We start from the raw sequence: 134680 nt of genomic DNA, 5'->3' as shown, positions 1-134680 counted from the left end.
GTGGGGTGGGGAGAAAGTAGCATAAGAGTACAATAGGTGAGTGGGGGAGAGGATGAAGGTGATAGGTCGGGGACGGGGAAGGGTGGAGTGGATAGGTGGAAAAGAAGATAGGTAGGACAAGTCATGGGGACAGTGCTGAGCTGGAAGTTTGAAACTAGGGTGAGGTGGGGGAAGGGGAAATGAGGAAACTGTTGAAGTCCAGATTGATGCCCTGGGGTTGAAGTGTTCCGAGGTGGAAGATGAGGCATTCTTCCTCCAGCCGTCTGGTGGTGAGGGAGTGGCGGTGAAGGAGGCCCAGGACCTCCATGTCCTCGGCAGAGTGGGAGGGAGAGTTGAAATGTTGGGCCACGCGGCGGTGGGGTTGATTGGTGCGGGTGTCCCGGAGATGTTCCCTAAAGTGCTCTGCTAAGGGGTGGCACAGTGGTTAGCACTGCTGCCTCACAGCACCAGAGACCCGGGTTCAATTCCAGCCTTGGGCGACTGACTGTGTGGAGTTTGCACGTTCTCCCCGTGTCTGCGTGGGTTTCCTCCGGGTGCTCTGGTTTCCTCCCACAGTCCAAAGATGTGCATGTCAGATGAATTGGCCATGCTAAATTGCCCGTAGTGTTAGATATGGGGTAAATGTAGGGGTATGGGTGGGTTGTGCTTCGGCGGGTCATTGTGGACTTGTTGGGCCGAAGGGCCTGTTTCCACACTCCTATCTAATCTAAGATAGGAGGCGTCCAGTCTCCCCAATGTAGAGGAGACCGCATCGGGAGCAACGGATACAATAAATGATATTAGTGAATGTGCAGTTAAAACTTTGATGGATGTGGAAGGCTCCTTTAGGGCCTTGGATGGAGGTGTGGGTGCAGGTTTTGCAGTTCCTGCGGTGGCAGGGGGAAGTGCCTGGATTGGAGGGTGGGCTGTAGGGGGGGCGTGGACCTGACCAGGTAGTCACAGAGGGAACAGTCTTTGCGGAAGGCGGAAAGGGGTGTGGAGGGAAATATATCCCTGGTGGTAGGGTCTTTTTGGAGGTGGAGGAAATGTTGGCAGATGATTTGTTTTATGCGAAGGTTGGTAGAGTGGAAGGTGAGCACCAGGGGCATTCTGTTCTTGTTACGGTTGGAGGGGTGGGGTCTGAGGGCGGAGGTGCGGGATGTGGACGAGATGCGTTGGAGGGCATCTTTAACCACATGGGAAGGGAAATTGCGGTCTCTAAAGAAGGAGGCCATCTGGTGTGTTCTGTGGTGGAAACTGGTCCTCCTGGGAGCAGATACGGCAGAGGCGGAGAAATTGGGAATACGGGATGGCATTTTTGCAAGAGGTACGGTGGGAAGAGGTGTAATCCAGGTAGCTGTGGGAGTCAGTGGGTTTGTAAAAAAGTCAGTGTCAAGTCGGTCATCAATAATGGAGATGGAGAGGTCCAGGAAGGGGTTTTTTTTTAACCAAGCCTAGGTCTGCCAATGCAACATGATATATAGCAATAATATTAAATATTGTATGATTATTGTAAGATTTAATATGATGGATTCATGATACAGTAAGCTAACATACTGTGGCAATTATGAATTGTGACCAGATTGGGAAACTCCTAGCAGTAGCTTGCCTGCCTGTTATATGCTGTGTGATTCTTGAGACTTGATTGTCTGTCTGTCTGTCTCTCTCTCTCTCTCTCTCTCTCTCTCGCTCTCTCTCGCTCTCTCTCTCTCTCTCTCTCTCTTTCAGGAATTGGGATACTGATGTAGAAACTGTTTTTGAGGTTGCCATCTCCCCCCTGTGGAAGAGGAGAATTTCCATGGTGGACTGTTAATTGGCGAGAGGGCAGGTTGGGTTGCCAGTTAGGCAGTGAGCATGGAGACAGGACCGAGCTAGATCAGAACAGCCTTCCGGTGGTTGTTTTTGTTTACTGGTTCATTTGCAGTGATAGGCATGGAGTTGCAGGATTGGAATTCAGGGTTCGGATGCTTCATAGATGCTGACCAGGAAGACCTCCTTGAGGCAGTGAAGAAGAGAGAGATCTCCTTTCTGAATGTTACTCTCTCAAGTCAAACAGGCCTGCATGTGCCTGACTAAGACTTGGAGCAGATGGACTGTTATGAGGAAGAGCTGGGTGAAATGCAGACAGAGTTTCAATGACCTTATTTACTTTAACAAGGTGGCTGCAATAGCCAGGCCTCTGGGTATTCAGCCTCCAGTACGTACTCCAACTGAGCAGCTTGAGTGGTACATGCTGTGCTTGAACATGGGTGAAGTTAGCATACAGGACATTGAATGAGCCTTCAGAATGGCTGAGAGTCTAATTGCTGCTGAGGACTGCCAGGCATTGGCAGTTATAGTGAATGGGAGCAGACGGCATTGGACATTTAGACCAGCAGTCACACCTTGTTTTTTTTTTGGCATCGCAGGAGTAAAAAGACTGACTGTCAACAAAAGAGAAGACTGGAGGAGGTGTTCCCAACTGACACATTATCATCGCCAGGGAAGATAGTTAAAAGATCACCTTGGTAGCTTTAGATTAGATTACTTACAGTGTAGAAACAGGCCCTTCAGCCCAACAAGTCCACACCACCCCACCCATACGCCTACATTTACCCCTTACCTAACACTACGGGCAATTTAGCATAGCCAATTTACCTAACCTGCACATCTTTGGACTGTGGGAGGAAACCGGAGCACCCGGAGGAAACCCACACAGACACTGGGAGAACGTGCAAACTCCACACAGTTGCCTGAGGCGGGAATTGAACCCGGGTCTCTGGCGCTGTGAGGCAGCAGTGCTAACCACTGTGCCACCGTGCCACCCTGCTGGTCAGGAGTAAGACGCAGATGGTACTAAGGATATTCCTGATGGCGAAGGTGAATGGGATGTGCAATACACAGTTGAAGGGGATGCATCATTGCCATAGCAGACCTCTGAGGAATCCCCATATCTTTTGAGCATACTCTTCACTAGCCCAGATAGTCTCTCGTGCACATAGAGTGGGTGTTGAGAATATCATGGGTGGGCAGGAGAGACGACAGACATTACCCTGCTCAGGCACATATACAATTTCAGGAGTCACAATCAAGGCAGCCCTAATGTAGATTGGCAGCAATGGATGTGTTCGCCCGTGGCTGGATCCCTTGAGCTGTCATGAACTGAGCACAGAACAGCCCATGTGAACTGGCATGACTCAGGGTGTTGAACCCATCAGCTCTTCCATGAAAACTCATCTGTGGCAGCACTCTGAGTACTGTACATTGACAGCAATAGGATAAGTACCAGCATGAATCAGTCAGTGCCACAGATGGAGAGGTGGCTGGACAGGTGCTAGTTGTAACACAACTGAAGAGGTAAAAACAATGACTGCAGATTCTGGAAACCAGATTCTAGATTAGTGGTGCTGGAAGAGCACAGCAGTTCAGGCAGCATCCAAGGAGCTTCGAAATCGACGTTTCAGGCAAAAGCCCTTCATCAGGAATAAAGGCAGTGAGCCTGAAGCGTGGAGAGATAAGCTAGAGGAGGGTGGGGTGGGGAGAAAGTAGCATAGAGTACAATGGGTGAGTGGGGGAGGAGATGAAGGTGATAGGTCAGGGAGGAGAGGGTGGAGTGGATAGGTGGAAAAGGAGATAGGCAGGTAGGACAAGTCCAGACAAGTCATGGGGACAGTGCTGAGCTGGAAGTTTGGAGGTGGGGAATCTCCTTCACCGCCGCTCCCTCACCACCAGACGCCTGGAGGAAGAACGCCTCATCTTCCGCCTCGGAACACTTCAACCCCAGGGCATCAATCTGGACTTCAACAGTTTCCGCATTTCCCCTTCCCCCACCTCATCCTAGTCCAAACTTCCAGCTCAGCACTGTCCCCATGACTTGTCCGGACTTGTCCGACCTGCCTATCTCCTTTTCCGCCTATCCACTCCACCCTCTCCTCCCTGGCCTATCACCTTCATCCCCTCCCCCACTCACCCATTGTACTCTATGCTACTCTCTCCCCACCCCCACCCTCCTCTAGCTTATCTCTCCACACTTCAGGCTCACTGCCTTTATTCCTGATGAAGGGCTTTTGCCCGAAACGTCGATTTTGAAGCTCCTTGGATGCTGCCTGAACTGCTGTGCTCTTCCAGCACCACTAATCCAGTAACACAACTGATGCCCGTCTCAGCCAGTCAGGCTATCAGCCAAGAACTAAAGTAATCATTGAGGAAGATAAGGCTGCCAGTCCTCAGCAGAAGCACAATAATGATGACGACAGTCTTACCAACCCTTCTCATCTACCTCCATCTTCTTTCTTCTATATCTTCTGTCTCCTTCTTCACTTTCTTTTGATTGACAGACTATCTAAACAGGCCAGGCTAGTGATAGGGACAGCCTCTACAATCAACCCAGGGCAGCGGCCTCTAGCAGCTCCACACTGTTGCTGAGTGCACTGTACATTGCAAATGCAAAAGGAGACAAGTGAGTAGGTAGTCTCCAGGTTATCCAAGACCACAAGGAGAGAACTGTGTAGAAATGACTGAGAGCAGAGGGAACTGTGCCAGGTCAAGGAGCTCTGTCTCATTGTAAGCTTGCACTTTTTTTTCCCTTGAACACCCTCCAATGAATTTAGATACATTAAAAATGGTTGGGTATGCTTTATTAATAACAGACTAGGGGAAGAGGGGCGATGTGGTGAAGGGAAGTAGGATTCATTCTATGTGTCAGTGAAACCTCTAGACAGATTACCAGTTATAATGAATCAATTCCCAGTTGTATCTTCGATGGAAGTCTTCTCCCAAAAACTTAAGATGATTTCTAAACTTGCCATCCTCCAGAGTTAGAATGGCTCAGCTACAAAGTGTCTTGATCAGATGGTTTCTGACATTAACAGCAACCTGATCCCAGTTAGGTCCCTCTCCAACCAGGTCACCTCGATATTCTGCAATTTCCTCCTCCTCCTCTTTCTCCATGTCTTTAACCTGCAGCTTCTCTTCTTCAGATTGTTCCAGGATCTTACCTCAACGGAGGACAATGTGTATGGAGAGTGCAATGGACTGGATATGATATTATAGGAATGTGCTGCAGGGCATCATCCAATCAGCCCAAGTATTGGATCATATCCTCAGGAACATGATGACCAATTCGATTACAAAGTGGTCCTTGGGAGCTTTGGTCCCTCCACCTGTGTGATCTCGTCTTGAGACCTTGTGAAGGGATAAGCGGCCATCTCTTCAAAGGATATCCCTTTTCCCTAGAATCTACACACCTAGTCCAGGAGTTGGGGGAGGGAGAATGAAGAGCCACAGAAAGTGCATGGAGGAAGCTTCTGTCATGATGGTAGATAGACTGAATGTTGAAGGGGTAGAACAACCCCCCTGGCCACCCCTACGTGATGATTCATACTAACTGGTTACAGGGTGCCTTGATGATAGATGGATGTGGTGTGTGCCCTGTACCTTGGGGACGTCAAATGGTGGAGGTGAAGCCCTGATACCCTTTTGCCTGGAAGGTCCTATCTCTCTGGAATCTAATGTACTGTTTAGCTCTCGTGAATAGGACATCAGTCAGCTGTAAAGTGTAGTCGGGTGAGCCATTTGTGAAGTGTCACCATGGCTCCCAAATGACACCAGACCCAAAAGCAAAGACCTTTAAGGCTACTGTGACTGGCAGGAGGTGGTAAGGAACATTCACTAGTTGTGAAGTCTTCTACGATAGGGATACACATCTCCATGATCATCAAGCTGGACATTACAGTCTCCTGTGGTACTGGTTCTCAATCATCTCAGGACAGCTCCTTCTTTAATGGTCAATTCTATGTTATTCTATGACCTCCATGGCCTTTCTGTTCCCTGTGTCTTACCATTTCATTGCTAATGCCCAGTATTCTGCCATTTCTATGAAGAATATTATTCCTCACTGCTGATGAATTTAAAAATCTGAGAGTTGGGGTGCCATTGACAGCTGTAGACTGCTGATTCAACATAGCAGTGTGCAGTTGTTCAGTGTATTCCCACTCTAAATGCTGCTCTGAGTTCTAAATCCAGTAATGGATTCTGCTGAGCTGAGTATTTTTGAAGAAACTATCAAGGAGACTCCAAGCTTACAAATATGAGAAAGATTTATGAGCTGATAAAAGGTTTATGTTTTAAATGGGTGTTCGTGCTGTTTGTTTATTTTCATAGATATGTGAAATTCTCTTGTTATTAATCAGGATGTGAATTCCTTATACAGAGAGTACTGGGTGAGTAGGTTGTGAATATGCTTCAAGAAGTAAAGTAGTGCTGTTTAACTTGGTGCACCAGACTCTCATTCTCCTTGACTAGCTGCCCTGCAGATACCATTGGCAGCACTGCTGGCCAGGAGACAGGATCTGAAGAGCCCTATTAAATTTATGCTTCATAGCAGTTAGCCAACACTCGACCAGCACGTTTTAGAGTAGCTTTCTAATGTAGTCATGCACACTGCTATGTTGAATCAGCCATTTGTACACCAGTACCATTGGGCATCTGCCATGGGGGGCACTAGAGCAGTGCGGGGCGACACCACCCTCCTTTAAAAGCAGAGGCAAAAGATGAAGAGGCAGAAATTCCAAGAACAATTGAGAGGGAGTCTCTACACCAAAGCAGGCTGCAGCTGTCAATGGGACCCCAACTCTCAGTAATTTTCCATTACTCTGAAAACTATGTCCAGTCACTTACAGAAAGACTGGAAAAGACGGAAGCAAATTTCCATCTGGGAGGCTGGGAGCTCCGAGATTTCTTAACATCACAGTCCCACCCACAGACTTCTCCTGCCTACTCAGACTTCTCATGTCTACAATATGGGACCAGCTGGAGAGAAGATTGTTACTGACAGCAGTTAAGATCAGAGTGGTGCTAGAAAAGCACAGGAGATCAGGCAGCTTCCGAGGAGCAGGAAAATCAACATTTCGGGCAGGAGCCCTTCAACAGGAATATGATGAACGGTTCCTGCCTAAAATGTTGATTTTCCTGCTCCTCAGATGCTGCCTATCCTACTGTGCTTTTCCAGCACCACCCTATCTTGACTCTGATCTTCAGCATCTGCAGTCCTCGTTTTCGCCCTGCTACTGACAGTACCAAACTAAAAAGCTTACACTCATTCACTGAGAGGTAGACCTAATTCTGGAGTTGAATGTAACCCCTCTTTCCCTACCCCATTACCGCACAAGACAGCTTGTGCCTGCAGTCCGTCAGCCTGATTCATATCCAGCCTCAGGTTAAAATACATAGAATCCCTGTACCACGGCAGCAGGCCATTTGGCCCATTGAGTCCACACCATTCCTCTAAAGAACATTCCACTCAGACCTACCTATCCCTGTAACCTCTCATTTCCCATGGCTAACCCACCTAACCTACACATCCCTGAACACTGTGGGTAACTTAGCATGGTCAATTCACCTGACCTGCACATCTTTGGATTTTGGGCGGAAACCGGAGCACATGAAGGAAACCCACGCAGACACGGGAGAATGTGCAAACTCCACACAGAGTGGTTGCTCGAGACTGCAATCAAACCCAGGTCCCTGGCACTGTGAGGCAGCAGTGCTAACCAGTGAGCTACTGTAAGACCCCATGTATTCCAACAGCATGTCTATCTGCTTTACTAACTTCCACTGTCTAATTATCTGTTTTTGGCCACCTTTGTGTGTGGCTGCATCAAGCTGTGCGTGGATCCCCGGTACGCAAACACCAAGTGTCACTACGTACTGAGGTTCTACCTGTCCCCGGTGTTGCGAAGGATGGGCCTGGCCTCGCTGCCGCGGAACGCTCCGAGTAGTTGGACCGTTCCGTATCACCTGTCCTTCGTGGAGAAATTTATGAGGAAAAACACCTTTGACCACAAGTCCATCAGGAAGTGGTCAGCACGTAGCGTCCTTGAGACCCTTCGGGAAAAGGAGAGGGCGGATCCTGTCGAGCGGTTCCCTGAGCAGACTGTCAAAGCCATTTGGCAGAATGCCTCATCGCCAGAACTTTCCAACAAGCACCAAGACGTGGCTTGGCTGGTGGTGAGAAGGGCTCTGCCCGTGAGATCCTTTATGCACGCCCGGACTCTCTGCCGCACCGCACGCTGCCCTCGAAGTGGCTGCGGGGGGGACGAGACTGTCACACACCTCCTTCTGGAATGTGCCTATGCAGAGGAAGTCTGGAGAGGAATGCAGTGGTGCTTGTCGAGGTTCGTCCCGAGCAGCGACGTGACGCGGGACTCCGTGCTCTACGGCCTGTTCCCCGGGACTCACACCGAGACGAACATTAACTGCGCCTGGAGGATCATCAACTCGGTGAAGGACACTCTCTGGGCGGTCCGAAACCTGTTGATCTTCCAGCTGAAGGAGTTGACCCCGACCGAGTGTTGCAGACTGGCACATTCCATGGTCCAAGACTACGTGTTGAGGGACGCGCTGAAGCTTGGGGCAGCTGCCGCCAAGGCGCGGTGGGGAAAGACCACCGTGTAAGATCGGCCTGCCGAAAGAAGAACAGGGGGCCCATACAGACGTTTTTTTGGGCTCTGCTGATGCCTCAGCCAAATATATGTATAAAAACAAGATTGAAAAAATGCACAGGATTGTAAAGGACAAGAATAAAGTCGAATCTGTGTTTGTAAATATGGACATATGTATGGCATGATCCAATGTACAGACCATCAAATCATTTATGAATAAAGTATATTTTTGAAATAAAAAAAAAGTTTTATCACAAAATGTTTCATTCTATTACCTGTTGTACTTCAGTTTTCTACCCTCACTGCTGCAACTTCCTCGTTGTCCCCTTTGCCAAACTAGTTGAAGACTGGTATCTCTGATGTTGGTGATGACTAGAGGAGGCTGAGATGGTTCATCCACCTGGCATTTCTGGCTAAAGATTGCTGTGAATGCTTCAGCAATTCACTGAAGCTGCTGATGTGCTGGACTCTTCCATCGTTGAGGATGGGGATATTTGTGGAGCCTGTTGCAGCAAGTTGTTAAATGTCCACCACCATTCATGATTGGATGCAGCAGGACCTCTGAACATTGATCTAATACATCAGTAGTGAGATTCTTGGTTCTGAAAATCATTAGCCACAGGTGAGGTGCTGGAAACTGGAGGTTGGCTAATGTTGTGCCACTATTCAAGAAAAGTGATAAGGAAAAACCTGTTGATGTATGTTTTGTTCCACAAATCCGGACAACACAAGCTTCAGTACAATGGTAGATGCTTTATTATCGGACAGCTGGTGAGAGATTCTCAATGTTCCCAAAAGTAGTCGTGCGTCTACTTGTGGTGACATTTCTCCACGAATCTCTGTTCTACACACAAAGGCAGTATTTTTATATGAATAATACAAAAGGTCTATAAGTCACATTTTTGATTGATGTTATATTGTTTAACATGGGCAATTATAATTTTACAAGTCTGGTGAATGTCGATGTCCTGTGATAACGAGTGAATGGATTACAGGGACTGATTATCGTATTCTTCATGATTATGTGTTAATGGGAAGAGATTAAAACAGAAGGGTTTTGCCAGTTCTCAATGGTGGCTTCATATACCTATGCTAATACAGAGGGGAAGCAAGATAATGGGAGCAGGAGGCAGTTTAACAGGGTTGTGGCCAAGGCTATCAGTCTTGTCTAGGGAGGATAAATACCTTTGCCTGAGGCTGCAGAGGAATCCACATGTGTGGCTCCAGTGGATTCCTTCTCTAAGATTCAGTCAGCCTCCTCCCTACTGAGATGTTCTGTTTATACTGTTAGAGGACAGACATGCAATTGATACTACAGTGAGTCTCTTTGGTAGTGGAATGTTTAACCCTTGAGTCACCAGTATGACTTGAAAGAGAAATAAAACATGGAACTGATCCCTTTGTGGCTTTCTATCTACCTCGACCAGTGAACAATAAACCGGTGAGCCTGACATCGGTGGTTGGCAAGGTAAAAACAATGACTGCAGATGCTGAAAACCAAATACTGGATTAGTGGTGCTGGAAGAGCACAGCAGTTCAGGCAGCATCCAATGAGCAGCGAAATCGACGTTTCGGGCAAAAGCCCTTCATCAGGAATAAAGGCAGTGAGCCTGAAGCGTGGAGAGATAAGCTAGAGGGGGGTGGGGAGAGAGTGGCATAGAGTACAATGGGTGAGTGGGGGAGGAGATGAAGGTGATAGGTCAAGGAGGAGAGGGTGGAGTGGATAGGTGGAAAAGAAGATAGGCAGGTCGAACAAGTCAAGGAGACAGCAACTGAGCTGGAAGTTTGAAACTAGGATGAGGTGGGGGAAGGGGAAATGAGGAAGCTGTTGAAGTCCACATTGATGCCCTGGGGTTGAAGTGTTCCGAGGCGGAAGATGAGGCGTTCTTCCTCCAGGCGTCTGGTGGTGAGGGAGCGGCGAAGGAGGCCCAGGACCTCCATGTCCTCGGCAGAGTGGGAGGGGGAGTTGAAATATTGGGCCACGGGGCGGTTTGGTTGATTGGTGCGGGTGTCTCGGAGATGTTCCCTAAAGCGCTCTGCTAGGAGGCGCCCAGTCTCCCCAATGTAGAGGAGACCACATCGGGAGCAACGGATACAATAAATGATATTGGTGGATGTGCAGGTGAAACTTTGATGGATGTGGAAGCCTCCTTTAGGGCCTTGGATAGAGGTGAGGGAGGAGGTGTGGGCACAGGTTTTACAGTTCCTGCGGTGGCAGGGGAAAGTGCCAGAATGGGAGGGTGGGTCGTAGGGGGGTGTGGACCTGACCAGGTAGTCACGGAGGGAACGGTCTTTGCGGAAGGCGGAAAGAGGTGGGGAGGGAAATATATCCCTGGTGGTGGGGTCTTTTTGGAGGTGGCAGAAATGTCGGTGGATGATTTGGTTGATGCGAAGGTTTGTAGGTTGGAAGGTGAGCACCAGGGGCGTTCTGTCCTTGTTAAGGTTGGAGGGGTGGGGTCTGAGGGCGGAGGTGCGGGATGTGGACGAGATGCGTTGGAGGGCATCTTTAACCACGTGGGAAGGGAAATTGCGGTCTCTAAAGAAGGAGGCCATCTGGTGTGTCCTATGGTGGAACTGGTCCTCCTGGGAGCAGATACGGCGGAGGCGGAGAAATTGGGAATACGGGATGGCATTTTTGCAAGAGATAGGGTGAGAAGAGGTGTAATCCAGGTAGCTATGGGAGTCGGTGGGTTTGTAAAAAATGTCAGTGTCAAGTCGGTCGTCACTAATGGAGATGGAGAGGTCCAGGAAGGGGAGCAAGGTGTCAGAGATAGTCCAGGTAAATTTAAGGTCAGGGTGGAATGTGTTGGTGAAGTTGATGAATTGCTCAACCTCCTCGCGGGAGCACGAGGTGGCGCCAATGCAGTCATCAATGTAGCGGAGGAAGAGGTGGGGAGTGGTGCCGGTGTAATTACGGAAGATCAACTGTTCTACATAGCCAACAAAGAGACAGGCATAGCTGGGGCCCATACGTGTGCCCATGGCTATCCCTTTGGTCTGGAGGAAGTGGGAGGATTCAAAGGAGAAATTGTTAAGGGTGAGGACCAGTTCGGCCAAACGAATGAGAGTGTCGGTGGAAGGGTACTGTTGGGGACGTCTGGAGAGGAAAAAACGGGGCACTTGGAGGCCCTGGTCATGGCGAATGGAGGTGTAGATGGATTGGATATCCATGGTGAAGATAAAGCGTTGGGGGCCGGGGAAACGGAAGTCTTGGAGGAGGTGGAGGGCGTGGGACAAATCCAACCTGGCCACTTACTGCCCCATCAGCCTACTCTCGAGCATCAGTAAATTGATAGATGGAGCCATCAACAGTGCTATCCAGGAGCATCTGCTCAGCAATAACGTACTCACTGATGCCCAGGTTTTGGTTCTGCCAGGGCCACTCAGCTCCTGATCTCATTATAGCTTCAGTTCAAAGATGCACAAAGGAGGTGAATTCCCATGGTGAGGTGAGAGTGACAGTCTTTGACATCAAGATCCTATTTGACCGAGTGTGGTATCAAGGAGCCTAGATCATCTGGAATCAATGGGAAACCAGGAGGTAAACTCTCTGCTGGTTGGAGTCATATCTAGTGCATAGGAAGGTGGTTGAAGTCAATGGACTCAGCTCCAGGACATCTCTGCAGGAGTTCATTTTGGTAGTGTCCAAGGTTCAGCCATCTTCAGCGACATCATCAATTACCATCCCTTCATTAGGAAGGGATATTCGCCAATGATTGCACAATGTTCAGCACCCTTTGAAATTCCTGAAATACTGAAGCGGTCCATGTTCACTTGTAATATGATCTGGACAATATCCAGGCTTGGGCTGACAAATGGCAATAACATTCGCCGCACACAAATGCCAGGCAATGACCATCTGTAAGAAAAGACAATATAACCACCGCTCTAGACATTTTATGGTGTTCCTGTCACTGAACTCTCCATTATCAACATTGTTGAAGTTATCATTGCGCAAAAACACTACTTAACTTGCCATATAAACACAATGGCTACAAGAGCAGGTCAGAGGCTAGGAATATTATGGCAAGTATCTCACTTCCTGACTCCTTGAAACCTGTCCACTATCTACAAGGCACACGTCAGGTGCATGATAGAATACTGTTTATTTGTCTGGAATGGTGCAGCTCCAGGAGAAGCTCAAGCAAGTCTGGCTGCATCTGTGGGGAGAAAACAGAGGTGGCGTTTTGAGTCCAGGTACTCTTCACCAGAACAGCACCCCTTCATCAGAGTAATAGATGAAAGTTTGGAACAGGGACAAGTTGTTTGGTCTGCTTTATCAATCAATAAGTTCGTGGCTACATTGTAATCCATCCAAGCCCAATATATTATTCTTAAGTTGTGATGCCTAGATCTCCTCACAGTACTCCAAGTGTGGTCAAACCAGGGTTTTGTATAACTCCAGCATGACGTCTGCATCCTTGTACTACAGTCCTCTAGATGTAAAGGCCAAAATTTCTTTCGCCTTCTTGCTTATTTTCTGGACCTGTTTGTGATATTTTGAGAGGCAGCAATCAGGAGTAGACAGGGTGCAGTTGGGTCAGTTTAAAAGAGCATTTGTGTGGCCATCAGGTCAGATTGAGGGTAGCCAAGTTTTAGTTGAGTAGAGTGTATGACAATCAGGGAGTGACGTGGGGGGGGGGGCGGGGGGGGGAGTCATTTGGGGAGTTATACAGATGTTAGGCCAGGTTTAAATTACTTTGCAGGAAACTATCCATGGACGTACTGTACTGCAGAACTGACCAAATTATCAGCCCTAGTTTGGATTCTGAGACATTTGTAGAGGGTCCTGTGAAGCAGGGAAATTGTCAAAGATTAAATTTTCCAGGCAATTCCCACATAGATCAGGATTCCAGAGAGTTACTGTTTTCTCATTTTTTTGTTTTTTTTAATTTTTGATATTTTTCTTTTTCTTCCTTTAAGGTTGTGTGTATTTTAGTCAATACTGATATCTACAAATAAATATTAGTGCCTTATTACTATTTTTCCAGTAAGTGTTACCATCCAACTATGTAGTAGAACTGTGAATGGATGCATTTAAATTAGTTACAGTAAATGACAAGAGAGAATAATTTTAGCTTTTATCACTGGATAGAAAATGGGTGACAGTGAACAGGCTTTCCGATTTCAAAACTAGCTGACTTCCTTTTCCAGAAACAATCCTTAGAGGCTGACTTCAGGTCTTATATTTTCACACAAGTACAAATGATTTCTCAATCCTGCAGCTCTGCTAAGAAGCATAGTTCTTGGCTTCTTCTGAAAAAGGGTCATTTTCTATTTCACTTCCAATTCTTATAACTCTGTTAAATGTGCTCGATGCACAGAATATACACTCAGTTCCAGCTGGTCAAAGTATTTTGCAAGATTCACCCAGTCATTTCCTTTCTTCATGGTTCCTTTATTTTGCATTTCAAGAGCACTCCAGCAAAAGAGGGTCTGACTTTCTCAGTACTGCGCTCCAACAACAGAGACTGAAAATCATTTTGCACCAAGCTGAATACACAAACCCAGATGAAAAGTGAACTTCCGGTATCATAACAAAAATTCTAAACATTGACTCTCTGAAGTACAGAATGTGATTCACCTCTGTTGCTCTCCAACTAACAATGTAAAGAATAGTGTGTCAAAGTTTCCCACCAGTAATCTTTCAGATCTTTCACAATATGTTGTGCAACTGCTTAGATTTCAGCTGAGATATGCTGTTTTATTGAGGTAATTTTCTGATTCCAATATTGCACTTTGATGCTCTCAGTTACAACTCCTGAAACATTTAAGGCTGAGTAAAAGCCTCCTTTTGAGATCTACAGATACAGTGGCAGTGTTGTCACCTCTGAAACAAAAGCTCCAGGTTTGAATTCCAGTCGTTGACTTGATGACTGTGGTGCATTTACAGCATGGACAAACAAGGTGACCAACGTATATATACCCTTCCAAATATATTCTGTTATGGACCAGACCAGACACCTCTAAACTAACAAGGAGATAGCCTATATCCTAACTTTTATATTTATTCAAAGGCAAGTGTAAGGAGTTGTGTTCAAGATGTAATTTGATTGGTCCATCACTAGCTTTAAGAAAAATATGTTTTATTCTTACGACACAGTGAAAGTATAAGTGAAAAGAACTGGCATAACTTTAATTCTATTGAAATACTTAACAAGGTAATATATGATGTAACCACTAATCATTAACTGTTCCAATGTAGGCAGTATCCCATAAACACCCCTAGGCATGTCAATTTAGCAAAACAGGTGTATTCTCACGTGCTGTCTATCTACAGTCCAGCCTTGTAAGAAGAAGCCTCACCATCCAAGACTTCACTTGACAACCAGGAACCCAGTCTGTTAGCTCATCAGCAATCTTCAACCAAATGGAAGCCAAATCAAAAGTCTTCCTGGGTCTGTGTGAGTCCTGCCCCCATCCATTCATGATCCTTTTGTCTCATTTTTAGAAGTATACCTAGGGAGAACTCAAATGCTGTTTATCAACTGCTTGTTCGAAGCTGACATTCTGGCACCGCTGTAGTAACCACCCCATACCCCTGCAACAGAAACAGCACAGAACGTGTCTCTCTTAAACCCATTAGATACAACCTGATGACACAGCGGTAAGAGAAAGAGATGTTCCGGCTCAGCTTTTCTGCAGGAGGCAATGGCAAATGTCTGCAGTATTACAATGCATTTCATAGGCATGGAGCAATCAATAGATCTCTATGGTCGACACCCCTGGGTGGCACGGTGGCTGAGTGGTTAGCACTGCTGCCTCACAGCGCCAGGGACCGGCATTCAATTCCACCTTTGGGCGACTGTCTCGTGGAGTTTGCATATTCTCCCCATGTCTGCATGGGTTTCCTCTGGGTGCTCTGGTTTCCTCCCACAGTTCAAAGATGTCCAGGTTTGGTGGATTGGCCGTGGGAAATGCAGGGTCCCACAGATAGGGTGAGTCTGGGTGGGATGCTCTTCAGAGAGTCAGTGTGGACTTGTTGGGCTGGTTGGCCTGTTTTCACACTGGAGGGCAGGAGAAAGGACAGACTGACAAAACCCAAAATGACAGTCCTACAAATTCTTGCTAATGTTAATGAATGCAGCAGTTTGAAAAGAGACATACAGTCATGGATTATTACAGCCTGTAAAGAAGTGTTTGGACCCATCAAGCACCTATCTACTCTAATCCCATTTTCCAGCACGTAGCCCATAGTGTTGTATGTTATTGCAATTCATGTGTTCATCTAAATACGCCTTTATGTTGTGATGGTCTCCACCTCTATCACCCTTTTAGACAGTCAGTTCCAGATAATCACAGCCCTCTGGATGAAACAAATCCTCCTTAAATCCCCTCTAAACCTCCTACGTTTTACCTTAATATTATGCCCCCTGGCAACTGGGATAAGTTCATTCTCAATGACAGAATCTATGCTACTCAATTTTGTGCTCCTCAGTCAGGTCCTCCCTCAGCTTTCTCTGCTCTGCCTACGTAGTCTCTCTTTGTAGCTGCAGCCCAGGGAACACCACCAGTCCCGTGACCATGCATCCCTCGGCCCATGGCTCCAGCGGTTATGGGAGTGATGGTGGCGGAGGCCTGTAAGTGAGACCCAGAGCTCATTACAGAGGCCCCAGCTGATTTCAAGCAGTGTTCGGGGGAGCAGCGGAAGAACAACAAGGAGAGAGAAAGATGCATCTATTGCAGTAAAGTCTTGCACTTTATTCAGTGCTTCAAGATGGCACCAAAGTATGGCGACACTTTGCATATAAAATACAAAAACAATTCTTTTCACTGTATTTTTGTATACATATAAATCTGATTGACAATAATTCTAAAAGATAACACTCTGGTGAATCTCATCTGTAGCATCTCCAGTGCACTCACATCCCTCCTGTCGTGTGGTTACCAGAGGTCTCACAGAACTCTGACAGTGGTCTAACTAATGTTATATACAGCTTCATCATAAACTCCTAGTTCTTGTATTCTGTCCCTCAGCTAAGAAAGTGAAGTATCTTGTTTCCTTTAAGGATCTATATACAAGCCCACCATGGTCCCACTGATCCTCAGTATTTCCCAGGGTCCTACCACTCATCAGTACTCCCTTGACTTTTAGTCCTCCCAAAATGCATTGCTTCACACTTTTCAGGATTAAACTTTAGCTGCTATTTCACTAGCCCATTTATATCATCATTCAGTGTAAAGCTTTCCTCCTCCTATTTAGCACACCACCAATTTTTGTTTCATCTATGAAATTAAATTTGTTAAATACGATCTGCCCTTGATAAAGCAATGTTGACTATTCTCAACTAATGCTTGTCTCTCCAAGTGGAGATAAATTTTGTTTCTCAGAAGTTTTTTCCAAATGCTTCCCTATCATTAACGTTAAACTCACGGGTCTATAATTCCTTGGTTTATCATTACCATCCTTATTGAAGGAGAGCACCACTTTAGCTACTTTCTAATCCTCTGGCACCGCTCCTGTGTCCATAGACAATTTAAATACTAATGTCAAGGTGCTTGCAATCTCCTCTCTGGCTTCCCACAATGACCTGGGATACATCTCTTCTGGGCCAAGGAACTTTTTAGCATTTTGGCCCCCTCTAAAACTGCTAATACCTCTCCTTTCTCAATGTTATTTTGTTCAAATATATTAGACCTCTCCCTGATTTGCTACCTTCTTGATTGTGAATACAGATCCAACGTAATCATTTAGAACTTCACCTACATCTCCCATCTCCGCAGAAAGAATGCGACTTTGATCCATAATGGGTTCAACTCTATCCTTTGTTATCTTTTGCTTAATGCAGTTAGAAAATACCTTTGGATTACTCTGTATTGTATGTGCCAGACTTTCTTTGCTCTCTTATTTACCCCCTTTTCACTCTCTTAATTTATTTTGAAACTTAACCACTGCAGTTTCTATATGCCCTGGGCTTCTCCTGATTGAGCTGTCAATATTTACTATAAGATGCCTTTTTATTCTTTATTTAATCCTGTACATTTTTGATTACTTCATTGGCCATTTTCCTTGTGTCTTGTTTAAGTTAGTGAGACCTGCAGAGTAAAGCATCTCAAATGGGAAGTTCATTTTGGCCTAGTTTCAGACCTCAAATAGATGCTACACCATGAACTAGGCACCATAAGCAGGTGGCCTGAGACAAGCCCAATGTTATTGCTTGCAACAGGCAGTTAGTACCTGAAAGGGTTAACTGATATTATGATGTGGAGGGGCTAGTGTTGGACAGAGGTGAACAAGGTTAAAATTGCACAACGCCAGCTTATAGTCCAACAGGTTTATTTGGAAGCACTAGCTTTCGGAGCTCTGCTCTTTCATGAGGTAGCTGTGGAGCAGGACCATAAGACACAGAATTTAGAGCAAAAGATTATAGCATCATGCAACTGAAAGCTAGTGCTTCCAACTAAACCTGCTGGACTATAACCTGGTGTTGTGTGATTTGTAACTTTGATATTATGAGTTAATCTCAGCTAATCAAGATATAATGCATGTTCCTAAGAGGCTCTAACAAGTGTTGTGTTTATGCGCAAGTGTTCTGATTGTTGTTTAGATATCTGTTGTGTACTAGAATACTTCAGTAACAGTAATGTGTACTTGCTCTGAAATCTGACCTGAAATCCTACCAAAGAATTTCAGGTATCTTAGATACAGCTGCAAAGTAGTTAACTTATGTACCACATAGCAAACCTATTTTTTTCCCAGGACAAAGTCAATCTTCTGCCAACTGTGAAGGTGTCCTTCCTTATTTTGTATCAGTAACTTAAGAATCTGCTCAAGGCATCCCAGATGGACCTGATGGATGTCAACAGCAGATACTATGCTGACAGAGCTGTTATCTGAAAATATAGTTGGCTGACAGTAGTGAGGATCTCGTATATCATCTTTGACATTCACACTTGCACAGGCAACTCGACTGTTTAAATTGGATCAATTCACATCTCACGGAACAGCCCAAAGCACATCTGAAGAGTGAGGACTAAATGGGCAAAAGGAATTAGGAGAAATTGTGGTGTCAAAGTCACTCCTGCACTTCCTGCATAGACGGGGTCAAAAATCACACAATTGCAGGTTATAGTCCAAAAAGTGTATTAGTAACCAGACTATAACCTGGTGTCATGTGATCTTTGACTCTGTATACCCCAGTCCAACATTGGCCCCTCCACATCATGCATAGACAGGAACAAGCATTGAAGTTTTGCTGTTTGTCACTGATTTAGTTATAGCTATTTCCTAAGAATCCTAAACAGAGCAGACACTATTCTATTTAGTTTTGGCACACGGTATCATTTTCTTTCAGTCACTCATGGGACATGGACATTATTGACTGGGCCAGCATTTAGTAATTAAATGCTAAATAGCTGCACGAGTTTTAAGTGACTGCCTGCAAAACACCTGAAAAATAGTCCAAGTCAACCTTGGGTCAGACGATAGTCAGACTTATTTTGGGAAGAAGATAATCATCTCTGGCTAGTGGTATATTCAGAGAAGACAGACAAATCATACCTGCTGAATCCATGGAAATTTTTTCAAGCACTGCAGGAGCATGCTCTTTGCAGACGTCATAAACCACAGATTTAACAGATAACAGACGGTGCTGTTAATTGCTGCACTTTGTAGATACATTGTTAGTTGTCACAGCATTTGTTGCACACATTCAATCTTGGAATGAAAAAGGCTAAGAAACAACTATTGGTTTTTGTTCTGGAAAATGTACCTACAGGCATCATTGGTAAGTAGTTTACTAGTTTTCGTCAAGTATAAAATTACAAATGAAGTAATTAATGATAATTATGCCAAATCTATCCATTGCTTTATAAATATGTTCAAGATGCCTATGATCTCATAATTGGACCTTCTTTTGCAAGTAAGAAGTAAAGGGTTGTACCAAGTCAAATAAAAATTCTTCGGCCAAAAGATTCTTGTGGAAATATAGAATAATTGGTTCCATGTCTTAATACATTGAGGCTTTTATGTTTCCTTTAAACTGCAAAGTAAAGAGGTAATGTCTCACTATAAAGATCATTAATTCGATTTCATTCAGAATAGTGCCCAGTTTTGCAAGACTTCCTTAAGGAAATATTTTAAGGATACATAGAAGCCCTCCACTAAGATGATCAAAAGTGTGAACCTAGTCCTGAACAAAGATTCAAAATTGAGACCCGCTTAATTCAAACAAAAGAAGCTTAAATTAGATCTGAAAGGGGCATTCAAATCCAAATGATTTGGTGAAAACTATTTGGACTGGTCAACAAGTAACACAACAGCATTAATCTGTGATCCTTGACAAAAGGTCAAAGAAATGTTGATGTGATGGGTTGGATTTTTTTGAAGTTGATAATTGCAAATAAATGGCAAAAAAAAAAGCAGAATCCAAACAAACATATGAACATGAAATCTTGAGCAGAAGTCACATTCACAGCTTTGAGCCTTATCCTCCATTTTAAGAACATGACTGATCTTTTGTCTCCTACCCACGCTACCTCCATTTCTCTTCCGTTGTTAGCCTAAAATCCACTGAAATCTGGGACATGAATAGATTCAGTGACTAAGCAACCACTTCTTCTCTAAGGTAACAATGTTTAAAAAAGAACTGGATAGATATTTTAAAAAGGAAAGCTGAAAAATCTGGATGGAAGGGGCAGAGCAATCTGTTCACATAATTAGTTGTTTCTGAGAGCTGATAGATGCAAGCATTGTGACTGTGCTGCCATGTTCAATGATTCTATTCTATCATTTTGGCTTTTCAGTGTGTTGTGTCAGTTGTATTTTCTACTGTAATGTTGTGCAATGAGGAAATGAGCATCACTTGCAATTATAGTTCTAATTGGCACCCCTAGTCAAGTGTAACACTGACTTCTAGCCAACAAATTGGAAAATGTACTCATGTATGTTGTGATATAGACTGTGTTAAGTTTGGAGTTTTGATTTGAATTAGTGACATCTTTTTTTCTGCAAATTTGATGGAATTAATAATTATCTTATCAGTGTTCCTATAGTCATGCTGATTATTTTTAAGATAACAGTTTGTGAGGGCTAGTTTTTAGAACTAATAGATTTGTATTTTCCTTTGGAGTTCATGACTGGGCATATAAACAAATGTGCATCTGGTTTGCTGTTAGAACTTTCAGAATTTTTATTTCTTATAGTTAGAGACAGAGACTTATTCAGTTTTATTTTCAGTTTTGGGCAGTTGTGCAGAAGTTTCTTTTCATGTGGCAAGTTACTCCTGAGAAAAGGGAAGAGGTTAGGTAGATATCATAACCTTGTATTACCTTACAGTAAGGAATTAGTACTTGTCCCAGAGCAGAAGTGTTGGCAGCAAACCCCGAAGAGTTTATTTGAATCTGAGTACATTTAAGGTCAGGTGTATAATATTTCAGGAAGCAGCTATCAGGTTTTCCAGACTGGGAGTTGAAATCAAATTATACCCATTTGAGGTGTTAGAGAAAGGGATTTTCTGGTCTGAGTACTGTATAAGAGGTTTTTTGAGTATCATAGAAGGGTGAATTTGGGTTTGTAATGGAATGGTTTTAGGATGAATGACACTATATTCCACAATATGTTTTAAAATTCTAGTTTTATGTTATAAGTAAATAGATTTTTACTGAATAAACATCTGTTGTATTTTTCTTTATTCATTCATGGGCTGAGGCTGTCACTGGTCAGGCAGCATTTATTGCCCATCCCTACTTGCCCAGAGCACAGTTAAGAGTTCACCACATTACTGTGCGACTGGAGTCATGTGTAGACCAGACCAGGTAAGGATGACAGTTTCCTTCCCTAAAGGACATTAGTGAACCAGATGGGTTTTTTTCCAACAATCAACAATGGATTCATGGTGATCATTAGACTCTTTAATTCTAGATATTTATTGAATTCAAATTCCACCATCTGCCATGGTAGGATTTGAACCCTGGTCTCCTGAACATTATCTGAGTTAACAGTCCAGTGATAATACCACTAGGCAATTTCCTCCCCATCATTAAAATCAAAACTGCAAAACTGAGTGCTTATATTCCAGTGAGAGGCCAGTTCCTTAAAATCAAAATAAAACAAAACATGATTATCAAACCAGATTTTAGATTGGGATCAGATTTTTTCCAATTATGACATCAGATGGCTTGTAACATTTGGAGGCTGTTTGGGAACTCAGAATCTTTGAAATTGCTGGATTCAACAGTGAATAATAGAAAATTATTTAAAATCTATGTCAAAAGTTAAACTGAAAAATACATTGAAGTAAAGGTAGGCTCTCAAAAGGCTGAGATGCTTCAAGTTTAGGTGAGATGATAGCAGAATGGTATTATCACCTGAATATGAATTCAGAGACTGAGGTAGTATGCTGGGGACCCAGATTTGAATCCCAGTCAGGCAGGTGGTGCAATTTTAATTTTAAAAAAGTATGAAATTAAGAGTCTAATGACCATGAAACTGCTGTTGGTTGCCAAGAAAAAAAAATCTAGTTCATTAATATTTTTTAGGGAAAGAAATCTGCCATCCTTACCTGATCTGGAAGAAAGTGAGGACTGCAGATGCTGGAGATCAGAGTCAAACATTATAGCACCGGAAAAGCACAGCAGGTCAGGCAGCATCTGAGGAGCAGGAGAGTTGATGGTTCGGGTATAAGCCCTTCATCAGGAAGTCCAGAATATGGGTGAACCTTAAGTGCTGTCTGGACAGATAGGAATGGGGAATAAATGCTCATCCAGCCAGTGTCAGCCACATCCCTAAATGAATTTCTAAAAGGTGATTATCCAATATTTTAAAACTGGAAGAAAATAAGCCTGAAATTCTGTGTCAGTGCTGGAATTAATAAAGGTACAGTTAGAATGAAAGGAGAACTAGAGAGAGAATAGGAAGTGAAAAGACTTGAATTTGAGCAGGGAAAAAAAACAAAGGAAAATACACTTAAGAAAACTTTGAATTTTGGAAAATGAAAAATAGTGGCTGATGGAAAGGAACAAAATGAAAAGCAGAAGGGGAGGGAGTTTAAAAAAAGATGTGAACTACAAACGACTAAGGTCATTAGAGAACATGAGACAGTCGTAATACAGCTTCAAGAAAAGAAGAAGAGTCCTTCAGGGTGGAAGAGGTGATGATTTCAGAGAACAAGCAGAAGTTAATAAAAGAGAAGTACTAGAATCAAAAAGCAATGTAAGAAATTAAATGCTTGTATTGTCGCAAGATTAGATATACCAAAAGCAACTGCTGAATATTAAATGGAAAACCAGTTGCAGTAGTAAGGATGTCTAAGGAGTTTTCAAAAAAAGTGGGCATTAGAAAATGGAATAGATGCTAAAACTGTAGCAGTGATACAAAGAGAATATGCTTCCTTGAAATGTACTAAAAAGGGAGGGATGATTCAGGACAGTCATGCAAACCTTTCAAATATTGACAAGAAAATATCAGAGAGCTGGAGGTTCGGAGACACATCATCTCAAAATGGAATTTATTTCCTTTTGCTTTGAATCATGCAGCTAAGCCAATAAAGATAGTGAGAATATTGGAGCAAGTCCGGGACTGTTGCTAACTCACAATGCCGTTTATTAAATTCAAATTCCACCATCTGCCATGGCAGGATTTGAACCTGGGTCTCCTGAACATTATCTGAGTTAACAGTCAAGTGATAATACCACTAAGCAATGCCTCCCCATTATTAAAATCAAAACTGCAAAACAGAGTGCTTATATTCCAGTGAGAGGCCAGTTTTTAAAAATCAAAATAAAACAAAACATGTTCTATCAAACCAAATTTTAGATTGGGACCAGATTTTTTCAATTACGACTTCAGAAGGCTTGTAATATTTGGAGACTGTTTGGGAGCTCAGGATTCAGACGGGTTACGTCAAAAAAAATACTAATTGAGGTATACATGGAGGTTATAAATCAATCTCATTACAGAATTGGATTAAAAGTGATATGGTAAATAGAAAAAAATTGTAGTTTGACTAGCGAAATAAATTTCTATTGAAGGAATTGACTTTATTTTGTGAAATTACCTTGTACATTCAAGACCTTTTGCTTTGAATCATTCAGCTAAGCCAATAAAGATACTGAGAATATTGGAGCAAGTCCGGGACTGATGCTAACTCACAATGCCACTTATTGAATTCAAATTGCATCATCTGCCATGGCAAGATTTGAACCCGAGTCAATAATTGGCTTTGGCACTAATAAGTGCTGAAAATGTGTTGCTGGAAAAGCGCAGCAGATCAGGCAGCATCCAAGGAACAGGAGAATCGACGTTTCGGGCATCAGCCCTTCTTTTGGCACTAATAAAACAACTAATGGAGTTAAAAGAAACTGTAATATTACAAAATAAAACCTAGTTTTTACTCCCGACTCTGTTGTGAGTGGATCTCAAGCCAATATGAGTAGATAAGGAGGAAAGGAGAATATGATACAGGGAGATGATTTGGAAACTCACCTATTAGATACAATTTTTAAAATATTTAACTGAGAAGGATGAATTGAGGCTGATACATTTTACCATCTTCTTCAACAGAAATACAAGAAACATATGAGGAATTATAGGAGTTATACCAAGCTGCTAACTCTGAAATTGAATTCAAAACAATACTTGAGTGTTCTTATTGAAAAACAAAGTCTTACCAAGGAAGCAAAGACTACCTTGAGGAATGGACAGTGATCTATCATGGTCTGTCATGATAGTTCCTTCCTGTGCTGTTGGGGAAGATGCTGACATGAATAGAGGATTTGAAAAGTGTGGTGCTAGAAAAGCACACCAGGTCAGGCACCATGTGAGCAGCAGGAGAATTGACATTTTGGGCATAAGCCTTTCCAAAACGTCGACTCTGCTGCTCCTCGGATGATGCCAGACCTGCTGTGCTTTTCCAGCATCACACTTTTCAACTCTGATCACTAACATCTGCAGTTCTCATTTTCTCCTGGATAGAGGATTGACTGACTAGCAGAAGGTGGAGATAAAGGGGTCTTTTTCAGGATGACAGTCAGTGACTAGTGGAAATCTGCAGGGGTCCGTGTTGGGACCAAAACTATTTGCGTTATACATGAATGATCTGTTTAAGGAAGAGGGCATTGTTGCTAAGCTTGCAGATGATATAAAGGTAAGTGACGCTGAGGAAGCAGGGAGTCTGTACAGGACTTGCACAGGCTCAGAGAGGACAAAGAAGTGACTGATATAATACAATGTGTAAAAGTGTGAGGTATGCACTTTGGTAGGAAGAATAGAGGCGTAGACTATTTTATAAACAGGGAAAGGCTTTGGAAATCCGAAGCACAAAGGGATTTGGGAGTGCTAGTTCAGGAATCTCAAGGTCAATATTCAGGTTTAGTTGGCAGTGAGGTACGCAAATATGAAAAAAACCATTTGAGTACAGATAGCTATACATTATTTGGCAAGAGCTGCAGTAAAAAGTGTGACATGTTCAGTTTTGGGCTCCATATCTAAAGAAGGATTGGCTGATGCTGGAGGGAGTCCAGAGGAGGTTTACAAGAATGATCTTACGGATGAAGGGCTTATCGTATGAAGAACAGTTGAGGACTCTAGATCTGTCCTCAGTGGAGTTTAGAAAGATGAGGGGGATCTCATTGAAACTTTCAAAATACTGAGAAACCTGGATAGAATGGACAAGGAGAAGATGTCTCCACTAGTAGGAGAGACTAGGACATGAGGGCAGATATTCAGAGTGAAGGTTGATTAGAAATGTACATCCAAAAAATTAGGGAGGTTATTCTACAGTTCTACTAGGCAGTTGTGAGGCCAAATCCACCACCCTTATCCCCCCACCCCCACCACCCTCTTCACCCCAAAGACGCAGCAACAAACTTTCATCTTCCTCACTGGCTCTAGAAACAATTAAATAAGGCTATGGATTAGTACACAGAGCTGGGAGCAATGCCCACTCAAGGGATTGTTATAGCTTTCTGTTTTCCTTTGAAGACCAATGGATTGATGAAAAAAGCCCTTTGAGTACAGATAGCTGTACATTATGTGGTGATTTGGCAAGAGCTGCAGTAAAAAGTGTGACGTTCACCAGGAGTTGGAAGTATTATATTTATCACCAATCCTTCGCCAACCTATTAATATGCTCTGTACATAATAATGTTTTGGAGTTCAGTCATTTAACTTGAATAAAATTTACCATCTTGTTGACATTTTTTAACTCACAGCTTTCTGGCAATGATAGTATTTCTATGTTCCATAATCCCTAGGGCTCCTGTTCTTAGCCCAGCTGTTAAATTTGTGCTTTGTCACCAAAGCAGGAAACCCTAGGATTAGCAATAACTTGAGTCCAGAAGTCTGTGGTAGTCGAGAAAAGGCACCCAATGGATTATTCTGTTTCTTCCAGCAGGTATCGCAGAACATTGAGAGAGAAGGACAAAATACTTCCCCTTTCAGACGGCATCAGAATAAAGGTAACTTTGTTACAGTATTTTCAGAATGTAAATCCAATTTTAAGATGATATGAAGTTATTTTATTTCATAAAACTGTTTTATGTTAGAAATGGCCTGAATTAAGGTCAAGAGTTGAATTCACACAACTATTTGACTACTCCTGTGCTTAAAAATCAGACCACAGTGTAAAAAATGAGTCTATAGCATCAGGGATAGTTTTGTATACTAATAGGGTGGTGGATGGTTTGGCACAAAGCAAAGTATAAACTTGATCTACTTCCTGTTTGTTGGACGTTGTGTGTAAATTGGCTGTTGCGTTTGCTAAAAGCTAACAGTGACTGAAATGAATTAGTTGGCCATAAAATAAATAGACTATAGAATATGAAAGGTAAATTATTTCCTGAACTTCACCCACAGACTGTCCAATAATCTAATATTACATTTCCTATTGTAAATGTAATTGTACGTATAAACAGACATGATCACAACAAAGTTAAAAAGCTGTTGCCCTGTGTTTTTAGAATCCCTCAGCCACGAACTATCTGTCCAAATAATCCACCTTATCAAGAGCAAGCCTAGATACTTAGATGCGACAGATTTTAACCCATCTTTGTTCATAGAAAAGGCGATGCTTTCCAAAAGCAATCATTGTGTTTTTAAGTCATCGGAGCCTTGTATCAGCATGAGTTCTGCTAGGTCTAACCTGTACAGTCCCTGAGGAGAATATGTGAGCACAGTAATTTGTAAACTGGTAATGTAACAGCATTTGAAGACAGGAAGTTAGAGTATACAGACATCTTAAAAAATGTAACCTAATACAAAATGAAAGTGACTAGAAGTTGCCACAAGCTTCTAAAGTAATCACACAACTACTGCTTGAAAAAGCAAAGTATTATTGTTTATTAACATGTTCCTTTGTGTGTTTTTATTAGTTAATAGAAATCATTAAGTATTTTTAAACTGTTGACTGTTGTAAAATGTATTGCAACAGATGTGAATTATGTGAAGATGGAAAAGCTTACTCAATGAGGAGCCCAGAACACAGTAACCACACTAACCCACATCCTCTTGTTTCTTTGTGCTTAAAATTTACTGAAAGAAACTTATTCCTGCAAGTGCATATTTATGTTGAGAAAGTAAGCTGTATATTTTACTTTCCACTGAAGATAGAGTGGTAATCAAAAATTTGCATAGTTTTGAAGACATTTAGCAAAGGAACTGCAGCAAAATTGTAACCATATCAGACTTAACATACAGTTTGTAGCCTTGTTGATAACTCTTAAGAGTCTGAACTTCAGACCTCGTTTTAATATTAGAGGAGAGCCTATCATACCTCCCAAAGGCAGTTCACCAGTGTGAACGAGTGGACTCAGCTCTGTTCCCTCACTGACAGTGACCCTCATCTAAGTTTTGGGGAGCAATAAGTGAGGAAAATGTGTTTGGGAGTGGAAGCAACGTGTAGGTAGGTAGTGACCCAGAAGAGCACTGTGGAGTTGAAAGTAGTGCGATGACTTCAGGAGGGAAAGTACCAACAATGTACTTTCCAATTTCTTCGGCAATCTCCAACAATCCCTGTGAAGGTTAGAAAATCCAATTGGAACCTTTGTGACACATTATATCTTCACTCTTCACACATTTGGCCAAATAGTCTTGAACCATACTACATCCTTATTCCATTTCTAAATCCATGAATCACTGCTTGCAGGCACCTACCAGGCACCTTAAGAGCAGCAGAAATCAAGAGGTCAGGTCATTCATGCATCTGAAGCACAGGAGCATTTGAAACAAAATGCCTACTCATACTCTTTTAATACTGCTACAAAGAACAACATAAAGTGAAATGATAGCCAAAGAGAAGACAAGTCCTCAGTGTGATATCAAGAAAAATTGGCAATAATCGCTTTTGAATCAATAAATCTGACGTGATAGTCAGGCATAGCAAGTGATTACCTTAACTATCATGCAGTGATACTAATGTCAGCCCTCAGAATGTAAATACGACATGTGGGTCATGTAGTACAAGAGAGCTCAATCACCTCTTATTCCAGCTCCTGGTATTGACATGCGTAGACTACAATTACAGGCACTTGCGGGTCTGAGCTCAAGTTAAACGGTTTGGGTGTACTGGAGCACACTTCCTTCAGTATATCACGTTGCAATAGATGAGACTGAGGCCTTTATATCATTTGGTCAGATGGATGACATAATGAATATGTCCCTCAATCATATATCGCATATCCGCTGCAAAACCTAAAGGTAAAATTTCACTCTCTCTTTGAAGCGAGAGGGAGAGATGACTGGTGGTAGTTTAACTTGAGGCAGGAGGATGAGAAGGAGAATTCTCTATGGTAACCTCAGCTGGTGTTGGAATTGAACCCACACTCTTGGCATCATTCTGCAGTGCAAGCCAGCTCAGCTAATCAACCCTCTGCAAAATGTAATGCAATAAAGACAAGTATTAAACCTGTTGGTACAAGTTGGTGATAGAGTTGATTTATGGAATAGTTTATTGGGATTGATTGTTGAGTCCGACAGCATCAATTACATGGGCAATTTATGATTTTCCAATGAATTAAGTGATTAATAGATTTGGGGTGTCAGTTTCCAAATGCCAACTTCATGTTTCTCATGTGAATTATCAGCAGCAGGAGAGAGATTTGTGTGTGGAAATCTTTGGACATGATTACCGGGATCAGTTAAATCTGAATGAAACACATCCTGCCTGATCTTCCTGTCAATTGCCAATGAACAAGGGAAGACCCTCAGGTTTCACCAGCCCTCCCCTCCCTCCCTCCCCCTTCCTCATACCAGTATTTGTTTGGGCAGCTGCTTTCAGCACTTAACTTATGTCATGGCCCATTCAATTTGATTCTGTCAATGAAAATTAGTCTCAATTCCCATTCCTGTCCTTTGACCTTCTATTTTCACTATCTTGAAGATCATACAACTGTTCTGTTAAAAGAGGAATAATAAGTTCAGCTTATTTAGCCTGAAGCTGGTTAGATCACATGTAGACCAGGTTTTGCTGAATGCAGAACTAACCAATTTTATGAAAAGGACATCAACTGCCTGGCCCTTATTTAGTAAATGCAAGGGGCCTAACCTTTCTCTTGAGGCCTGGCTTCTGGACACTTTTAAAAATTCTACTATGGTGGAGGTTGCACTTTTGGCATAGAATATGTCTGAACATGCTAGTCAGCACATTAAATACTTTGTTATCCATTTTAGGCCATAGTGTCGTTGCATTTGTAGGCCCTTTGTCACTAGAGAGCTCAATAAGGAGCTGATTGAACATTAGACTGGATATAGTTTATAGCCTAGAGTACTGTAGCCTTCAGTGTAATTTCTACTCTACATGTCAAATCATGTTTTCCACACAAGCAGACATGCAGGTTCCTCTGAGCTAGCTTTAACCTGTCATAACAATAACATTCATTCTCCTAACAACTTAAAATAAAATCAATAGAAATATAAGGGGGAGAAAGAGAGAGAGAGTAAGAGAGAGGGAGAAAGTAAAGAGGCACTTAACAACAACAGTAACTTGCATTTATATCGTATCTTTTGAAATAGAAAACCACCCTCAGGCATTCCATAGGAATGTAATCAAATGTAAATGAGAAAGGAAGGAAATGCTAGTCAGCACTTTGAGTACCTTGGGCTAGGAGACAGGTTTAGCAGAAGATCTTAAACAAGAGAGAGCTGGAGAAATGAACAGGATATGGGAGTAATTCCAGATCATAAGGTCCAGCCTGGGGCACAGCTTGCTGGTGCTTGGAGCAATACAGGTGGACAGTATACACGAGGGCAGTGTTAAAAGTGTAGAGTTCGCAAAAGATTGTAATGTTGAAGGTCAAGCTCAGCCTCCCTCCCCCATGGCCAATTGAACCACTGAAGTAGCCAATGAATAACCTAAGGGCCTCCTCCTACCTGGGCTGTCATTATATCAGCTCAGGCATGGTTACGAAAGATGGCAGGCTGGCAGTTTGTGGGCTGGGAGCGCCTCACTCTACTCTAATTTGTGCTTGACTGAGAAACTGAACCAAGGACTAAGGGATGGCTATTCAGAGCCACCTCCCTGCTATTGCCTCAGATCCTATTTCCCCCCTAACCATGACCATCACATCCAGAAATCCCACCAAACAGCACTTACCTTTCATGTCAGTGACCCTCCATTTTGTGATTTGGAGGATGTTGTCCTGCAGAGGTCAAGATCTCCACCATGGCACTGTTTGATCAGGAGATGCAGTCTTCTGCTTTGCCAGCTAATCCAGACATGAGACTTCCTGACCCAGGGTCCTCGTTCCTGTAAAAATTCCACTTGCAGCTGATCAGCAGTCAGGAGATCCAGGCAGCTTAATGGAGATCCCACTGGAAATCTCTTACTTTGAAATTTAAGCTTAATGGACCATGGATTTCCTTCCTGGAAACTCTCCTGCTTTTGGACTTAGTCTATGAGCTGCAAGGTCCCAGCCAAAGCCTTTGAGAGAACTTGTGTTTTCAAAACACTAACATTAACTTTAGGATAACAGATGAGGAAAGACAATATTATGAAGAGAAGTGCTTGCTTCATGCTGCTGGTGCTACCACAGGGTTGAAAGTTAAGCCATTGTAAAACTGGACCCAAAATCAATGAATAAACAGATTAACTACACTGTTCTGATGATATTTATCTAAAAATATGTTCTCAAAGCTTAACAATGACAATAAGCAACAGCCCACATCACTTGCTATTGTCTGGAATTGCTAGCCTTCAGAGAAGGAGGCATGCAAATAAAAATAAATTAAAGAATAACCAAATCCCCAAACTTAAATAAATTGATCAAAGTGGGACTATTTGTCAGCACTGTGACAACCGAAACAAAGCACTCTAAGTAGCTTTGAGATAAGTTACTGGATTAGTGATTCTGAACGAATGATTCAGGGACATGAATTCAGAGCCTATCATGCCACCGGAAAAAATTAAATTCAGTCATACAAAAATGGTCGGTAATGCAAACTATGAAGCTGAGCTCTTGGTGTAAAACCAAATCTGATTCATGAGTGTGACTATTTGTGACTCCAGGCCCGTGCCCTGAAATGGTTTGCTCACTTAGCCGTAACTCAAAGGTAATTAGACATAGACAAATACTTGCCTTGGCTGTGACTCCTATATCGAGGGAATGAATAGATAAAATGTTCTCATGTCGGTCATGGTATAGTCACAGCAGCCCTACAAACTTAAATTATAACTTTGGCTCATATTCAGTAGGAGTCCAGAGCCAGGACATTTTTTTTAGATTTGCTTTAGTTTATCTGCGTTGTTTCATTAGTAGTGCAATGGAAATGCTACTTACTGTCAGTTAAGTCAGATAATCTGGGTGTCCCCCATCTTGCCCCAGGAACTAGCAGTGATAGTTATAGAGCTGGGGCAGCAGTGATTGAGAAAACTCCTTAACACAATCTAGAATTGTTTTGTGAGCATGATCAGAGAAAGAGCCACAACATCAGGGACTGATAAAATAGCAATTCCCTGAGGGGTTTGAGTAACAGCACATTAAAAATAAATGATAGGAACAAAAACAAAAAAAAATCCATTAGTGTGACCTGGAAACATTACCAACCCTCCACTAAGATTGTAACTCAGGATATACATTTCAGAAGCTTTCAGGTGGCATGTAAAAGAGCTGACCATGTAATTTTTTTTTTCCCAGTGCATGTCCCCATTGATGTAAAAAGTTCCAGCGATTAGTGAGACATCCCAAGCCATTCCAAGTAGCAACCAGATGTTATAAAGAAATTGGAAGGAAGACTAAGGATAAAATTAAGTAATGTTACATAGAGAGATGTACAAGAGGAAAGATCTAATCAAACAATTCCCGAGTATGGCTGGAGGCTCCACTACCAATCGTGGACCTGAGTCTGAAAGTAAATGTTAAAGTGTCTGAACTGGAAAATAGAACTGGAGAAAGGCAAGCCAATTGCGAAGGACAATACTGTGGACAGAAACATCATGGGGACAGGGATGACAGGTTGCATACGAACACCTACCACTTTGACAGTTGTGAAGTTACTCAGCAGTAAACATGACAAGCTGGTGTCATCTTGTCCAAAACAATAGGATCAGGTGGCACAATCTGCATTTGAAAGGAGGTAACTCCCAACAAGTCTGTGGAATCATTGGGTCTCAGTATTAACTTGGATGATGGATCAGGGAATTCAGGACAGGGCTGTGCAGATGGGGTTGTGTTGGGTGAGGAGCGGGTGTCCTTTAGTATCACAAAGCTCTGAAGAATCAGAATGAGGCTCATTGAGTAAGGTGCAGGTAAAGCTGTTTCCCCAGCTTGTAATCTGGGAGCATAAACAAGCAGAGAGAGATAGAGGGAAGATGGGATAACATTAGGAAGGAAGATTGAATAGGAGGAGAAAAAAATGGTAATGTGTGGGTGATACTTTGTGATTTTTTTTGCTACCTCAACCAGTATGTGGTAGTGTGTTAGGATTGTTTTGAGCTGGTTTGCTGCCATCTTTCCTCGTTTTGTATTTTTTTGTCTTAGGCTTTTCTAGTGATTAGTTGTAGAGGATACACACAGTCAAATTTCAACAAAAGGGACACTATTCTTAGATAGCAAGAAGGGATAGCAATATGTACAACTGTACTTGATTCCCCAGTGCCTTAGATATGTTCTAATGGAGGTATCCTATCACATGTTCTGGGAGTTCTAAATATGTAGACCTCTTTACATGTACGACATTAATATTTTTGTGGTCCTGAAACTTTTTTGTCTGCCCATTCTCTAGGAAATGTAGCAGTCCTAGAAATGGCTAGATATTGTCTACATGTGTGGGGCCAGTAACAATCTGACAGCACTGACATGAATTCTTAATATCAGGTCTTTAGTTTGTTTTCAGTATAAGCTTGTCACATGGCTCTTTAGAGTGACCATACCTTATTAGAATCGTTTCTACATTAATATCGATCTTCTCCTCTCAGGATCAGTCATTAGACTTTGCTGGGTTTTTTCTTCTAGCACGATTTGAATAGCTTACTCCAAAATTAAATCTTCTTTGCACTGTTGAAAACAAAATCTGATAAGGATTCATCAAGAATTCTGACACAGTTCTGTCACTTATGAATTCTGATTTCAATGGTGCATATTCACCATTTTCTACTAAACTGTGGAGATCATTAAAGAGGTTGTTTACAGATTCTTTTGGAAGTTGATAAGTTTGGTTAAATTTTGTTCACTCAAGAACTTTATATTCTTAAATTGAAGTATTTATCAAAAGCCTTTAGAGGTCATTAAGTGTCTGTACTCTCTTTGATATTCCATCCTTGGATTTTGTCAATGGCTTTGTCTCCATTCTGAAGTTGAATCAAGTTCTTAAAAGTAAATAATTCAATTCCACAATTGCGTCATCCAGACTTAAACTGCCTCAGCACTGGAAGTGAAATGACTAGGGCCTGCCTTCAGCCAATACAGATTTCAGGCTATGAACTGCAAACTCCTATTCTGAGCATTCTAATTTGGCTGATCTATCCTCCCCTCATCTGCAAACTGTATTTCTGTATATGAACTGGGAATGTGTCTACATGTGTGCATGAAATCAGAATTTATCTTTGTTCTATTTAAATCAGTTAGCGTACAGCTATAATTAAACTGTCTTGTTTTGTTAACCTCAAGAAAACCTTTCCAATTGATCCTTTCTTTTATTATTAGCATATTAGCGGCTAAGAGGTCATTGATTTATTGAGTATAACCTTTCTCAATTAAAAAATGTTTTGATTGAAAAAGCGAATGGATAAAGAGGGGAGATATTTGACCCTTTGTCATTTTGTTGTAAAGTTATGGATTCCAAGTTTTTACCCACCAATGTTAAACTAACTGGACTTTAATTTCTAAGATTAATCTTAAAGTTTCCTTTCATAATGGTGTCACATTTTCACTTACCAACCCTCTTGTACTTTCCTCCTATCTAAGAAAAATTGAATAATTAAGGTAACCCCTTCCTTTTTCTCCTCCCTTGTTCTTTTGCAGTCTCAGATGCAAGGCATCCAGATGCAGTGACTAAGTCATCCAAAGCAGACCATTTTTCCAGTGCTTTCTCCCTTTCAAGTTCCATACTATCCATTATCTCCACCTCTTCCTACAATTCGTCAGATTCTTCTTCTTTAGTAATCACAAACATGAAGAATTTATTAATCATTACATATTCTAGCCTTGCCCCATACCTCTGAACAGGCATCACTGTCTTTGTCTCCAAAAGTACCAGTTTTTTAGATTAGATTAGATAACTTACAGTGTGGAAACAGGCCCTTCGGCCCAACAAGTCCACACCGCCCCGCCGAAGCGCAACCCACCCATACATCTACCCCTTACCTAACACTACGAGCAATTTAGCATGGCCAATTCACCTGACCTGCACATCTTTGGAGTGTGGGAGGAAACCGGAGCACCCGGAGGAAACCCACACAGACACGGGGAGAATGTGCAAACTCCACACAGAGAGTCGCCTGAGGCGGGAATGGAACCCGGGTCTCTGGCGCTGTGAGGCAGTAGTGCTAACCACTGTGCCACCGTGCCGCCCACAGTGTCACCTCTTACTACCCAGTTGCTATTATTTATTTGTGTTAATTAGTTTTTAAATTCCCTTTTATGTTGACTTCCATTCTCTGCTCATTTTCTTTCATTATGTAGTATTTTCCTTTTTATCTCCCCTCTCAACTTAAATTATTCAAGCTGATATCCACTTGAAAAATTCACATGATATGCATCATTTCTTTGGTTTATTATAATCTCTTTCTCCCACATCATTCATTGCTTTGCTCCCTTAAAATTTCACGTCTGTTGGAATGTACCTAGCCTGTACCTGAATCATCTTTTACCTATTGTTCCATTACAGCTTTCCCTCTCAGTCTCTGGTTCCATTTTTAGTCTCTCTTTTGTCACATTGAAATGTTCCTTCTTCCAATTTACTAGCCCTTTTTTGACTATTTTCTGTTTTTCTCCGTTGCTAATTGAAGCCTTATGATATGATGACCAATTTTACCCAGATGTTCCCAGACACTTGGTCCATGTGACGCACCACATCCCCCAGCACCGGATCTAGCATTGCTTCCTCTCCAGCTGAGCTCACAGAACTTACTTATAAAGCAAGTTCTCCTGAACTACTTCCCCTTCTATGCTTAGACTATCCCAATTGCTATTTGAATAAGTAAAGTCACGGAGTATCAGCACTTTACAATTTCTGCAAATCCTCCTGTAGATATGCTTCTCACTCTCTCACACTTTATAGAGGTCAAAAGAATATCCCAATTAGTGTGATCTTTCCTTTTCCTGTTTAACCGGAGAAGTGTGAGAGTTGGGCAATGAAGAGAGGCAACAGGCGATGAGAAATCTGATGATTGTGGCTTACCACAAGCATTCCTGCTTCTTTGGGTTCCAGAGGAAGATTTTTGCAAACACAACACAAATGTTTTTAGGTGCAGTTGCAACTGTAATCTTGAGCAGGCCAGGCCAGCAAGCATCCTTGCTTAATTTTTAAAGAATATTTAAAACTGGTGTTAGACACCTTAATCGCTAACGTAATGAAACTCTCACATCTCTTAGGTGACAGGTAGGGATGCTTAAATAATGCCCTGTCAGCCATTTTTTTTTAAGGTAACCTTGGAGTACCAGATATTGGTTGCCAGACCTGGACACCATTGCAGTTGTTTTTGTATTCTGTAACATGAGCACAGCGAGGTTTAGTATCTAACTTTTCATACCTGCAAATCATTGGATCTCTTCATAATAGCAGTTCTATCATTTTATTGTGGTGAATAAGTTTGATGAAAACACATTTCAAGAGTTGAACTGAATCAATTGATATTTTCAAGACTGAGGTTGATGGATTTTTGTTAGATAAGGGTGTCACAGCTATAGAGCCAGATCAGGTACTTGCAGCTAAGGCAAATTTCAGTCAGAATCATATTGAATATAGATTAGGTTTATGAGGTTAAATGGCCTCTGCTTGTTCCTGTCAAAATGTTTGCTACTTAGGCTTCTATTCAGTTTTTTGAATACTTGACTGTAGAAAACACATTGTATCAAATTAAGAATGGAACAGATTTGATACCCTGAATGATTTGGAATTTAAATTATTATCTGGACTTTAAAAGATTCAGAATTGAATTATGTTGGGGTTGTTATTCAGTGAAATTGATATATATCTGCAGTTTCATTTTGGTTATTAAACCTGATTGCCATGGAAATCAATCCCTCTTGAACGTTAAACACAGTGCTGTGGAAATCAGTCCTTATAGCACCTGTTTTGGAGAACATGCACTGTGAGAACATTCTAGTGAGGACAATAAAAATTGCAATGTTACTCGGAAATGTCTAACCTACTTCTAACTGCAGAGGATAACACAGGAAACTGATTTTAGGCTAGTGGTTTGAACAACATCTATTCTTAAGATCTTATCAAGAGCCAGGCATATACTCATAGCACAGTGTGGGAGGACAGTGCTGTCACAAATAATTTAACACTTAAGTTACAAAACTGATTTGTTTTAAGGGTCCTTCTAAGCTTTTGTGAAACTGACAACTTTCTTTTGTGGTTGCTGCTGTCATTAAACCAAAGCTTCAAAGCTCTCAGTCCCTGCTGACTACTGCCGTAGCATTTGTCTCCCTCTGGGGCCATGCATAGCACCCACAGCTAAGATAATGTTTTTTAAAATTAGATTACTTACAATGTGGAAACAGGCCCTTCAGCCCAACAAGTCCACATCGACCCATGATCCACCCAGACCCATTCCCCTAACACTACAGGCAATTTAGCATGGCCAATTCACCCAACATGCACATTTTTGGACTGTGGGAAGAAACTGGAGCACCCGGAGGAATCCCAGACAGACACAGGGAGAATGTGCAAATTACATACAGTCAGTCGCCTGAGGTGGGAATTGAACCCAGGTCTCTGGCACTGTGAGGCAGCAGTGCTAACCACTGTGCACCATGCCACCCACCAATAATGAGGCTGGTGAACCAATTCTCATGGGCCTATCATCAGTCTATTAGTGACTACAGCAGAATTAGGGAGCAATTGTATTTCTAGGCCATCTATTTTGATTTCCACTGTATGATCTGCTCTCCTGCTACCGATGTCAGATCCACATCAGGCCGTTTACTTGTGTTGAAGCTGGTCATGCAAAGCCTTGGCGTCACGGTCAATGTGTCACTGATTTACTAACCTTAGATCCTATACATAAAAAAAGACTCAGTGGTGTTAGAGAATTCTTCCTGATCTACACCTCTGCAGACTTTGGACTAGTAGAGGTGAAATTTGACTTGATCATGAGCACAAACTGCGCTGTATTGATTGAACCACACATGCCACACTCCATTTAATTTTCTCTTCCAGTGATAGAAAACTGAGCAAACAATAAAATGAGTTGTCATTTTGCTATAATTTTGATGATGTGTGAACACCTCTGATTATGAACTAGATTCGACTCAACTTTTATGTAACCAATTGTTCTCTGTGTGCATGAAAGGAAAAGTTACTTAAAATGATTTAGTCTCTGGTCTGAACTCCTACCGCAACTCTTATAGCTGATCATTCTTTATAGAAAGTGTTACTTTCTGCCATCTGTTAAATGCATGAAAATGATACATTATCCAAGTTGCTGTGTTAATTATCACCTCAATATTTGAAATGAATTCTTCGTTATATTCAGTCATGGGATCTGGATGGCATTGGCTACATTTATTGCCTATCTCTAATTGTCCAAGAGGTAGTTAAGCACATTTTTGCGCGTCTGAAGTCACTTGTGGGCCAGACCAGGTAACAATAGTAGTTTTTCCTTCCCTAAAGGGCATTAATAAACCAGATGGGCTTTTAACAACTTACTCAAATTCCAAAATGATATTTAATTTCAATTGAATTTAAATTCCAAAACGATAGATTTCTTTCAGTTTTTCCTTTAGCAAGTGGTATCCCACATATGCCGTTTAATTTCAATTCTGCAAATGAATCAAGGTATTACATGTAGCATTTTATTTATTTGTTTTTTTGTTCTACTTATTTACAGCTCTGCATTTCGAAGGAACATAATCTCATAAATCAAACTTTAAGAAATATATAATTTCATGGACCTGATTAATTTAGCAAAAGTCATTTAACTTTATTTTATTGTCAAAGCATTGATATCTAAAGTTTGTTACATTAATTAGGACATGTACATGTACTACATTAATATTTCAATAGACAGTACCCTTGCCAGAAGCCAATTTATCAATCCCTTGACGTAATTGACATTATTAAACAAATATATTTATCAGCTTGGTGACAAATAAATGCATATTATTACCTTACAGCTTCGATTTTACTTTTCTGCATACCTTATGCTCATTTAGAGCAGCTGCAACATATTAATGATTAAAATAGTCCTGAACTAGCTGGCACATGCTGTATGGCTCAATAATCTGTCCCAGGTCAAACTATAGCAAACTGAATTGCACAGAAAAGGCAAATGGACAACTGAAAGCCTGCCAAAATAATTTAAGTTTATCACAACAAAGAGGTCATTTTTTAACAATAAAACATGGCTTGTAACTGGATAAAGTATGATGTAAAAGGTTTCAGCTGATTAGTCTTTAGAATTTGGATAACACTATAAAGTAATTTAACTTGATTGCTAGCTCATGCTCTGATCATTTGTTAGATGTGGGATAATTCTGTTATTTAAGACAATACATTATGCTTAAAGTTGTGACAAAATACAGCACTGGGCACTTTTAGTTGAAGGTTATTTTAAATGCTTCAGCCTTATCTTTTGCACTCAAGTGTTGGGGTGCTCTATTGTTGAGGTCGAGGATATTTGTAATGGATCTATTTCTTGTTAATTGTTTATTTATCCACCACAATTCATGAATGGATGTGGCAGGGTTCCAGATTTGTTGGCTGTGAGTTCACTTCACCCTGTCTCGAAATTACTGCTTCCATTTTTTTGGCATGCATGTTGTCCTTTTATTGTGGATTCATCAAATTGACATTTCATTTTTTGATATGTCAGGTATTAGTCTTTGCATGTGCTCCTGCATTCTTCAGTGAAATAGTGTTAATTTTCTGGCTTGATGGTAATGGCAAAATGGGACACAGGCTGCACCATGATTTACAAATTGGTCTGGAATACATTTCTACCGCTACTAATGGACCACAGGACCTCAGGGATGCTGATTTGATTTGCTAGATCTAGAATGTGGAACATAGGAAATAACATAAAACAGTAGAGCACAGGAACGGGCCCTTTGGCCCACGATGTTGTCCTGAGCATGATGAAAATCTAAACTAATCCCTTCTGCCTGGTCTTCGTCCATACCCCTACATTTCCAAGCATGAATCTAAAAGTCATTGAAATGGCCCTAGCATATCTGACTTCAGCAATACTGCAGCTCTCCCCACACCCACCTCCAGTTCTGAAGAAGGGTTACACCTGAAACATTGACTTTTCTACCTCCTGATGCTGTCTGGTTTGCTATGTTCTTCCAGCCTCCTGCCTAATTTGGATTCCAGCATCTGCAGTATTTTTGTCTCTTCAGTAATACCCCTGGCAATACATTCCAGACTACTACCGCTCTCTGTGCAGAAAACTTACCCCTCACATCTCCTTTGAACTTCTCCCTCTCACCTTAAATACATGCCCCCTAGTATTAGACATTTCAACTTGTGGAAATAGATTCTGACTTTTAACCCAATCTCTGCATCTCTATTTTATTGGAGAAAGCAAGGACTGCAGATGATGGGGAGTCAGAGTCAAAAAGTGTGGTGCTAGAAAAGCACAGCAGATCAGGCATCATTTGAGGAGCAGGAGAGGCGACATTTTGGGCATAAACCCGATGAAGGGCTTATGCCCAAAAGGCCATCTCTATTTTATAGATTTCTGTCAAGTCTCCCCTTAGCGTCTGCCACTCCAGAGAAAACAACCCCAGTTTTTCTAGCCTCTCCTTATTGCTCATGTCCTCTAATCCAGGCAGCCTCCTGGCAAAACTCTTCTGCGTCCCTTCCAAAGCCTGCACATCCTTCCTGTAATGTGGCGAACAGAATTGAATGTAATCTATTCAACATCCATTCCATATGGCAGGATGGTAGTTCCACAGAACATGATGAAATGTATCCACAATTTAAAATTTAAGACAGACTTCATTTCCTTGAGGTCTGTGCAGTGGTACTCCTACCAATACTGTTATGGCTGGATGCATCTGTAACCACAGATTGATGAAGAGGAAGATAATTCTCTGCTTAATCCCATCACCGCTTGCCGCAGTACCTGTCTAGCAGTTATGTCCTTGAGAATCTAACTAGCTCGATCAGCAGTTGTGCTGCCAAAGCGACTGTTGGTGATAGATGTTGAAGTCCATTGAGTACATTCACCATCCTTCAGCAATGCTTCTTCCAAGTGGTGTTCAACATGGAAGAGTCCTGATTAATCAGCTCCAATAGGTGGTAAACTGCAGCAGATTTCTTTGCCCATGTTTGACCTGATTCCATAAGAAGTCAAGGGGACTATATTCAATGTTGAGGTCGCCCAGAGCAACTGCCGCCCAACTGTATATCACCAATGTACAACATCTGCTCAGTCTGTCCTGCCACTGGGACAAGACATATCCAGAGATGCTGTTTGGTGGTGTCTGGGACATTGTCTATAAGATATTATTCCAGAATATGTCAATGTTGGGCTGTTCATTGACTAGTCTGTCAGACAGTACAATTTTGGCACAAGCTGTGCTTGTCATTGTTAGTTCCAGTAGTTAATTGATGCCAGGTGATCCATCTGGTTTCAATTCTGACTTACTGGACCATTTCAGAGGGTAATTAAGTGTCACTACATTGAGGGAGGTCTGGAGTCACACGCAAACTGGGCCAGCTAAAAAATGAGCATCCGCAACAATTGACATTGGTTAAATGATCACCATTAGGCCAACATTTAATTTCAAATTTCCTTTTCAAGTTGAATTAAAGTTTTTCACTTTGCTCTGGTGGGGTATGAACCCAGAATATCCAGAGTACATTGGGTTCTGGATAACTGGTCTAGTTGATGCTCTGCTATGCTCCCACCTTCCCCAAAATGCAAAATATATCAGACCGACAGTTTTAACTGCGGTCAGGACTTTACCCAGGAGCAGGTTAAAATGCCATCACTGTCCTAACTGTAACATGGGACCCAGACTTGGATTATTAGTGAGGTTTCCACCAAGATAACATGCAGTAATAAAGTCAGTAATATTATAAGACAAAGACTTGGACAATATTTGGATTTGGGCTGATAAATGCCACGCAACATCCACACCTCAGAAATATCAGTCATTACCATCAGTAACTGGGAAAGAGTTGATCAATTTCACTTGACATTTAATGCTCTTATCTTCCTGTATTCCACCACCATCAACACCTAGTGGCAAATCTAACTGCATATGATGCATGAATACTATGGTTACAAGGGAGTTTTGCCTCCCCAAAGCCTGACCGCCACATACAGATATTGTGGTACAATCCTCTCCGCTTGTCTGGATAAATGCACATGGCTAAACACTCTCAGCACCTGCCCCCCCCCCCCCCCCCCCCCCCACCCCCACACCCTGCCAACAGCATCCAGAACAAAAACTAACCATTTAATCAGGACCCCATCAGGCACCACCCTTAAACATTCATTCCTCCCACTGCAGGTTTGGTGTGGCTCCACTGGGTCCATTCCCAAGATAAACCATAATAATTTGTCAAGTCATCTTCAGCAATATTTCTGAAACCCAAACTTCTGCTAGCTAGAAGGACAAAAGTGGAGCAGGGATCACCACTAGCCCCAAGTTCTTCTTTAAGGAAAACAAAATCCTGACTTTGAAGTATATAATTATTTCTTCCTTCCCACAGAGTCAAGATTATGCAAATCCATAGCAAAACAGAGAAGAAGACTGGACACACACGCCAACACCTAAATAAGTGGGATAGATGTCAGACTGGTGGTGGAGCTGTTTGGGCCTCGGAAACAGTAGGAGTGAGGGGGAAAGTTGCAGTAAGAGTGGAGAGATCCCATAAGCAGGCAGCCTGGCAGTGAAGCTGCTTCAAAAACAAACCAAAGGGTGACGTTGCAGGGAGCAGGTAAGTAATTTTAGCATACTGCTTTCTTGTGACCTGACACTGATGAATGTTAAGATCTCAAGTACAGATTAAACACTTTACATAAATAAGAAATATTTTATAGCTTCATGATGAATTGTTTTCACTTGATAGAATTAAGGAATTTTGGATGTTTGTCCAACACAACCAAGAATAAGATATTTTTTCTAGTCTATACTTAAATAGGAGTAAGGGTGAAGTAAGAACAAGACTCCACGTTCTATTTATTTGTCACAGTAGCTCAGGCCCACATTTGCACAATGTGGGAAATCTTCGATGTTCCTGTTGAGCAGGAAGTGCCTCCAACTGCTGCAACTCCAGTTTCAGGTTTTGCAGCTTGAACAGCAGCTGAGAGGCTGGAGAGGTTCATGGATAATGTGGTTCATCCAAAATGTAAGGAAGAGAGGGAATGGTGGACCACCAGATAGAAGAAGGGAAATCAGTCAGGAAATCTCCTGAGTACCTGCAACTCATTGGTGATGTTGGAAAATAGGAAGAGGGTCAATCCTTCTGTGCAGACCAGCCACGGTTAGGGGCCATGACACTGTGTATGGAGGAAGAGGAGGTTTTGAAGGCAATAGTGTTTGGGGATTAATTAGTGAGGGGAGTAGTTAGGCACTTCTTTGGCTGTATAGGTGACTCCAGGATGATTCAGGCGTAAGGGTCAAGAATGTCAAAAAAATAGCTGCAGGACATTCTGAAAGGGAGAAGGTGAACAGTTAGAGGTCATTCTCCATGTTGGAATCAATGACATAGGAAGAAAGAGAAATGGTGTCCTGTAAGCAGACTTTCAGAGAGTTAATTAGGAAATTGAAAAACAGGACTTCAAAGATAGCAACCTCAAATTACTCGCATTGTCACACAGTAGAATGGATGAATAGAAAGGTAGAGCACAAGAACATGTGCATGGAGAGAGAGTGCAGAATGGAAGGCTTTAGGTTCTTGAGGCATTGGGAGCATTCCTGGGGGAGCTGAAACCTGTACAACTTGAATGGGTTACATCTGCATAGGAATGGAATCAACATCCTCGCAGGCAGGTTTGCTATTATTGTTGGGGTGGACTTAACCTGGATTGACAGGGGATGGGATCCTGACAAATCATTCAGAGGGTAGGGAAGCTGAGATAACATGAGAAATTAAAACACAAGCAAATGAGTCTGAAAGGCAGGGGAAACATAAGCTAATTAAGTAAGAAGTGAGTTTAGTAAGGCTAAATGGAATACGTTTCAATGCAAGGAGCCTATGGAATAAGATAGCACAGCTGAGGGAAGTCAGGCACATGGAAATATGATATCATAGCTATGACTGAGACAAAGCTGAAAGATATGCAGCATTGGCAACTTGACTTTCCTGTATTAGGTATTTAGATAAGATAGAGGGATTGAAGAGGAGGGTGAGCTCATAAGATGAATTGATCAAAGAATCAATTAGAACACTAAAGAAGGATTATATCTTGGACAGATCCAAATGAGGTGATGAATGAAGTCAAAAAAAAAACAAAATGGGGAAAATATCATATGCACTCCAGACCACCAAGCAAACAGATGGGAGATGAAATGCAGGCGAATGTGAGGACTGCAGATGCTGGAGATCAGAGCCTAGATTAGAGAGGTGCTGGAAAAGCACAGCAGGTCAGGCAGCATCCGAGGAGGGTATGAGCTTTGAGGAAAGATTGGATTGAATGGGGTTGTGTTTCTTGGAACAGCAAAGATTGATAGGGAACCTGATAGAGATGAATAAGATCATAAGCGACATAGGGTGGATGGGAAGGTTTTTTTTAATGATTTCAGCAGTCAATAGCCAGGGGACATAGATTTAAGGCAAGACGTAGAAGACCAGTGTGAGAAGTTGAGAATAGATTTTTTCACTGAGGGTGGTGGAAGTCTGGAACCCATTGCCGGAATGTGCTTATGTCAGAAATTCCAGCTATATTTCAGTTGTATTGAGATATTAACTTGCATTGACATAGTCACCAGGACCATGGACCAAAAGCTGGAAAATGAAATGTGTAGTTAGATCCTTGTGGACCACTTGGACATGGTAAGCCAAATGGCCTCCTTTAGTGCTGTAAATAACTGAGTCACTGAGTCTTTAAGCATATTGTGGGAGTATTTGCAACACAGAGACAGCAAAGGTTCACAAGGATGGTTTAGAATCAAAGAATCAATTAGAACACTAAAGAAGGTTTATATCTTGGAAAGGTCCAAATGAGGTGATGAGCGAATAAACAGTGACTTTTCCTGTGATCCCTACATCTTCTTAATGAATACATTTTCATAGATCAATGGAGTAGAATGGGAAATGGACCCGTTTCATATTAACCATCGCCAAAGATTATGGTGAGCCCATTCTTTTTCTGAAGTATAAAATTAGCAACCTACTCATCCCACATTTTACTTTTATGTAATTAAATGTTTAAAAGTGCCTGTATTTTTGTTTAGTAAGATTTGGAACTGTTTGATTTAAATTCATATTTTCTAGATTATTTGCCAAATAACCTAACAAACTGCCCCGTCTTAGAGAAAAGGTGATTGATTAACAGCATTTTATTCAGAAAAAATGTTTACTGCTGAATGCATAGTAATATGCAACAAAAGAAACAATCATATATAAGCTAATTACACAATTACAAATTATAGACACAAGTATTAAGCAAAAAGTGGCAGGAAAGTAGTGAATGCAATATTAAAAGAAGGAAATTTGAATAAAAACATTACAAATTACAAATCAACATCATTCCTATATTTCAGGTACTGAACTATATTGTTTATTAACTATTGAAAATGAGTGATATGATCTGTCAATGATTATTTAAGTCTAAATGCTACAGTATCTGCAAGTAAGTACAAATGTGCAATTAATCTAAATCTAAATTGCTATCAGAGCTTTGTCTGTTAAATTCTCCAAAAACAACTTTTGGATGTTTGATGCTTCATTCAAATGCATTGTCATGTGAAGCTGCTGTTTATATGATAGACACAAATCAAATTTGGTAAAGACATCCAAGAATTATTTTATCTGCATGATAAATGTTAGTTTTGTTTTTCAAGGTAACCCTTCTGGCATTAAAAATGATCTTTTACAGATGTGGATTTCACTCCTTTACGTTATAATTGTTTCAGAAAGTTACATTTTGTTTATTTTTCTCTTTCTATCGTTTTATCCCTCTTCTTCCTTCCTTTGCTTTCTTCTTTTAATAGATCTGATTTGTTATTGAACTCACTTACTCCCACACTTTCTCAATCTTGAAGTGATTTTATATCCATATGTTCTCACCTTGCATTTTTCAATTCACAGTCCTTCCATCAAATTGATTAAATTGATGGATACACAGTTACTTGTCAGATTCTCAGATGCCAGTTGTCCTATGGATGGCACCATGCCACTTCCAGAAGAATATTATCAACATTAAACCATCAAGCACTTGTTTAATTGCCAATGGGCACTAATCATGGCCATTAGACTGCAAGAGCAAATTTTGGGCTTTGGTTTGGAACATTTTTAATCTAACTTTATTAAAATCTCACTTCAAAAAATTGTTTGATTCAGGTGTGAACTGTTATTAATATTGACTCATCCTTGACTGTGTACACATTTAAAGCTCAACATGAGCTCTTGGTCACAATTCAGAAGAAGAGTATCATTCTGAAAATGAATTTTATTTAGTACTTTAAATAGGCTAAATGCTGGCAGCCTTAAGTTTCCTAAAGTGTTGATTAGCTCCACGATGGTCAACTCTTAAACTTCACGTGGTCTGGCTTTGAAGACCCATATTGACATGATGCTCACTGCTGCATTTCCTGCATATGTATCAGCCCATTGAGAAGGTGCATGACTCGTTGGCTGCTGTTTTCTCTCAGCCTTCTTCATGGCCAGCTGATCTTTTTAGTTTCTGTTAACCTTTTCAGCATTCGACCAACTAGTCAGCCTCCAAGGGGCACTGCTGTCAGTGACTACCTCCCACTTGTTGGTGTCAATGTCCATCATCTTCATATCTCATTTCCAGGTCCAAGCAGAGGTATGGAGGCTCGGGTGGGGGTGGGAGGAGGAGGGAGTGGGGGGGGGGGGGGGGGGATGGGTGGGAGGGGAGGTGGTTCTGGCTCAGTAGCCAGTTCACTGCAGAGAAGGTATTTGGGTGTATCACTGTCATCAAACCACTTAATATCACCATGCCACAAACATTCTTAGCTTTATATATACACTGATGGAATTAGTATGTGCCAGGGCCTCTGAATTGTGACATTTTCATGTGAAATGATTAGCTTCATCTATTCCTTTTTTCATGAGATACTTTGACATTCCTGGGTAATCCGCGATAGATTTGGCACTTTTCAGAACTGAACATGGTGGTTGTAGGCCCATTCTTGAATTTGTGTATCAAACAGTGAGCATTGGTCTGATTTGGGTAGCCATTATTCTGTCATATTGGTGAAGCTAGCTAGCTGCTTTACACTGCTACTATACAATAGCAATACAAGTGGCATTCTTCATTAACAAAATGTTGCTGTCAATCCATAAATACGTGATGCCTGCCACACAAATGCATTATGTAATAAATAAACTTCAGTACTGGTGTGATGCCAAGTGTGTAGGCTATGCACACACTTGTCAGTTGTATCAAGTTGTACATTCCTTCTGCTACTCATATTAGCAAGAGTGTTGGCTATGATCAACCAACCCATGCTTTTAAATTCATAAAGAAACACATTACAAAGCACTTGCAAACTCATTGTGTCCAACATTAAATGCAATTCATGATTGGACAACACTTAGTAAATAATCCTGATTATGCTAAGTATATTCCAAGTATAAGTATATTCTAAGTATATTGCAGGTCAGGTGAATTGGCCATGGTAAATTGTCCATAGTTGCTAGGAGCATTAGTTAGAGGGGGGTGGGTGGGTTCCTCTTCAGAGGGTCAGTGTGGACTTGTTGGGCCAAGGGGCCTGTTTCCACACTGTAGGGAATCTAATCTAATCTAGTCTATTATACTAACAACTAATTGATGATTATCAGTTTGGCTATCAGCACCATAGCTCGCTTACGTTTTTCTAGAAACAGAATTTGTTGATATACAAGGCCCTGTCTTTTAGAAATATACCCATGCATTATGCTTTTTTCAACTAAACAAAAGCTTCGGGGGGAATGCTATCCCTTGTTGTATTTCCCATGGCCTTGGCCAATCAGAATCAATGTACCTGGTTCGAATTCAAATAAACCCTCAAAGTTAACTGTTACCATGACAAAATCTCCAGCAAATAGAATTCATGAGTCAATCAACACTCTCTACTTTGGCATTATAAGTTATTAGTCCCTTGGAAATTTGATATTCTTGCGCTTTGGTCCGGGTGACTACAAGTCAAAATTTTTCTGCAGTGTTTTGCTTTTTTCAATAACATTCTCATTGACAGTGTGAACACCTCTATATTTTTAGATTCTGCCTGGGTTTAATTCAGAAGGGAAAGAAGCCAGAGAGGTGCTCATGCAGTGTGCCCCATTTTGTTCATAAATAGATAAAAATACATTTGCTAGATTTTATGAAACAGCCCTTTAAATTTCCATTTCTGAAATTATTTACCTTAACAGGAATCTGATGCTTTAAGACAAGATTTCTGATTCCTACTTCTTTATTTTATTATTAGGCAAGAAAAGCTGCAACTACAGCTTTTAATTTAATTTTGTGAACTAAGTGGTGACAATTGTTGAATTTTAATAATAAATTATTCTGAAAATTGAAACTTTTTTTTAAACTCAACCGGATAATTCATTAACGTCCTTCTGGGAAGGAAACTGCAATCCTTACCTCGCCTGGCCTACATGTGACTCCAGAGCCACAGTAATGTGGTTGACTCTTAAGTGCTCTCAAAGCAATTAGGGCTGGGCAATAAATGCTGACCTTGCCAGCAATGCACTTATCCTGTGAATGAATAAAACAAAAAAATTTCTGTTCTAAAACATGACAGCACAATGGCTCAGTCATTAGCACTGTGGCCTCACAGCAGTGAGGGACCTGGGTTCAATTCCAGCCTCTGATAACTGCCTGGTGCTTGCACATTCTCCCTGTGTCTGTGTGGGTTTCGTCTCACAGTCCAAGGGTATGCAGGTTTGGGTGGATTAGCCATGGAAAATATAGGGTGATGGAATGGGTCTGGATGGAATGCTCTTCAGAGGTTGGTGCGGACTTGATGGGCTGAATGGTCTGCTTCCATGCCTTTGGGATTCTATCAGCATCACCCCAGATAGCAACTGAATGCTGTGGAGGTGTACGTCTTTCCTCAACCCATGATGACTATTTTAAAGTGAGATAGTGGCTGCTTGGTTTAGAGATGTCATTTGCTTCAGTGGAACTTTCTTGGCAACCATGCAATTACTTCTGTTCATGCAGAATCTGCATCCACTAGCACCTCAAACAGTGGATGTTACATTGATTGAGAGCCTTAACTGATATTGACTGATCAGTTTTTTATTTGATTGAATGAGCTAAAGCAGAAATTGTGCTGAACATCTTTGTCCAGAATTGTATTTCTGCTGCCTTATGATCAGATCTATCCTGCTGCTCCCCTCTCAGCTTCTCAATAGTGCCACAGGCTGTGAAGCTGTGTCCCAGTCAGGAGGATGAAATTATCTTGGACAAAGGCTTCTCCAGGGAAGCCATCTATGAGTAGCATTCAGCCCTGAGAGTGAAACCCTTGGGTTGTCTCAAATGAAAGTTCGTATTAACAGTCATTGCACTGAGCTTCTCACTCCTTTCAGTTCATAACATAAATACAACATCAGCTGAACTAATTGCAAAATGAATATGCCGGAAATGCATGGAGGCATATGAAAGAGGTTAATGTCTTAGTTGCAGCTTTTCATGATGTTTGCAGTTTTGCTTTGTCTTGTCAGATTGTAAGTGAGATAATGCTTCACACAATCAATTGTTGGTAGAGTACAATGACAGCTGATATATATAGTTCTCAAAAACCGCCATACCCACAATATAACTTTTTTTCTCCAGATAGTTGTACTTTTTCAACATTTTTATTTCAGAGTTTACTCATTTGCACTTGAAAGAAATTCTGTCCTTTTATCAATAGCTCTAAAAAGATACTTCTTTCAGATTGATAAGGGCAGTGAATGTAAAGCAATTCTGGCTACCCCATTTGTATGTGAAGATGGTGAGGGAATGGTATTACCATTTTCAGAAAGGGCTTGAATTTAAATAGTGGATGAACATGGCTATAATAAAAAATCCCAAACATTTCATGCGCTGATGACTTTGAAATGAAGTCACCATTGTTTTACGGGCAGAAAGAAGTGGGGTTGAATCCTAACATTTTTTGGATGCATTGTGTTTGGAGGAATGGTTCTTGTGAATTTTCTCACTGTATCTTACCAACTTAGCCAATTTAATTGGCGCTTCAGCCCTTATGGCAAGTATTGTATCCAATTTACACCAGTACCGTATGAAGTTCCCGGAGCCACTCACCACACACCAAAGATTCTGGAATTGACCTGCTTCCCAGACCTGGGCACCACCTTTGAAAAGCTGTTGTGCATCCAGACAAGCATTGTAAGTCTAAAGCTGCCTGGGAAAACAGTGCCCCCTTTTGGAGGATTCGGTACTGGATTTCCAGTTGGAAGAGGTGGTGGACAGAGAGGGCTTCCTCATTTCCCAGGATCAGTTGTGGAGACCATGGTGCCAGACCATGCCAGACTGGTCCAAGTTTGTCATCTGGGTTAAAGCAGTCACAACCATCAGGAGAAATGCCCAGTACAGTCAGAAGAAGGTCATGTCTTTTGCACTCTGCTAGTATAAATGCCACAACAGAAATGGCAGATGGACTTTAATCTAGGTAAGTATGAGGTGATCATTTTGGGAGGTCAAGTGCAACCTTGGGCAAGCAAATAGTATTAGTTTAGTGTGGCACCATAGTCAATACAGACATGGTGGGCCAAAGGACCTGTTCTGGTGCTCATTGCTATATGTTGTATGTTTTTTCTCCAATTCCTCAGAGTCACTCTATCACTGCTACTGTACCCAACCCCCATGAGGAAGTCAGCCGATTCACATGATCTTGATTTATTGTCACATGTACTGAGATACAGTGGGAAAAGTATTGTATTACATGTTAACCAGACAAATCATTGCTTACATAAATACATCAGGGTAAAAGAATAGAAAGCAGAATACTTTGGGACATCTACGGAGAAGCAATTCACTCTAATATGAGAGGTTCATTCATAAGTCTGCTAACATTGGGGAAGAAACTTTCTTAAATCTGTTGGTATGCATTTTCAAACTCTTTCTTCTGTCTGATGGAAGGGGGTGGAAAAGAGTATAAGGGATTGGAGAGATCTTTGATTATGTTGGTTGTATTCCTGGAGGCGGTGGGAAGTGTAAATGAAGTCAATGGAAGGAAGGTTAGTTTGCATAATGGACTGGGATGCATTCATAACTCTCTGTAATTTCTTGCAATTTCTTGGGCAGAGCAGTTATCATACTAAGCTGTGATGCATCTGGATAGGATGCCTTGTATGATATGTTTGTAAAAATTAGTAAGAGTCATTGTGGACAAGCCAAATTCTTTTGCATTGGGAGGAAGTAGAGGCATTGGTGTGTTTTCTTGACTGTAGCTTCGATGTGTATGGACCAGGACAGATTGTTGATGATATTTACTCCTAGGAACTTGAACCTCTTGACCATCTCCACTTCAGCACTATGAATACAGACATGGGTCTGTTCTCTACTCCACTTCGATGACTGGCTCCTTTGTTTTGCTGACTTTGAGGGAGAGGTTGGTGTCTTTATACCATGCCACTAAGCTCTGTATCTCCCTCCTGTACTTTGTCTTGTCATTGCATGAAATCTGACCCACTATGGTGGTGCCATCAGCAAACGTGTAAATGGAGTTAGAGCTGAATTTGGCCACACAGTCGTGACTGTAAAGAGAGTATAGTAAAGGGCTGCGTACATAGCCTTGTGGGGCACCAGTATGGAGGATTATCCTGAAGAAGGTGTTATTTCCTATCCTCATCGATTACAGTCTGTTAGCCAGGAAATGGAGGCTCCAGTTGCAAAGGTGGGAGCAGAGTCCAGGTCTCGGAGCTTGGAGAGAAGATTAGCTGGAATTATGGTGTTGAAAGCAGAGCTAAAGTCAATAAATAGGGATCAGACATAGGTGTTCTTATTATTCAAATATTCCAGGGATGAGTGTAGGGTCAGGGAGAAACTGTCTGCCATGGAACTATTGCACCAGTAGGCAAATTGCAAGGGATCAAGGTGTTCTGAGAGGCTGGAATTAATGTGAGCCATAACTAACCTCTCGAAGCACTTCATAATTATGGAAGTCAGAGTCACTCAGTGTTAGTCACTGAGGTTCATTACTTGATTTTTCTTTTGGCACTGGGATGATGATGGTCTTTTTGAAGCAGGTAACAACCTCACATTGTAGTAGGTATGGAGAGGTTAAAGATGTCAGCAAATACTCCCACAGCTGCTTTGCACAGGATCTGAGTAAACAGCCAGGGACTCTATCCGGACCAGTCACTTTCCGTGGGTTCACTCTCAAGATGGCCTCTCTGACGTCTCAATTTTGTTTTAAAGCCCTGGAGTGGAACTTAATCACATATCTTTCTGAATCAAATGTGAGAGTGCTTCTAATTAAATCAAGTTGTCACTGAAAGCATATTCTGAATCACTTCTGCCTTTGCAACTAATTAAATTCAATTTCTATCCCTCAATTACCTGTAATATATATTGTGTAATGTGGATTGTTGGTCTAATCACTCTGTCTTGCCCTCCAAATTGTCTTTTTTTCACAATGCTGAAATGTCCAGGGAAAGCAGTGATGCAAGTGCCCATGTCGTCAACTATCATCATGCTCAATTTAAAATGCTAGGCATATGATCCAAGATCATTTTAAATTTTTAAAAACCCACACCAAGAGGAGAGGTTACAGGCTGCTGGAAGGGATGAAAAATTGCAATTAGAATGTACTGTAAATGTTTGATTCTGTGCTGTGTGAAGTAACATGCATACACTCACAATGACAATTTTTTTTTCACAGCTTAGTAAGATTGAAAGTAAACACTTACCTAAAGCTTAGCAGGAACTCTGAACCTTTCACTTAACTGAGTTCTGCTCCAGCATACAGGGCATTCTAAAGGAAAATTTGGCCAAGTGTGTAACAACTGTGTTTTAATATCTATCATTTGGGGAATCCCAAAGTGATCTTTTCATTGTGCTTTGTTTTTTTCACTTTGGGGTCCAGATTTATTACCGCAATGTTTGCAGTTGACATCCCTTTATCCACTTGTTTAAATTACATTCACTTTTTAAAAGTGTACTTATACCGAGTGCCTAATCTGTTAAAACTGTGTCCAACCAGGGAGAATAAAAACATTGGTTACAAGTTTTCCTCCTGATGATTATTTAAAAGTTAAATACCTATAGGGTTATCAGGTATCCTCTGGATTTCATATGTACTCTCCTTGCAATGGTTGGCATTCTTCAACGCTCCCTTACTGTCCTATAAAGCCTGAGATCAAAAAGCTTGTTCCTATGTGACTTCGTTGAAACAACTATCAAATGTTGTCTCATATAGAATCTACAGTAAGCAGTTTGTCAATAACACAGAATGGGGAAGTAAAGAGAGAGGGAGCCAGTGAGAAAAGCTTCTGACAATTGAAAGCTTACGTTCCTCAATCTGCCTAGTTTAGAAGCTGATGGTGTTACCTAGATCATGTCCTGCTATTTTTAGAATAGGCTTCAGAATTAAGTTACCTAGAGGGGAGAAGGACTAAACCGAGGGAGTGAAAGGACAGCAGCTGCTGTAAATAAAAACGTATGGCATTGTTTGCTGCCTTATTGAACTCACCATGCCATTGAAATGGAAACTCTGTAATAGCCCCAGTGACAAAAGATTTCTGGTTTCTATTCTCAAGGCTTTCAGAACAGCTACAGCCTCTCCAACATACATGTAAGTGGAATTTTATTTTTCTTCAGCTAATATGTCTGTCACCAGATGACCAGAACAGGATCTATAAGTTACTAATACAAAATGTGTGCAAACTACCTCAAAAAATTGTATGTAAGAAGCAAAGGAAAAGCAGTATGGAATTATTTTGATGATAATACATTCATATAGACTTATGAATTGTGGCGTAAATAAGATGTCGTTCTGAAAAGCTAGCAGGGTTCTGATAATGTTGATCAAAATCAATCATCCTGTTAATTTGATGTGATGAGACAGTAATTTTCCTGTGTTGGTCTGAGCCAGTACTGTGGTCCATATTTATACATGTAGTTTTAAAGGTTTCATTATTTTAAAATATGAGTAAATCATATCATTTTGGAATGGTGCCTTAACTCTTTGATTGCTGACTCTCCTTTTAAATGTCCACAACTACAACATTTTTATATTTTGGAAAATAGATAGTGAATGTTCTTAAATGACAACATTGCAATGATAAACAGTTTACCTTTATCCAGTGGCTTTTCTTTAACCATAACTTTTTTTTAACATACCCACTTACCACTTACAGCTGTTAATGGGTGTCTTCTATGTTAGCTTTTAACATATAAAGCAACAGTATCAAGTTGTATTTCTCCTTTTTTGGCTTTGATTTCCTGCTTGCTAACCCTTTGTGCAGGATTGCCTAATCAATAAAGTTTTGAAGTGTTGCAATGTTCTCAGACACAAGGGAATTTGTGGAAATCTCTGGAATCATTTGGCCTTTTTCCTGCTCACCTTGGATTCTTCTGTCACCCTCAATATGCCAGATAAAAGGTGGTGCTTCAACTCACTCACTTGATGGCTCAGCAAATAAATGCACTTGTCTAGAGCTAAGCTACATAGACAGAGAAAGTTAAAGTTGAATACTGAGTTTCCTGGTCACAGCTAGCTCTTGGAGATGTGCCAATTAGCCAGACCAGCTCTTGTTTAGTTGGAAGGAGTAAGTCAGGGTTTCAACTCCTGATCGCTGTCTGGTTAAATCTGCTGTAGCTGTATGTTTATAGATGTGAGTTTAAGTTAAAATTGGGCTTACATCTGACATCACTTGTAATCTCATAGACTAGGTAACTTGGACAATCTACGCTGGTGCCAATGGAATAATTCCAGCATTAGTCAGCATCTTTAGGAAAGGAGGGGAAAAGAATTGCATTTTCCATGACTCAGACTTTGTTTTGCCTAAAATTGCAACAGATAGAAGTTGTACATTTGACTGTTTTCTTCATAGAATCCATAGCACAGAAACAAGGCAAAATACCTACCATGCGTTGTTCTGCTCTGCACACCTTGTTATCTAATCTGATCAGTATAACTCTCTCAATTTTTTAAATCTTCTGCTGCTCGTTAACTGTTGAGTTCAAATCCTATTTATGGGGTTGATTTCAACCATTCTTTCAAAATAGAAAATGGGTGGCAGCAAGAGGATCCCTCATTTTACACCCAACTCAACTTTCCATTTGCATTAATTTCCCTGCTGGCAGGAACAATAAATATTGTTATCACTTCTGGATCAAACCATCAAATTCATACTTTGATCTGGCTAGGAACTAAGGTTAAAGTTGATGAAGGGTGAAATCGCAGACATTTTCTCAAGAGAATAAAGATTTTAATAAAAAAAACGTGTGATTTATTGCAGAAGGATAGAGCAGTAACACAATTAGTAATACAAACTGAGTGCAGCAGTCAGCCATTCAGCCCCTCGCACCTGCTGTATAACCATGATTGATCAACTGTTCCAACTTCTTGCCCACCCTGCAATGATCTTCTACCACCATTCCCCTTAGCTTCTCAAAATTCTATCTGACTTTGCCTTACAAGTATTTAAAGATACTACTTCCATCACTTTTTGAGAGAGAGGGTTTCCAAAGAGTCAGAACCGTTGTTAAAAAAAATTCCTTATCAGTATCTTAAATGGGCAACTCCTTAATATAAAACTAGTACTAGATTTTCCCACAAGAGGAAACATCCTTTCCACATCTACCACATCACGTCACCTCTTCTCAACCATAATGGTTAAAAGCCTAGCCTAAACAACTTCTTTCCATGTAAGAGAACTCACCCATTCCAGATATTAGTCAAAACTTATTTGAAATGCTTCCAATCAATTTACATTAAATGAAAGATTAGTACAGTGTGCAGTATTACTGATGTCAGTAATGCTCTGTATAACTATTACATAGCTTTACTACTTCTGTATTCACTTTCCCTCACAATAAATAATGACATTCTATAAGCCTTCCTAATTACTTGCTGTATTGCAAACTGACCTTTTGGGATTCATATACAAGGATATCTAAGTCCCTCTGCATCTCAGAGCTATGCAATCTCTCACCATTTAGATAATGTTTCTCTTTTTCTTCTTCTTGCTAAAATGGGCAATTTAACTTTACCCCACATTATATCTTATTTTCTAGCTCTTTGGCCACTCCCACTCATTTTCTAACAGTCAGAATTACCTTGAGGCCAATACTAGCAACAACTACAATCAGTCAGCCCACAGAGTATATAAAATAGCAAATGTGATCAAGACAGGTCTCAGATTTCTCAGCAATCCTCTCCAGGTGTTGGTTGCACAGTAGATCATGAAATCTCTTTAAAATGTCACAAAGATTCTAATTCTCCATGTTTTTCCCATGAGCCATTCAGTCATGGATTGCCTTGATGACTAATCATATTCTGGTTGATCATCCTCCAATCCTGAGACCATATCACTCTGTCAATCTGGAAACGGCACTCCAGCACAGGCACAACAGCAGCCTTCTACTAGTAGATCTTGCTCACATGCGTCAAACAGGTTTGAAAACTTTATAATAAGTGACAATGGCACCAAACGGTCCAAATATTTAGAGATTTCTTCTGGAGCCCTAACATACAGAACCAGTGTAGCTCAGCTACCTTCTCAGCAGTCTAGCTGAAACAATTCTACTTAACATGAAACCTATTTCTGTCTGTTTCTTTCTCACATACTGTCTTATTGTATCTCCATCAACTGCCTGTAATCTTTGAACTGCTCCTCAGTGTTCCTTGAGGGACCTTTTGAAAACCTCGCAACAAGCCCCCACCCATACACACGTTTAAATGTTGACCCCTTAGCAACCACTGGAAACTTGATTCTTTTAAACGTTACAATTCACAGATAGCTAACTCCTGCACAGCTCAGATAAATGCTGTCATACAAAAGGAATTTGTAACAATATCAAATCCAGAGACTAATGTCAGCTAAGTATTTGGCTGACTGTTATTGAAAGCAGTAAGTTTGAGTGGTCTTCCTGATGCAACAATTTTCTAAGCGTAGGAGCAAATTACTGCAGCTGCTGGAATTGGAACTGAAAACAAAAAATGCTAGAGATCTCAGCTGATCAGGCAACATGATGGAAAGAAAGCAAGCTAACAGTTCAACTCAAGATGACTCTTCATCAGAGCTGGGCTTCAGCTCTGATTAACCGTCATCTAAACTCGAAAAGTTAGCTTGCTTTCTCTCCATGGAAGCTGCCTGACCCGCTGTGATTTCCAACATTTTTTATTTTCAATTTTCGCTGTGCTCCATTCCACAATACTAAAGGTACAACTTAAAACTAGTGAAAAGAATGTACATAGAGATTACACATATTGCTTCATAAAACTATATATATACATCTGATTTGTATTAACTACAATGTAATTAAAGCAATCAAACCAAATTTAACCAAGGCACTTTTGGAAATGTGTCCATGAGTATTTATGGGCTAGTTTTTGTATCAGCGGAAGGAGTGCTCCAGCATGATATTTGAAAACATGATCTTTCTTGTCCCCATTGTACACTATAAAATGAAGCTGAATTTCTTTTTCACCAAACTTCTTTCTAGTTTAAGAGAAAGGAATGGTCTTGGTAGAAGAATCAAACACAGTAAGATTTGCCTATGAACTAGTCAAACTCCCAAAACTCTACATAATTTTTAAAAATGCATAAATTAGCTTGCTATTGACAGTTCAGTTTACATTATCTACTGTCCTGCATTCACGATAGCCTGGTGTAATTCTGTGTTTGGCTCTCACATCAAACACTTTTTTTAAGGAACAGAATTATGAAATAAATGTGTTGTACCAATAATGAAAACCATCTGTTGTTGTTCCAGATGATAAATCAGTTCAGTCTAGGATATAATTGGGCCATGTTTGATCAGCACCATGGAACAGCATAGGTAGGACAATATTTTTAGCAATAATAAAATGCTTTCTTCCCACCAGAAACATATTAACAATGTTTGGCTTTAAACCAAGTCTTTTTATATTTAATAGTTGAACAGGGATGCACAGAGGCTGCTCTTTCAGTGTAAGAGCTCTTTATACAATTATAGATTCCCTACAGTGTGGAAACAAGCCCTTCGGCCCAACAAGTCCACACCTACCATCCGAAGAGTAACCCTACCAGACCCATTTCCCTACATTTTACCCCTGACTAATGTATGTAACACTATGGGCTATTTAGCATGGCCAATTCACCTAACCTGCACATCTTTCGATTGTGTGAGGAAACCAGAGCAAACTCACACAGACACTGAGATAACATGCAAACTCCACACAGATAGGCCCAAGGTTGGAATCGAACCCAGGTGTTTGGCACTATGAGGCTGCAGTGCTAACCACTGAGCCACTGTACTGCCTACTGTGCCACTGTGCCGTCATACTCTTTGAATAAAGTAGAAATTTTTAAACCATAGTTCTAAAAATGTAAATGTTAGGTGATTCAACTGTTCACTAAAATACTTTTATTCAGTGGACAGCATTTTGATACTTCTTAAAAATAAAACTTTTATATCAATAAGTTAAATAATGGAAATATACTATTAATCAGCAAGAAATAGGTTTGAAATTTGGTCATAACCAAACAACAGGCCTTGGGTTCTGCTGTCTTAAAGTAAATTCTCTTGGCAAAGCAGATATGTTCTCCCAATGGAGCTGTCAGCACTCAAAATCAAAAATGACTTGTTGGTGTGCAAATACTTATAATTGGATCTTATGTTAGTGACAATCTGGTAACTAAAACTAATAGATAGTTTTCTATCTATCCCCAGTGTATTCATTTCAATATAAGTGAATGTCTTCTGGCTGAGATTGCACATTTTGTATTCAGTCTGCAAGCCCTGCTGGTCATGTTCTCTGCAATATACATCATTTCTTTATTTTTTTAAATTTGTACCAAATTATTGAAGGCTTTAAATATTAACCCTATATTATTCTTTTATATTTGAAAATAAATTCTAAGGGATAATTTTACCAGGAGTTCACGAAGTGTTAACTCTATGGAGGGACTCTCTCCATGAGCCCTCAGGTGTTTTTTCATGCTATTCTCTGCAGTTTGCCTTATTACTCACGTACCATGCCTCTATGGACTACACTCACACTACCTTCTGCTCAGCAATGTGGAAGTGTTCACCATGACCAAAGTTTCTTGGGACTCCCAGTATCAGCACCATTTATAAAGTCCAACTATGCACCAAGTCAAGCACTGCCAGACAAGAGTTGCTCTTTCCCAGTGCAGATAGTAGGAGGGGGATTGAACAAAGTGCTTCTGAGGGTACATAAGTGGCATAGCTAACATTTCATTGCAAATACATGTGTATGTTCCTAAATCTATTGCTATTTTACATCATCCCTATCTGGTTAACACTTATTGTAACAGTGGCAATAAGAACCAAGTTATGCAGCTTACCCAACCTTTGTATTTTCCCATTTTAAGGAATACTATTCTTTCCCTAAGATCCAGTGTAGCCTAACATCTCCTCATAGTTCAATGTAGGAGCATCATATTCTGAAAAACTTTCAAATGGCTGAAAACATTCACTTTTCTTCAGCAGCTGCAGAAACTAAGAAAACAACAAAGAAAAACTACATTTATTGTTGGGAATAGATAGGGACAAATGACAATCAATGGATGATCACTACATCTTGCTCACATCTATTGGATTCAGTTACCAGTCCTGTATGGTCTTTTAGCCTGATGCTGCAGTTGTCTATCTTTGCAGAAGTTCCTCTTCCTCAATGTCTTCAGTGTCTTCCCCTGAACACTGCTGCCAAATTCTCACCTCCAGTTGTGCAGAGCTCAGCTGTGAATATTGAAGCATTATACTATAAGGCACCTTTCCCCACTCCCAGGCTGATCCAAGCATCAGAACCATATTCCCAGCAGAATTATCAGCTGCTTCATGATGGCCAGGATCGAAGAATAAGCAGCATTGTAACTCTGCTTGCCTTCAGTCGGGGGATACCTAACAGAGTAATCTGCTGTGGTTGCAAAGAGTATCCCTTGTCTCCTAATGAGCATCATTGTTCAACTTCTGGTTCTTGATGCTTCAGTATACTCCTCCATGGAATATCTCTACATGGCCCTTTGACTACTTTAGATAAATAAAAAATCCAATTCTGGTGAAACAAGAACCATTTAGTCTAAATCTAGAGTGTAAAAGCTGTTTCAAAAAAAAATCATCATGGCTACAGAAATATTTGCAAGTTGTGTATTAACTTCAGACACCCAGAAAGACCCCATGTTACCAACTCAAAACTAAAACCCCAAATTACAATAAATTATATTAAACATATACATAAATTCCACAGTCCACATCACAATTCAATTGCTCCCCTTCACAATTACTGTCCCCTCTGCATCCCAGCATGCTGCCTCCAATCCCCGACTGACTTCTTCACCCCTTGATTGAAGGGTTTCTTCCTTTACTTAACCAAGGACTATGCCCCTTACACTTTGAGATGTGGTCATTTGATTGCAGTGTATTTGCTGCATAAGCAGCCACCGCATGTAGATGTAATACTGATGTAGCTCAGTGCTCTACAGCAACATAGTCTCCCCTTGCCTGATCATTGCTGACAACCATGACAAGCTGTCTGGCTTTGTGTCTGTAGAAAATGGCAGGGTAAGACATGCGTACTGTGATCCTTTAACTTCTGAATGAGGGAGTAAAGCACAAAAAGGCAAAACAAGTCAAAGATATTACAAACATCCAAGTAGGTATAACATAAGTGAGCACGAAAAGAGTAAGTGAGGAAGCCTGAGATGCACTCTGGCCCAATCCAGGAGATGGAAGCTTGTTTGTACATACAAAGTGTCCTAGCAGTGACATTCAAATGAAGGGTACTGGTGCACTCCAAACTGCAGTCACAAAGTGGAGAAGTGCATTGTACATGAGTTGGAGATGTGTCATAATAATGTGGAGAGGCTGGTGCAAGTCTGATGCAAACTTCTTCGGATGGATGACACATACGTGACGGGTAGTCCTGTCCATGTAAGATAATGTGAAATATTGTGGTTTACTGTCCAAATGGAAGCCTGGAAGAGCAAATGGTGAACTGGAGTTGCCAGAGATTTGCTCTGACTTTCATGTCAGGAACTGTCAACATTCACTTTTTCTCCAGTGCCTGACAATGCGTTTAATTGAGACAAGATTAGATACTAATAGCATGCCTATCACTGCTCACAGGCAAGATTCTCATTTTTCTGTTTAAAACTTTGCTGCAGGATCAGACTATCAGATTATTGATTTTCTCAACATCAATAATCTCATACCTACCAATCTCACCATATATTCCTAACTGACCTCCCATATATTCCCAGTGACATTCCTGCTGACATCATTCAGGGGCAATCTCTGAGAAACTGAGAAATTTTTAAGCAGTATACATTGTCCAATGTAGCATTGATAATGAACATCGTGCATATATGTATAAAGTTCATTTATATATTACATTAACCTATTAGCTTGAAATGAGTTAACTTGTAATAGGAATTTTATGAGACTATATGAGCAAGTTCTTATTAATCTTGCACAGACCAAATTGAACACAAACCTGCTGATCAGGCATGTTCTCCCATTTTGTAATCACAGAATCTAGTAGGATTAAGAAAGGTGTGTGATGCTTTAGTAGATCACACATTGTATGGAGTTGCACATTTATACATCAAGTCAGCAATCTCAGCCCTGAGTTTTGTGACAAGTTGAGGCCAGATGCTTTATGAAATAGAGGCAAGAAAATTTAGAGAGTTATCAGAATTCTCTTGTACAGTTGTGGAATTGATGGTTTCAAGATGCTTAGATGCTGAGCATTTTCTATTCATCTTAGCCAGGTATGGTACATGGCATGTTGATATCCAAACTTTTCTTCATTTCAGTAACCATTCAAAAGTTGCCTGGTTCACTAATTAAGGTTTCCTCTGTGTACAACAGAATATCTAAGTTCACTTATAAAAGCATATTTACAAAGTTGTTATGTCAAATGTACAAAGGAAAGTACACTTCCAACAATATACTGTGGAGTCATGTATGTATCAATTGAGGGAATTCCATTACTGAAGGCAATGTCTCTCTTCATTTAATAAGAGTTAATTGATTAGCAAATTAGTAGGTAGGTATTAAAATACTGATGAGAGGAACAGGTATGCATTACTCTTGAGTTTTAACTCAGTCCAGGTTCACACATTTGTTACTGATGTGAAAATCTTTTGGGGAAGAACATTCCCCTTCTCTTGTTGTTTAGCTGGTTAAATAAATAAGTAGGCTTTTTTGGAATAAACAGCTTACATATTTTTCAGCAACATAAAAATTACTATTATCATGCCTTAGGCATAATTGCTAATAAAAAGCTTTAATGTATGCTTCCCATAATTTCAATTGCTGGAGATTATTACTGTTAACAGGACATTTTTTCCATTCAAACATCGGATTTTTCCCTTTATTATTATGATGGCACATACGGAATGTGTTGTTTCCATCCTCCTTTCCTCCTGCTAATCCCAGCTTTTTACAAACTGTGGCCAAGTGGATAGATGGATGAAGGGGCTCTGCCAACATCATCTGATCAACATGTTAGAAGATCTTTCCATTTGTTAGAGAACATTTGCCAAAGCTGCAAAGCTTAGAATAAAAGAAAAAAGATCGGACCTGTCTTAATAATGTACTATTCGCAACCTCAGAAGTTCCAGCAGATCTTCACCATTGATGAAGTACATTTGAACTGTACTCGCTAAACTGCACACAACAAGGCAACACAGCAATTGAATATATGGTCCAATAATCTATGTTAGTGATATGGTAGAAAGTTGAAGGTTGAACAGGACACTGGCAGAAATCTCTTCTTCTTTTCTATCCACCTTGTAGGGCCCAAGTGTGTAATGAACACTGATCCAAGTGTGTAACCTGATCTAGATACATAATAGGAAACTGCATTGGCTATGTAATGGTACTAATTTAAGTAGGTATCGGTGCTGCTGTGTGCGATGGGCACAGGAATGGGTGTGTAATGTACATTAATCCACATATACAACGTAAAACAGAGTTGCTCTGGATATGTAATAGGCACTGATCCAAGCAAGGATCTAAGAGTACACACCTGGATATACAATGAGCACTGATTCAGATTTGTAACAGGCAATTAGCTCGGTACATAATAACCACTGATTTGGGTATGTAATGTGCACTAGTCTACTTCAATAACAGAGAAGATCCAAATATGTAAAAGGCACTGCTGCAAACATGCAATGGATACTCATCTAGGTATGTGACAGGCATTAGTCTGAGAATGCAATGGGCACTGGACTAAATATATAATAAAGGTAATCTAGGTATGTAACCAGTATTGATTCAAATATCTAGTAGTTGTAAGTATGTAACAGTCACTGATCTGAGGAGGAAGAAAGTGAGGACTGCAGATGCTGGAGATCAGAGTCGAGAGTGTGGTGCTGGAAAAACGCAGCAGATCAGGCAGCACCCAAGGAGCAGGAGCATTGATGTTTCGGGCATAAGCCCTTCATCAGTCACTGATCTGAGCATGTATTAGGTAATTGATTTGCTCCTGGTGGATTTCCAGAGAAAGTTCAGTCGGCTCATACCAGATAGGGAGAGACTGTCTCATGATGAAAGCTTGAATAGTTTGGGCCAATACTCATTTGGAATAATGAGATGTGACCTTACTAAAATATACACTGTTTTCTGGGGATTTGACAGGATGGTTATGGAAAGGCCATTTCCCCTTCTGTGAGGGTCTAGGATCAGAGGGCATAGAATAAGAGGTCATACATTTAAGATGGAGTTGAGGGGAAATTTCCTTTCTCAAGCAGTCAATCTGTGGAATTATTTGCTGCTGAGAACTGTCGAGTTTAGGATGTTAGGTATATTCAAAGTTGAGATTTTTAATCAGGAAGGGAGTCAAGGCTTATGGGGAAAAGGCAGGAAAGCGCAGTTGAGAATTGTCAAATCAACCATGAATTCACGGAATGGCAAAGCAGACTCAGTTGGTTGAATGGTCTCCTTCTGTTCCTGCAATCTTATGGTTTTAATCTATTCAGTCATTTCACTGCCAACCACATTAAAGAACATGGATTATCTTTTCTTGCTCAGGCGAGCTGATTAGGAATTAAGCTGGAGTGATCAATAGTGATCTTTTCATGGTTCTAACAAAGGTTCAAATGCTGCAAATCAGTATCTCTCCTTTGTTCTCCAGTTAATTATTTTTAAATAATTCAATGGAGCAAAGCTGAGAGCTGACAATATAGGATGAACAATGTCTCACATAGGGAGTTAATTTTGCCAAATTTCAACTTCAGTTGAACACAGAAGTGAAATTTGATAACTTTTGTTAAAGGGCATGTCTTTCTAAGTTGACCCTGCAACCCTTCAACTCCATCATGTTCGTTAACAACTGACCTATTGTCTCAAGTCTATTGATTTCAAAGCTGGTATCTGATAAAATTTCCTTTAACAAAATGTTAATGAAATCATATCAGTTTTACTTAGTTATTCCCTGCACCTTGGAAACACATTTCTTAATGACTGGTGCTATAATCAACATAATCCTCAAGGATCCAAGTCACCAACCTCCACAGCAATAAACAAAAATAGCATTAATTAAATACCACAAAAAATGCATCTACATTACAGCATTCAGAACTTCAGAATGTCCCACAGCATTTCATAACCGGGAACTACACTTAAAGCGTAGTAACAGCTTTAATGCAGGAGACATAACCGCTTCCAGGTAGAACAAGATCTTCAAACAGCACACAGGGCAAAGGGGCTTCAGTTTAAAATCTCATCAGAAAGATATCACCTCAACTGTGTAGCACTGGCGCAACGTTTGAGATTTTGTATTCAAAATCTACCTGAAGTGGGATGTAAATCTGTAACATTCCAATTTCAAGGCAAGTGTTATGAACTAAAGCATGAATCCTCCCTTATAAAGATAGGAACAAACGTATCAAAAGCATGCAATGCATTGATTGTGAGTCATTACAGTACTGGTCCAGACTTGAGGAGTGAGACACAGCAGCACGACACAGCCTTGCATAAAAATACACTCTCTAGTTGGATTCTGGGTAATCCAAGCTGGAGGATGAGAAAATAATTGTGGCTGTAACAGCTGCTCCTTTTTGAGGTATTTTAGCTGCTTGAGCTGTTTTCCTCGAATTACAGGAACAGTAATTGCATTGTTTTGAAACTTTGGTGAAAAAAAATCAAAGCAACAACTTTAAAAATGAGGAAGAGGGACAAAGGCAGTGACCACATGGTCAGTGAATCAAATGAGAAAGAAACCAACATTGTTGTCTGAGACAGCAATGAATCTGCACAGCTTCTGCCTATGCTGTTTGAGTTCAAGAATCTCTGAACATCGGAGTGCATCTAAGAAAAATTAACAAACAGTGAAATTCAAAGCTGATCTTAGAGGAACCCGTGTGGGAGAGTTCTCAGCATGGGAACAGCTAAGTGCATAGTTTTTTAAGTGTAACCTTGTTGTTTTTTGTAAATCTACAATAGTGAATAGAGTGGGTTTTTTTTTTGATTATATGTTTTATTGAGATCTGTCTCTTGATTAAATGTTAACAATATAAAACATAGATACTGAGTTAACTTTGAGCAGTGATTTTAAGAGTAGTAAGGCGGTGCTATTTTCTGGGTCTGTAGATTGTTAAGGTGCAAAGATGGCCTTTAGTAGAGAGATGTACCCTCCCTGTTGGATGTGGGAGTTTAGGGAGAGTCAAGAGTGTGGCGCTGGGAATGGACAGCTGGTTAGGCAGCATGTGAGGAGCAGGAGAGTTGACATTTCAGGTACAAGCCCTTCATCAGGAATGTGGCTTGTGGGCCAAGAGGGCTGAGAGATAAATGGGAGGTGGTGGGGCTGGGGGGGTAGGTAGCTGGGAATGCGATAGGTAGATGAATATTGGGGTGAAAGTGATATTTCGGAGAGGAGGGTGGAGCAGATAGGTGGGAAGGAAGATGGACAGGTAGGACCGTTCAAGAGGGCGGTGCCAAGTTGGGAGGTTTGGACTGGGATAAGGTGGGGTGAGGGGAAATGAGAAAACCGGTGAAATCCACATTGATCCTGTATGGTTGGAGGGTCTCAAGACAGAAGATGAGGCATTCTTCCTCCAGGCATCAGGTGGTTAAGGTTTGGCAATGGAGGAGGCCCAGGACCTGCATGTCCTTAACGGAGTGGGAGGGGGAGATGAAGTGTTCGGCCACAGGGCGGTGGGGTTGTTCAGTACTAGTGTCCCAAAGGTGTTCTCTGAAATGCATCCTGTCTCTACAATGTAGAGGAGACCATATCGGGTGCAACTGATGCAGTAGGTGACGTGTGTGGAAGTACAGACAAATTTCTGTCGGATGTCGAAGGATTCTTTGGGGCCTTGAATGAAGGTGAGGGGGGGAGGTGTTTGCAATTCTTGCAAATGCAGGGGAAAGTGCTGGAAGGGGAAGGTGGGTTGATGGCTCTGACAAGGGAGACACAGAGAGGCCATTCCCTCCGAACCACAGATAGGGGTGGAGAGGGAAATATTTCTCTGGTGGTCAGGTCTGTTTATAGTTGACAGAAATGGTGGAGAGATTGGTAGGGTGGAAAGTGAGGACCAGGGGATTCTGTCCTTGCCACTTACCCTCCCGCCATCTTATCCCAGTCCCAACCTCCCAACCCATCGCCACTCCCCAACCACCCGACGCCTGGAGGAAGAACGTCTCATCGTCCATTTTAGGACCCTCCAACCACACAGGAACAATGTGGATTTTATCCGTTTCCCTCTTTCCCCTCCCCCCCACCTTATCCCAGTCCCAATCTCCCAACTCACCCTGTTGAATGGTCCTACCTGTCCATCTTCCTTCCCACCTACCTGCTCCACCCTCCTCTCTGACTATCACCTTCACCCCCACCTTCATTTACCTATCACATTCCCAGCTACCTTTCCCCCAGCCCCACCTTCTCCCATTTATCTCTCAGCCCCCTGGCCAACAAGCCTCATTCCTGATGAATGGCTTCTGCTTGAAACATTGACTCTCCTGTTCCTCACATGCTGCCTGGTGCTTTTGCAGCGCTAGACTCTTCGACTCTGCTTTCCAGCATCGGCCATCCTCACTTTCTCCAGAGTTTAGGGAGAGTTTCCATGTTACTGATGATTATGTCAGCAGTAAGTGTGGTTGCAAATCTTCTTGGAGCAGTTGGAGCAGCAGTTAGAGACAATGAAGAATTTACAGGAGTTGGGAGTATGATGGAAGGCAAATACAGTCAGGTAGATGGGTTGCCTCCAGGAAAGTAGAAGAAGGAGGCAGGAGTCTTCTGTGGCTGTACTCATCTCAAGCAAATATACCGTTTTGGAAAATGTAGAGGGTGATGGATTCTCAGGGAAATGGCGCATGAACAGCCAAGTTTCTAATACTGAGAAAGGCTCTAATGTCATGAGGGGGACGTCAGGTTCCAAGCGATCGATTGTGATAGGGGACTGTCTAATCAGAGGCACAGACAGATTATCTTGTAGCTGACAGTGAGAAATCAGAATGGTGTGTTGTTTCCCTGGTGCCAGGATCAAGGATATCTCGGAGAGAGTGCAGAATATTCTCAAAGGAGAGAAAGGCCCAATAGGAGGTGTTGTGCACATTGGAACTAATGACATAGGAAGGGAAAAGGAAGAGATTCTGAATATTGAAAGTTAGACAGGAATATAAAAAGGTCCTTGAGGGTAGAAATATCTGGATTACTCCCAATGCTATGAGCTAGTGAGGGTAGGAATAGGAGGATATAGCAGGTGAATGCATGGCTGAGGACCTGGTGCAGGGGGGAAGGGTTCACATTTTTGGATCAATGGAATCGCTTCAGGAGCATAAGTGACCTGTATAAGAAGGATGGATTTCACCTGAATTGCAAGGGGATTAATATTTTGGCAGGGAGGTTACTAGTAACTATAGGCCAGTGAGTCTCACTTCTGTTGTGAGCAAAGTCTTAGAGAGAATTGTAAGGGATAGGATGTATGCACATCTGGATAAGAATGATGTGATCAAGGATAGTCAGCATGGTTTTGTGAAGGGCAGGTCGTGCCTCACAAACCTTATTGAATTCTTTGAGAAGGTGACTAAGGAGGTAGATGAGGGGAAAGCGGTAGATGTGGTGTATATGGATTTTAGTAAGGCGTTTGATAAGGTCCCCCATGGTAGGCTACTGCAGAAAATACAGAGATATGGCATTGAGGGTGAGTTGGAGGTTTGGATTAGGAATTGGCTGGCTGGAAGAAGACAGAGGGTAGTAGTTGATGGCAAAGGTTCATCTTGGAGTGCCGTCACTAGCGGTGTTCCGCAAGGATCTGTTTTGGGACCATTGCTGTTTGTCATTTTTATAAATGACCTGGAGGAAGGGTTAGAAGGTTGGGTGAGCAAGTTTGCGGATGATACGAAAGTCGGAGGAGTTGTAGACAGTGAGGAAGGATATGGCAGGTTACAGCGGGATATAGAGAAGCTGCAGAGCTGGGCAGAAAGGTGGCAAATGGAGTTCAATGTAGCTAAGTGTGAGGTGATTCACTTTGGTAAGAGTAATAAAAAGATGGATTACTGGGCTAATGGTAGACTACTTGGTAGTGTGGAAGAGCAGAGGGATCTTGGTGTCCATGTACACAGATCTCTGAAAGTTGCCACCCAGGTAAATAGTGCAGTGAAGAAGGCATATGGCGTACTGGCTTTTATTGGTAGAGGAATTGAGTTCCGGAGTCCTGAGGTCATGCTGCAGTTGTATAAGACTCTGGTGCGGCCGCATCTGGAATATTGTGTGCAGTTTTGGTCGCCATACTATAGGAAGGATGTGGAGGCACTGGAACGGGTGCAGAGGAAGTTTACCAGGATGTTGCCTGGTATGGTAGGAAGATCCTATGAGGAAAGGCTGAGGCACTTGGGGTTGTTTTCATTGGAGAAAAGAAGGTTTAGGGGTGACTTGATAGAGGTGTACAAGATGATTAGGGGGTTAGATAGGGTTGACAGTGAGAACCTTTTTTCACGTATGGAGTCAGCTATTACAAGGGGGCATAGCTTTAAATTAAGGGGGGGTAGATATAGGACTGATGTTAGGGGTAGGTTCTTCACTCAGCGAGTCGTAAGTTCATGGAATGCCCTGCCAGTAGCAGTAGTGGACTCTCCCTCTTTATGGGTATTTAAGCGGGCATTGGATAGGTATATGGAGGATAGTGGGTTAGTGTAGGTTAGGTGGGCTTTGATCGGCGCAACATCGAGGGCCGAAGGGCCTGTACTGCGCTGTATTCTTCTATGTTCGATGTTCTATGTTAGCTAGAGCTGCTTAGGAGCATTTAGATTAGTAAGGTTGGGGGGTGGTGGGACTCAGGGAGATAGTGAGGAAAGAGGTCAGTATGAGACTAGTGCAGTTGGGAAAAGAAACAAGTGAAACAGTCAGGACCAGAAGGAACAAAGCAGAGAATGAGATAGGACTGATCAATTAAACTGCATTTACTTCAATGCAATAAGCCTAACAGGGAAGGCAGATGAACTCAGGGCATGGTTAGGAACATGGGACTGGGATATCATTACTCAGGGATGGACAGGACTAGTAATTTGATGTTCCAGGATACAAGTGCTACAGGAAGGATAGAAAGGTGGGGTGTGGGGGGGGGGGTGGTGGAGAGGTGCGTAAGAGAGGAGGGGGAGTGGTGTTTTGGACAAGGGATGACATTATGGCTGTATTTAGGGAGGATATTTCTAGGAATTCTAGGAATACATCCAGGGAAGTTATTTGGGAGAACTCAGAAATACGAAATGGATGATCACCTTACCGGGATTTTAGTGTAGACCCACCCCTGCTCCCCACCCCCCCACAACAATCAGCCAGAAATTGAATAACAAATTTGCAAAGAAATCTCAGTTATCTGTAAGAATAATGGGGTGGTTATGGTCAGGGATTTTAACTTTTCAAACATAAACTGGGACTGTCATAGTGTTAAGGGTTTAGAAGGAAAGGAATTTGTTAAGTATGCACAAGAAAATTATCTGATGCAGTACGTAGATGTACCTACTAGAGAAGGTGCAAATCTTGACCTACTCTTGGGAAATAAGGCAAGGCAGGTGACTGAGGTGTCAGTGGAGGAGTACTTTGGGACCAGCGAACATAATTCTATTAGTTGTAAAATAGTGATGAAAAAGGATAGACCAGATCCAAAAGTTGAAGTTCTAAATTGGAGGGAGGTTAATTTTCACCGTATTCGGTAAGAACTTCCAAAAGTTGATTGGGGGCAGATGTTCACAGGTGAAGGGACGGCTGAAAAATGGGAAGCCTTCAAAAATGAGATAACAGGAGTCCAGAGACAGTATATTTCTGTTAGGGTGAAAGGCAAGGTTGGTAGATTTAAGGATTGCTGGGTGACTAGAGATATTGATGTTTTGGTCAAGAAAAAAAAGGAAGCATATATCTGGTATAGACAGCAGAAATCAGGTGAATCCTTAGTGTATAAAGGCAGTAGGAGTATAGTGAAGAAGGAAATCAAGAGGGGTAAAAGGGGACATGAGATAGCCTTGGAAAATAGGGTTAAGGAGAATCCAAAGAGATTTTTAAAATACATTCAGGGACAAAAGGGTAACTAGGAAAAGAATAGGGCCCCTCAAAGATCTGCAAGGCAGCTTACATGTGGAACCGCAGGAGATGGGGGAGATTCTAAACGGGTATTTTGCATAGTGTTTACTGTGGAGAAGAATATGGAAGATATAGAATGTGGGCAATTAAATGGTGACATCTTGAGAAATGTCCATATTACCGAGGAAGTGGTACTGGATGTATTAAAACACATAAAGGTTGCTTAATCCCCAGGATCTGATCAGGTGTACTCTAAACCTCTGGAAAGCTAGGGAAGTGATTGCTGGGCCTCTTGCAGATATTTGTATCATCGATAGTCATAGGTGAAGTGCAGGGAGACTGGACGTTGGCTAACATGGTGTCACTGTTTAAGAAAGGTGGAAAGGAAAAGCCAGGGGACTATAGACCGGTGAGCCTGACATTGGTGGGGGACAAGTTGTTGAAGGGAATCCTGAGGGACACGATTTACATGTATTTGGAAAGGCAGGGACTGATTAGGGATAGTCAACATGGCTTTGTGCGTGGGAAATCATGTCTCACTAACTTAAATGAGTTTTTTGAAGAAATAACAAAGAGAATTGATGAGGGCAGAGTGGTTGACGAGATCTATATGGACTTCAGTAAAGCGTTCAGTAAAGCGTTCAGTAAAGGTTCCTCATAGGAGACTGGATAACAAAGTTAGATCACATGGAATACACGGAGAACTAGCCATTTGGATATAGATCTGGCTCAAAGGTAGAAGACAGAGGATGGTGGTGCAGGGTTGCTTTTCAGACTGGAGGCCTGTGACCAGTGGAGTGCCACAAGGATTAGTGCTGGGTCCACTGCTTTTTGTCATTTATATAAATGATTTGGATATGAACATAGGAGGTATAATTAGTAACTTTGCAGATGACACCAAAATTGGAGGTGTAGTGGACAATGAAGGACTTTACCTCAGAGTGCAATGGGATCTTGATTAGATGGGCCAATGGGCTGAGGAGTGGCAGATGGAATTTAATTTAGATAAATATGAGGTGCTGCATTTTGGAAAGGCAAATCAAGGAAGGACTTATACCCTTAATGGTAAGGTCCTGGGGAGTGTTGCTGAACAGAGAGACCTTGGAGTGCAGGTTCATAGCTCCTTGGAAATGGAGTTACAGGTAGATAGGATAGTGAAGAAGTCAGTTGGTACACTTTCCTTTATTGGTCAGAGTATTGAGATTGGGAGTTAGGAGAACATTGGTTAGGCAACTTTTGGAATATCGTATGCAATTCAAGTCTACCTCCTATCGGAAGGATGTTGTGAAACTTGAAAGGGTTCTGAGAAGATTTACAAAGATGTTGCCAGGTTTGGACGGTTTGAGCTATAATGAGAGACTGAGTAGGCTGGGGCTGTTTTCCCTCGAGCATCAAAGGCTGAGGGGTGACGTTGTAAATATTTATAAAATCATGAGGGGCATGATTTCCCTCAGGTGGGGAATCCAAAACTCGAGGGCATAGGTTTAGGGTAAGGGGGAAGATTTAAAGGGACCATGGGGCAACTTTTTCATGCGTGTATGGAATGAGCTGCCAGAGGAAGTGGTGGAGGCTGGTACTTTTACAATATTTAGAAGTCATCTGGATGGGTATATGAATAGGAAGATATTACAGGGATATGGTCCAGGTGTTGGCAAATAGGACTAGATTAGGTTAGAATATCTGGTTGGCATAGACAAGTTGGACGGAAGGGTCTTTTTCTGTGACTCTGAGTTAAGATGGCAATTGAGAATGTTTGTTCAATAAAATTCTGAGTCCTTTAGCAGGGCTATTGTACAACAATATTCAGTGGAGCTGAGTAAGTGTATGGGAATGTAGAAAGACCAGAGCAGAAGAAGAACATTTAGCCCTTCAATCCTATTCTGGCATTCAATTTGAACAGAGAAAATCCATAAGTTCTCTGGTGACACCAAGTTAGATCTGATGAAAGATCACTGGTATTGAAATATTGACCCTGCTTTCTCTGGACAGATGCTGCCAGATCTGCTGAGTTTCTCCAGCAATTTTTATCTTTGTTTCAGATTTGCAATATCTGCAGTTCTTGGCTTTATTATTATTATTATTATCCAAGTTAGTATCACAATAGGTTGTGTGGGTGGGAAAGGAATCTACTCTATTTCTTACCAGAGAATGCTACCTCTTTCAGCTACAGCAATCCGCTGGATCCAGCTTGAGTTTAAAAAATGGAGCAAGGTAATTTTCCTCTCCATCACCCCCCAACCCAGATCTACGTTTTGTTGGACTAACATGATTTCCTCCCACATATAAAGGACCTCATACAATCACAATGCTCACAGGATCCTAATGATATTTTAAATGCTTGCATGACAATTGCTACAGCATTGAACCTGCTGTGAAAGAACACATCCAAGTCTTGGCAGTGGCCAGTCTTGAACTTTCTTTTGTGGGGCCAAGAACAGAACAAGTTACATAAGGAGCGTCTGGACTTCGAAGTCTTTGCTACCTTTCCTCTCTGTCACTCACAATGTGATGGTCAAGAAGGCGCAACAATGCCTCCTCTTTGGCATATCCATAACAAACTGCACCAATGTTTACAGATACACCATAGAAAACATTCTGCCTGGATGCATCATGGCTTGGTACAGCAATTGCTCTGCCCAGGATCATAAGAAATTACAGAAAATTGTGAGCACAGTCCAAACAAGCCAACCTTCTGTCCATTGACTCCATCTACACATCTCATTGCCACAGAAACACAGCCAACATCAAAGACCCCTCCCACCCCAGTCTTAATCTCTTCTGACAGCTTAAATATACGTATGAACAACATCCAAGAACAGCTTCTTCCCTGCTGTTATTTGACATCTGAATGGACCTTTTAAATTTCAAATCTAATGTTGATCTTTTTGTACTCCTTCTTTGCAGCCGTAGCTTTGTATTCCTTGCTATGTTCTGTTACCCCATGATCTGTATGTCCTTGTAGTTATGATGTGCTGCACTGTATGCAAAACAAAACGTTTAGCTGTATTTAGATACACGTGATAATAATAACAAAGTAAAATCAAAATTCTCCTCACCCTACCCTATTGAGACCCTGCCAAACATTCCTGGATAAAGTAGGTATGTTAAGTGACTAAAGGTTTCTGCTGACGTTGTCAAACTAACTTCTATAGGTTCGTGCCAAAATAATTGGTGATTGTACAATTGTGTATAAATATAAATAAATAATTGTTTTATAATAATCACATTTTAAATATTATTTGTCACATAGCTTTCTGAACTTTATGAGAAGATGACATTGCTTCAAGTTTGTCATATTAGTTGTTTAGTGCCCTAAAGCTGATCATCCATTCACAACATTAACTTGTTTTTGTTCCAGATATTAGACAATCAATATTTCTTTTTCTCATTTGTCAACTGTGGTTCAGGGTAATCTCTAAATCAGAAGATTGTAGATTAATGACCCACCCCATGACCTTGGGCACTTATTTCTCAGCTGATACTCCAGTGATGGGTACCACATTGGTCAGATACACTGTCTTCTGGATTAGACTTCAAATGTTGGCCATGCCTCCCCTCTCGGATCAGCCTACAAAATCATATGGTGCTATCGCAAAAATGAGCAAAGAAGGATATAGGTTGGCATTGTGGGTTTGAGGGGCCATAGTTGGTGAGTGCTGGATGGGAGTTGGCATGGCTGGAGCTTGGAGAATATTGTGGGGGTGTGATGGATAAGGGCTGGATCTAATTTTGTTGCTTTGTTTTCAAATCTTCCAGAAATTGACAGTACGTCAAGATAGAATTCCAGCCCACCTTCCACACTATATGTAGGGTCAGCCACCATGATTCTCATTAAACCTGATCCTCCTGGAAAAGAAAATCTGTGTTCCAGGGTACTTTTTTCAAACATCAGTTTTGTGGAGGCAGGAATTGTTCCAACTCTGCACTGCCAGCCAAGAGCAAAGCAAAGGCCCAATGAGGGTAACATAAGAAACTAGTTTGGGAAACAGTACATTACATTGCTTTGTACTTGTAAGTTTGGGGCAGAGAGTACAATGAGATGTGCGTAGGCTTGAGGGAGAGATTCCATGTGCTATATGTGCAAGTTTTGAGGGAGAGATTACAATGTAATATTTATGTAGGTTTGAGGGAGAGATTACAATGCAATGTCTGTGTAAATTGGAGGGAGAGATTACAAACCTGGGATTTGGTGCTCAACGGACTAAGTATAGGAAGAATGTGTCCAGTGGTGACTCTCCATCCCCACTAAGCCCACTAGAGCAAACACTAATCAGGTAACTAGGAGCTGATAGTGAGCAGCTTGGCAAATCATGTGCTTTGATGCTAAAATCCTGTCCTAACTAGATTGGCTACAAGTTGCTGCAGAATGTTGGTAGCTTCTGTGACCTAGAGATTGCTACTAGAGATCTGAGCTTCAGGAGCTAGTGAGAATGTGGCCATTTTGTGCGCTTGGGGATCATGGTGAGATCATAAACAATTGCATAGGAGTGTGTTTCATTGACCGCCCACTAGCATTCCATACCTATCCCTAAATAGCCCTATTGGGGTAAATAAAAAAATCCCACCCCAAACTGAGAAAAACAGGTCAAACTCTGTTTCCATTTTCTGTGACTGCTAGGAAGGCAGATTAATCAGGCAACTGGCAAACAAAGCTTTTTGCTGACCATAAATTGACCTTCTGACTCACTGCATAATTACGAGGTGGTGAGAAGGGGATGATTATATCTTCAATGCCTATTTACTTCCCCTTCATATCACTTTGCTCAGCAACAATCAGGGAAGGGAAAATTGTGCTCAAGATACTATGGAGATTTGGGTGGAGAGATTTTAATATACCACTTGCATGTGTTTGGCGAGAAATTACAATATGCTGTTTGGGAACATATTCATGAAAAATCTCTTCAGTTGCTGTGTTAGTTGAGGAAGTAGCAAGTGGGTCAATGCGACTAACATGTTTGACATAGCCTCTATGGAGTTAGATAAAGCTTTTGACAAAGTCCGAACATGACAGCATGGTCTGATGATTAAAATCTCATGAGTTCCAAAGGAACGTAGTAGGAAATAAAGGTGCCAGTCATTTCATGCTTGGAAATTTGTTTCCAGTGGGGACTTACGGGGCTCAGTCCAGAGTCTTCATATTCTTGCTCTGTATCAGTAACTATTTCAATGCTTAAGAAGTTTACACACGATATATCAATGGACAATGTGGTTAAAAGCGGGAAAGAAACTGCGGGAAGATATTAATGAATGAGAATAGAGTCAGTAAGGCAAGGTACATACTTTGATTATTTACTATAGTTTGATGGGTCAGTTTTTAATCAATGTGTGCAAGAGGGTTTCCTGACATAGTATGTAGGTAAACTAACAAGGGGCGAGGCCATATTGGATTTGATACTGGATAATGAATCCGGGCAGGTGTTAGATTTGGAGGTAGGTGAGCACTTTGGTGATAGTGACCACCAATTTGGTTATGTTTACTTTAGTGTTGGAAAGGGATAAGTATATAATGCAGGGCAAAAGTTATTGCTGGGGGAAAGGCAATTATGATGTGATTAGGCAAGTTTTAGGATGCATAGGATGGGGAAGGAAACTACAGGGGTTTGGCACAATTGAAATGTGGAGCTTATTCAAGGAACAGCTACTGCATGTCCTAGATAAGGACAGGGAGGAAGTGGTCGAGCGAGGGAACTGTGGTTTACTAAAGAAGTTGAATGTCTTGTCAAGAGGAAGAAGGCGGCTTATGTTCTGATGAGACGAGAAGGCTCAGTTAGGGTGCTTGAAAGTTACAAGTTAGCAATGAAAGAACAAAGAGAGAGCTCAGAAGAGCCAGCAGGGGACATGAGAAGTTGGTGGCAGGTAGGATCAAGGAAAACCCTAAAGCTTTGTATAGGTATATCAGGAATAAAAGAATTACTAGAGTAAGATTAGGGCCAATCAAGGACAGGAGAGAGAAATTGTGCGTGGAGTCCGAGGAGATAGAGGAAGCGCTAAGTGAATACTTTTCATCAGAGTACTGAGATACAGGCTACTAGACTTGACGGGATTGAGGTTCGCAAGGAGAAGGTGTTAGCAATTCTGGAAAGTGTGAAAATAGATAAATCCAGGAGCTAGATGGGATTTAACCTAGAATTCTCTGGGAAGCTAGAGCGGAGATTGCAGAGCATTTGGTTTTGATCTTTATGTCATCATTGTCAACAGGAAAAGTGCCAGAAGACTGGAGGATAGCAAATGTTGTCCCCTTGTTCAAGAAGGGGAGCAGAGACAGCCCTGCTAATTATAGACCAATGAGCCTTACTTTGGTTATGGTTAAAGTGTTGGAAAAGGTTATAAGAAATAGGGTTTATAATCATCTAGAAAGGAATAAGTTGATTAGGGATAATCAACATGATTTTGTGAAAGGTATGTCATGTCTCACAAATGTTATTGAGTTATTTGAGAAAGTGGCCAAACAGGTGCATGAGGGTAAAGCGGTTGATGTTGTGTATATGGATTTCAGTAAGGCGTTTGATAAGGTTCCCAATGGTAGGCTATTGCACCAAAATGTGGATGCATGGGATTGAGGGTAATTTAGGGATTTGGATCAGGAATTGGATAGCTGATAAAAGACAGAGGGTGGTGTTTGATGGGAAATGTTCATCCTGGAGTTCAGTTACTAGTGGTGTACTGCAAGGATCTGTTTTGGGGCCACTGCTGTTTGTCATTTTTATAAATGACCTGGATGAAGGAGTAGAAGCTAGTAAATTTGCGGATGACACTAAGGTCAGTGGAGTTGTGGATAGTGCTGAAGGATGCTGCAAGTTACAGAGGGACGTAGATACGCTGCAAAACTGGACTGAGAGGTAACATATGAGGTGATTCACTTTGGAGGGAGCAGCTGGAATAAAGAGTACTGGCCTAATGGTAAGATTCTTGGTAGTGTGGATGAGCAGAGAGATCTCCATGTCGATGTACATAGATCCCTGAAAGTTGTCACCCAAGTTGATAGGGTTGTTAAGAAAGCTTAAGGTGTGTTAGCTTTTATTGGTAGAAGGATTGAATTTTAGAGCCATGAGGTCATGCTGCAGCTGTACAAAACTCTGCTGCGGCCGCACTTGGAGTATTGCATACAGTTCTGGTCGCTGCAGTATAAGAAGGATGTGGAAACTTTGGAAAGGGTGCAGAGGAGATTTACTAGAATTTGCCTGGTATGGAGGGAAGGTTTTAAGTGGAAAGATGGAGGGACTTGAGGCTGTTTTCAGTTAGAGAGAAGAAGGTTGAGACGTGGCTTAATTGAGACATATAAGATAATCAGAGGGTAAGATAGGGTGGACAGTGAGATCCCTTTTTCTGCGGACGGTGATGGCTAGCACAAGGGGATATACCTTTAAACTGAGGGGTGATAGATATTGGACAGATGTCAGAGATAGTTTCTTTAATCAGAGAGTAGGAAGGGCGTGGAACACCCTGCCTACAACTGTAGTAGACTCGCCAACTTTAAGGGCATTTAAATGGTCATTGGATAAACATATGGATGAAAATAGAATAGTGTAGGGTAGATGGGCTTCAGATTGGTATCACAGGTCGGTGCAACATCGAGAGCTGAAGGGCCTGTACTGTGCTGTAATGTTCTATGTTCTATTATCTATGGCACAGGATAGAGGGAGGTCGTGTTAGGACTATATATGTCATTAGTTAGATTGTAGCAAGAGTACTACATGTGCTTCTGGTCACTGCATTACAAGAAGGGTGAGGGAATAGAAGATTTACAAAGACATTGCTAAACAAATGGAAAAAACATAGTTATGAAGAAAAGTTGGCCATACTGGAGCTGTTTTCTATGGAATGAAGGAAGATAAGGGGATACTTTAGTGTTGTATAACTCTATGACAATGACTATTTAATTGAGCTGTATAAAATCATGAAGAGCTGAGAGAGAGCAGACAGGAAAGACCTACGTCCCTCAGTAGAGGAGTCGATAACCAGAGGGCATAAAGTAAAAGTAGTTGGTGGAAGAATCAGAATAGAATTGAAGATGAATTTTGTATCCAGAGTAAGGGTGGGATCTGGAAAGCTGTAAACTCTCAGAGCAAGTAAAATAAAAACATTTGGTTATGCATTTGAGGAGCGTATTAAATTAAATGCCTCTTATAACTGGGAATGATGCAGAGGCAAATGAATGGGAGGCAGTAAATGTGAATTTGTGAAGATCTTTAGTATTCCTGTATACAATAGAAGAAAAATATTAAAGATGCTGAAACTATGAAATAAATAAGAATGTGCTAGAAATACTTTAGCAGGTATAATAGCATCTGTGGAGAGAGACTGAGTTAGTTTCAAATTAAATATGACTCTCCCTCAGAACTTGAGTAATCTCAGTTATTGATAACTTGGCCTACAACAATGATGTTTAGTGATACCTTCGCAATTACAAATGCTAATATAAAAAAAACATTTAATATTTTCTTCTGATGGATCATAGAAGAACAGGTGTATCTGTGGCAGGTGTAACTCACCCTTATAATTTAAGTAAATGTTTGTCTATGTTGTCCTGCTTTTCAGTTCACTTTTAGAAGAGGACACCTTGCCTTTGAAAGTGTCTTTGAACCAGAGTAAGATGGGAGTAGTAAAAAACTGCCAGTTTTCTGCATCTCTTGGGAGCTCTCAAGATTTCAACAGTGAGACACACAGCTCAGCAGTGCTACAGGTATATTCAAAAATATCTTTACTACTGTCAAGCACACAGTTGCTTTGTGTTTGTGAGTAATATAATTAATTTCCACGTAGTCATACCCAGCAGAGTTTGTAAAATCAATTCTTTGTGAATCAATTTGTCATTATTATCAAGCAGACAAGTATGAGGTATTGAGCTTTTATATCCTTTAAGAATTGCTCATCATTTAGGGCTGTCCTATTGCGTTGATAATAATGAGTTAACATTTGCGTCTTATATGGTCAAATAAAAGTTTGCTAATGTTTAGACAGTTTTGGTTCAATTATGTTTACCTCTGATGTTTACATTCTTGGCATTAATGTTGTCATTATTTAAATTCTAATTTACATGTTCTCCCCCCTACCGTAGGGATTTAATACTCTGAGGAATAATGGTTTGCTCTGTGATGTCACTCTAGTGCCGGCGGATGGAGATGAAAGGTTTCCTGTTCACAGAGCCATGATGGCATCAACAAGTGATTATTTTAAGGCTATGTTCACAGGTATTTAGAATTTTTGTCAATCAATTGGGTAGTCAAACTCTGCTTTCATTATTTTTCAATAAAGTAAGATCAGCATACACCTAAACAATAAATTTCTGATCCATACCTTCCAGCAACCATGAGGTAAAATATCTGCCTTCTGTAATGGACCTTTAATTAAACAATTTCAATTAGATTTTTGCAAATCATCCAGCAAAATTATTTCAAGACAACCTAGGCAAAAAATGTATGGCCAAGCTACAATAATGTATTTCAGCTTCTCAATCAGCTGCTGTTCAGTCAGATGTTCAGAGAGAAATTTCTAGATGAGTAGGCTCAGTACCTGTCATTGTCAGGCAGACCCTCCCCCGATCTTACAGTAGTGAATGTCCCAGTCAGATGAGCCTTTCTTGAAGAACATTAACTCATCCTTTTTGAGGGCTTTCTGAAAATGAAACAATTTCAACACACACCTTACTTGTCGTTCCCACTCACCTGCTTGCTCCAAGTTAAAAATCACACAACACCAGATTATAGCCCAACATATTTATTTGGAAGTACTAGCTTTTGGAGCGCTGCTCTTTCATCAGGTAGCTGTGGAGCTGGATCATAAGGCACAGAATTTATAGCAAGAGATCACAATGTTATGCATGCAATTGACACAATATGCTCAACAAGCTTAGATTGCTGTTAAGGAGGAGAAAGTGACATCTCAGGTCAGACAATGCATTAAATGTGTGAGGTTAGAGTCTGTCTGTATCCCAACCTTGAGTCAGACTGGTTCTGTTTCCAAAGTAGGGATTCATAAAATGTTACTTGGATTGACTGCCTGCAGATTGTGTGTTTTTTGAACAAGATAGGATGTATCTGCAATTACAATTCTGCAAATGCACATTCACCCAATAGACTTGTGTGTGTGCATGCATGTGGGGGAGAACAGTTGGGGAGCACTTCAATAGTCAGGGGTAAACGGCCTTGATCTTCGGGTGACCATCCTCCAAGGCGGACTTTGGGATATGCAACGACGCAAAATGGCTGAGCAGAGGCTGATAGCCAAGTTCGGTACCCATGGGGATGGCCTCAATCAGGACCTTGTGTTCATGTCACACTACAGGTGACCCCACTGCACTATACACACTCTCTCTCTCTCTCTCACACATACACATATACACGCACACTCTTACATACACACACACTGATGCAGACCCTCTCTCTCTCTCTCCCTCTCTCTCTCACACACACGTACACAACGAGATGTGCGCACACACTCACATGCACGCTCATGCACACACTCATCCTCTCTCCCACACACACGCATACATTCCTACTTTCTCTCCACCTCACACGCACACACACACAAGTCTATGGGGTGAGTTTGCATTTGCAGAATTGTAATTGCAGATCCATCCTATCTTGTTCAAAAAGCACACAATTTGCAGGCGGTCAATCCATGTAACACTTTATAAATTCCTACTTTAGAAATAGAACCAGTCTGACTCAAGATTGGGATATAGACAGACTCTAATCTTAAATCTTTAATTCAATGTCTGGACTGAGATGTCACCTTTTTTTGTAAATTAAGTTATCTCAAGAATGTGACTTGAAAGAAGTTCTGGGATTTGCATATTAATGAATCGAAACTTGCAACCCATTCCAAAAGACGAAAGATTTAACAGCAATCTAGGTTTGTTCAATATATCATATCAGTCGCATGACACTGTGGTCTTTCTTTTGCTATAAATTCTGTGCCTTCTGACCCTTCTCTATAGATACTTGATGTGCTTCCAAATAAGCCTGTTGGACTATAACCTGGTGTTGTGTGATTTTTAACTTTGTCCATCCCAGCGGCACCTCCACATCACTGCTTGTTCTAGGATCTCTGTTTCTTTTTCTATTGTTTTACTCACCTTCAGTTCTTCTAGTGACGTTGCATTGACTAATACAGATCATCCATCCGTTTTTTATCCCTTTCTATAGTGTAAAAGAAAAATCAGCTCATGATCTATTAAACTCATTAGATGTTAACTTGTATTAGGAATTAGTATAATTCAAGAGAAAATGTCTGACTTTCCTTTGGGGGTGGCCGTACAGTGTGTTGCTGTAACTCAAACATTAAACCCATTCAATCTCTTCAGGCACATAAGGAAATATTTTGCACATACATGCCATCAGGGATTAATGGCCTGATGCTCAGGCCCCATGGTGAAATTGACAGTCTGTTCCTCCATGAATGGACACCAGAGTATCCGGCATGCACAGGAACATAGTCTGCTAGCATAATATGTACACTCAACAGTATCTGTGTCCACCTGTTCCCTATAAATTATATGCTCTCATCTGACTTATCAGTGAAAGGCACTGTGATGCTTGATTCCAATTGCTGATATTAAAGAAGATCATGACTGTTATGGCCTTGTTCTTTCTAATCTGCTTTATTCAATTTTATAAAGCAGTTCATCTATTTTTCTTTTGTAGTTCCAAGAAAAGGCCAGTATTTTGTATTTTATGTCAGCAATTACAATTCATTCTTCTGCGTCTTACAAGATTGAAGGAACCAGGATCTCTTTACTTTTCAGTGCTGTTTCTAAGGAGAGATTACAGATTAAATTTGTGAGACTATGGCAAGTTAATAAGTACATGCCCTAGCTTTTGGAACCATTGTATATCTCACCTCTAGTTCAATTGCTCTTTAGGTGGCATGAAAGAACAGGAACTGATGTCAGTCAAGCTACATGGAGTAAGCAAAGTAGGACTGAAAAGTATCATAGAGTTCAGCTATACATCAAAGCTATCTCTCAATATGGACAATCTCCAGGATATCCTTGAAGCAGCCAGCTTCCTCCAGATTATGCCTATCATTGAGTTCTGCAAAGAGTTTCTAATTTCTCAGGTTTGTCTCACTACTACTTTGATGGCCCAACAAAATGATGGCTTCAACTTTTCAATTTACTTCAATAATGGGACTTTGTGTTGGAAAGGCCAATGTTGCAATGTTATCATTTTCCACGATCTATTACAGTGTGTGTCAGAGATTTGGGTTGATACTCAACTTCCAGGCTGGTTAATTTTGCCTTTGTCCATCTCCTTTGTTAGGAGCTTGATCACTCCCCCATCAGTGTTGAAATTTTGGATTACAAGCATGATTCCACCCTCAATAGAATTTTTGGTGTGTGTACGCTTTTTTGTAAAGGGGAGTTGTTCCTCACTTAAACAAACAAGTAAAGCCATACAACCAGCTAACAAGCTGCAATTTTTCAAATTTTTTTGCACGTGTTGGACAGATGTCTGAAATCTTTGTGTCATTTCTTTGTTTCTTTGATTTGTTCCTGTGGAAAAACTTAGCAAACTTTTTCGTCTGTTCACTTGTTCAGCTTTGCTCAATCTGAAGCGAAGATGTTGTTTCTGGATGTAGTACCAGGTTCATAAGCAATGAGATTACTTCTGCTTCAGTAAAATTGCAATACCGTAAAAGTGATTAATTTAAATTATCTCATGAATTTACCCACTGTATGAAATGGTTCTTTGCACTGTTGGATAAAATACGTTCAGTTTTGCCTAAGGCACTGAATGATGCATTTCATGTTCCAGTACACTATTAAAGAGCAAATGTAAACCTGAGTGCATTAACATTTCAAATAGAAAAGTCTCCCATGTATATTAACCCGCCAGAACAAAATGAAACTACAACATATTTCATGCACTTTTGAAGTTGAGGATATATTGAAATTTATGTCATTTGTTTCAATAAAGATGTGACTTCAGTCATTATAATTGATGGTAGAGCTGGAATGCACAGAAATCTTGCCACCCCCACCACACACACACACACACACACACACGCTGTTTGCTTTATGGATCAATACACTGATTAATTGTTTGTACAAATACACATTCTATAAAAGCATATCAAAAATCAGTAGAAATGTGGATTCACAACTGATGCTTAACATTGTGACATAGGAGCTTTGCACCTTAACATGACCTCACAATGAAATAAGATGCTGCATGGCTCATGACAGTGAGATGATGTAGAATTATGCTGGTCTTGAGCTATTGATGGCAGTTTGTGTGCAGTAAGTAACCATTCTTGAATTCACTTTCCAGATTTCATTTGAAAACTGCGTTGAAATTGGTCGCATTGCCAATGCATACCACTTGACAACAGTAGATGATTATATCAAAGACTGTGTACTGAAGAACTTCTCAACAATATTAAACAACAAGGAATTTATTTTGCTGTCATATGACCAGCTTGTCTTTGCACTTGGCAATGATGGTCTGAAGAATTGCACTGAGCTTCAGCTATTTAAAGCTGCCTGTCAGTGGCTGCAGCATGACGAATGTCGAATGCAGTTTGCTGCAAAACTGATGAAGCACATTCGCTTTCCCTTGATGTCACCAGAGGAGCTTCTTGAACATGTTCAGACGGTTGAGTTCATGCGGACTGATACCACTTGTGTTAACCTTCTACTTGAAGCTAGCAACTACCAGATGTTGCCCTACATGCAACCAATCATGCAATCCGAAAGGACTAGGATCCGTTCCAACTCCACACACCTGGTCACCCTGGGTGGTGTTCTCCGCCAGCAGCTTCTGGTGAGCAAGGAGCTGCGCTTGTTTGATGAGAACACGCAAATGTGGAAATCATTGGCTGCCATGGATGTGCCACGTTACCAGCATGGTGTAGCTGTAATTGGAAATTTCCTCTTTGTAGTTGGTGGGCAGAGCAACTATGACACAAAAGGAAAAACAGCTGTTGATACAACATATCGATATGATCCCCGCTACAACAAGTGGAAACAGATGGGCTCCTTAAATGAGAAAAGAACGTTCTTCCATTTAAGTGCTCTTGAGGGAAATCTGTATGCAGTGGGAGGCCGGAATGTTGCTGGAGAATTAGGTAAACGATGATCTATCTATATCCTCTTATTACTCGGTTGGACCTTTGGAAAACATGTTACTGTTAAAGCAGAGGAAAATGAATATAAATTCCATCTGTCAATCTTAGCTGCAGGTTGCAAATTGCAATTGTAAATTGGAACTGTCAAGAATACCTCCTGTAGTTTAGATTGATCCCGACTTACTTCTTCAAAAAAGTGTGATTAAAATTATCACCTCCTCTTCATTCTAATATCGCCAGAGTTCAGATGGAAAAAAGCAAGCAATTTTATTCTCTCTCTGGACAGATTGCAACTGGACAGAGCTGCGACTGAGTTTCTTGAGGGATGTTTTGCTCATGCTTTAAGCTTTACTTTAAACTAACTCAGCAATGTTTTGGGAACCAAGAAAGAAAATTAGAAAGGGATACCAGGCTTCACAAAATACTAGGAGAGAGAGTAATACTCGTGTGGAAAATAGAACAACAACTGGCAATGTTGGTGTAAGTGAAAAAGTACTGAAGTCTACATCAGGGTTACTGCACATAAAAATGTGGATGCACAGGGTTTAGTCAATAAAATTGGCAAGTTACAGGCACAGAGTGACAATAACAGAGACCTGAATTAAGAAAGGGAAGGGTTGGATGCCAAATAATCTTGGATACAAGATGTTAGCTAATGATAGGAAAGGAGGAGGAGGACAATATTTGTCAGGGAGCATACTGAAGGGCTGAAGAAAGAAGTATTCCCAGGAGTTTTAGGAAAGTTTCAATCTGGTTAGAGGTAGGGAATAAAAAGCGCACAATTACATTGCTTGATGTAGTTTGTAGGCCACCAAGTAGTGGAAAGGGATTAGAGGAATACATTTGCAAGGAAATGACAAAGAGATGTCAACATTATAGAGTAGTTAAAATGAGGTCTTTAACTACCTGAATGTCGACTTGGACAGTAGTAGTGTAAAGGATGGAGAAGGCCTATCATTCCTTGACTGTGTTCAGTTGAATTTCCTACAACAGTATGTGTCCAGTCCAACAAGAATGGATGCATTGTTTGACCTGATTCTTAGAAATGACCTGGGTCAAGCAGACCTGAGTGTCAGTGGGGAATCATTTAGGAAACAGTGATCACTGCATTGTAATATTCAAGATGATGATGGAAAATGACAAAAGACAAGCCAGAGTAGGAATAATAAAGGGGGAGAATTGATGCCCCCTTTGACCAGGCTGCTTTGTCCTGAATGGTGTCAAGCTTCCTGAGTATTGTTGGAGCTGCACTCATCCAGGCAAAAGGGGGGTATTCCATTAAACTACTGACTTCTGACATGTAGATGGTGGACAGACTTTGAGGAGTCAGGAGGTGAGTTACTCATCACCGTATTTGTCACCACTTACCTGCTCCCTCCATGTCACATTGAGACAGACAAGCCGAATTAGGATGCTCAGGTAGAGTTGTAGAGTCATAGAGTCTTAGAGCTATACAACTTGGAACAGACCCTTCCGTCAAATTCATTCATACCAACCAGATATCCTAAACTAATCTAGTCCCATTTGCCAGCACTTGGCCCATATCCCTCTAAATCCTTCCTATTCATATACCCATCCAGATGCTTTTTAAATGTTGCAATTGTACCAGCCTCCACCACATCCTCTGGCAGCTCATTCCATACACGCACGATCTTTTGAATGAAAATGTTGCCCCTTAGGCCCCTTTTTAATCTTTCCACTCTCACTGTAAACCTATGCCCTCTAATTCTGGGTTACCCTACCCTTGGAAAAAAGACCTTGTCTATTTATCCTATCCATGCCCTCATGATTTTATAAACCTCTATAAAGTCACCCCTCAGAGTCTCACACTCAGGGGAAAATAGCAGCAGCCTTATTCAGTCTCTCCCTATAGCTCGCCAGAATGCCAGACATTCATTACCCTTATAAATCTTTTATTGGGAGCTCATGCTGTCATGGCAATCAAAATAAACTGTATAAGGATACCCTGAAGGCTTTACTTAGTTTTGACCTTGACTTTGAGTTCTGGGAGAACCTTCCCAGCATTGTTACACCTTTGAAAGAAAATCCACATCAGTAGTTGAGAGCAAATATGAGGAGAGCAATGGCAAGCCAGAGTCATTTGTTATGTCCTGTCTTATTTGTAGAAGAATTCTTAGGGTGCAGTCAAGCATGTACCACCTTGAACCCTAGCAAACATCTCAAGATGATTAACACGGTCATCTTCACCTCAAAGGGTGAACAATAGGTTTGGCATTTTATCACTGGTTTCTTGTCAGAAGCACTGGTGATGTGATACACAAAATCTTCAAAGCATTCAACCATCTGTCAAAATACATTGGATACTTCGAGATCAGATCCATACTTCCAGTAGGAGGACACTTTCAAAGGTACTACTTTCAAATCTCGGAGCTGTCTTCATTGCCTTATAATTGACTGAGATCAACTGCAGCCTCGTCGCAATTGCTCTATATTACAGAACTATTTCTTGTGAGTTTCCTGCTACCATCTTTTCCCTTGTGTATCCCCTTGATTTGAGTTGTTCCTTTTTATTAAATATCAGTTCTCTATAGGCTATTAGTGTGACTTTGCTCAATTATAGAGCATCTGTCTTCAAGGAACCATCATCTTTCAAATTTTCAGGAATGATCTTCTGGTGTTGCTTGAATGGAATAATTGTTATTCTGAGCTCTTGTTATGGCTTTAAGAGGTGTATTTTGTGCTGGTTTTTATTTTAAGATGAAACATTGAGAAAGAGGGGCCGAACTGCTCAAAGCCAATAAAGTAAACAGCTTGTGAAGGCTTGGGTTTCTTTTTAAAGGTTGGGTGGGATGAAGCTTCCTCAGAACCAGGAGCTGAGTTGATTACATTAGCAGGTAGGGCATTCCATGCCCTTACCACACTCTGCATAAAGAACCTGCGTCTGACATAAATCTTAAATCTATCACCCCTCAATTTGTAATTATGCCCCCTTGTACACACTGACATCATCATCCTAGGAAAAAGACTTTCACTGTCTACCCTGTCTAATCCTTCGATCATCTTGTATGTCTCTATCAAATCTCCTCTTAGCCTTCTTCTTGTCAATAAGAACAGGTTCAAGTCTCTCAGCCTTTCCTCATAAGACCTTCGCTCCAGACCAGGCAACATCCTGGTAAATCTCACTGCACCTTTTCCAATGCTTCCACATCCTTCCCAAAATATGGGGACCAGAACTGTACACAGTATTCCAAGTGTGGCCGCACCAGCGTTTTGTCTAGTTGCAGCATGATATTGCGGTTCCAGAACTCAATCCCTCTACGGATGAAACCTAACACACCGTATGCCTTCTTAACAGCACTATCAACCTGGGTAGCAACTTTTAGGGATCTATGTACATGGATTCCAAGATCCCTCTGCACATCCACACTACCAAGGATCTTTCCATAGACCCAGTACTCTGCTTTCCTGCTGTGCTTCCCAAAGTGTATCACCTCACATTTAGCTGCATTGAACTCCATTTGCCACCTGTCATCCCAATTCTGCAGTTTATCCAAGTCCCCCTGCAACCTGTAACATTCTTCCACACTGTCCACTACTCCACCAACTTTAGTGTCGTCTGCAAATGTACTAATCCATCCACCTGTGCCTGCATCTAAGTCATTTATCAAAATGATAAACAGCAGTGGTCCCAAAACAGATGCTTGTGGCACACCGCTAGTAACCGGACTCCAGACTGAATATTTTCCATCAACCACCACTCGCTGCCTTCTTTCAGAAAGCCAGTTTCTAATCCAAACTGCTAAATCACCCTCAATCCCATGCCTCTGCATTTCCTCCAACAGCCTACCATATGGAACCTTATTAACGGCTTTACTGAAATCGATATATATCACATCAACTGCCCTACCCTCATCCACATGTTTGGTCACCTTCTCAAAAAATTCAATGAGGTTTGTGAGACACGACCTGCCCTTGACGAAACCATGTTGACTATCTGAAATCAAATTGTTGCTTGCTAGATTATTATAAATGTTATCTCTTATACTCCTTCCCAAACCCTTTCCTACAACAGAAGTAAGGCTCACTGGTCTACAATTACCTGGGTCATCTCTACTGCTCTTCTTGAACAAGGGCACAACATTTGCAGTCCTCTGGTACCAAACCTGTAGACAATGACAACTCAAGTACCAAAGCCAAAGGCTCTGTTATCTCCTCCCTAGCTTCCTCGAGAATCCTTGGATAAATCCCATCCAGCCCAGGGGACTTACCTTTAAAATAAGAAAAAGTTCTAAATACATTTTGAGTGGGTGTGGTCTGATCCATAACACATCTCATAGTGTCATAGAGGTGTACAGCATGGAAACAGATGTCCAACTCATCCATGCCGACCAGATATCCTAACCTCATCTTGTCCCATTTGCCAGCACTTGGCCCATATCCCTCTCAACGCTTCCTATACATATACCCATCCAGATGCCTTTTAAATGCTGTAACTGTATCAGCCTCCACCACTTCCTCTGGCAGCTCATACTGTACATGCACCCCCCTCTGTGTGAAAAAGTTGCGTCTTAGGTCCCTTTTATATATTTCCCCCCTCACCATAAACCCTCTAGTTCTGAATTCCCCAACCCCTGGAAAAGATCTTATCTATTCATCCTATTCATGCCCCTCATGATTTTATAAACCTCTGTAAGGTCACCCCTCAGCTTCCGATGCTCCAGGGAAAACAGCTCCAGCCTATTCAGCCTCTCCCTGTAGCTCAAATCCTCCAACCCTGGCAATGTCCTTGTAAATCTTTTCTTAACCCTTTCAAGTTTCACAACATCCTTCCGATAGGAAGGAGATCAGACTTTCATGCAGTATTTCAAAAGTGGCCTAACCAATGTCCTGTACAGCTGCAACATAACCTTCCAACTCCTATACTCAATGCTCTGACCAATAAAGGCAAGCATTATAAACACCTTCTTCACTATCCTATCTTCCTATGACTCTACTTTCAAGGAACTATGAATCTATACTCCAAGGTCTCTTTGTTCAGCAACACTCTCCAGGACTTTACTATTAATTGCATAGGTCCTGCTCTCATTTGCTTTTCCAAAATGCAGCACCTCGCATTTATCTAAATTAAACTCTATCTGCCACTCCTCATCACATTGGCCCACCTGATCAAGATCCTCTTGCACTCTGAGGTAACCTTCTTCGCTGTCCACTACACCTCCAATTTTGGTATCATCTGCAAACGTACTAACTATACCTCCTACGTTCACACCCATATCAAGTTTCAGCTTCAAATTTACAGTTGTAGACTGATTTCTCATATTTTACCTGATCTGAATAGTTGTGACATTTATTTTCTCTCTGGGAACTGACCCATCCAGATATTTCATGCACTTTGATGGGTCCTATGTCTATTCTGCTCTTCAACACATTTCCCAGAGTATCAGTGGTTTGCTTTACTTTTCCTTCTTATTCACCCTGTTCCTCTGCCTCTGGCACCCACTTTACTATCATTTTTCTTCCTTTTGCATATATTTTGCCAGCGATTGATACTAGAAACTTCTGATTTTGTACTACATACGCTAAGGAATATCACTTTTAATTGCGGAATTTAGTTTGAATATGATTGGAACACTTTATTCAGGAGCTGGGAGACAGCTGTAGTAGTTATACTTTAAAGACTAATCTATATTTATTTAATAATATTAGGGCTAGGAATGAGAAAATTTAACAGTGGATAACCCATCTTTGAGCTTTCAGTAAGGACATGAATTCTACAGTTACTCCAATAACAGTTTAAAATATTCATGCAATTTCCAGAGCAAGGAAGTCAAACACCTATTCGACTTTCTTGGCTGAGAGCTCAGACATCCATTAGTTTGTTGAAACAGCTGCAGCCAAGAGAAAATAAAATACTGACTGGACAGCTTTCTTTCTTAAACTGGTTGGTGTATTTAATGGGGTGACAAGTGCTTGCAGTTTCTACTATTGCTATTATATATCCCTGGTTGCTTCAAGATTGTGTAAGGCTGTAGTAAAAGCAGCTTTTAAATAAAATTATGAATGGGTATTTTAAAATTTTTTCATACATTTTTACTGTCAGGATGAATGGTTATGGATGAATCATAGATAAGCATGGACAGTATTAAGCAGCATGGAGGGTATATGGAGGATATAGAGAATATAAGGGATTATGGGGATGTGGACTTGCATTGATTGGCACTGACTGTATGATGGGCCTTGGAGTGAGTATGGAGATAGAGGATGGCATGACAGCATGTATAAAACCTTTTAGAAAGTTCCCTTGTCCAGAGCATAGTTCGCAATATTTGTGAGGGGCTGTGAACCATGACATTTTTCAAAGCTGACCTAACTCCTAAAAATTAGGAATAGCTAGGATTCCTGTCTTAGCAATGGAACCAAATAATAATGAGAGGTGACCTTATAAAGGTTTACAAAATTATGAGGAGCATGGATCGGATAAATAGACACAGTCTTTTCCCTGGGGTGGGGGAGTCAAGAACTAGAGGGCATAGGTTTAGGACGAGAGGGGAAAGATATAAAAAAGACCTGACCGTCAGTCTTTTCTCACAGAGGGTGGTATATGTATGGAATGAGTTGCCAGGGGAAGTGGTGGAGGCTAGCACAATTGCAACATTTAAAAGGCATCTGGATGGGTAATACTTGTAAAAACCCACCTCGTTCACTAATGTTGCTTAGAGAAAGAAATTTCCATGTGACTCCAGATCTAAAATAATGTGGTCAATTCTTAACTGTCCTCTGAAATGGTCTCTGGGATTAGAAGTTGTGAGCTTGGGATCTACACTCACCTTCACCCTTATTCTACCACGAGACCCAGAATTGGGTTTCAGTTTCCATATTTTAAGATCCACAATGTCTCCTAATCTCTGAGTCATGAGGATAAAGTGAGCAAAAGAATTAAGGAATGAATGAACTGAGGGAAAATGATACTGAATTTCTCTTGCTTGTAGCTAAAAAAAGCTTAGAGTAACACTCAAAGGGTCAACAATAGTTCAGCTTGAGAACCAGCAGAGATACAATCTGCCCAGAAGTGTAAAGGAGTTGTAAAGCAGTCTGTATCCGTCCAAAGCCAGGACAAGGAGCTAGAAGATTCAGAATAATGTTGTTCCTGATTTTTAAATCATTAAATGTAAATGCAATGAGGTCTATGTTTGACCTGAGAAACCCACGGTTAAGAGACTTTAGACAATCATTGGAAAGTTACGTAGCAAAAAGCTAATGGAAAGATTCCCATGAAATAGCTGGTATGCTGAGGAGAAATCAAAGTGAATTCCAGAGTGCTCTGGAATACTTGGTGTGGATCAAGAAGGAGAATGGAATGATGAATGTCTTATAATGTTTAACTGTTGGGCGGATGTAGGAAGTGAAAGAGAAGATGGTGGCATAGTGGTAGTATCAGGGGACTGATAATCCAGAGGCCAAGGCTAATGCCCTGGAGACATGGATAACAATCTGAGCATAACGGCTGGTGGCATTTAAAATCCATTCGTCAATCTGGACTAAAGCTAGGTTCAGAAATGGTGCCATGAAACTACCACCAATACTTGTAAAAACCCACCTCATTCACTAATGTTGCTTAGAGAAAGAAATTTCCATGTGACTCCAGATCTAAAATAATGTGGTCAATTCTTAACTGTCCTCTGAAATGGCACCCCCCCCCTCAAGGACTATTAGAAATTGGCAGCAAATACTGACCTTGTGAGTAACATCTAAATCCCACGAAAGAATAAAGAACAACAACTGATTTTTGACAAACTATCGTATTATGTTAATAGTGAATGCTTTGCTTATTATTTTATGTACGGTAACATTTATTATTGTTTCAAAACGGGAAATCATGTGGCATAATTTCTGTCAGTTAATCACTGTGTGTTGAATTGCTCTTTAAACATTAATGGTCTCTACAGAGATCAAAACACTGGACTTTCTACAAGTACTGCAATTTGAACCGTACATGGGAGAGTTCTTGCCTGTGAATTCACACAGTCATCTATAGCTTTTGTATATTTTTCTCTCCCATTTGATGTATATTATTTTGTTGCTGTTTCACTGCATCAACTTTCTCAAATGAATCGTCTGCAGAATAGCCATTAAGTAGTTAGCATTTTCATCTGTCTACTCGTGACTTCCTGGGGCCAGTCTCTAAGGCACACTATATTGTGAGCTTGTCCTTTCCAATTAGAACTGTTTGTACATTAGGGTGTGCAGAGCCCTGTATGGCTTAGTCTACCAGCCTTTCATTCAGTTATAAAGTCATTGTCATAGAGATGTATAGCACAGAAATAGACCCTTTGGTCCAACCTGTCCATGCCGACCAGATATCCCAAACCAATCTCGTCCCACCTGCCCCATCCCTCTAAACCCTTCCGATTCATATACCCATCCAGATGCCTTTTAAATGTTGCAATCGTGCTAGCCTCCACCACTTCCCCTGGCAACTCATTCCATACATATACCACCCTCTGTGAGAAAAGAATGTCCGTCAGGTCTTTTTTATATCTTTCCCCTCTCGTCCTAAACCTATGCCCTCTAGTTCTTGACTCCCCCACCCCAGGGAAAAGACTGTGTCTATTTATCCTATCTATGCCCCTCATAATTTTGTAAACCTTTATAAGGTCACCTCTCAGCCTCCGACGCTCCAGGGAAAACAGCCCCAGCCTATTCAACCTCTCCCTATAGCTCAAGTCCTCCAACCCGGGCAACATCCTTTTTTAAATTCACATTTGCAGTTTATGTTTCTTAATCATTAAGTAATTCTCAGTGGTGTCACCCAGTTCATGCCTCAAGCTCAGGAAATTCATACCTGTAGATCCAACTTTTTGATAATGGTTGGAGAGTCAGAATCATACAGCACGGAAATATTTGGTCCCACTCATCCTTGCTGACCAGTCCCATTTTCCTGCATTTGGCCTATATCCCTATAAACCTATACTATTCATGTATCTATCCAAATGTCTAAAATGTTGTAAGTGTATATGCATCTACAGTCCATTCCACATACAAAGCATCCTCAGTGTGAAACAGTTGCTCCTCAGGTCCCTTTTTAAGTCTTTCTTCTCACCTTAAAAATATGCCGTCTCGTTGTGAACTGCCCTACCCTAGGGAAAAGACCTTTGCTATTCACCTTATCTATACCTGGTGCACTGATGTTCTCAAAACATCTGTATGAATTTTCACTGTCAGCTTTACTTATTTCCTAGCTCGTAAAGAGATGTGAACTTGTCTCTCCTGCTTACGAAAGGGTGCAGTTGACCACTTCTTCACTGGTGCCTTTCAAAAACCACTGAATGTAACTCTGCATTTTTATTTCCATTTCCCTCATATCCCAATGATATCATTGACTTCCCAACTTAACATGGGCTGGAGCTGTGTGTACCTTCCTGTGGTCATTTTGACACACATGACTCACTCAGATTTTTTTCTCTTTCTCTGGTACTAGTTCAGGTTGAATTTTCTCAACCAAATTCAACACTAAATCCTTTTAAATTGTTTGGATACTAAGCATAGATAGACACATGCAGCTATCAACTTGTCACTCTCAGAAGTTTGAAATAATAACATTATTTTACATGGATACACGAGGTGATACTGAATGTGGAGCGATGTTTTGTTACTTTGGGGCCGTGCAGTAGTGTATGATGTGGCATTCCAGGTACACATGCATATCGCTGCTGAAAAATGTGTTGCTGGAAAAGCGCAGCAGGTCAGGCAGCATCCAAGGAGCAGGAGAATCGACGTTTCGGGCACAAGCCCTTCTTCAGCGCTGACCTGCTGCGCTTTTCCAGCAGCACATTTTTCAGCTCTGATCTCCAGCGTCTGCAGTCCTCACTTTCTCCTCACACATGCATATCGATCAACATGTAACAAAGTGAGGCATCATACAATCAATAGGCTGCAAAAGAAGTACAAATACCACGCAAAGCACAATCCAATTTTTGGTTCAATGACATCGGCAGGCAGTGAAAATCTATTCTATTCAAATCTATTCAATTTACCCATCGGTGGTTATTTATTTGATGCTGACATTATAATTGGTATTTGCTTAGTTGATATTCCCAATATTGTTCTACTGGGAAAGAATCTGAAGGACACAGTGCTGCGTGTTTTGTTTGATTGCTGCTCTATATTATAACTTTTTAAATAAGCTACATCTTTTGTTAATCATCAGTTAAGGTGTCAATTGTGAGGAATACAAATGTTAAAACTGTCTATTATTGTTATATTTTAACAGCAACAGTGGAACGTTACAACCCAGCTACCAATGAATGGAGTTATGCCACTCGAATGAATGAACCTCACTATGGACATGCTGGAACTGTTTACGGTGGATACATGTACATATCAGGTAGATTAAAAAAAACTTACACCACTCTGATATTTTGCAATATAACAAATTGTTTGCAACAACATTATTTTGCTTAGGAGAAAATAATTATTCTTTTCTATCAAAACATCAAGATGATTAATTCTGTATCGATGTTAATGCAGAGAAGAGAATACTTGAATGCCAGCTCAGTTGGCAGCACTCTCACCTCTGAATCACAAAGTTCCAGATTTAAATCCCTCTCTCAGGCCTGTGCAAACAAATATTCAAAGTTAACATGCGGATGCAATGCAGAGGGGAGTGTTGCACTGTTGGAGGTGTTGAATTTGATTAGACTTTAAACATCTCCTTACTTGGGTAGATGCAAAACATCCCATGGCACTAAAAGTCAATTATGTTTTCCCTGCTGTCTTGGCTAATTATCTATTCCCTCTGTCAATATCCCCAAAGAGGTTATGCTTGTGGGTTTCACAAAGTGTAAATTAGCTTCAAAAAGTACTTGATAAATTAGAAAGCGCTTTGAGACATTTGTTGGTTGTGAAAAATGCTAAATGAATTCAAGTCTCCATTTTCCATCATTTTAATAATCAAATTATGCATTTATTTCCTTTTTTCCAATTTTGATTTGGTCAATAATTCAATAGAAATTTAATGAGTTAGAATTCATGGTTTTGTATTGTCTCACCAAGATTGGGAAGCACTGTAATAAGAGGAACACATTATTTTCAATGGATAAATTCCACATTTTCTGTACATCAGAGATGTTTAAACATCTGTATTTGTAATGTATGGAGGATGATTCTTAAATCCAAATTAAATCACATTTATAGCACAGAATGAGTTACTTGACCCATTGTGTCTCTGCTGGCTGAAAAACAGCCTAAAGACACTTTCCAGCATTTTGTTTGCAGCCCTGAAGGTTATAACACTTGAGGTACATATCTGGAATAGAATTTATCATTTACAATAAATCAATCAAACGTTGCAACAGGATAAACCTGATGGTATATATTTCCTGTTGTTATATGAGGACAATGGTAATCCAAGTAGCTCAACCCATAAGCAAATCATCTAAAAGTATATCACTATTTAATCAATTGGAAGAATTGGATTTTCCAAGAAGATTGAAAAAAATTAAGGGATCTGCAAATATAACAGATAATCTTGCCATACTAACATTTGTCTTCTCATTCTAACAACTTATAACCTCTATTGATGTATACCTGTAGGTGGAATTACTCATGATACATTTCAGAAAGAACTACAGTGTTATGATCCCAAAACTAACTGCTGGTCCCGAAAATCAGACATGTCTACGGTCCGTGGGCTACATTGTATGTGCTCAATTGAAGATCGGCTTTATGTTATTGGTGGGAACCATTTCCAAGGGGTAAATGACTATGACGATGTATTGTCCTGTGAGTACTATAGCCCAATTGCAGATCAATGGACTCACATTGCTCCAATGCTACGTGGACAGAGTGATGTTGGTGTAACAGTTTTTAACAATAACATTTATGTCATTGGGGGCTACTCGTGGAACAATCGCTGTATGGTAGAAATTGTCCAGAAGTATGATCCTGAAAAGGATGAGTGGAAGAAAGTTTTCGATGTGCCTGAACCACTTGGAGGTATTCGAGCATGTACCCTGACAGTCCATTTGCCAGAGGATGACTTAGAGTTGCAGTCTCGTGAATCTCCACTTGTTACTTCACATGCTACTTTGTGATTTGAATCTTATCCCTTGACTGCTATGTGTTTCTCTTTATTGTGCCATCTATTCATTGCGTTCATTCAACAAGCTCTATTTAATATGGTCCAATAGTCTACAGTGCACATGGTTATGATAGGCAATGATGCCATGTGAACTTACTGTGAATTGGTTTGCAATTACCCATGTGCTGTCAACTAATGAAAATTGTTCAAACTGTAAAATAACCTCTATCATTAAATACAGGGTGAAAAGAAAATGCGTAATATTTCTGGGCCTCTGGATGTCATATCTGTACGACCCAGAAATCCAAATTGAACGTATTTCTTGCTGCTTTACTAACATGAAACTTCTCTGAAACCTCTATCTGTACAGATATTTGCCATCTTATTGCATTATCCTGCATTAGTTGGGAGACTACTAAAACTGACCAGCTTTCTGTAAACGAAAAGGAGGTAACAATGAATATCGTCTTTGTATTTTGAGTTTTAAAAATATATCTGAGGAAGTTTACTTTGTGGTAATATAGTATATTTGGTCATTGTGTTGTCAAAACACCATGTTTTAAAGGGCAAGTAAAAATAAAGATTTGAATTAAACTAGAAGTTATTGACTCTTTTCACTTCTTCAGAAGTCTCTCTGTTCTCAGCTGGGTTTCAACAAACTAAATATTCACTGTCTTATCAACATGAAAAAGAGATCAGAATATTCCTGACCCTGTGGTGATGAATTTGGAGGTGTGGATCTGTGAAAGTGGAAGGGAAACATGTTAGGACAGTTTGTTGATGTAATTCTGCCCTGGAGAGTTTGCTGATCAGGGCTGACTTTGTAAGTTTGCTGCGTGTTGAGGAGCATAGCAGCTTCCAGGCAAAAGTGAGCAGATGCTGCAAACCAGAGTCTAGATTAGAGTGGTGCTGGAAAAGTACAGCAGGTCAGGCAGCATTCCAACCGGCCTTGGGAGCACCTACCTCACCTCACCACGTGCCATTCCAAGAACAACTAGCCACAGTGGATATCTGCTGTAAAATCAGCATCATTTGCACCCAAATAATCTTTAAGAGGCTGCACTACAACCAGATAAATGTTGGTAATCTGGCATTGCCCACCTTACCAGCAATATAATGGCACAAAGTAGCCATATTGCTCACATCACAGAGCCAGCATGGCTGACACATAGAATACCATCCTCCTACTATAGTCACTGTTTCTCCACCAGACCACACACTTTATTGCTCTTTAGCTGCATCCCATCTGAACACCTTCTGATTTAGAGCTATCCTATCCCTAATGCCCACTGCAAACCTGTAACACATCATTGTCCAGTCGAGGACTGTCACATTCAGGTAAGGATTCAGATAATTCCAGCAATGAGCTTTTATTTACAGTGAGCAAAATGGAGCACAAACAAAACCAATAGGGGTTACAGTTCACCCCGACAAGATAAACCAGGTTTCAGCATCATATCCAATGAATACGTTACAGTTAACACTTGTCTCCTGCATCTCAGCTCTCATGGTGTCAATGAATTTCTGTCTGACCTTCAGCATCCCCAATCCAGCTGAGCCCCATCATGGATGATGACAGCTTCCTCCGCCCCAATGTACCACTGTCCCCCTCAGAAAACTATTCTTACTCCCCTAGTTCCTCAGCATCCCAGCAGATTGCCTGCTCTAATAGTGCAGAGCCCACAAGCCAGGCTGAAGCAGCACATTCTGCCTGAGCTATAACATTGCCCCTCCACACTGGTCCAAGCAGCTGGAATGTACCTTTAGCAGCCCTATCGCCTAGTTGAAGCATGGGCTACATTGTATCTGTGCTCCACATCAGTCGGGGGCTTGCACAACTGTGTCACAAGCCATGGTCGCAGTGAGTAGCTCTTGTCCCTAAGTGACCAGCCTTGTAAATTCCATAGTAATATGTTTCAGCCCTCTCAATGCTGTGTGTGCACAATCGATGGCACCCTCCCCTGGGGAATCCCAGCTATATTCCTGAATCCAACAGCCCCGGTTGCAGCACTGACCTCATGACAGGGAATGAAACGAAATGAATCGGTGTGACCTTGCATAGGTGGCATTGATCACTGTCCTGATGCATTGTGGTTGCAGGACTGAGAGGTCACCAGTCACTGCCTGGAAGGAGTCAGATGTATTGAAGTTCAAAGTGACAGTGACCTACACAGCCACAGGGAGAGGATAGACTCCCACTCCAGCATCCGGCATAGTTCAGTTCCAGTGTCCTAGGACATACACATTGTCAAGAAACTCCAAACTCCCCAGTGGCTGACACCCAGGACTCGATTTCCCCAGACCTCTGACCAAATAACCAACAACTAGCTAAGGCTGACCAGATTGTTGACTGTTGTTTCCAGCTCTCTGCCTGACAATATGAAATTCTCTGTTTGTGTTGACTCCACAGGACTGACCACTGACTGCTCCAGATTGGGTTGGCACAATGCTGCTGAACATAAGCATCATAAACAGATGACACACCATGACGACACCATGACCACGGGCCACATGTGGACTGTATCCTTAAATAGGACTCTGCCTAACATTGGCAAACCCCCTTCATCCCTTTTTGATACTGTCATGACTCTTGGCATAGCCTACATTGCTCAGACTCCAACAAGATTCCATTCAAGAGAGACACAGATGACTCCTGACTGCTTCAAGATCCAAGCTAATCTCCAATTTCCCAACCTGAGATTGTATAACACAATTATCACTGAGTGGATCTTAGTACAATGTCCAACATTCACCCTTTCAAAACTATTACCTTACACAACACCCAACAAGGAGTTTGCATGCAGTTGGGGGAGGGGGAATGGCATTAAATTTCCCCAGTGTCCTTGGAGAGTGGAATTGAGAGTGTACAGAAAGGAGACAGCTCTCTCACCTCATCACTGACCTGGGTTAAGTCTTCAAGTTACACATTGAGAGTAGGCCTTTTCTGCTCTTTCTTAAATCAAAATGGCAGTGGGATGAAGTCCTTCATTTGATGAAGTAAGACAAACTGCATCATGCTCCACTCCTTGCTGAACATTCAGGCATCTAGCAGCTCAGGGATCAACTCTATACTTGGTGAATGATAGCGCAACACTGCATTTATTGCCTCAATGGAAATGATTGTGCATAGGATAACTGTGACCCCATGCCAAATCCTTAGCCTTAGAAATAATCTTTATAATTAAAATTAATATGATTCTCTTTCCAAATGGTTAATGTAATCATTCTGCCTGTTTGGGAGCCAAAACTCAAAACATTTGGAAATGTTGAAGTGCAAGGCTGGCAAGATGAACAAAACACTTGGTTAAAAGATTGTCTGTACAATACCTAGACGGTGAGTAATTGTCTTGTGACTAATCTTTATTTGGTTACATGCACTTCATTCTTCAATATGATGTTAAAGCCTTAATTTTTTAAAACAATTATTTATCTCTGATGCTTTGAAGAATTAGGTTCAACAAAAGTGAAATACTAGGCCAGGCATACATTCAGTAAAGCTATTGTGTTTCAGAGGACTTTATTCATTCAAGGCAAAGGTTTATTCTTTTATTTATCTACTGATATTGATTTGGTTTTAATTACTAGACAGAACAGTGTCTGTAATTGACTGCAATGGTAAGTTCTCTATTGAACTTTTTCTTATGTCGGAGAAGCTGACACCAATTTTATAAGAGGCTTGAAAGATTTATTTTGTTACAGCAAGAGGGCACAGCTCTTTCCCACATCAGCATATGCTGTTACATTAAATCTGAGTAGACCCTCATTCATGATGTGCTCTCCAATGCTTATTTTATTTGAGCCTCCAGAATTTCTTATTTTCTTCCTCCAGCACATTACGGGCCTTGTCATAAATAAAATATCTTGCTCCAAGTTTTTCATTTCAGAATCGATGGTCTTAACTCTGATGTATGGGATTGTATGACTTTTGAAAAATGCTATTTTAAATCAGAAGTCTTTTTCAAATAACTGATCTATTGTCCCAAATAGAGTACATCCAGTGATATGAGCTGGAACATTAAGATAGGTGGTGGGTAGAAAGGGGAGAATCATTTGCAACTAATACTGTTGTACACTTATAAATAGAGGCTTAAAGAGACTCGCATGGAAAATTAGACTACTAACCCGACTAGTAACATACCAATCTCTGGGCACTATTTGCAGTCCTAGAGTCAGTTTACCAATGGGTATTTCTTATAAAGAAGATAGATATTGGCTTTTCAGCATGTTAATATTAATTTCCTCACTAGTTTGAATTTTACAACAGGGTAATCACTATGACCACGGATGCCAAGAAATAATAATGGAAAATTGTAATGTGGTAAGTTGGGGTTGGTAATGATAAGTCAGGGCCTTCAGCAATTCTCAAAACTAGGGTGACTGTAATATGGAAAGCAAAGTTTCAGAAGACAGAGAAGGTTAAGGGAATATTAAATTATAATTACTATACAGTAGATTTTCTGAATTATCTGGCCATCATAAGAACGTAAGAAACAGGAGCAGGAGTAAACTATTCAGCTCTTGGAGTCTGTCCCACTATTCTCTATGATCATGGCTGATCTGCCTCAGTCCTTAATTCCATGTTTGTGACAGCTCAACTTGGCCATCAAATTTATCTATCTTCTATTTAAATGCTTACATTGATCAAGTCCTCACAACTCACAGGGGAAGAGAATGCAGACATTCACTCCCCTCAAAGAAGAAATTGTTCCCATCACAGGCATAAATGAACATCCTTTTATTCTGTAATTAAGTCCCCAGTTCAAGATCTGCCCACGCATGGAAACAACTTCTCAACATCTGCTCTGTCTACTCCCCTCAAAATCTTACATTTCAATAAGATCATCCCTCATTCTCCTAAATTCTAATGAATAAAGGTCAAAGCCATTTCACGATTCTCAATGTGTCAACACCTTCATCACAGGAATCAACTTACTGAATCTCTTTTGAACTGCCTCCAAAGCCAGTACAACCTGTCTTAAATACAGGGTCCAAAATTGTACACAGCCTCACCCACACCTTGCACAATTATAACAAAGCTTTCCCATTTCTGAACCCCAAATCTTCACAATAAAAGCCAAAATCTTTCTTAATTACTTGCAGATACTGCATGAAATAACTCCACAGAGGCCAGTATCTCGTCACCCTTTAATTATATATAAGCAGCTGCCCTCAACTATAATGCTGCCTCAAATAGAGTCAGACACCAAAGTGTTAATATCACTGACCCTCCCCCTTTTGTATGTTAGCCAGGACTTTCTGATTGGTCCAGGTTAATAGCTCCACGCATATTCTACAATGTCCAGCTCACTGTTGGATGTAGGCAATCTGGTCCCATTAGTTTGTCAAATTCTTTCTCCCTTGTGATAGAGACCATTCCAAGATTTCTCCTCCTATTAACACCTTTCTCACCCGTTACCTTTGAGCTGCTTATAATATTCTTCACTGCGAGGACTGATTAAAAAAAATGTTGGCTTTAATCTGAACCTCTTTCCTAGTCCTACCTATGTTATTGGTAGTTACGTGGGCCAGGATCAATAACAGGTTCTTCCCCTCCCACGATAAGTCCCTTGCCAGCCCAGAAGAATTGCCCTGAACTTTGGCAAGATAGGCAACACAGACTTAGGGACACCTTTTTTGGGACACTGACTTTGCTGCACAGAGCTGTACTTACTCCCTAACTATGTTAACCCCCATTACTACAACATTTCCATTTTCTCTGTATATTTAAACAGTGATGTGAAATGCAGCACTGTAGTCAGTTTGTTTATCCTCCAGCAGACTGTGCTGTTTTCCACAGTGGGAGCAAGAACCTTTTACCTATTGGAAGTGGCTGAGCCTCCTCCAAAGTTAAATTCCGGGACACCATATCTGCCTCACTCATCATTACATCCTCCTTCTACTGACCACAACCAAATATGATGTCATTAATCTAAAGGGGTGTGACTGTCCATTGAAACAGTGTCCAAGTAACCCTTCCCTTCCTGATCTGTCACAGTGTGTGGAGCTCAGACTCCAACTCATCACCTCTGAGCTGTAGTTTCTCATGCAGCCAACACTTGCTGCAGATGTGGTCATTGTTGATCCCACCCGCACCCACGTACAATGGTGATGTTTCTGTCAGCTGAGAATAACCTGACCTTGATGAAACTTCTCAGCTCATAATCTCATTGGTGAATCAAGATAGAAGCAAGCCACTTAATTTGCAACGACTTTTCCAATCTGTTCCAAAGAAATAGCTATAACTGACAACATTACAGCAGTTACAGAGCAGCAGCTAATTGGATATCCTGAAAACTACAGCTCCCTCTTTATTTCATCAATTGGTTAAATAATTTTACTACAGGATAAGTGTACAAGTAGGCCTGGTCACCTAGGTTAGTTTTAATGCTCCCCATATAATATGTTCCTGATGTGTTATCATAAATATGGAATTGATAGGTTGTAGGATTGTATTATAATTCAATAATTTTGACCCTGATTCAGCAAGCATAGAATCAAATTGTATTCTGTTTAATTTGGGTCAATGAAAGACACTGGTTTTATGCAACCCTTTGTCTTTCATGTATGCCTGTGTGCTAAGTGGAAGGTTTCCAATGCCCTCAGGTCAAATGAACAAATGCTGGAAGTTGCTTTTGCACCTTAAAGTTTTATAAACTCAGGCTGACAAATGTGAAATCCCTTTGATGTGAAAATAGCTTCTTGGTTTCAGAATACGGCTTATTTTTTTAAAACTGGCTGAGGTTTTAACTTAAAGGATGTAACTGCCCTATGCATGCACATAATTTGAAATAAAGTTCTGTAAGCAGTTTCATGCAATAATATGTTAAGGCAGTTCTAGGCTGTAGAGATTCAGTTCAATAACATGAGTTGATTTTTGCAAATGTGACTCCTTTTGAAGAACAAAAGAAGTGAGTGTGGTCTTTTGAAAGTAATTGTATTTCACATGTTTCAGGCATCAACTAAAAGATGTTGATAGGCTTTTAAATATCCCAGGACACTTAGAAATCTCAGTTCAGATTTTTGGGATTTGGAAGTAATATTCCATATCCTCTGAAACACAATTTATTCTGGTTGCCTAAATAGAGTCCAAAAGAGTTAGCAAGTTGACATAGACAAACTGTAATGGAAGGGATAAACCAACAAGTGGGTTTTGCAGTGATTGGCAGCAGTGAAAGCAGGACATGTGTCCAATGGCAGCAGCCTTCCTGTGGTCAAAGGTGGTGGCATGATTAGAAGCAGCAGCCTGCTGGGTTCCTCTTGGTGATCGGAGAAGGCAGCAGCATGATATTGGCAGTGTGAGTGGCAGCTTCCCAGCCATCTCAGCGATTGGATGTGACAGTGTCAAAGGCAGCAACAACACAGTTCATTCCAGCATTCGGGGGTGGCAGGGGCAGGTGTGGCAAAGCTTCTGTCTGCGATCAAAGGCAGCGGCATCATCAATGGCAACAAGAGTGTGGAGCCTCCCAGCAATCAGGATTAGAGTGGTGCTGGAAAAGCACAGCAGGTCAGGCAGCATCCGAGGAGCTGGAAAATCGACATTTCGGGCAAAAAGCCTTTATCAGGATTGAAGGCAGGGAGCCCCTGGGGTGGAGAGGTAAATGGGAGGGGGGATGGCTGATAGGATGGTGCTGAGCTGGCAGGTTGGAACTGGGTGAAGTCCAGTTTCCTCATTTCCCCTCCCCCCCACCTTCCCCAAGTTCCAACCTGCCAGCTCAGCACCATCCTACCTGCCAATCTTACGTCCCACTTATCTGCTCCACCCTCATCTCTGACCTACCACCTTCATCTTCACCTCCATCCACCCATTGTACTCTTGGCTACCTTCTCCCCAGCCTCACCCCCTGCCTTCATTCCTAATGAAGGGCTTTTGCCCAAAACATTGATTTTCCTGCTCCTCGGATGCTGCCTGACCTGCTGAGCTTTTCCAGCACCACTATAATCTAGACTCTGAACTCCAGCATCTGCAGTCCTCACTTTTGCCTCCCAGCAATCAGCTGTCCTAGACTCCAGGCTATGGTTAGGCCTGGGTACCTGCATCTGTGGCTGAGTATTCCCAACATCTTAATGGAGATAAGACTTTACATTTAAAATCTAGTTTTTTTCTTATTTTTTGGCTCCATTTTAAAAATATTTTTCTGTTTTTTTTAAATTTTCTGATTTTGTAACCAAGTTGGTGTTGGAGATTGATGACTTTGTACACTTTTCACTGTGAGTCTTGTATGACGCGATGGCTATGTTCTTGTGCAACCCTGCATTACAGAAAGATTGTGCTTTAGAAACAACACTTAAAGTGTTGGCTGTGTTTTTAAAAAAAGTTTTAAAAGTTCATGCTTTAGAAACAGCATTCTCAATTTGTCAATTGCGATACAGTGAATTTGTGTTAACGAAATATGTGTTATAGCAGAAAGGCCTGTTTGTATTTCTATATTTGAGCATATGTGACAATAAAATCTAATTATAAGTGAGTGACATTTCAGAAAAAAAGTCAGGAGATCACGGGAAATGGTGTCAGCAAAATTCCCATCATGCTTAAAGGAACCAATCAGATATCAAGCACACCGTACTTAAACCATCTGAGATTGTTCAGGTGCTGCTGATGCATTGGCAACCCAACCGAATCAGGATAGCTGTGACCATACACAGTGAGTAGAAAGGGTTAATGAACTGTAACTCTTGCCAGTTCAATGTGTGATAAGATGAAAGACAAAAGGGAAATTTTCATTAACAGAAGAGAACAAGAGACATGCATCCAGTCAATCAGAGGTCACGGGCTGGTTTTCCATTGTGAATCAACTGAATCCATTGCAGTTCTGTATTTATTGTTATGAAAATATTGAATTCTATATGGTTTTGTAACTAATCAGGAGTTGCAGATCTTTTACATTGGCTCTCTCAAACTACAAATAGAATTGGACCTCAGGGCCCAAGTGGTTGAGTGTAGGTGTCTCCATGTCTGAAGTACGAGGCCTGAGTTCAAGTCCACCTGCTCCAGAAATGTGTAATAGCATCTCCTCAGAGATCGATGAGGAAAATTATCTATGATTGGAATTCACGAAAACTGTACAATTATCAAAGTTAAAATGAACCCCAAACCTTTCATGACTATTTTGGAAAATATTGTACACTTCACTTACGCAATGTCTGAATTAATTACATACTTTTGTGGGGTAGTCACTGGAGTAATGTAGGAAAATATCACTGTGCTTTTGTCTTGAATCTTGCTTTGACTTCCAGTGAAGCGTACTTAGCTCAGCAAGATCGCAGAGGTCAAAAAACATCACAGAATCTGGAATTCTGCTGAGGGCCAGCAAATAATCTATTTTCATGTTTTTGTCTGAAATTTCCTTTCTTAGCTATTATTTAGAGGCATTGACCCATTTTAAGTTAAAGGTATAATACCACAGCTATAATAATAGAGAAGAAAAATTGCAGAAAAGAATAGAATGTCAAGAAGATTGGGATACACTCACAATTTGTAAACAGAGAAAATACTGTTTTCATGCTGACACTCAAACAAGCTGCCTTGAAATATGGCCTTGGGGCTATTATTTGTAAGATATCAGATCATTAATCATATAGACCAAAGAATACTGCTCTGGCTTAATCTGTACTGACATCCTGTAGGGAGATAGCACCAGCAGTTACTCATTTCCACAAGTTGCATCTTTTGTTTCCCCTCTGTGTAATTCATTGTTTTGAAAGGGGGTGATTGGAATCCATAAGAATCCAAATTAGTTGTAAGATTAGGGTTTGATATTGATGAGGTGCTTGTCAGATAGAATAAGCTTAGCTTCTAATGATTATGGCTTTAAAGGCTGAAGAAGGATTTAACTGCAAGGTAGTCCTGGTAATTATAGCTCAATACATCAACAAAGTCGGACTACTGATCTGTCAAAATTGTGTGAAGAATAATGAATGATGTCCCAAATTAAACAAAGTCGCATGAAGTTTTCTACCAGGGCCCAGTTACCAAGTTCAGTGATGATCAAGGATTGACAACAGAAACAGGGCTTGAAGCAAAGAAATTCTTGTCAAAAAATCTGTACAGAGCCAATAGATGCCAAAAGGTTGGTCAATTGAAAAGGCTGAGGCTCCTGACCTCCGTGACTACCTGGTTAGGTCCACGCCCCCCCTACAACCCACCCTCCCATCCTGGCACTTTCCCCTGCCACCACAGGAACTGTAAAACCTGCGCCCACACCTCCTCCCTCACCTCTATCCAAGGCCCTAAAGGAGCCTTCCACATCCATCAAAGTTTTACTTGCACATCCACTAATATAATTTATTATAACCGTTGCTTCTGATGCTGTCTCCTCTACATTGGGACTGGGCGCCTCCTAGCAGAGCGCTTTAGGGAACATCTCCGGGACACCCGCACCAATCAACCACACTGCCCCATGGCCCAACATTTCAACTCCCCCTCCCACTCTGCCAAGGACATGGAGGTCCTGGGCCTCCTTCACCGCCACTCCCTCACCACCAGATGCCTGGAGGAAGAACACCTCATCTTCCGCCTCGGAACACTTCAACCCCAGGGCATCAATGTGGACTTCAACAGTTTCCTCATTTCCCCTTTCCCCACCTCACCCTAGTTCCAAACTTCCAGCTCAGCACTGTCCCCAATCCTACCTGCCTATCTCCTTTTCCACCTATCCACTCCACCCTCTCCTCCCTGACCTATCACCTTCATCCCCTCCCCCACTCACCCATTGTACTCTATGCTACTTTCTCCCCACCCCCACCCTCCTCTAGCTTATCTCTCTACGCTTCAGGCTCACAGCCTTTATTCCTGATGAAGGGCTTTTGCCCGAAACGTTGATTTCGAAGCTCCTTGGATGCTGCCTGAACTGCTGTGCTCTTCCAGCACCACTAATCCAGCTCCTGACCTCTTGTCTTTTGGGTCTACTTACCTCCTTTGCAGTCACAGTCACCTGTCCCTGACTAAGGATCAAATCAGAAGACCCTGTACTAAGGGGTGTGACTATTTCCTGGTACGAGGAAACTCATGGTAACTTATCCCTACCCTGATGTGTTGCAATGTTTGCAGCTTGGCCTCCAGCTCACAACTAAAGCTCCTCCAGTGTAGGCATTTAGAGTCATAGTGTTGTACAGCATGAAAACAAACCCTTTGGTCCAACTCGTCTATGTTGATGAGATATTCTACATTAATTTAGTCTTATTTGCCAGCATTTGGCCTATACCTTTTCAAACCCTTACTTTTCATATACCCATCCAGATAACTTTGAAATGTTGTGATCATTCCAGCCTCCACCACCTTCTCTGGTAGCTCATTCCATATACGCACGACCTTCTGCATGAAAATGTTATCGTTAGGCCCCTTTTAAATCTTTCCCCTCTCACCTTAAACCTATGCCCTCTAGTTTTGGACTCCTCTATGCTGGGGAAAAGACTTTGACTATTCAGCCTATCCATGCCCCTCAAGATTTTATAAGCTTCTATAAAGTCACCCCTCATTCTCCAACACTCCAAAAAAAGCTCCAAAGCTCTCAAACCCCTTGCAACATTCTTGTAAATCTTTTCTGAACCCTTTCAAGTTTAATAATATCTTTCCTATAGGTGGGATACTCTTCAGAAGGTTGGGCCAAATGACCCATTTCCACACTGTAGAGATTCTATGATTGTATAGCAGGGAGACCAGAATTGAACACAATAGTCTAAAAGAGGCATAACCAATGTCTTGTACAAACGCAACATGACCTCCCAAATTCCATACTCAATGCACTGACCAATAATGGTAAGCATACCAAACACCTTCTTCACTACCCTGTTGACCTGTGACTCTACTTTCAAGGAACTATTAACCTGCAGTCCAAAGTCTCATTGTTTGGCAACAGTGCCCAGGACCTTACTATTAAGTGTGTAAGTCCTGCCCTGACTTGTCTTACCAAAACATAGCACTTAACATTTATCTAAATTAAACTCCACCTGCCATTCCTCAGCCCATTAGCCCATCTGATCAAGGTCCTATTGTACTCTGAGGTAACCTTCTTTGCTGTCCATTGTACCATTTAACTCTGCACATTGAATCTACAGAAACAGAAGCATAAGCAAATAATACAGTTTTAAACTCAATTATCCAGGTTTCTAGTCCACTTGATCCTAACCTTTCCATCTTGTTCTTTTGTGTTTTTAAATGCCTGATCTAAAGCTCACGTCATAATCAGGTATAGTTGGGCAGCACTTCACAATTGATTTCAGACAGTTTTGTCTTGCAATGAACAGGTATTTTTTATGTTTGAAATCAATTAGTCATGAGATTTACCTGCTAAGTGCTTTGGGATGCAAGACAGAGGTAGAACTAGACACTAAGCCAAAATCCAGCACAGAGGAAACCTGATCCACTAAGTATCGACCCATCAAGTGTCATCTGGCATCAAAGGAGCTTTGGAAATTCTAGTTACCACAGGGATGTTTGCCAGGATTCAGGCTTTCAGGATTCCCAGAAGATGCAGCCATGACACAACAACTTAATGTGCTTTAATTAATTTTTTCAATTATTTATTTTCCTCTTTTATATTTTCTACTAACTTTACTACCACTGCCTATATAATTTTAATCTTAGGAATAGAATGGACCTTACACATTTAGCAGATATTAACTGATTAGCTCGCTTCTTCCACTGTAGTGGATTAAGACCCAATTCCAACAGGGTGAAAGAAGTTGGAAAAGGCACAACCAAAGGAGTAGCTTTGTTTCCTGCCCACCTAACTCCCCTAATTACCCAACTTCCTACCCACTGTTCAAAATCACACTGTGTGCTTGGTTACAAGTCACGCGCATTCTAACTTCTCAAGGCTGACGCTCAAAGACAAATCTGGAACATTAAAGACAAATGGTGGGAAGAGAAAGCCCAAGAAATTAAGCACAATGTTGACAGTCATGACGTGTGAACAGTTTTGAAGCTACACTTGCACCATCTCTCCACCAAGGTCAAATGGAAAACATTCCCTTGCTCACTGGATGGCATTCCTTCTTAAGGATGACAATGCCATCCAACAATGCTGGAGAGAACATTTCTGACAACTCCTCAATTGTGAATCCACTGTGACAGCTGATGCTATCTCAGCTATTTCCCTGAAGTGTGTGGGGACTGCCATGAATGGGGCAGTTACAGAAACAAAAGCAGATAATTGCTGGAAAAGCCCAGGGTCTGGCAGCAACTATGGAAAGAGATCAGAGTTAATGTTTCAGGTTGAGTGACCTTTCCTCAGAGCTGATGGTAGCTAGGAAACTGTTGGTTAAATGCAGAAGATAAGGTGGGGGGAGGGGTTGAGGAGTAAATGATAGGTGGGGATAGACTCCAAAGAGAGAGAAGAACAATTAGACAGACATAGAAGTGGAAAAGCACAACAGGTCAGGCAGCATCCGAGGAGCAGGAAAATCGACATTTCAGGAACAAGCCCTTCATTAGGAATGCATTCTTGATGAAGAGCTTTTGCCCGAAACGTTGATTTTCCTGCTCCTCGGATGCTGCCTGACCTATTGTGTTTTTCCAGCACCACTCTAATCTAGACTCTGATTTCCAGCATCTGCAGTTCTCATTTTTGCCTAGGCAAAGAAGTGGATATCAATCTGGCTAGGAGGGTGAATAGCTATTAATGGAGACTGCTGGTGGCTAACAGTGGGTAGAGTGTAATAGCAGACCATGTGAAAACAAGGCCTGGTATATGGGGATTGGGTCAAGGACATGAGAGAGTTCCAACTCTGAAGTTATTGAATTTTACTCTGACGCTGTTTTGGTTTTCTCTCCATCGGTCATAAATGCTGTCCCCTCCACACTTGACTTCAGCTCTCTTGAAGAGTCATCTAGACTCGAAACGTTAACTTGCTCTCTCACCATGAATGCTGTCTGACTTGCTGTGATTTCCAGCATTTGTTGTTTTCAGTTCAGATTCTAGCATCTGCAGTAAGTTGCTCCCCTATTGAATTCAACATTGAGCCCAGGAGATTGCAGGGTCCCCAAGCAGAAAAAAGCAAATGTTATTTTAACTGAAATGGCCCATCGATCAATCACCATTGTCAGTTGGCCAAACTCTATATGTATTGGCATTTTCATTGCTGATTTACAAACATTCAAAACTCCAATAGGATAAAATCGCAAGATTTCCATAGATGCAGAATGAACACTAAAATACAGCAAATCGTATCTAAATGTATCTAAATATACACAAAGCAGTTCATTAATTTAGTTTATATGGTTATATTTGTGCATTTCACCGATGTAATTGGAAAGTGTTGACTCGATAAAAAAGATTTTTTACTGTTATTCTACATTTTAATTAGCATTTAAAACGCTAATTAAGAATAGGCTTTATGAGTTTTGGAAATTGATAAATTAATGAATGACATTGCAGCACAGACATTTAGAAACACTGATTTATGTGCAAGGAATATTGTCTCCATGTCAAATCAATTAGCAGCAGCCTTACCACAACTAAACAACAATGGATGAACAGTTTGACACTGATTCTGATTTGCTTTATGGACAGGATAAATACAGAGGAGGGAGGGTAGATGAAATTAGAAAGGTACTATGCTGCATTTTCCACCCTCTGAATGTTTTTTTTTACACATTTGCTAAAATAAATATAGTAGAAATCAACTTATTTTATAAAGTGCCTTTAATGTGAAAATGATGCTAAATTGCTTCACAGTCATAAGGGAAAAATAGACACTGCACAAACAAGAAATATTATAAGGGGCGACCAAATGCTTTGAGCAAGAACTGGTTTTATATGGTGGAATCAAAGGATGGAAGTCAAGTCAGAGGTCTTAAATAGGGAATTTCATAACGAAGGGTGTAGACATCAAATGATGTCAGCAATGGTAGACAATCGGAGGGGAAATACCAATAGGCCAGACTCAGAGGAATGGAGTTTAACAGTCTAATATTGGACTGGACTGGAGACCTATGACTAGTGGAGTGCCTCAGGGGTCAATGCTGGGCCCACTACTGTTTGCAATCTATAACAATGATTTGTATGACAATGTACAAGGCATAATTAGTAAGTTTAGGAGAAAGTGAGGACTGCAGATACTGGAGATCAGAGTGAAAAATGTGTTGCTGGAAAAGTGCAGCAGGTCAGGCAGCATCAAAGGAGCCCGTAACGTCGATTCTCCTGCTCCTTTGATGCTGCCTGACCTGCTGCCCTTTTCCAGCAACACATAATTAGTAAGTTTGCTGATGATACTAAAATAGTCAGTATCATGGAGAGTAGGGACAGTTATCAGGACCTTGATCAGCTCGGGAAGTGGGCTGTGAAATAGCAAATGGAGTTTAGTATAGATAAGTGTGAGGTCTTGTATTTTGGAAAGTCAAATCAAGGTAGGAGTTTCTTGGTGAATGATAGAGCCTTAAGGAGACCAGAGGGATCGTGGAGTTCAGGTTCATAGTTCTCTAAAAGTGGAGTCACAGGTAGGCAGGGCAGTGAAGAAGTGTTTTGGCACACTGACGTTCATCAGTCAGGGCTTTGAGTATAGAAGTTGGGAAGTTATGTTGCAGTTATACAGGACATTGGTGAGGCTGCACTTGGAGTATTGTGTTCAGTTTTGGTCACTTTGCTGTAGGAAGGATGATATTAAACTAGAAAGAGTGCCGAAGAAATTTACAAGGGTGTTTCCTGGACTCAATGGTCTGAGTTATTGGGAGAGGTTGGACAAGCTAGGACATTTGTCTTTAGAGCGTGGAGACCAAAGGGGACCTTATAGAGATGTGTAAGATCATGACAGGCATAGCTTTCAAACATTCAAGCTTTTTACCAGGTTTGGGGAATCGAGGACCAGAGGGCATCAGTTTAAGGTTAGAAGGGAAAGAATAAAAGGGAACCTGAGGGGCAACATTTTTACACAGAGGGCGGTACGTATATGGAATGAAACGCAGTGGAAGTGGTTGAGATGGGTACACTAACAACATTTAAAAGGTATTTGGACAAATATATGGATAGGAAAGGCTTAGAAGGATATGGGCCAAGTGCAGGGAAATGGGGTTAGCATGGATGGACATTTTGATCAGCATGGATCAATTTGGGCCAAAGGGCCTGTCTCCATGCTGTAAGACTTTGACTCTATAACAATGTAATTGTAGCTTTCTGTCAGATGAAGAAAATAGAGGTAAGCCTTCAACAATGAGAGAATTGGTATGATTGTGGGTGATAAATAAATAGGTGTGACATAATTATATTTGCAAAGATGACATATATCTATAAAACCATAAATGAACAAAACAATCACAATCATTAGGAGAAGTAAGGAGCAAAATAATTTGAAATACCAAGGTAATGGTGCAAACCGGTGGAGTGTTTTAATGGAGAGCTAAGCTGTCAGCTCATTATCTTAATTTGCAGCAAAATTCTGGCCGTATTTTCTCCAATCAATCCAAGGGGAAATGCTTCTCCAGCCATGTTGTTAAAAGCATATTTACCATGATCCAAAGATTACATATAATTGCATGAGGTTATTTTCTTTCAAGTTATTTCCTGATGGAAATTGGTACTGTTGCAGTTAATGCCTGAAGAAATATATGAATGAATGACCATCATTTGTGTTTGGAGTGGCTTTCCATGTACAATCTGATAGCCCCAGGTTTCTGTTCCAATTAGCTGACAAACTGTCAAAAAGAATTACTCGTACTTTATTCGAGAAATAACTTCTAGGTACTTGTCAGAAAATTAGTGTTGCAAAATTAGCATTTTTGTGCCGCACAATTTGTGAAGCTTCTTTATGTATCATTTTAAGTAAGGACATGCCCCAAGTGCTGGACTGAGAAGCTGCAATGTCTGCCAGGAAGCAATTTGATGGCTCCAGCTCTCCATTGATTTTGACCCAAAGTTAAGAATGAGTACTTCAGACGCGTGCTAATAATTTCAAAGCCGTGCTAATAATTTTAGCAAGGTTTGGAAGTCCTAACAACTGAAAACTTACCTGATAAACGTACACATCCCTTTGTTCCCATAGTTACTAAGAATTTAGAGGTTCATGCCAAAGTGTGTTTTTAGGGTTGGTATCATTGCCAAATGTCAAGTCACCATTACTGTGCAGATAACTAATGTGATCATTAATTTTCAATAAATTTATTTTAAATTCAAAAAGCCAAGCATAAACTGTAAGCAGGATGTTTTAAGTCTCCTTATTTCTCTGCACTGGAATGGAAACAATTATGACATGATCTTCCTGTCCCAAAAGTCCACTGATTGCCATTTTCATGCAAGTCTCAAGATAGGAAGTCAGTTTTCAATTAAGGCAGGAATTCTATTAAAGTTTGCCCCATGATGTAAGAACTCAATAATGTTTTTGCACAAAACTGTATAATGCTTGCACTATGCACATAGTGGAGGTGATGGCTGTTAATTCACAGACTCAGGTCGTGTCCTGGGCACCTGAGCAGATGGTGGAATCTGAATTCAATACACAAACAAATCTGGAATTAAGAGTCCAATAATGACCATGAATCCGTTGTCAGGAAAAAAAAACCCATCTGGTTAACTAATATCCTTTAGGGAAGGTAACTGCCATCCTTATCAGGTCTGGTCTACATGTAACTTCAGACCCACAGTAATGTGGTTGACTCTTAACTGCCTTCTGAGCAATTAGGGATGGGCAATAAATGGTGCCCTCATCCTGTAAATGAATAAAACAATAACCAAGTTACAAACCAGTCAATTAAAGGGGTCATTAGAGGCTGAGAAAAGGGAAATAAATACTTTGTAGCTAATCTTCTGGAACAGAATTTGCTCTGATGTAAATATCTTCATAACCCCTTGCATTGCCTTTCTAGCCTTTCTTCAATTGGTCTAGCCCTCTCTTTCAACGATTTTCTACTAGTTTGTTGCTGTAGTTCATAGCCCTTCCAATCTGTAAACAGTCTATTAATGCTTACTTACACTGGTAACTTTATGCATTGCTTGAATGAGGCTTGGCTATGAAATTGTCCTGCATGTTTTTTTCTCTTGTTTGTTCACAGGATATGGGCCTCACTGACCAGGCCAGGTTTTACTACCATTATTATCACTTGCCCTTAAGGAGGTGATGGTGAGCCACATCCTCGAAGGTGATGGCATTGGCCTTATCCTTTTAGGTGGTGAAAGTTGGAAGCTATATTAAGTAGTCATTGTGCTCACTGTGCATACATGTTCTTTGATGTGCTTCACATCAAAATCACCCATATGGCTGTGTGTCTTTGGTCAAATTAGAAACATTTAGCCGTAAGAATGAGACTTTACATATAATATGTACAACGTTACCTCCTTGAAGATGATTGATTGAATACTAAGGGAAAAGGACCATCATCATTTTTGCTCAAAAAAGTAGATATATTTTATGACTACAAAGGACAAGTTAAAATGTATATTCAGCTTTTTTTTAGCTTATTCCACACCATCACAAACATTATGCCATGAAATACCTTATTTTTCTACGATGTCTTACTTCATTTGAAAGTAATTCTGTTTGATAGTTTTAATCTGGATATAATGGCCTTGTGATATTTCCAGCTTCCAAATGTGATGCAAGAAAGTATAAAATTCTTAGAGACGCTGAAAGTCTGATTTCTCTGTCTGGATAATCTCAGGACAGTCTCTCAATAGGATGCTAGCCATTTAGGACAGAGAGAAGTAGAAATGTCTTCACTCATGGTCAAGTATCTTGAGAACTTTCTATCCTAGAGAATTGTGGATTATTACTTCCAATTTTTCAGAATTCTTCAAGTTCAGGGTAAGGTTGTATTAGAATGGAAATCTAATTAGGACAACACAATGGCTCGGTGATTAGCACTGCTGCCTTGGTGCTAAGATGCTAACGGACCTGGGTTTGGTTCCACCCTCAGGCAACTGTCTGTGTGGAGTCTGGACATTCTCCCTGCATCTGCATGGGTTTCCTCTAGGTGCTCTTGTTTCCTCCCACAGTCCAAAGATTAACAAATAAAGTGGATTTGCCATGGGAGATGCATGTTTACAAGAATGAGGTGGATGGGAGTGGGATGCTCTATGGAGGGTTAATGTGGAATTGATGGTCCAAATGGACAGCTTCCATGCTGTAGGGATTCTATGATCAGTCATTGATTATATCCAAGACTGAAATCAATAGATTGTTGGACACTGAAGAAATCAAAGGATCTAGAAATAGGACAAAGAAGTGAATTGGGGTAGACCAGCCTAGTCTTATTGAATAGTGGAGCAGGCTCAAGGGACTATATGACCTACTTTTGCTATTTTATAATTATGTATTTCATTTTCATTTCATTATATATCCTTGATTGATGTAATGTGCCAAGTGTGCTATGGTATGTTTAGTGGTTATTCTGCTTGTCAGCTTTTGCTTTGAGATCTCACCACTGGTTAGCAGGATCAATTTTTCAAAAAGACAGGCAAATGTGCTAACTACATAGTCTGTTCATTAATATGCCCTATATAGTTACTTTACCTGGTAACATAGAAAGTTGACTGACATGTAATTGCATTCCAGTGCCCATGGACTGGATAAAGAGTCTAATTGGCTTGTCGGTGGCTCAGTGAAGGCTCAGAAAATAAATCCTGACAGAAATAATGGAGTGGAATCCTATTGATGGCAATCTTTTTTCCTGCAGAGTTGGAATCGGACAATAGTGGTTTTGTCCTGTTCTTTGGACAATACTTACAATGCCAAGAGGGACATCCTGATGTTTAGCAACTTGTGGTTTCTGGTCTAAGTGCTCACGTCAGTGGACTGGAGAGGACAAACCAGCTTTTTGCTTTATGCTAGTGCAAAACTGGAAGAAACAGTCACTGCTTGGAAGATCTCACTTGATCAGCAAAAAGCACAAGGACCAGTTAATTCTGATGGTGGGGGTGATCAGCACATCTCATTGGTGTGACATACACTTCAGGCACAGTCTATTATTTCCCCAAACAAGCAGATCCAGTCACATCATTCAATGTATTCTTCAATAAGAATTTGCCATGTACAAGCTAATTATTAGATCCAAGTTGACTGTCATTTGGAGAAGTATGGGTCATTAAATGATAACCATCACTGATTTGTTAAAGCAAATAATGTTTGTCTAAATTAGCACAGGGGTAAGCCATTTAGCCCTTTGAGCCTGCTCTGCCATTCAAAATGCTCCTGGCTAATTTTCATTCTCAATCCACATTGCTGCTTTCTCCCAAATCCCTGCATACCTTCAACATATAAAATCTTACCCCTTTCTTGGATATATTCAGTGAATAGACCTTCACACCCTCCTGTGGTAGAGAATTCCATAGGTTTACTACACTTTGAATGAGAAGGTTTTCCTCACCTGAATCTTAACTGGCCAACCCCACATCCTTAGGCTGTGTGTCTCCTAGTTCTAGAATCCCAACCAGGGAAAACATTCTCCCTACATTCAGTCTATCCAACCCTGTTAAAATCTTGTATATTTCAATCAGATTCCCTCTCAATCTTCGAAACCCGAGTGGATATAGGCCCAGTCAAACCAATCTATCTTCGTAGGACAGCCCTACAATTCCACCATCCCCCTCATGAAATTATGTTGCACTTCCTCTATGGCAAGTATATTCTTTCTTAGATAGGGAGATCAAAACTGCAGATGTAATCCAGATGTGGTCTCACCAAGGCCCTGTATAACTGCAGTAAATCCCTACATTTGAATTCAAATCCCTCGAGACTGATTACTAAACTTAGTGATCGCAGAGTAAGTCCCACTCTCTGCAACTGGATCCTCAGTTTCCTGCCCCACAGGCTACAATCAGTGAAGATTGGGGACAATATTTCATCCTTACTAACACTCAACACTGGAGCCCTCCAGGGGTGCATACTCAGCCCACTACCGTGTTCACTGTATACTCATGAGTGCATCACCAAATACTAGACTAGTGCCATTTACAAGTTCGCTGATGACACCACCATAGTCGGTTGAATTTCAAATGGTGACGAAACAGATTACAGACGGGAGGTGGAAGACCTGGAAAAATGGAAGCTCTAGCTTTCAGAGCGCTGCTCCTTCATCAGATGGTTGTGGTGTTGTGTGATTTTTAACTTTGTACACCCCAGCCCAACGCCGGCATCTCCAAATCTTGAAAAATGATGCACTAAGAACAACCTAGCTCTCAATGCCAGCAAAGCCAAGGAACTCATTATTGACTTTCGGCGGGATTGGATACACATGCCCCCCATACATTAACAGCACAGAAGTGGAACGAGTGGAGAGTGTCAAACTCTTGGGAGTAGTCATCCACAACAAGCCTTCTTGGACTCTTCATGTGGATGCACTGGTTACAAAGGCCCAATAACATCTCTTCTTCCTCAGGCAGCTGAAGAAATTTGGCATGACAGCGAATACCCTTGCCAACGTTTATAGGTGCGCCATCGAGAGCATTCTGTCTGGATGTATCACTACTTGGTATGACAACTGTACCATTCAAGATTGGAGACGGTTACAGAGAGTGGTGAACTTGGCCCAGAAAAATCACAAAGGCCAACCTCCCATCTATAGAATCCAGCTACAGGCCCGCTGTCAAGGAAAGGCCGCCAGCATTCTCAAAAGTCCATCCCACCCTGGCAATCTTTTTCTACAACCAAAAGAGAAAATGCTGGAAAATCTCAGCAAGTCTGGCAGCATCTGTAAGGAGAAAAAAGAACTGACATTTTGAGTCTAACTTACCCTATGTCAGCTTTGACAAAGGGTCAGTTAGACTCGAAACGTCAGCTCTTTTCTCTCTTTACAGATGCTGCCAGACCTGCTGAGATTTTCCAGCATTTTCTCTTTTGGTTTCAGATTCCAGAATCCACAGTAATTTGCTTTTATTCAATGTTTTTCTACAACCTCTACCATCGGAAAGAAAGTACAGAAGCCTGAACGCACGCACCAGAAAGTTTCGTACAGTTTCTACCCTACTGTTGTTAGAATACTGAATGGACTCACAAACTCTTAACATTTGCTTGTACCTGTGTTTTTGTTTTTGCTGCTGGTTACCTATTATTTACTATCTATGCTACTTAACTATATGATCTGCCTGTATTGCTCGCAAGACCAAGTTTTTCACTGTGCCTCAGCACACGTGACAATCAATTCAACCCAATTAAATTCAAATCCTTTTGTAATGAAGACCAATATATTATTTGCCTTTTTAATTGCTTCCAGCACCTGCCTGTCTACTTTCATTGACTAGTGCACAACGACACTCAGATCCCTTTGTATATCCACACTTCCCAATATTACACAATTTAAATGCAGCTGACTTTTCTGTTTTCACACTGAAGATTATAATGTTACATTGTATATTGTATGCATCTGTTGTGTGATGGGCCACTTCACTTAAATTGTCTAAATCACCTTACTGCCTTCTTGCATCCTCCTTTCAATTCACAATCCTGCCCGGTTTGTTTCATCAGCAAACTTGGACATGTTGTATTTGGTTGCCTCACCCTGGTAATGTTTATATACGTGAATAGCTGGGGCCCAGGACCTGTTCCTTGCAGTATCTCACTGTCATTTACTCAGAAAAAGACCCAACTATTCCCATCCTAGTTCCTGTCTGTTAACCAATTCTTGATCCATTCCAGTATGATATCTCCTACTGTCCCTGACCAGGCTTATAGAAGGGTTTAGAAGGTGAGGGAATCTGACTGAAATGTATAGCATTCTAACAGGACAGACTAGATACAGGGAAAATGTTTTCCCTGGCTGGGAGTCGAGAACCAGAGGTGACAGTATTAGCATGTGGGGCTGGCCATTTAGGACTGAGATGAGGAATGATTTTTTTTCATTCAGAGTGTAGTAAACGTATGGAATTCCCTACCACAGAACAACGTGGAGGTCAAATCACTGACTATATTCAAGAAAGAGTTAAGATTTAATTTTACCTAGCAATTTATGACAGACCTTATTAAAAGCATTCTGAAATCCAAATTGACCACATGCACTGGCTTTCCCTTATCTATTTTATTAGTTAAATCCTCAAAGATGTAAGGTAGATCTATTAAGCACAATTTGCCTTTCATAAACCAATGCTGGCTTTGCCCAGTCCCATTAATGGCTTCCAAATGTAGTTATCACAGCTTTTATAGTAGACTCAAACATTTTTCCCACTCCTGATGATAGTGCAACTGGTCTGCAATTCTCTTTACATTTTTTCTGTTCCTTCTTTTATAAATAGTAGGGTTACATTTGTCACTCTCCAATCTATAAAATCTACTCCAGAGTCTACAGAATTTTGTAAGGTGACCAGCAAAGCACCCAACGTTTACAGGATCATTTCCTTTCGTACTCTGGGACGTACATTAACAGGCCCTGGTGATTTGTCAGCTTTTAACTCTATTAATTTCTACAGCACTACTTTCATACCAGCACTGATTGCCTTCAATTCAATCCTCTCATTAGGCTCTTGGCTCCCTAACATTACTGGAAGGTTATTTATATTTCTGAAAGCAGAACCAAAGTATGTGTCCTTGTTCAGTATAATTTCCCTGGATTTTGACTGTAAGGAAACTATGATGCTCTACCAACTGGGCTCACAACAAATACAGTTACAGATGTTTCCGAATTAACCATCTCAGAAATAATATTACATACCTCTGGAGCATGTTTGACTTGAAGCCCTCCTATTCCAGAGGTATGGAGACTACCACTCGACCATAGGAGCCCTTAAGGATCATAGCTGATTGTCTACCTCAGCTACACTTTCTCACAATTTCAATAAATGTTTTGATTTCCTATTGTACTCAAAATTGATTGCTCTTAACCTTGAAGATGCTCAACAACAGCATCCAAAGCTAAAGAATTCCAAACGATCAAACTCCTTGAATGAACAAACTTCTTACCTTGGTGCTGAATAGTCAACCCCTTCATCTGTATGAGGAACAAAGAACGTACTCCAAGAATATTACAAGATGTCATAGCAGCAATAGCTACAACCTTAAACATACTGGTCAAGAGTTTTCACTTTTTTGGACACATCAGGCAATGCATTTAAAATATGCTGGAAATGATGTCTGTTTTGCTAAGGCGCAATCATGCTCAATTTTTCACTGCAATTTATTCACATAAATTCTACCATAAAGTCTCGTTTGAGTCAACAAAATTAAACAGTGTTAATGAGCACATGGATTATTGACTGGAACGTGGATTTCAAGATTGCTTTATGTTAAATTAGTTTAATCTAACATTGTGCTACACCTTAATAAAGAAAAGACCAAAGATTTCAATTGATTGCTGGTCACGGGTTATTGCTTCAAGGACAGAATAATTATCTGAATCGGAACTCATTGAAACTGCATTGAATTTTTAACATTATTATGAGGAGAAATTAGTATTATGTGAGATTTTATTTAACCCCTGCTCAGTGCAGTTGCAAATTATTAGCAATGGATTAATATGACTCTGGATGCTTGTGAAACCAAAATTCTAAGTGCATAGTTTTTAATGGCATCAGACAGGCTTAATTGGTGGAAACTCACCATGGAGGGATGAGCAAAATTTTGTGCGTTGAGCAGATTGATTTGTGAACCAGTGCATAAAATCAGGAAAACTCAAGCATAAATAGCTATGGGTTAAATTTAGCCTGTTTCATGTTCTACACTCTTTTAGTTGATTCTGTCCAGATTGAGCTCCTTGTACGAATATTTGAACGGAATGGACATACCTGGCCAAATTATGGCCATTTCTGACATTTCTCCCTCCCACTCGTACATATAAATTGCCAAAAACCAAGATGCCTCCGCTGTTCCTCAATAACCATTATCAAAGCAATGGCCCCCTCTAGTGTCAAGCCTACGTGTAGTCAGCACAATACAAAAATACTTGGGTGGTATCATCATCAGGAGCATTGCTTAAAGTGGCCCTTTGTGTGTTGTACATTTTAAAAAGCAAATGGAAAATGTATCTACTGAATTTTTAAAAATGAAACTCAACACAGATTCTATTTTGCCCTGAAGTCAAACAAAACTTGAATACTTTATAAATTGCCTTGTGTTCATGATATATTCTTATAAAAGAGCAATATTTTTCTGATACTGACCATAACCTTTCTGAAATTAATCACCACCTTCTTGACATTAATCATTACCTTGTGGTCCCTGCTGGAATGGTACAGACTTGAAGTGGTGGCCATTCTGGTACAGCAGCCCATTAACATTGAAAACGACACTTCTTCTTTTCCTGATTGGTCAAGGTCAAAAATCACACGACACCAGGTTATAGTTCAATAGGTTTACTTGAAAACACAAGCTTTCAGAGCCGCACTCCTTCTTCCTGATTGGTGGCTATACACTGAGAAGCAGTAAAATAAAGCAGGTCCATTTCGTCCTTTGACACAGTACCAGTGACAGGGTTCAGATTTGGTGAGGTTACAGGTGAAGCTCCTGCTGGGATCTGACAGGACACTCACTAATCAATACAAACTGGTATGAAGTACTGAAGAATCTAGCAAAGCCCTTTACAGTAAATTGAAAATGCTTTGTGAGTCCAGAAAGTAAGGAGTGTTGCTTTGGGTCGCTCAGGAAAAATCTGAGCAGCTGTGGATTTATGAGTACTGTGCTACTGGCAGCTATCTCTGAATTCACCTCCCAATGCACAAGAAATAGAAGTAGGAGTAAACCATTTAACCCATTGAAGCCGGCCTGTCTGCCATTCCATAAAATCATGAAGGATTTGTTCAAGTGCTCAACTCCTCATGCTAGCTCCTCAAAGCCCTGAAGCCCTCGATATTTTACAAGTCTATATACTCCCGCTTTAAATGATTTCAGTGATCCAGCTTCCACTACTATCTGGATCAGATAATCCCAGACATTCACTACCCTTTGGATAAGTACATGAATAGGAAAGGTTTGTTGGGGTATGGCCAGGAGCAGGCAGGTGGGGCTACTTTAGTTTGGGATTATGTTCAGCAAGGACTAGTTGAATTGAAGGGTCTATTGCTGTGCTGCACAACTTTAGAGAAGAAATTCTTTTTTTATTGATTTTAAATTAAAGTCCCCATATTCTGTAACAATGTCTCCTATTTCAAGACATCCCCAATAATGGGTACGTCTTCATAATGTCCAGCCAGTCAAGCGCACTCAGAGTCTTGTATGCTTCAGGACGATCTAAAAGGTAATGAATTAAGGCCAGTTTAGCCATTCTTGATAAGCCAAACTTTTCATCCCAGGAATCAGCCTAGTGAATCATTTTTGAATAGTTTTCAATACCAGCATATCCTGTCATAAATATGGGGACCAGAAATATACACAGTACTCTCGGCACAGCCTCACCAACATCTCATTAATAGTTGAAAAAAGGCGTCCCTATTTTAAAACTCTAACACCTAGCAATAGACAAAATTCGATTTGCTTTAGTTACTAGATGCACCTGCATGCTAACTTTTTTAATACTCATGCACAGATCTACCTCTTCTTTTCATGGGGCTGCATGTCTTAGTTATTGGGAAGGTGATGGCCCAGTGGCCTTATCGCTAGACTATTAATCTAGAGATTTGGGTAATGTCCTGTGGACCTGCGTTCCAATGCCCCTATGGCAGATGATGGAATGGGATTAAGAGTCTAATGATGACCATGAAGGTGTTGCCAATTGCCTGGCAAAACCAGCTGGTTCACTAATGCCACAAAGGGAAGGAAATCTGCCCTTCTGACTCGGTCTGGCCTACATGTGAATTCTAGACCCACAGCAATGTGGTTAACTCTTAACTCGCAATCTGGGCAATTAGGGATGGGCCATAAATGCTGGACTTGCCAGTGACATTAACATCCTGCAAATGAATATAAAGAAGTTTGTAATTGGATACTTAAATATATTTGTTAATGAAGATAGTTCATCCAGTCACTTTTTGCCATTTTGCTGAATATTAGGAAATATTTGCTTAACTGTCTGTCCCTGCTCACCTATTGATTTTCACTTTCAGCCTGCTTTGGACAATTCTTTCCTCATACCTCTGTATTTAAGGTGAGGACACTGGTTTGAGACTAGATTTGCTCTCTCTGAATTTAAAATTCTGTCATTTTGTGACCATTACCTCCTAAAGGACCTTTTTACTAACACATTTCTTATTAATCCCACCTAAACATTACTAAGTCTAAAATAGCTGGCTCCCTGATAAGTTGTGCAACACACTGCTTCAAGAAATAATCCCTGAGGCATTCGACAAATTTGTCTTCCCTTATCTGATCTTTCCAGTCAATATGCTGATTAAAATCACCCATGACAATTGTCATGCCCTTCTTACACACTTTCATCTTTTCATAATTTACACTTTGTTCTACAATGAGGCAGTTCCTCAAGGGGTCTATAGTAGACACCGACCCGGGACTTCTTTCCCTTGCTATTGTTCATTTCTACCCAAACTGATTCCACATCATGATCTATTGCACCTATTTACTGTTAACCACTGGACTTGTCCTTATTAATAGCATTACCTCAGCTCCTTTGGTCTATTTTTCCGTAATGTTGAATACCCCTGAATATCGAGTCCCAGGTCTTGATCACCCTGCAACTATATTTCTGTAAAAGCTAACAAATCATCTTCATTTGTTTTTATTTGTGCTGTCAATTCATGCTGCATGCATTCAAATAAAGAGCCTTAAGTTTTAATTTTTTACTATTATTTGTTCTTGTTCTAATTTCTAATGTACTCTTCTGCTTGTATTTTCTGCCTCTTCCTGTCACAATTTATTGTCTTCACTACCCTGCATTTCAGCTCTCGTTTCTTTTTAAGTTTTTAAAATTTCCTTTAAATTGAACCTCCACCCCTTACTAATTAATTTACAACCTTGTCTACAACCCTAGGCATACGATTCATGAGGATACTGGCATCAACATGGTTCAAACAGAGCCTGCCTCCCTCTCCCCAGAAATAGGGCCAGTGCCCCATGAATTAGAATCCATTCCACCTACAATCTCGACAGCTGTTTATGCAAGTTTGCATGTGGATCTGGGAATTACTACCTTTGTGGTTCCACCTTTGAATTTAGTCCTGAGCTGTTTGTAATCGCTCAGCAGAAACTCTTTCCTGGTTTTACCAATGCTATTGGAAACTACATGGATCACAACAACTTGATCCTTTCCCTCTTGTTCCAAGTTCCTCTCCAGCCTGGCAGCCCACTTATTTATCATTCACTTTGCCTCACCAGTCTGCACACTGATCAACATCAGGAGTAAGAACCTATTGGATAAGTATCCTCTGAAGTTATATTCTGGATTCCAAAACCTGCATTACTCGCAGTCGTAACAAACTGTTCTGACCAGGGAACAAATATGATGTGATTTATCTAAAAGGTACAATCATCTCCTAAAACAATGTTTCCTCTTCCCTGAAATGTTGTAGTGCCTGCAGTTCAGCCTTCAGCTCATCAAAGCTGAGATTCCTCAATCAGCCAACCCCTGCTGCAGATGTAATCTGTGAACTATTTTGGTATCTGATAGCTGCTACACATTGCCTACCGTGCAATCTCTACTCTATTTATTTCATAAATTAGCATGTTAAATATTTTGCAAGTCAAATTCCTAACTTTACGCTTGAGTTGGAATAAAGGTCTCCTTATTTATGTCAATTGGCCAATCAAAAGAGACACAGAATCATCTTCCTGTTTTCCTCCCACCTCAGATCTCTCAGGTAGAAACTGATGTAGGTTTTCAACTCCTGCAGCTGCTGCCCTTCTCATATAGGTCCGCTATCCCTGTCTGCTTCACAGTGATGCCAGGAGGACTCAATATGGAGTTCTCCGATTTCAAATAGCCTCCCTCCCCATTCCTTGACTCCCTTCCAAGCCCCTCCTTCCATCCATTCCTCTGACCAATCATTTCTTGCAGCTACCAACCCGATTCATTCCTCCCATCGACCAACCAGGTCATACACTCTACCTGTGTTCACCAATCCCTACCTCACCACCCTGCCCTCCCGCCTTATCTGCAGCTCCCCTTACACTCTCCCCCCAATCCTGAAGATGGGTCACATGTGAAATGTTGACTTCTCCACCTCCTGATGTTGCCTGGCATGTTGTGTTCTTCCAGCCTCCTGCATGTCTACCTTGGGTTCCAGCATCTGCGGTTTCTTTGCTTCTCACAGTGATGCTGACACGATGCACAATCCTTCCAGTCTGTTTCACAGTGGTACTGACTTCTGCATGCTTCTCCAAGTCTGCTTCTGTGGCAGCTTCTGTGTTTTGCTCACACTGATCATTAAGAAATTCGTTAGAAATTGTTGGAAAGCCCTAAAAATGTGGATGTTGCTGATAAAAATCATTTGCAACTAGATGACCAATTCAAAGTGCAATGAAGTCAGCCACAATGATGTGGAACTGGAATCCTATAAATTAGATCAAGCAAGCAAAGCCAGGGCTTTTTTCCCTGCAGTGTCATGGACAATATAGTTGCTTTTGTCAAATCTGATCTCTTTTAAGAAATCAAGCGAAAGCTTTTAAACTGCCTTGTTGAAATAAGAACTCATGTTCTCTAAATGTTGAGGATCAATGTAGCCAAAAGGGATAGAAATTACATCTAACTTTTTGCAGCAATTCCAGTGACCACCCCAATTAGAATAATCAAAATGGGGAACTTGTTGCATACTGTTATATTTCACAGAAGGAATGCAAACAAAACTAAGCATTTATTAAACCACATTTATACATGAGCTGCTGAGCTGGTGTTTGTGCATAAAAAAATCCAAATAGATGCATAATTAATTGTTAATAGGTAATCATGTTTTGTCTGGTATAAATCCGAGTGAATATTGTGGAATGGGAAGTTAACATTTTTCCAGGTTTATGGTTCAGATGCACATTTCTTCTTTCGATTCTGTTGTGCCAACCTCATCAGTCTTATGTGATATTAAAAGGTCCATCATTAAATAAAGTTTGAAGGTCCTTGCAGCAATCCTACATGACCATGAGAATAGCTCTCTCTTGCTTCTTTCTTTTTCTCTTCTTCTCTTGGAATTTCTCAGTTGCATCAGCAAAAAAGCTTACATCTTCTTTAGCTTCTATCTCTCTTTGTAAAAATTGTAGTCCAGCCATATTAAAGCCAAGGACATCCTGTTACAAAACAGACATATAAATGAAACACAGAAAATAGGAATAAGAGTAGACGACAAGAGTAGATTCCTCAAGTATGCTTTACTATTCAGTATGATCATGGCTGATAAGCCAATTCAGTACCTTGTCCCTGCTTTTTCCCTATACCCATTGGTTCCTCTAGCCCCCAAGGACTATACCCAACTCCTTGAAAACATTCAACGTTGTGACCTCAACCACATTCTGTGGCAGAGAATTCCATAGGCACACTACTCCCTTGATGAAGGAATTTCTCTTCATCTCAATCCTAAATTGTCTACTCTTAGACTGCAATCCCTGCTTCTGGACTCCCTAGTCATTAGGAACATCTTTTTTGGAAGGTGTGCCAAACAGGCTAAGATAAAAGGTAGGGAGGAGGGACTTGGGGGAGGGGCGTTGGGAATGCGATAGGTGGAAAGAGGTTAAGGTGAGGGTTATAGGCCGGAGAGGGGGTGGGGGCAGAGAGGTCGGGAAGAAGATTGCAGGTCAAGAAGACAGTGCTGAGTCCGAGGGTTGGGACTGAGATAAGATGGAGGGAGGGGAAATGAGGAAGCTGGAGAAATCTGCATTCATCCCTTGTGGTTGGAGGGTTCCTAGGCAGAAGATGAGGCGTTCTTCCTCCAGGCGTTGTGTTGCCATGGTCTGGCGATGGAGGAGGCCAAGGACCTGCATGTCCTTGGTGGAGTGGGAGGTGGAGTTCATCCACTTTACTAACACCTTCCACCCCAACCTCAAATTTACCTGGACCGTCTCAAACTCCTCCCTCCCCTTCCTAGACCTCTCCAGTTCTATCTCGGGCGACCGACTCAACACGGACATTTACTGTAAACTGACTGACTCCCACAGCTACCTAGATTACACCTCCTCCCACCCTGCCCCCTGTAAAAACGCCATCCCATATTCCCAATTCCTTCGCCTCCGCCACATCTGCTCCCAGGAGGACCAATTCCAATACCGAACAACCCAGATGGCCTCCTTCTTCAAAGACTGCAATTTCCCCTCAGACGTGGTTGACGATGCTCTCCACCGCATCTCCTCCACTTCCCACTCCTCTGCCCTAGAACCCCGCTCCTCCAATCGCTACCAGGACAGAACTCCACTGGTCCTCACCTACTACCCCACCAACCTCCAGATACATCGTATCATCCTTCGTCATTTCCGCCACCTCCAAACAGACCCCATCACCAAGGATATATTTCCCTCCCCTCCCCTATCAGCATTCCGGAAGGACGACTCCCTCGTCAGGTCCACACACCCCACCAACCCAACCTCCACTCCCGGCACCTTCCCCTGCAACCGCAAGAAATGCAAAACTTGCGCCCACACATCCCCCCTCATTTCCCTCCAAGACACCAAGGGATCCTTCTATATCCGTCACAAATGCACCTGCACCTCCATGCACATCATTTACTGCATCCGCTGCACCCAATGTGGCCTCCTCTACATTGGGGAGACAGGCTGCCTACTTGTGGAACGTTTCAGAGAACACCTCTGGGACACCCGCACCAACCAACCCAACCACCCCGTGGCTGAACACTTTAACTCCCCCTCCCACTCCGCCAAGGATATTCAGGTCCTTGGCCTCCTCCATCGCCAGACCATGGCAACACGACGCCTGGAGGAAGAGCGCCTCATCTTCTGCCTAGGAACCCTCCAACCACAAGGGATGAATGCAGATTTCTCCAGCTTCCTCATTTCCCCTCCCCCCACCTTATCTCAGTCATTCCCGAAGAAGGGCATAGACCCGAAATGGCGATTCTCCTGCTCCTTGGATGCTGCCTGACCTGCTGCGCTTTTCCAGCAACACATTTTTCAGCTCTTATCTCCAGCATCTGCAGTCCTCACTTTCTCCGATTAGGAACATCTTTCCTGCATTTACGTGGTATAGTCCTGCTCACATTTTACAGGTTTCAATGAGATCTCTCCTTATTTTTCTAAAATCCAGTGAATGTAGTCCTAACTGAGGAAGTCTCCCAAGACAATAAAGTGAAAATTTCCTTGCTGTTATCAAGTTGTTTAACAAATGCTTAGTGATGAATTTATAATTCCTTCAATACCTTGCAGTCTAACAGTATCCTCCAAAAAGAGGTGATATATGCAACAGACCAACTGCAGTGTTACATATAAAACTGAAAGTGTAATCCAAAAGGTAAGCCCTCAAAACTGATGGTGTATTAACTCTATGTCATAAGTAATCATTCTAGGTAACCCTCTGTAAAGTCAGGGTGACTTTATTCCATGTCTTACTCATATGAAAGTATTTTTATAAACAACAGGATATAATGCAAACAGAACTGGGTCCAAAATTTGAGATTTTTCGGGGCTATCTTATTGGAATTGACTTTATTGATGCTCATGAACTATTACTTAGCTATGGAAGAACAGAAACCTTACCTTCATTTCATTAATCTTTCCTATTGTGTTTTTTCTCAAGCTGTCAATGACTGTAAGGAGCATCTGATTGCTTGTGATCTGGCCAAAATGAATCCTGATGAAAACAAAAAACAGAACAACAACAGCAGTCCATTACATCTCTACTACTCATGGCCAGTTTGAATTTTGCCCTGTTTTAAAGTAAAACGAAATTAAACAATAACTTATCCATCCCACTACCAACTGAAAGAGCCTAAAGGAACTTTATAGTGGTGGGGAAAGGGGAATAAAACTGTTCTTGTCTTACCTCAGCAGGAAGAAAAGGCAGCGGCAAATGAGTTCAACCTCAAGAGAAAGTTGAATGTACTCATTAAAAAGTGTGAGCAGATCAGGAATGTAGGAAAATGGTAGGACGAGCAAGGATTCCTCCATTTCACTAGAAAAGAAGCGAAGACAAAAATAACCAAAAAAATGTATGTTTCAAACTGTAAGTGCACATAATTTCAAAGCGCAGTGTATCTATCTCCCTTCAGTGAGTATTTACAAATATGCTTTTTGCTATGACACCAAAATGTTTAAGCATATACGATAATAACTCTGAGTTTAAAAAAGGACTAAATTGGACTCCAATCAAATATGTTAATTCTGAATAATTCTAAACAAACAAGTCTTTCAGTCCAGAAATAGTTTTACAACTGTAAGTATATTATGATAAATAATTCACTTTATGGTAGAAAACTTCATATCATAGTCACTTAACCCAGTTGCTCAGCCAAAGGAGGCAAAATCACCCTGGTCATTAAACTGTGGAATCTTCTGCTGTTGTAATACATTTGTGACTATAAGGTCCCTAGATTTGGTGGTCAAGAATGGAACAAACAAAACCATTGCAAAATGTTGACTCTTGTTCCTTATCGTCACCAAAAAGTGTATACTATGGTGACTGTCTCCAGTACAAACTTTTCACAGAGTAAAAGCCATAGAGAAATCTATTGTGGTGTTAATGGAAATACAATAAAAGGTGAATTGGATTTGAAGATAAGCAGCTGAATGACATTACATACAGTGGTTGTGTGCCTTACAAGCATTAACATACAAAGGGATCTCAGCATACAGGTCCACAGTTCCCTTAAAGTGGCAACACACGTGTGGTCAGAGCATAAAGAATTGGCAAGTCATGTTGCAGCTGTACAGAACATTAAGTTAGGCCACACCTGAAATATTATGGACAATTCTGGTTGCCAGAAGGATAGGGTACAGAAAAGGTTTACCAGAAGTTTTGGAAGGTATTAATAATAAGGAGACATTGGACAAACTTGGTTTGTTTTCATTTGAATATCAGGGGCTGAGGGGTGACTTTACAGAGGTTTACAAAATTATGAGGAGGTATGGATAGTCAGTCTTTTTCCCAGGGTAGAAACGTCAATAGGAGACACAGGTTTAAAGTAAAGAGGGCAAGTTTAAAGGAGATGAGAGGTAAGTTTTTTTACACAGAAAATGGTAAGTGCCTGCAATGCACAACCAGAGGAGGTGGTAAAAGCAGATACAGTAGTTATGTTTACGAGTAATCTTGACAGATACATGAATAGACCGACAATGGAGGGATACGGACCGCAAACAGGCAAAAGGTTTTTGGTTTCGAAAAAGCATCATGTGTCCATGCAGACTTTGTGCACTGAAGGGCCTGTTCCTGTACTTTGTTCTGAGCCAGAAGACCTGGGTTCAAGCCTCGTTTGCTTCAGAAGTATGTAATAATGTCTTTGATCAGGTTATTAAAAAATTTCTAGTCTACAGCTTGAAAGGCTTGTGTGGTGCAGTGGTAGCGTCCCCACATCTGAGGCAGGATGGTTCAAGTCCTACCTGTTTCAGAGGTGAATAACAACATTTCTGAAGAAGCTGATTTCAATAAAAATCTACCCTGCAGCTTGGGTTATGGAAGTAGAGGCATTAACAGCTGGGCACAAATCACTGTTACATTACAATTACACAGGGATTTTCATCAACTCAGGATATCTCTAAGCGCCTCATAATGTTAGACACTGGAGGATGATCTTTTATGTAATATTGATAAGGGATAAAACATTGGCCATGAAACCAGAATTTGTTTTGTCAAAAAAATCTCTTAAGAATTTTATACATTCACCTGTGAGGGCTATAGAGAGCTATGTCTCATCCAAACAACAGAACCTTAGACAATGATGTTCCCCTGTATCATGGTACAGGGATATCAGTCTAATTTTTGTGCTCAGGTATTTGGCATTGGACTACAGCCCAAAAACGTTTGACTCAGAGGTAAAACCCCATTTGATTTCAGAAGTGGGTTTAATTTGCTACAAGATTTTATTGAAATGTAGGTGCCTATTAAATTATTACTCACCTTGATTTGACTTTTCGAATGACATCTAAAACATAGAGGGATGGCTAAGAAAGATATAAGATATTATATAAAAACCAAAACCAGCGCGACACACACAATCATTCAATATAACACTTGCTGAATTTTTCCTGCTACACAAATTCAATTAAGAAATTTTTCCATGATAAGTTTAAATTGCTTTACAAATAGCTATCATATTTTCTGGGACAATATAAACAAAATGGTTTATAATTGACAATTTCCTTTCCATCCTTAATAACTGCCACAGCCTTGAAACAAAATATTTTGGGAAAGTGGCATTGCTTCAAATATGCAAATTACAGGAAACAATTTCCTAAATTTAAGGTAATAACAGCCTCAAACGCAATACACTTTAATCAAATGCAGCAGAATCCAGATATAGTGTTCCTTCAAATAGGCATAAAAGTTACTATATTGAAGACCTAAAATAGTAACAACAGAATTTTAAACATAAGGTATTTACGAGCGAAGTATATATTTAGCGATGAATGCTGGAGAGAGTTCAGGGGAAATTTATTAGAATGTTGCCAGGGCTGTGGAAATGTAGCTCCAAAAGGAGAAACATTGGGATTATTTTCCTTCGAACGGAGAAGGTTGAGGGGTGACATGATTGAGGTATATAAAATTGTGAGGGATCGAAGTTGATTAGACACGAGGAGCCTGTTTCTTTTTGTAGAGAGTTCAAAAACCAGGGGTCATTGATTCAAGATAAGCAGCAGAAGGATTAGAGAGGAATATGAGAAAGACCGGGTGCTCCGGTTTCCTCCCACATTCCAAAGATGTGCAGGTTAGGTGAATTGGTCATGCTAAATTGCCCATAGTGTTAGGTAAAGGGGTAAATGTAGGGGAATGGGTGGGTTGCGCTTCGGTGGGTCGGTGTGGACTTGTTGGGCCGAAGGGCCTGTTTCCACACTGTAAGTAATCTAATCTAAAAAATGTTGTTTTTGCTGAGGTGGGGGATGTCTGGAATTCATTGCCTGAGTTGGTGATTGAGGCAGAGACCCTAAAATCTCCCTGGATCTACATCTTTAGTGCTGGACGCTGCAGAGCTATGGGCTGTTTGCAGGAAGATGGGATAAGAAAGAACATCTGGTGTCTTGGGGTCAGCATGGACAAGATGGCCAAATAGCTCCTTCCTTTCTTTTTGTGGTTCTACGATTCTAACCATTCCATGATTCTTTGGCAGTACTCTTAGTATGGGACGGCACGGTGGCTTAGTGGTTCGCATTGCTGCATCACAGGTCCAGCAATGAATGGGAGCTGGGTTCGATTCCAGTCTCAGGTGACTGTCTGTATGGAGTTTGCACATTCTCCCTGTGTATGTGTGGGTTTCCTCTGGGTGCTCTGGTTTCCTCCCACAATCCAAATGATGTGTAGGTTAGGTGAATTGGCCATGCTAAATTGCCCATTGTGTTCAGGGATCTGTAGGTAAGGTGCATTAGTCAGGGGTAAATGGGCTTTGGTGGGATACTCTTCAGAAGATCGGTGTGGATTTGTTGGGCGAAAGGTCCTGTTTCCGCACAGTAGGGATTATATGGTGACAGTTTCCTCAGATCTGTTTCTGTCTCGAGATGTGACTGGATCTAAATATGTAAAGACTTCCTTTTAATCTCTCATAGGTGAGCATCCAAGGCAATGTCAATACTATTCAATATGGTCAGTGCCGGTAGAAGTTGTTGAACAAAGAGACCTTGGAGTGCAGGTTCATAGCTCCTTGAAAGTGGAGTTGTGGCTAGATAGGTTAGTGAAGGAGGCATTTGGTATACTTTCCTTTCTTGGTCAGAGTATTGAGTACAGGAGTTGGGAGGTCATGTTGCGACTGTATAGAACATTGCTTTGGCCACTTTTGGAATATTGCATGCAATTCTGGTCTCCTTCCTTTTGGAAAGATGGTGAGAAACTTGAAAAGGTTCAGAAAAGATTTACAAGGATGTTGCCAGGGTTGGAGGATTTGAGCTAAAGGGAGAGTCTGAATAGGATGGGTTGTTTTCCCTGGAGCATCGAAGGCTAAGTGGTGACTTCACAGATATTTATAAAATCATGAGGGGCATGGATAGAATAAATAGACAAAGTATTTTCCCTGGGGTGGGGGAGTCCAGAACGAGAGGGCATAGGTTTAGGGTGGGAGGGGCAAGATATGGAAAGGACCTGGGGGGCAACCCTTTCGCGCAGAGGGTGGTGCATGCGTGGGTGGGCTGCCGGGGGTGGGGTGGTGGAGGCTGGTGCAGTTGCAGCATTTGAAGGGCATCTAGATGGGTGTTTGAATGGGAGGGGTTTAGAGGGATATGGGCCTGGTGTTGGCAAATGTGACTAGATTAGGGTAGCATATCTGGTCGGCACGGACGAATTGGACCGAAGGGTCTGTTTCCGCGCTGTACACCTCTATGACTCTAATTCACTTTTAAGAATGTTGACTTATTATTAACCATAGCTTTCCTTCCCTATTCACAATAGTGTAACTGAAATTGTCTCAGGTAGGTTGGAAATGGCTTAGAAATCTGAATTCTACTTCTCCCTGTCACCATTTCCAGATGGTCATCTCATTGAATTCCCAAAACTGGCAAAGCAAGTAACACTTCAATAAGGGAAATCTCATTAGGATTTGTCTCTTGCTTAGTTTGAGGCCTGGTGTTAGGGTGTCTGTCTGTTAGACCCCAGTATGCAAAGATCACGTAGGAACTACTGAAGAAATAGTTTCATACTGTGAGCCATTTCCAACTACGTGCAAGTTCAGCAACAGCATGTAAAATGTGGAGAAACAATATCTTCAGGCTGCACTGCTTTTACCTCCTAATGCAGCGGACACCTGCCTTCTAAAAAAAGGGGCAGACAGAGATATGGTGGATTGTGCCCTTGAACACACCTCCATTCCTGTTAACTCTGTATATGGCTGAACATCAGAAATCATCATACCTCCCCTAAACTCGCAAAACATTATATTGACTATGTGCTGATTTTGTATGAGGATTACGCCTACAAAATAATTCAAAACTTATGTAGATTGTTAAATAGTACAGTAGAGTAAAAATTAAAAATGATAAACAGCCAGGAAAAAGTACTTACTGAAATGTTTCCACACGCAGCCAGTATAGGGTTAGTAGGTGGAGGCAGCTGGGGATGGAAAATTCATCCAAATTATATTCCACACATCGTCAATGCTAACTACCAAAGCTAGAGATATGACATTTTTCAACAATACAACGCAAGGAGAGATTATCATTCTCAATAAGTTCTGATGAAGAATTTTCTTTATAGATAGTGCTGAAACTGCACATTACTTACCTTTGTTTTGAAGAAGCTATCACCATATTGTCCTATATCTAAAATACACTTACTTTCCATTAATAAGCTTCACCATAAGCTAGGCTGGGAGAAACATACAATTGTACAACCCATTTCTTGAACCTGAAGGCGCTGTGTTACTTTGGCACCACTGGATACACAAAAGCACCCTATGATTAATCTTCAATTCTTTACCCTTCTTCATTCTTGCATCAAACACTACAATGTTTTATATTAGATTATATTAGATTCCCTACAGTGTGGAAACAGGCCCTTCGGCCCAACTAGTCCACACCGACCCTCCGAAGAGTAACCCACCCAGACCCATTTCCCTTTGACTAACACACCTAACACTATGGGCAACTTAGCATGGCCAATTCACCTGACCTGCACATCTTTGGAATGTGGGAGGAAACTGGAGCACCCAGAGAATGTGCAAACTCCACACAGACAGTCGCCAGAGGCTGGATTTTATATGACCCTGGTGCTGTGAGGCAGCAATGCTAATCACAGAGCCACTGTGCCGCCCCTCTGATCACTATTTCCAAACAGGTTTATCAATGTCACATTAGTGATTTGCTCTGTTTCATTTCTCAAATCTAAAGGCAAAGGTAGTTCAGTTACAAAATGACAGCTGGGGTTCAAAGAGGCTGAAAAGCTGGTTAATCTCGTAAACCCCAAGTTTGCTTCCAGTCTCGCTGTCAAATCGAA

At 41.0% G+C, this 134680-nt stretch overlaps 2 protein-coding genes across 6 annotated transcripts in view; one reads left to right on the top strand and one right to left on the bottom strand.

The window, feature by feature from the left end:
- The first annotated feature begins 19046 nt into the window (after window positions 1-19046).
- LOC140486297 (kelch-like protein 13) lies at window positions 19047-96474 on the top strand. 4 transcript variants are annotated; one of them, XM_072585243.1, is made up of 9 exons: window positions 19047-19126; window positions 25730-25796; window positions 41665-41892; window positions 78315-78459; window positions 78835-78967; window positions 81640-81836; window positions 83051-83846; window positions 94078-94191; window positions 95400-96474. In XM_072585243.1, the coding sequence occupies exons 4-9, from the start codon at window positions 78370-78372 to the stop codon at window positions 95897-95899; spliced, it is 1830 nt and encodes a 609-aa protein (XP_072441344.1). In that variant the 5' UTR covers window positions 19047-19126; window positions 25730-25796; window positions 41665-41892; window positions 78315-78369; the 3' UTR covers window positions 95900-96474. The 4 variants fall into 4 exon arrangements, with proteins under 4 accessions (XP_072441344.1, XP_072441342.1, XP_072441343.1 ...); XM_072585242.1 differs by lacking the exons at window positions 19047-19126; window positions 25730-25796; window positions 41665-41892 and adding exons at window positions 52791-52874; window positions 57023-57088; XM_072585241.1 differs by lacking the exons at window positions 19047-19126; window positions 25730-25796; window positions 41665-41892 and adding an exon at window positions 52611-52874.
- Window positions 96475-125455: 28981 nt separating this feature from the next.
- wdr3 (WD repeat domain 3) overlaps window positions 125456-134680 on the bottom strand; it is an 80867-nt gene continuing 71642 nt past the window's right edge. For both annotated transcript variants that reach the window (XM_072585240.1, XM_072585239.1), the window contains exons 23-27: window positions 133751-133798; window positions 130667-130710; window positions 128597-128725; window positions 128311-128404; window positions 125456-125898 (exon numbers count right to left, since the gene is read on the bottom strand). In XM_072585240.1, coding sequence (XP_072441341.1) covers window positions 125743-125898; window positions 128311-128404; window positions 128597-128725; window positions 130667-130710; window positions 133751-133798 — 471 coding nt within the window. In that variant the 3' untranslated portion in view covers window positions 125456-125742. The remainder of the gene's footprint in view (window positions 125899-128310; window positions 128405-128596; window positions 128726-130666; window positions 130711-133750; window positions 133799-134680) is intronic.

This window comes from Chiloscyllium punctatum, chromosome 15 (assembly GCF_047496795.1).
Source record: "Chiloscyllium punctatum isolate Juve2018m chromosome 15, sChiPun1.3, whole genome shotgun sequence".
NCBI lineage: Eukaryota > Metazoa > Chordata > Chondrichthyes > Orectolobiformes > Hemiscylliidae > Chiloscyllium > Chiloscyllium punctatum.
The sequence above is the reverse complement of the archived record's forward strand: the minus strand, read 5'-3'. Positions and strand labels throughout refer to the sequence as shown.

Excerpts from the sequence above, each read along its gene's own strand:
- LOC140486297 (XM_072585241.1), top strand. The coding sequence starts at position 52,774 with ATGCCATTGAAATGGAAACTCTGTAATAGCCCCAGTGACAAAAGATTT. Across the intron at positions 83,847-94,077 it reads GAATGTTGCTGGAGAATTAG|CAACAGTGGAACGTTACAAC; the intron begins GTAAACGATGAT and ends ATATTTTAACAG. Across the intron at positions 94,192-95,399 it reads TGGATACATGTACATATCAG|GTGGAATTACTCATGATACA; the intron begins GTAGATTAAAAA and ends GTATACCTGTAG.